Source organism: Thamnophis sirtalis, unplaced genomic scaffold (genome assembly GCF_051295495.1).
Source record: "Thamnophis sirtalis isolate CommonGarterSnake01/CBP01778 unplaced genomic scaffold, rThaSir2_p1.2 scaffold_4, whole genome shotgun sequence".
Classification (NCBI taxonomy): Eukaryota; Metazoa; Chordata; class Lepidosauria; order Squamata; family Natricidae; genus Thamnophis; species Thamnophis sirtalis.
This window is the reverse complement of record NW_028261384.1, coordinates 55,147,679-55,269,574: the sequence shown is the minus strand read 5'-3', so window position 1 is coordinate 55,269,574 and position 121,896 is coordinate 55,147,679. Positions and strand designations below refer to the sequence as shown.

The 121,896-nt window shown below is 41.1% G+C and overlaps 1 protein-coding gene and 1 pseudogene across 1 annotated transcript; one reads left to right on the top strand and one right to left on the bottom strand.

Annotated features, from left to right (window-relative positions):
- The first annotated feature begins 16,487 nt into the window (after positions 1–16,487).
- On the top strand, positions 16,488–23,865 carry LOC148045847 (E3 SUMO-protein ligase KIAA1586-like; annotated as a pseudogene).
- A 9,812-nt stretch (positions 23,866–33,677) lies between these two features.
- Positions 33,678–103,776, bottom strand: LOC106552073 (prostatic acid phosphatase-like). Its single transcript, XM_087714388.1, has 11 exons — positions 103,675–103,776; positions 98,971–99,066; positions 88,766–88,852; positions 80,752–80,904; positions 62,471–62,569; positions 58,293–58,397; positions 56,191–56,323; positions 39,732–39,811; positions 38,710–38,816; positions 36,789–36,958; positions 33,678–33,965 (listed from the first exon to the last, which is right to left on the bottom strand). The coding sequence occupies exons 1-11, from the start codon at positions 103,774–103,776 to the stop codon at positions 33,877–33,879; spliced, it is 1,221 nt and encodes a 406-aa protein (XP_087570514.1). The 3' UTR covers positions 33,678–33,876.
- Between the last annotated feature and the right edge of the window lie 18,120 nt (positions 103,777–121,896).

Here is a 121,896-nt window from a genome sequence, read left to right as displayed (position 1 = left end):
AAGATTATTGTAAAGAAAAACTCAATTAGCTCAGACATATAGCCTAGTATCCTATTTCTCACTATGATTAATGTTCTAAGAGTGCAAAACCAAAGTAGTGATATGTTCTAGTCATTACTTGCCTGCTTCATGTACAACATTTCAACCTCATTATAGAAGGCAAATTTTCATTCCTTCCCAAATATATATTTTTTAAAATAAAATTTCATTTGGGCCTCTGCACCTAAAGGAAAAAGGTTGAGCTTGCATTCATAAATTCTGTAGGATCTATTTTCCAAGAAAGTATGTAAAAGATTGTAAATTGCTTGGACAAATTGTTAGAAGCCTTATTGCAATCATGCTTCTTTTATAATCCTGCTTATCCCATTTAAACAAAAGTAAAAGTCTGTAATTTTCCCTAACCCTAAATTGCTTTTTACAATCTCTTAGATTTCAATAAATGAAATCTAAGTGTTCATCATTGCATTTGTACAATATCCTGAGCCCAAAGCAACAAACTACATTTTAATCTAGCACACTGTCAGCCAGTTCCTGAGGTTAATTTATGCTTCTTTTATGTTTTGTGTCATAGAAGCCTAGGGGAAAAAAAAGATTGAATAAAAAATAATTAAGTAAAACCATAGTATATGGACTAGAATACCTCAATGGAACACCTTGAAGTTATGGTGACATAACTTTAACATAATTTTCTGTGCAATTTCAGGACATGCATAATTATTCATCTTTATAATGCTTCCTGAGTCATTGTTTCTCAATCATGACAACTTCAAAATTCACCAACTAAGGGAATCAAAAACACTGCAATAAAATCTTGAAAATTTTTAACTTTTCCCATCACTTTTTTCTAAGGCAAAAAAAAGTTTCATTTGTGAAATACAAAACAAACAAACAAATAAACAACACCCCCACCAGTGATGGCTTCTTACCAGTCCGCATCAGTACGCCCGTACCGATAGCGGAAATAGGGCATCTGTTTCTGTATTGGGGGAGCCAGCTCACTAGCCCCACCCATCTGCACCATGCTAGCCCTGCATGCCTACCCACCTGCCACTCACTAACCTGCTGGCTTGCTGATCACCCCGCCTCTGAGAGCCCTATATATACCGCTGATGGCCCACTTGCCACTTTTCCTGGTTTGGCTCTTGTGTCATCATTCGCTGACCCGATCCTCACTGACTTGATCCTCGCTGACTTCCAGCTTGCCTGTGATGTTGTGTTACTGCTGCCTCCTCAGGTAAATAAGCCTATGGCTGCAACTTTGCGGGGCACATGGGGGGGAAGCTACCGGGAGTGCTGTCCAGCTTCCCAGTCTATACAAGGCCAGGGAGTTGCTGAGGCCTTCCTTGCAGGCACCCCCTGTAGAGCATGGAGCCGGCTGGCACTTGGTGGGGGTGGGGGTGGGGAGGGAAGCTACCGGGAGCACCATCTGGCTTCCCAGTTTACGTGAGGCTGGGGAGTCACTGAGGCCTTCCTTGCAGTGACTTGAAAGCCAGACAGCACTCCTGGTAGCTTTGTCCCACCCCCCTGTGGGACCCGCAAAGTTACCCACCGAGCACCAGCTGGAGAGTCTACATGAGCCCAGGATGTGGCTGCAAGGAAGGCCCCTGTGACTCCCTGGCCTAATGTAGACTGGGAAGCCAGACGACGCTCGGCTGAAGCCTTTCTTGCCATCCCCCCACCCAATCCCCAGTCTTGCCTGGCTGGCTAAGTTGCCTCGGCTCCATGCCAGGTGGGTCTAGTTGAATGAGTTGTCCCAGTGTCCCTCCAGTCCAGCTTACCTGTCTGGTCTCCTGCCTGCTGCCTGCATCCATCACATCAAAGAGCAGCTGATTCTGCCTGCTGGTATGTGACTGGGTTTTTTTTCTTTTTTCTTTTAATATTTTTTTAAAGGATATTTTATTTATTGTTTTCAGAAAAAAATTAAATTGTTTTTAGGTAATGTTTTTTTATTTATTGTTTTCAGAAAAATTTTATTACAAGAAATGTTATTGCTTTTTGGAAATGTTTTATGTGTGATGCAATATGTTGCTTTTAAGTGTGCAGGTTGGTGCATGGTTTGCAAGATTTTGTATGTTTCTGTAGTGAATTTACTACAGAAATAAACACACAAAATCTCACAAAGCTGCCTTGCACCAACCTGCCCATATAAAAGCAGCCATTTTGAGGCACATAAAATTTATGTGTGTTTCTGTGTGATGCCTGGTTTTTGAGGTAATTGTGAGGTGGTTGCTTCTTGCAGCAATCACCTTTTCAGCTGCTTTCATATGTTGAACTGTGTGTGTTTGATGGATTTTAATGGTTTCTGATTGCCCTGCTTTTGTTTTCCTGGTTTAATCTTGATCCCAGGACTTTTGTCTTTCCTATCCTGGGGTTTAGTTCTACCAGGAATCAGGAAAAGGAGAGTTCCAGGTGAGTTAATTTTAGCCTTTGTCTTAATGGGTGTACTTAAGAATTTACCTTCCAGTTGGTGTTTTTGTCTGGTGTTTTTTAAAGCAGGAAACCACTGTTTTATGTGGTTTCTGGTTCTTTGAGCTTTCTGGTACTGTCCTTTATACTTCCCACAATGCCTGGATGGTTTTTATTCCAGTGGCTTTGTCTTTCCTGTCCGTAAGATTAGGAGAAAAAATGTTTTCATCTGCAGTCTTTTTTTTGGGGGGGGGACTTATTCTTTTGGTGTTTTCCTGGCATTATCATAGTTTGGGTGTGTGTGTATGTCCTGCAGTTATCTTATTATTAGCTTATACATTTTACTGATCTTTCTTTACATAATTGGTATTTTCCTTCATACTTTTAGATTTCTAACTCCTGTTTCTGTTAGTTAGCCATTGATAAAACAAATCCCATGTGAAAAAGTATTTGAAGCCTTGTCCTTGAGTTTAATTGCCAATTTATTAATTCCTGCACATTCTAATATTTTCTTTATTCATTTTCATATCTTTGTTTTTCCACTGTTGTGCAAACACAATTCCAGCAACTGTTAACCAGTGTAAAATTAAATATGTATTGTATTTCCTTTGAAATACCCAACAAAATATTTCTGGTTTTAAATCCATATCTTGCTTTGCTATTGCTTCTAACCATGACATAACACTTGAATAGCTTGAATAGCTACTTAGACTAACTTAAGTACTGAACCTAATTCATATATTCCTCTTTTTTGAATTTAGGAATAAATTTTAGAAAAATCTGTATTACTCTGTGAATCTACCTATGGCATTCATTCTTCTTAGATGAAAAACTGTATCTTTCCTGTTTGTTGGGGGACATCCTTCCTGAAAAGACTCTACATTGACTGTACAGGGACCTTCTGTTACCTGTAGTCCTCAGTTTACAACCATAATTGAGTCCAAAGCACAATATTGTTTTATTTCTTTTGCAGTTAGTATTATTTAACAGGATGAAGAAGAGGCAACTGTCAGGCCTGCAGGCGGTTCCTTTTAGGATCTTTGGCCTGCCACACTCTCGTTCTTTCTTTACTATGCTGTTTCATCAGTGGGGAATTGGGAGGGGGAATAGTAAGGTGTAGAATGTGTTGTTTTCAAAATAAAAAAAATCCTTTCTAGAAATCAAGGTCATACATTGTCTCTGCACCTCTGCACCTGACCGGAAGTGGATGGGTGGAAATGCCAGTGTGACAGAGGAAGATTGGACCATGTGATGGGCTTGTGGGTGTGGGGCCAAGATCATGAACTTTCAACTGGGTGGAAACCCCGGGAAGCTTTCAGGTTCAGGTTTCCACAGATGTACCAACATGTCTCTCTTAATAAATTGGAATTTTGAGGAAAGATCTGCCTTTAACTCTGATTTAATTTTGGATGATATTTGGAATGCTGACATTAACCTGAATCTCCTTTAAAATTACTTCATCAGCTATCCCAAACTGGGAAGCTGTTAGGGCTACTGAATCCTAGTTCTGACCCAACCCTGGGTAGTACAAAATTTCACTGAAGATGGAAAAAGAAAAGAAAGCAGCAGAGAAGGTCAAAGATGATGGATCACCTGTACTTGTCGCAATCTATGCACCTTCTAAAGAGGTAGTCAAGGCTGTAGAACCTAAAGAAAGGGAGCTTCAGCTGGGGGCCTGGTGAAAGAAACCAACCCGTAGATCTCCCTCAGAGATGGAATTAGCCCTGTGAGATGAAGCCTCGAGATTTATGACCTGTAAGGAATGCCTCCTAGAATGAGAGTGCCAGGAAAACTCCGACACATGACTGGAGGATGGCCAGAAGATCTGATGAATGGAGATCCCAGCCACCCTCACGCAGTCATTCTCTTTTTTTAAAATATTTGTTTATTTTTAATTTAAAACAAACATAACATCCTTCTTTACATGCTGGAGAAAGTGTATCAGTTGATACAAAAAGATTTTTGTGCATCTCTTCCACAGTCAACAAACATAATTCATATTAACTCAAGTATTTTAACTCAAATATTTATAGATGTCACCATCATCATACCTCCATTTTCATTTGACTAATTGTTTAAGCATCCTTCATCATAAAATATACCAAAATTTAATACAGAATCACATACCGGCCTTTCAATTATTATTTCTAAAATCCTCCATTAACACTAAATCCTTATGTCCTATTCTAGCTAAACATCCATAATATTTAATTTAATATTTAATAACAAAGTTTTCTAATTTTCCTTTCCAAATCACTATTTAAAATTTACATCCAGTTTCCTTATGTTATACCCTTATCTATATGTACGTTGTTATTCTTATCCCTCCTTTATTTGACTATATCCTGTATCATAACATTTCCCCCCTAATAATCAAAACTTTAACTGTATCTAAATTGGTTCTTTTTTAAATTAACCTTTATGTATAATCCAAAGGGATTTCTAATCTTCCTTACATGGGTACCATTCAATATTCATATCCAATTATATTCATTATAACACTACACATTGTATACATTAGTAACATTATCAATTATTTATTTAATCTATATCAATTGTCAATAAATTTCACTAGGTTTAACTAGTTTTAAATTATATTCTTCCATCTATCAACCAGTATCTTTCCAATAGCAAAACAGTGTCATATCTTCTGCTACCTGTGGTGCCAGTCCTCTAATCATCTCCTTGATCAACTTTATATGGACTCCTCTTAGCAACTCTTCGCTTATAATATCTCTCATGTAATCTTGATGCCCTTCTTCTGTTTCCATAGCTTATCTTTGATTGTCAGTAGTGTTATCAATGCTATTGCTAAAAAAAATTCTCTTTAAATCCATAGATTCTTTGGTTTTTCTTCTTCTTCTGTATCTTGCCCTCTGGGATAAATTTCCCCTCCATTTAATTCCTCTTTCAGTATTCCACTCTTTCCATTTTCAGAGACAAACCAATCACCATAAATATCAGCAAATTCAATCTCTTTATATTCATTTTCCATTTTGATTTTTTGAGTTTTAACCACCACATTTTGCATTTGATAAACATTCTCAACTTCTTCATCATATTTTGCTGTTATGTGCTCTAAGTCTTCCAGTTTCTTCTGTATCCTCTCATATGTATTTGATAATTTCTGTATTTCTGAAAATATCTTTTGCAAGCTTAAGATTTCTGTTTGCTTTTGAAATTGTGCCATTCTGTCCAGCTAACAAACACAGCTGCCCTAGCTTGGAAAGTTAATAAAATTAAACATAGATTCACAAAAACATTTTGTTTTCACTTTTCTCTGGTTAAAGATATACTTCAAAGGGACATCTGTATGCTTCCCTTCTTATCACTCTCTATAACCAAGCAGTGAGACCTTGTAGTGCCAAGCCAAAACAATCAGTGAAGAAAAAAAATGTTTCATTTCCAATACACAAACCTTCCAGCCTCTGAGTAGCAGTGTTATTGTTGCAAATTTCCTTCTTTATTTTGTATCTTTTTTGTATTTCAGGTTAGAAAAAACAGTCCAATTTTTAAATGGGTTAGAAGAACACCCACAGTAATGAAAGAGGAAAATTTTTAGACTATAGGTTACAGAGAATAGTAAAAGAAAAAATAGAAGAAGAAAACTTAATCCATTCATTTTAAAAGGCTTGCATAAATTCCATCCATGAAGATAGCATTTAAAAAGTAAGCTAACCACTGTCCAAATCCATTCCAATTTAATTCCACCACTTGATTCTTCTGTTCTCCAATTTAAATTAATTTTAACTTTTTTTATAGGCAATCTCTTTTTAAAACAGTAAAAGTTCATCACCAGCCGGAAATACTTTCTCTTTCCATATCCTTCCATTTTAGAGCCATCCCGACTTCATCAGTCTTGGCTGGATTTTTTGTCGCTGGCTTGAAGAACTTCTCTTGCATCGATCAGGGACTTTGTGATGTCCCTGAGGTCAGCAAAACGTATTCTTCCTGTTCACCATCTTTTTGGGATGGTTTAGGTCTGATTGGACCACTCAGCAGCAAAAGTATTGACTGCGGTATCGGAGCATCGAGACTGCACGTCCATATTGTTGTGACATTGGCTCCTCCTCCACACAGTCATTCTCTGAAGGGCCTCCCAGACCAATTCGGATGGCTAAACATGAGTGGAATCAACCCCCTCCTGCCCTCAGGACCACCTAAGTGGAACCTGGCCCAGTCCACATTCTCCTTCCCTAGCAGAGAATCTGCTATGCAATGGAGTGGAGACCTTGGCTCCTTCCACACAGTGACTGGCGAGTCAAACCAACCCCTTGCTGCTTGAGTAAAGCCAACATCAGTCACATCATCATTCCTGCCCCCTGGAGTGCAGGCAGGCCCTCCACTGAATTGGGGAATTCAATCCAGCCAGCAGAAAGGGGTCTGGGACACATTCCCCTTTCCCCAGCTACCAATGGGTGGGCTGCAGCCTGTGAATCAAGCACCCCCAGGGTGGGCTTTCTTTCCAGGTCACAGATGGGCTCAATACCAATGGATGCCTGTCCCTCCTCAGCAGATGATGCCTTTTCAGATAAATGCCCCTGGGCAGAGCCAGGGACTGGGACTGCCACCGGGTCCAGCCTCCCCCAGCAATGCCTCAACAGGATTTTGCCCAACCTCCGCCGATGAGTGTGGCTCAACAAGAGGACTTACAACCCCAAGCAGCCAGCAAATGGGCTGCTCAAGTTCAACCATCAGCCTCCCCCAGCTCCCACACCCCCACGGTTTCGCGCAATGTTTGATGGGACCCCAGAGAAGCTGGCTTACCTTCTGAATTGAGTCTGGGTGTACATTGATCAAGTTGGGACACAATATCCTTCTGATAGAAAGTTGATTCAAGAAATAGCCAAGGGGATGAATGAAGGGGAGGCTGCACATTGGATAGCGGAGCTCCATGAGGAGGCAGCTCCTGAGCTAGAAGATTCATCCAACTAATGCACACCTGATTTAGCAATGTGGCCCAACACATGGAAGCAGAAGAGCGGATCCAAGGATTGCGACAGTCTGGTCATCCTGTGAAGGAATTAGATTGGGAGTTTTGGAGAATAGCTGGAACACTACGATACTGGCCAGAAAGACTCTTGGTCTACATGTTCAAAAATGCCTTAGATCCAAAACTGAGGGAAGCTTGTGGCATAAGGGAGGCTCCCAGAAAGTATTCAAGATTGGTACACCATTGCAATCATACTGGACCATGAGATTAACCCTCATTGGAAGCCTGCTGACGGAACCCCTGTTAGGAAACCTTTGGCCTGCCGAACGCAGATGCAGCAAGCTGAGAAGCCTCCACCCCCTCGTCCCTTGGGCCCCCAAATGAAATGCTACTGATGCAGTCAGCTTGGTCACAGAGCATCAGAATGCCTGGCTCTAGCCCCTGTTCCACAACCGCACCAACCATCCATCAGCACGATGAAGAAAAAACCCTGAAAGCCACCAGAAAAGAGAATCTGGTACAATAGCCAACAGAGATGGAGAGACCTGCCATTAGGGAAGCCCATGCCACCTTGGAGGAGGAGGAGGAAAATGCTGAAGTGACCCAAAGATGAGTGCACCCATCCACCCCTTTACAATAAAATCCAAACTCCAAGTGCCAAAAATGGGGGTGGAAGGGGAAATTTGGGCAATTGTGGACACTGGCTGCACCCAATGCTTAATCAGCATGTCAACAGTGGAGCAGCTAGGCATATGCACAAGACCCTTAACCCATCCTATTCAGTTTGAGCAAGTAGATGGAACACTAATTGGGGGGCCCCAGCCACGAAATTACCGAGTTAGTAAAGTTAATGATAGGTCACCACTATGAATTCCTCAGATTCTTCATAGCTCCCAGAATGCAGGAATCAATTATCTTGGGGCTTGCATGGCTGGACAGGTGGGTGCCTACAATAAAATGGGAGGACGGTGTTAGGAAATTAATTATTGGCTTTTGGACGTTACCACTGGTGGAGCCAAAAGGCCACACAAGAACGATTGAACCCAATAGCCCAGACCGTCCAGAACCTGCAGCACCTGCAGCAGACACAAAACCCCCAGGGATCCAACAAATACCAAAAGACTATTGGAATTTGGCGGAGTTGTTCAGTGAGGAAGATGTCAACTATCTTCCCCCTCACCGGCCCACAGATTGCACAATAGACTTCAAACCTGGGGCTACCCTACCAAAGCCAAAAATGTACTCCATGATTCTCAAAGTGATGATTGAATTGAGGAAGTACATCGATATCAATTTGAAACAAGGTTTATTGAACCAGCAAAGTCAAAAGTAGCAGCCACAGTGCTCTTCAGAGAAAAGAAAGATGGTGATGTTCATCTCTGTGTTGATCTGCAAGCCTTGAACACAGTATGCAAAAAGAAAACCTATCCCCTTCCCCTCATGTTGAACCACTTGGCTAAAGGCAACATCTTCACCAAGCTGGACTTGAGAGAGGCATATTACCACATACGAATCAGAGAGGGAGATGAGTGGAAGATCGTTTTTAACACCCCGCTTCGCAGCTTTCAATATAAAGTCATTCCTTTTGGGCTACAAGGAGCACCCATAGTCTTCATGCAGTACATAAATGAGGTGCTACATGAGCACCTGTACCTCGGAGTACCCATTTATCTCAATGACATCTAGATCTTCTCTGAGACCTTGAAAGAACACGGGAAGCTGGTATGGCAAGTTCTGAAAAAACTTCTAGCAGCCAAACTATATGCAAAGTTGTCAAAGTGTGAGTTCCACAAGACCTCACTTGCCACAACTGCTTCCCTCAGTAACCAAGAAAGTAACCACTCAACTCCATTTTACAGAATTAAGAGTACTTTTACTGGTCATGATATCAATATGTGACCCAACCCCCGCCCCTTGGTAAACCCATCCCATAGTCCAATCTGTACACCCCACAGGTGTCATGTGGGAGACATCTTCAAAAATCATCATCAGGTTGGTATGCCGGACAGTTGGCCTTGGCAGCAATTCTTCTATCTGCAGCATGCGCAGTAGATGGTGAGAACCTTTTTACAGTCACTCCTGCACTGAACAATTCCCCCACCCAAATACCATGTCCCCCCTCCCCATTTCACTGACAGCCGAAAGCAAGCAGCAAAACAGAGGCTGATCTCCGGCCCTCCGTCAGGAAAGGAAATCATCTCTGCAGAAAGAAAAACAGACAAACAGACAAACAACACAAAACAGGAACAAGAAAAAGGCGGAAATGTCAAAGTCAATTCAGGTCATGGCTTATCAGATTAGGTAGAGTAGAATTTATGTAACAGTCGGTGAGCCCTAATGTGAGACTTATCGACCCATTCAGCTTGGGAGGGGGGAAAGTGTTTCCAGGATACTAAATACTGAATCTGATTCCTATGCTTTCTTGAGTCCAAAATTTCTTTAATTTCAAAATATTGCTCTCTCTCAATGAGAAGAGGGGCCGGTGGTGCAGGTAGAGGAACTTGCAAAGAGGAAGTGTGTTCCGGCTTCAAGAGGTTGACGTGAAAAACTGGGTAAACATGGTTAAGGTACTTAGGCAGTTCCATTTGCACCGACACAGGGTTAATAATCTTTACAATAGGAAATGGACCAATGTATTTAGGACCCAGTTTCTTAGACCTCTGGGTAGTTTGGAGAAATTTGGTAGACAAAAACACCTGATCTCCAACCTTGTATTCTTTTTGTTTTGTTCTCTTCTTGTCAGCCTGTTTCTTTTTTTTTTTTTAATTTGTAGTAAGATTTTATTGGTAAAACGAAAATACGACATCCATAACTTGTAAAAAACAATACAACTACATTTCGAGATATTCCCATACTATCAAATCATATAAACATCAAAGGTTAGGTATCTTATTCCTTCCCTCCCTCTTCTCTTCCCTCATTTCTTTCTTTTCCATACCCTTTTCTTCCCTCCCCCTTACTTCCTTCTCCCCTGCCTTCCCTCCTTTCTTTTCTCCTTTCCTCCTTTCCTCCCCCCTCCTTTCCCTCCCTCGATCCCCCCTCCTTCTCACATACCTTCCCTCCTTCCCTTCCTCTTTCCCTCCTTTCTTTTCTCTTAATCTCCCTCCTTTCCTCCCTCCTTCCTTCCTTCCTTTCAACACTCCTTCTCTCTTTCTTTCCCTCCCTCTTTCCCTCTTTACTACCCTCTCTTCTTCCCTCCCTCCTTCCTCCCCCAGTTTCTTCTCTTTCTTCTCTCCTTCTTTCTTCCCACCTTCTTTCCCTTCTCTTCTTTCTCTTCCTCCTCTTTATCCTTCCCCCCTTCTTCTGCCTTTCCTATTCCTCTCCTTTCTCCTCTCCATCCTGACTTCCCTACTGTCCTCCTTCCCTCCCCTCTAACCTTTGTTACATTTACATATTTTCCTCTGCTGAGGACAACCTGGTTCTCTTTTCCTTTCCTTGCTTAAAGAGGCAAGGATTATAAATCCTCTCGCCTCATCTAAAATGAAGTTTAATCACTAATTTCACGCAGGTAGTTATAGCGGATTTCCTATCAGCTTTTTTAAGTTTTCCCAACATTATAATCTAACAAAATTGCTCGACGGTGGGTTCTCACCCCTAATACATTTCTCCTTTCGCTTATCTCTCAGTTGTTGTATATTGTTCATTTGAGTTATTGGTTTAATCGTATTAGGTTAGTCAGCTATCTCTTTTTGTGTCTAAGTCTTCACTGACTCATCAAGCCATTTGTACAGCTTCTCCCAGACTGTATAAAAGTCTGTATCTTCTTTGTCATTAATTTGCATCGTCAATCTGTTCATTTCTGCTAGTTCTAAAATTTTATTCATCACCATAGTGTTGGTGGGGGCATTTTCACTCTTCCAGCACTGTGCGTAAACAATCCTTGACGCTGTCAGAATATGGACTAGGAGGTATTGGTTAGATTTGCATATTTTTTGATCTATTATCCCTAATAAGAAAGTTTCCGGCTTAAGACATAGTTTAATTGACAAGATTCCATTCAGCCATCCTAGTATTTGCTTCCAATATGCTTTGGCTACCGGACACGTCCACCACATATGGTAGTACATGCCCAGCACCGTTTTACATTTCCAGCATATGGCCGAAACTTTTGAAGACATTTTCGCCAGTCTTGTCGGTGGAAGATGCCAGCGGTAGAACATTTTATATATATTTTCTTTATAGGCCGTCGATTTTGTCAATTTTAGGTTCCATTCCCAGACTCTTTCCCAGTCATCTAGGTCTATTGTGTGGCCGATGTTTTGGGCCCAGGTTACCATGACTTCTTTTACTCTTTCTGCTTCCATTTTTCGAATCAGTAAGCAGTTGTATATTTTTGAAATTAATTTCTCATCTGGTCCAATTAAAATTTTATCTAATTCCTGGTTCTTGTTCTGGAAGCCGGGTTGTGCTAGATCGAATTTGTGTTTGTTTTGAATTTGAAGATATGGCCACCAATCGATGTTTATTCCCTTATCAGCCAAATTTTCCCTGGGGTTTAGTTTGTTTTGGTCGTCTAGCAACTGTTGGTAGGTAACAATTTTATCCAAATTTATCAAATTCGGGTATATCAGGGCTTCCGTCGGAGATATCCATTTAGGTAGTTGCGTGTAGTATCTCCTTCTAATTTCCAGCCAGTCCTTAATTAATACCCGCCTTAAATGGTGACTACTAAAATAATTGTGGATTTTATTTCCCTCGCACCATAAGTAGTTGTGCCACCCGTATTGCAGGTCGTGGCCCTCTATTGTTAAGATTCTTTTATTAGCTAACATTACCCATTCTTTTATCCACATAGTTGTTGCTGCTTGATGATATGTTTTCCATTCCGGTAAGCCCATTCCCCCTTGAGTTCTTTTATCCTGCAGGTGCATATATTTTATTCTGGGCTTTTTACCATTCCATATAAAGTTTCGAATCATTTTGTCCAAATCATTATAAAATTTTTCCCCTAACTTGACCGGTGCCGTTTGAAATAGGTAGAGGATTTTTGGCAAAACATTCATTTTAATTACTGCGACTCTTCCCATCAGTGATAGTTGTAGTTTTGACCAGGTTTTTAAGTCCTTTTGAGTATTCTGTAACAACTTATCATAGTTGTCTTCTTTTATGGAAGAGCATTTCGCAGACAGCCAGATCCCAAAATACTTAATTTTTTTAGTTACCTTTAATTCCATTGTTTTCTCTAGTTCTCCAATCTGGTTTTTGGGGAAATTTTTTATAATCATTTTTGTTTTTTCCTTGTTTATTTTTAAACCGGCCACACACCCAAAGTTCTCAATGTCCTTCATCAAATTCGGTCCTGAAAGTAAGGGGTCTTCCACGATAAAGACCATGTCATCCGCGAAGGCCTGTACTTTATATTGTTCTTTTTTTATGGTCAAGCCCCTAATTTCCTGATTTGATCTTATCCGATTTAAAAGGACCTCTAGTGACATAATAAATAGTAGTGGGGAGAGCAGGCACCCTTGTCTAACACCCTTTCCAATTTGTATCCTCTCCGTTAGTTCCCCGTTGACTATGATATTTGCAGATTGCCGTGAATATATAGATTCTATAATCTTAATGAATTTGTCGCCAAATTTCATCATTTTAGTTGAGTGATTAGAAAGTTCCAATCTAGGTTATCAAAGGCTTTCTGGGCGTTGACAAAGATTAATGCGAGTTGTTTCTCGGATCTTGTTTGATAGAATTCCAGGGTATCAATTATTATTCTTGTATTGTTTCTAATATGTCTTTTTGGGAGAAAGCCGTTTTGATCCGAATGGATACTTTGATTTAATATTATTTTTAGTCTTTCCGCCAATATTGATACAAAAATTTTATAATCTGCATTTAACAGGGATATGGGTCTATAATTTTGGACCTTGCTACTGTCCGCCTCTTCCTTTGGTATTAGGGTGATGTAAGCTTCCCCCCATGATTTTGGGACCCTACCATTTTGTAGTGCCTCATTACATAGTTCTAATAATTTGTCTTCCATGGTATTTTGAAGTTTTTTATATATTTCTGACGGAAGCCCATCCGGCCCAGGTGTTTTATTGTTTTTTTGTTTTTGAATGGCCTTTTTCAGTTCTTGTGTGATTTCTTTATCGAGCATCTCTCTCATCTCCTCCGACAAGACTGGAAGCTTCTGCTTTATAAGGTATTTTCTAATGTCTTGTTCATTAATTTCGTCTTGTTTATATAGTTTCCTATAATAGTTCTGTACTATCTTTTTCTTTTCTCCTATTTCTTGTTTCAAATTCCCCTCCTCATCACACAATTGTTTAATAATTCTTTTGACCTTCTCCTTTCTTATTTTGTGGGCCAACCATCTCCCAGTTTTATTTGCATGTTCAAAATAATTCTGCTTCATTCTCTTAATGTTTTGTGCTATTTCCTCTTGAGAGATCAAATTTATTTGGTGTTTAATTAACTCTCCTTTTTCCCTGTGTCTACTGTTTTCTGGCTCTTTCTGGGTCAGCAGTTCTGTCTCTCTTAATTCTTTGTTCAGTGTATTAAGTTTTCCCCTATGCACTTTGTTTCTTCTTATTATATTATATAGGCTATAGATGTTCCCCTCACAACAGCCTGTTTCTTATGTGCTCGATGAGCAGTATCCAGTGCCCGGTATGCCAAAGGCCAGATGCTGCGGAGTTGGTCACTCCATTCAGAGAGGACAGGACTTGTGACTTTTCTCGTGGTACCTCTGGAATAGGTACAAAATCATGGCCAAACACTATTTTAAATGGGGTAAAACCCGTGCTGCTGTGCACCGAGTTGTTGTAGGCCACTTCAGCATGAGGTAACAATTCAACCCAATTATCTTGCTGATAATTAATGAAACATTGGAGGTATTGTTCCAAAACAGAATTAGTCCTCTCATAAGCTCCATTAGTTTGAGGATGGTGGGCAGATCTTAGCCCTTGGGCGGAGCCAATCAGCTTCAAAAACTCTTTCCAAAATAGGGAGGTGAATTGGACCCCCCCTATCTGAGATAATGCGGTCCGGTATGCCATATAGATGATATACATGCATAATGAACAATTTAGCCAAGGATTTAGCTGATGGGATTTTGCAAACAAGGAACAAAATGAACTTGTTTGGAAAACAAGTCCATAACAACCCAAATCACAGTATTCCCCTGACTCTCTGGTAATTCAACAATGAAGTCCTAGATATTTCCTTCCACAGAGCCTCAGGACAGGCTACGCCTTGGAGCAGGCCCTGGGACTTCCCAGGTGGGTGTTTCGCAGCAGCACACATGGGGCAACTGGCCACATAAGACTCAATGTCCTTCTTCAATGAAGGCCACCAAAATTGCCTTTTAATGAGATGCAGAGTTTTCACAAATCCAAAATGTCCTGCCATGCGTGAATCATGGGTCCATTGTAGAACCAAAGTTCTAATGGTTGCAGGAACATAGACTTTAGCTCCTATCCATCTTTTATGGTACACTCATTCGAATTGTTTAAACCATTCATCGGACTCAAGGCCCTCCTTGAGTTTGGAGATGAGCTCCTTTGTGACCTCAAAATTAGAGTTACTCTGGCTTCTACTACTCTGGTGACCACCAGGGCAGCAAGACTCTTCACTGGGATGACAGGGTGAACCACGCTAAGTTTTGAGCTGTTGTATTGTGGGAGTCTGGATAGAACATCTGCCATAAAGTTCTTCCCCCCAGGGATATACTTTAAAGTGAAGTTGAACCTTTTGAAATGTTGTGCCCATCTCATCTGTTTAGGAGATAACTTCTGAGGGGTCTTTAACGCCTCTAAATTTTGTGATCAGTCCATTCCTCAAAGGGGTGTTTAGCCCCCTCCAGGAAATGTCACCAGGTTATCAAAGCCCACCTGACTGCAAAAGCCTCCTTTTCTCATATAGCCCACCATCTCTCTGTCTCAGTTAGCTTTCGAGAGGTGTAAGTGCAAGGTTTCAGTTTCCCATCAGCATTAGTTTGTAGTAATACTGTCCCTACTGCAACATCACTAGCATCTGCCTGGACCCCAAATGGTGAATCCATGTCTGGGTGTTTCAAAACTGGTTCAGCCGCAAAGAGTCACTTTAGTTTTTCAAATGCGGCTTGACACTTCATAGTCCAATTCAATGGCTTCCCTGGTCTTTAGATTTTAAAAGGTTCATAATAGGGAGGGCAATGCTGGCGAATGAGGGAATGAGGGAATAAATTGACAATAAAAGTTCGCAAATCCCAAAAAACTTTGCAATTGTTTGCGGGTGCAGGGGAGGGCACCCATTCAGTGACAGCTTGGACCTTTGCTAGGTCCATCTCGATGCCATCATGGGAGATGCAATACCCAAGGTAGTCAATTTTCTCTTGATGAAATTCACACTTAGACAGTTTTGCATACAGTCCCGCTGCACAGAGTTTCTTGAGCACTAAGCAGACCAATTTCACATGTTCTTCACGTGTTTCCGTGTAAATAAGGATGTCATCAAGATAGACCATCACGCCTTTGTACAGGTGGTCATGCAAAACTTCATTTATCAGTTTATGAAAACAGCTGGTGAACCCTGCAGACCAAATGGGAATACTCGGAATTGAAAACAACCAAGAGGGCAGTTGAAAGCAGTTTTCCATTCATCCCTCTCTTTAATTCTGACTCTGTAATAGGCCTCTCACAGGTCTAATTTCGTGAAAATCTTTCCTTTACGCAATTGTGCCAACATATCCTTTTAGGTCCCAATACTCTCTTGGGATTTTTTCCTCCTCCTCAATTTTTTCTTGCCCCCTGGCTGCTAGATTGGGGTCAGTGTTATTCCGTTTGGGAGCCCCCCTCTCCCTCAGGGGGTGTAGCAGATCGGATGCGTAACCATCCTTTCGTCCAATTGATGTGTGGGTTTCATTTACGTAGCCAGGGCAAGCCTAATATAAGAGGTCGATCATTCCCAGAGCCACAATAAAGCTTATTGTCTCTTGGTGGGTTCCCATCCACATGTCTATTGGCTCAGTTACAAAATGAGCAGGGCTCCCCCCAGCTATTGAGCCATCCAACTGGCAAAAAGCAATCGTGACTTTTAAAAGTTTTCAGTTTCAGGCCCAATTTTTCCACTACTTTGGGACTAACAATGCAACGTGTGCAACCCAGCATTTTTTCTTGTGCTCCAGTAGAGGGCAGTAGAGGGCACCTTAAGTTCAACTGGGATAGTCATGGGCCCCGATCAGGAACTTACCAGACGTTCGTCGTCAGATTCGGTTTCACTTTTCGACGAGGAGGGTGATTCCTCTTCCCCTTGGACAGGGCGGAACTGTGGATTAGATTCCACCCCCTTCATGGCAGTTTCCCTCCTCTTGCCGGGAGGTTTCTCTGGCTTTCTCTCCCCCCAGTAGGGGGCTTTGAGGTCATCTTGGTGCAGCAGTTTGTTGCTCAGTGCTCCTCCTTCCCACAGCGGAAACAGATGAACAGCTTGATTTGCTTGCAGACCCACTTTTCCCTCCTTTAGGGGCTCCTGGGGGAGGGGAGGCATAGCCTTTTTGCTTCCACTATCCTCCCGGTAATTATCTCTGGCTAATCTCCACATCCGCATATCTCTTTGTTTAACCTGTCCATGAAGCCGTCCATTAATGCTTCTTCGAATCACCCTCACATAAAAACAGATAATTCACAAAATTCTTGTATATATTCAGCAACTGGCCTCTTTCCCTGAGTGAGAGTTTTAAATTTAATTCTTGCTTTTGCCTCCATGAGTGGATCATCAAAGCGCTTCCTCAGGGCAGCCATAAATCTATTATAGTCTCTCAATAGGGGGAATCAGCATTATGCAGGGCCACCATCCATGCAGCTGCCTTCTTTTCCAATGCCATTGTAATTATTCTTACCTTGGCCTCTTCATTTGGCAGATCGTCCCTGTAATTTGCATGTAATTCCATACTTGAACTAGAAAAAAACCTAGATCCTTAGATTCTCCTCCAAACTTCACACCCAGAGGTCAAACAAGCCCTCTGCATACCTCTCCTCCATTTCTGGGAGATCTGCTTCCCTTTCAAGACCACTCTCACACGCATGTCGCCTCTCCCAAGCCACTTCAAAGAGTTTCATCGCCTGGGATATCATAAGGTTCTCCTCATCTGCCTCACACCAAGCAGCTGCTGGTCATTTCTGTCTCCTCGAGGAAGCTAGAGATTCCTCAGGGTCATCTTTCTGTCCCACTCCCCACGTCCATCTGGGGCAAACGGACCATTCTTCCAAGTGCAGACCAGCCATTCACTCCATTTCTAAAAGGCATGAGGACGCAGCTGCTCCCATGGCCTTCTTGATCGCTGCCTTGGTGGGACATCTTTTAGGGTTTGGGGATTTTATTGTGCTCCCCTCAAAAGGTATTAGCTCCAGGATGAGTGCGAAACTGAGATCTTGCTTAATATCATGGCTGCTTCACTCAGTAACCAAGAAAGAAACCACTCAACTCCATTTTGCAGAATTAAGAGTACTTTTACTGGTCATGAGTAGATAGTAGCTAGGCAAAGCAAGAGCTAAGGCAAAAGCGCGCGTAATCATAGATATCAATATGTGACCCAACCCCCGCCCCTTGGTAAACCCATCCCATAGTCCAATCTGTACACCCCACAGGTGTCATGTGGGAGACATCTTCAAAAATCATCATCAGGTTGGTATGCCGGACAGTTGGCCTTGGCAGCAATTCTTCTATCTGCAGCATGCGCAGTAGATGGTGAGAACAACTCCCTTTTTACAGTCACTCCTGCACTGAACAATTCCCCCAACCAAATACAATGCCCCCCCTCCCTGTTTCAATGGCAGCCGAAAGCAAGCAGGAAAACAGAGGTTGACAGATTACTTGGGTTATCACATCTCCAACAAGGGAATAGAAATGGATCCAGGAAAAGTGAAAGCTGTGTTAGACTGGAAACCTGCAAGCACTTGCAGACAACTATAAAACTTCCTTGGATTTGCCAATTCATTCTGCAACATCCCGACTCAGCACAACCATTCATAATCCAGATGGATGCCAGTGATGTAGCAAAAGCTGCAGTGCTACTGCAAAAGAATAAAGAGGGCCACCTCTTGCATGTGCTTATATCTCCAAGAAACTCACCACTACTGAAAGGAGATGGGCCATTTGGGAGAAAGAAACATTTGCAATCAGGTGGAGAATGCTCAAGTGGAGACATCTCCTGGAAGGGGAGAATATGCCGTTCGAGGTCTGGATTCATCATAAAAACGTTGAAGCTCTCAAAGCCCATCGAAGGTTATCCCCCAAACAAGTTCACTGGGCACAATACTTCCAAAGGTTCAAATTCAAGCACATCCTGGCAGGGAAGAACTTGCTGGCGGATGCTTTGTCATGAAAACTGCAGTACGACAGTAAGAAGGAAGAAGTTGTTCATCCCATCATTTCTTCCTCCCACCAAAAGGTGGCCCAGGTCACCACCCAAAGCCAGGATAAGTTGATGACAGAGCTCAAAGCAGCACTCCTGGCAAACCTGTGGTTCAACAATAACAAGGACATTATAACAATGAGCGGTAGCTTAGCCTGGAAGAGGTCCAAACTGTATGTCCCTGTGGGGTTGAGGCTGGAAGTCCTACAGAGAAGCCATGATGCAAAACTAGGAGACCACTTTGGATTCCTAAAAATGCTCCACCTCATCAGGCATCAATTTTGGTGGCCAAAGATGAAATCAGAGGTGGAAGATTATGTAAAAAGTTGTACTACTTGCGCAATGATGAAAACATGGCCAGGGAAGCCCCCTGGACTACTACAACGAGTGGCCAGCCCTAACCGACCATGGGAAGAGATCACAATGGACTTCATTATCGAGCTCCCAGACAGCAGCGGGAATAAAGTAATCTGGATAGTTATTGATTTGTTTTCCAAGCAGGCGCATTTCATTGCTTGCTCAGGGTTGCTGTCCACAAAGAAATTAGCAAAAATGTTTGTGAAACACATTTATTGCCTGCATGGGGTGCCCAAGAGGATCATTTCAGACTGTGGAGTTCAGTTCACCACCAAGTTCTGGAGAGAGTTCCCGAGGTCCATTGGATCCATACAAGAACTCAGCGTTTCATCCCAGCACAAACAGCGCAGCGGAAAGGGCCAATGCGATGATGCAACAATACATCTGTGTTATTGGACTATCAGCAAGACAACTGGTCGGTCTTGCGACACTTCACTGAAGTGGCATACAACAATGCAGTCCACAGCAGCACTGGATTAACTCCTTTTCATATTTTTTATTTTTTTTATTTTTTAAATATTTTTTAATTTCCATTTTCACAACATACAATCACATTTATACTATACATAGCCAGTATCATATAGTAACAAATAATGATCACATCAGTTCCTCTTGTCATCAACACCCCCCCAAAATAAAAACCCATTATTAGCTCTTCTGCTCTTCATACACCTCCCTCTTCTACCTCTCTCCTACTTCCTATCTTCCATCCATCATCCCTTCCCAATCTACTTCCCCTTCCCCTCTCCCTCTCCCCTCCCTACATTCCACTCCTCCCTATCCTCATCCCCCTCATCCTCCCCCCTCACCCTCTCTCCTATCCCTCTCTTCCCATCTTTCTCTCTACATTCCACTCCTCCTTATCCTCCTCATCTTCCCCCCCTCCCCTCCCTCTCTTCCCATCTCCCATCTATTTCCCACTCTTCATTTATATCTCTCGTTTAATTGGTGCTTAAGATATGCAGGTATTTTTGCCATCTTGGCTAAATTTGGGACTTTCAGTGTCCTTTCTTGAATTATAGGCAAGTCTTCCTTCTTCCATTATTGCGCCACCGACAATCTAACTAAAGTTATTAAGTGCAAAGTCAAATTAATCTCTACAGCTGCACATTCAATCCATAGATGTACCCTTATTCATATTAAAAACAAAGTATTCTGCTAACAATTTTTACATTCATTAGTATATTTCTCATTCTAAATAAATTTTCCTTCAATCTCCCAACCCCTTCTTGATTGCATCACCCCTCCCAACTCCATACAAAGTGGGTTATGAACTGATGAAACTCTGGCACATATCTTCATCTGGTGCCTCCCATCTGAACTGTAGCTGACAATTTTTAAGCTCTTCAACTAAAAAAACATAGTCTTTCCTGGATCTTAGCATTTGAAGTGGTATCTCTTTCAGAACAATCACTTCCTGACCTCCAATTTGAAGCTTAGTTTTATAGGATTCTTGCAATATCATATTCCTCATGTCTCTTGTAGTAAAGTAAATCACAATGTCCCTTGGGAACTGCTTCTGTTTCGCCAGCCAGAAATTAGGACAATAAACCTTATTAATTTGCCAATCATAATTTCCCCCTGGCCTTCCCAACAGATTATCAAAGGCTTCTGAGAGAGTCTGTTTCAAATTCTCTTGACTGTTTTCACGCAAACCTCTTATTCTTAAAGCAAATTCCATTTGTCTATACTGTAGCATAATAATTTCTTTTTCAGCATTTCCAACTTTTTGTTGGACCACGTCTATTTTCGATACCATATTAGTTTTGGAATCATTAAGATCTTCTAATCTCTCTTCAATTTCTGAGACATATTCTGTTAACAAATTAACAACCCCCAGCATATCATCCCTGATCTTTCAAACCTGAGTCTCAAATTTATCAGCCAGATCTTTATGCGCAACCAATATCTCCTCCTTAAGTTTTATTTCCATCGTAGCTGCAAAATTCTTAAATGCCACGGCCAGCTCCTTCTGAAAAAATTCTTTAGTCAGTAGCTCACCTGGGGGGGGGGAGGAAGTGGAGACTGTGGTTTCGTGCCAAGGACAAACGAACTTTTAAAGCCGGGGGGGGGGGTGTTTTTGCTTAAAAGCCATTCCAGGTCTTAATCTTCTTCAACCAATTAATAAGCCTGTGCTAATCAGTTGTGCAGCTGTTACTGATTAGTTTAGTATTAAATCACTCCTTCCCTTTGAAGTTTTAAACTCCGTAGAAATTCAGAACTTGAGCAGTGTTACAAAGCTGCTCGGCGCCGTTTTGAGTATCTCTTTAGAAAGCAAGATATCAGAAGGAATTCTTGTAAAAACAAAAACTGAAGCTAAGAATTGATACAAACAATTAAAAATCCACATGTATGGGGTCCGCTCATCTTGAAATCAATAAATCAAGTTTTGTTCAGAGGATTTGAGTGTTGCTTTGATCTGCTAATGCAGCAGGAATTCCTGGCACGGCGGCAATTCTGCCATTGGCTGGCCTCCCCCCTCTCCCAAAAACAATCTGCAAGAGTTGGCTGGCACAATGCCCGGCAAAAAGCTCACCTTATCTTCTGGCCCAAAGAAAAAGCTAAACAAGCTGGCTGATGGATGGCTCATGTGACAGATAATGTGTCCAAGATTCTGGCACCAAAACAATTGGCTCCTGTCAGCAAGCAATCTCAAACCGGAAGCCCCTGGATTAACTCCTTTTCAGATTACCAGTGGCATGGAATTTGTTCCAATGCCTGAGCTGCCTAGAGAACCTCCCTCCTCCATGTCTCTGAATGAATGGATGGACATACAAAAGGAAGGATGGGAAGATATGTAGAAAGCTCTAGCAGATGCAGCAGAAGCCTACAAGAAGCAAGCTGATAAACACTGCTCGCTCCAACCCCCCTTTCATGTGGGAGACAAAGTTTTTGTATGTACCAAATATATAAGGTTAAGAATGCCTAGCAAGAAATTGGGCTGAAAATTTCTAGGTCCATTCCCAATAGTGAAGATAATCAACCCAGTTACAGTTCAACTCAGTCTACTCAGAATTCTAGGGAAGATTTACCCAGTATTTCATTGTAGCTTGTTAAAACCAGTAATTGGGTCCAGCATAAGACTGTCCACCCAAGCTCCCCCTCCTCCTGTAGTGGTAGAAGGGAAAAAAACCTTATGAGATGAAAAAAAATCTTAGACTCCAGGCTGTATAGGGGTCGCTTACAGTATTTAGTGCATTGGAAGGGGTACCCTTTGTCCAAAGCTACTTGGGTGAAAAGCTGGGACATAAAAGTGGATAAGCTAGTAAAACAATTCCATGAGAAGTTTCCCGATAAGCCAAAGCATCTCCCTGGGGAGGGAGGGGAAGAGGTGGTTAATTTTGTTATGTTAACCCTTTTGTTATTCTCTTTTCAGGAAATGTTTCCCTTTTAAGTAAAGGCTGCCTGTCAGGCCTGCAGCTAGTTCCTTTTAGGATCTTTGGCCTGCCACACACACACACACACTCTTTGCTGTTTCATTAGCGGGGAATTGGGAGGGGGAATAGTAAGATGTAGAATGTGTTGTTTTCAAAATAAAAAATTCCTTTCTAGAAATCAAGATCATTCTTTATCTCTGCATCTCTGCAGCTGACTAGAAGTGGATGGGTGGAAATGCCAGCATGGCAGAGGAAGATTGGACCATGTGATGGGCTTGTGGGTGTGGGGACAAGATCATGAACTTTCAACTGGGTGGGAACCCTGGGAAACTTTCAGATTCAGGTTTCCACAGATGTACTAACATGTCTCTCTTAATAAATTGGAATTTTGAGGAAAGATCTGCCTTGAACTCTGATTTAATTTTGGATGATATTTGGAATGCCGACAGCAACAGAGTATGACCACTTTCTTCTCAAAAAAACGAAGACAGGAGCAATCAGCTGCTCCACAACAGTAATCAGCACCACCAGAGCCAGCACCACCAGCACCAGCACCACCAGCACCAACACCATCAACACGACCACTTCCACCACTTGAAGTCGGAGAAAGCAGCAAGTCCATCTCCTCCACTGAAAGTCTTCCAAAACTTCCTGACTGCTGGAGTTTGCAGCAATACAAAAACTTCAAAGAGAAGTATGATGGACTGGCAGTGTCTGATAAAAAGTTAGGTTGTGAGTATTGAGAACATGGGTTCTCATTAGAGAAAGGTATTCATGTTTCCAAAGAGTGGAAAAATTTCCAGGTTGAGGCAGCAGGGACAAACAAAGAGAATCAGCAATCATCTCTCAGAAAAAAAAAAATGAAGGAACATTTTAAATCAAAATCACACACCATTTGTAGAGAGAACAGTAAACAACAGGAGCAGGATGCTTTAACCAAATCCATAGATAAGGTAACTTGCAAACATTTATACAGTACTAGCAAAATATTTTTTACTGTTTACAATCTGGCATAAAGATGCAAACCATTCTCAGACATTGAAGGGCAGATAGATTTGCTAAGTGCAATTGGAGTGGATCTGAAAGTAGGCTTGCATTCACAGAGATCCACAGTGAAAATAGTTGAATTCATGGCAAATGAAATTAAAACCACCGTGTTTGTCAGCATCGTTGCAAAGAATCTGAAAGTGTGTTTGATAATTGATGAAGCATCAATTCTAAAAATGAAATCAGTTCTAATAGTTTTTGTTAAAGTTGAGGATTCAGAATGCCCAGCAACCATTTTCATTGAGCTGTTGGAATTGGAGAAACAAGATGCAGAGACCATATGTTCTGCAGCGATGGAAAGCTTGCATAAAGTTGGGTTTACCACCAAATATCTGCAGAAGAATTTAATAGCATTTGCTGTGATGGTGCCAGAGTTGTGTTTGGGAGAAAATCTGGAGTCAGCACCAGAATAGCTTTCCAAACTGCTTGAACCATCACCTCCAACTTGTGCTGGATGATGCCATAAAACAAATCAAACAAGTCAACCACTTCAAGATATTCCTTGACAAGATACATACCACTTTCCATAAATCCTGCAAGAGGGAGATGGAACTTTTCAAAATCTCTGAACAACTGGGCATTTAAATCATGAAGATTGGCAGAGTTTTAGGACCAAGATGGGGTGCCTGTAGTTTAAGATTAACCATAGATGTGTGGCGTGCTTATCCAGTGCTACATCAGTATTTTCTGGGCAATGAAAAATTCCCAGGCATGGCTGCCCATTTTGAAAATTTAATTTTTTTGAATGATTTGGCCCTCATGATTGATATTCTAAATGAGATTTCTCTTCTGTCAAATGCCCTGTAGGGGAGAAACCCAGATATAATCAAGATTGAACAATTGGTATTGCGATCAATTAAAGCATTTGAAATGCATAGACGAGGAAAGGGCCCACATGAAAAATGGTTGATGGAATGATAGTTTCAGAAGCCATCAAAAACATAAAATCAACGATTTGTTGCCCTTCCTTGTGAAAAACTTTTGGAAAGCATCAGCACCAATTTGAAGAAAAGGCTGATGGATTGTGAAATTCAAAGAACAGGTAGCCAATTGCCAGATGCAAACAAATTACAATTTGTCACATATTTGGAGCCGGATTACTGGAACATTGAAGATGTAGTCATTCCATGGGCAAAAGCAGAGGAAGGATTGATTGAATTTGGTGAAATGTAAAATGTTTAATTATGAAATTGATTTGAACAACTACAGAGATTTTTTGGAAAATGTACTGAAAGATCCAAAGAACTACAAAAACTACAAAAAGCTAGAGATATTGTCATTGATGTTAGTTCAGCAGAGGCAGAAAGAGGGTTCTCAAAAATGAATCTCATGTGTTCAGAACAAAGAACCCTCCTAACTGTTCCAAACATTAGCAATCTAATGATAATAAGTGTTGTTGGCATGCCTGTTAAGAGATGGAACCCAATTCCTACAGTCAAAAAATGGCTCAGGGCACACCATCACTTGTGATGATCCACAAGTGAAAAGCAAGAAAAGTGCAATTGAAGAGTCTGGAAGACTAAGAACAATCTGGAAACATCTTCAATCACAAAACCACAAGTAAGTACTTGAGTGTATCTCTTTCATTGCATTATTCTTATGTAAGGTGTAAGTGCAGGCAATTGAAGTCTTCCTTTCTGTGTCTCTTCTTTGTGCAGGTCATTGGAGCAAGGTGATGAGGTGGTGGTGTTGAAGACTGGCAGGATAATCATCTTTCCTCTGTAAGTAGCTGTTTTGTGTGCTTGTTTCATCCTAATGCAGTGCATGCAATTGATGATTTCCTTTCTATGTCTCTTCTTTGTGCTGGCCATTCATTGGAGCAAAATGGTCAGGTGGTAGTGTCAAAGACTGGCAAGGACATTCATCTTCCTTCTGTAAATAGCTGTTTTATTGTTTTGTGTGCTTGTTTCATCCTAATGCAGTCCATGCAATTGAAGAGTTCATTTCTGTGTATTTTCTTTGTGCAATCATTGTACAAGGTGGTCAATGATGTTGAAGACAGGTAAGGACAGTCATCTTCCTTCTGTAAGCAGCTCTTTTATTATTTTGTGTACTTATTTTATTCTTATTTAAGTAGTAAGTGAGCAAAATAATAAATTTACTTTTTTATATCTTCTTTTTGTAGGTCATTCTTTGGGGCAAAGAATTCAGTGACATCAACTTGGCCACTCCCACCATGTCACATGATTGCCAAGCCACTCCCACCTGGTCACATGACTGCCAAGCATCTTCCACAAAATAGGCCACACCCATAGAATTGGTATTAATTTTTTTTCAAACCCACCACTGACCCCCATACCAATAAATAAATATCTTGGCCATTTTATTTGGAACAAAACTAACTTGGCAAATTTGACAGGATGTAATTTAATGACCAAATCTAACTCTAAGCTCATGTCTCATTTAAGCAAAATAGAACAGGAAAAATGAATTAATTATGATTTTTTAAAAATGTTCCGATAAAAATGAATCTTCTCATGCAAAGAGGGAATCTAAGCATCAACTTGCATTTTCTTTTATAGTTAACATTTCAAAGGAAAGTACACAAAAAAAAATTGATTGGATAAAACAAAAACTCCCTGCCTCTTTGTATAGCAAATTGGTTAGTTACATGAAGTTAAATCAGAGGTGATATGCTGCTGGTTCGCACCGGTTTGAGCTCCACCCACCCACCCAGACGTCTTCAAGGACATTCTGCACATGCAGAAGGACCTTCCCCGTGTGCTCCTGTTACTGAACTGGTAGTGAAGAAAATAGGATACCATTACTGAGTTAAACGTTACATATTTACACACCATAATATTAAGCATATTCATTTAAATGGGTTTCCAGAGTCTTGTGGGGATAGAATTTAGGATGTTAATGGCAAAAAAACCCCATAACTTACTTAAAATTCACAAGAGGCAAATATTAATTAACACTGAAAGAATTCAGGAGATGAGATTATCCAAACATCCCTATCATTACCTGGAGAGCAGTTTGGGAATGCTGCAATATATTAAGCAATCGGCCCTAACAGGACACAATTACTGAAGTAGAAAGCTTTCTTTGTAAATCAAAGTTAAAAAGTTTTTAAGTTTTTAATCTTCGTGAGCTTTTTTCAGATTTACCACTTTAAGTTTATCCTTTATTTTTTTCAAGAAAATATAGTCACCATAAATACATATCAACCCAATTAGTATCAGAGTTACTAAGGATAGAGTTATTAACATAATAGATGTTACTGCCACTGTTTCTTCAACATTATTTTCATTCTTGTCAATAGAAATAATGTCAAAGAAACAGTGGCAGATAACATCTATCATGCTAATAACAGTGGGATGGTCATAAGATGGCTATAATGAGTTGGCTATGGCAAGTTGTCCTAGACCAAGACTAAGGTGACCAGACGTCCCACTTTTGGTGGGACAGTCCCGATTTTTAACAATATGTCCTGTGTCCTGCGGCGTTTTAAAAAAGTCCTGATTTTTGGAAAGAATGCATGACAAGTAGTATCTTAGTTTCACTCCAAAGATTTTGAGAAATCCACCAGTGACTTCTCACTATACTAGCTGAGAGTTTCCATTAGAGGCCACCTGAGCTGCTCCCTCCCATTGGCTGGTTGCTCGGGGCCACGCCCTTCCCCTTTTGCATCCCTATTGGCCGACGGGCCTCTCCAGCTCTTTTCCCACCCACCCCCATGAAGCATCCCCACCATTCGCTTAATTGCTGCCGTACGGTCCTGGAAGGGGTGTAGTGAATTCTCCTACGTTGAATCGGATTCCCGCGCTTCCAAATGGAATTCATTCTCACTGTTCCCTCTTCAGAGAGTTAACCAAGGACAAGAGCCCCCCCGGATGGGCGGATGGGAGAATTTCTAAGCGTTTGTTGTGGGTGAGTGGGCGAAAGGGTGTCGGCAGTGCTCTCAGGACCCGCAGCGTGAGGGTGAGGGAAGAGCGGGGTAGGGCCTGAGGGAAGCTGGAGGGAGGATGCTCGGAGGGAGGGGGGAGCCAAGATGGTGGCGGCTGAGAAGGAGGAGGTCTCACATCTGCCGCTGCCACTGCCGCTGCCAAGGAATTGCAGGATGAGGTGAGGCCAGGCTGGGCCCGGTGAGGCTCCTTCCTGGGAGGGGCACTTCCAGGCACTCGGGGGTGGGGACAAGCAGGAAAAGGGAGGGGGGAAGAGGCAGGGGGTGAGGCCAGCTTTGGGGGGGCAATCTGACAGGTCGAGGAGGGGGGGCGAAGGGGGACCCTCCGCTTGAGCTATGCCGAGGCGCCAGACTACACCACCCATTGCTCTCTGCCAAGCCTGGTTCTGTGGGCATGTGTGCCGGGACTATACACCTCATCGTCCACAGCAGCAGTCCTTCCCTTTGTATTAGTTTCCACTCCCCCTCCCCATATCTGTATGCTTTTGACACCCAACCCTATATTCCTTGTATTTCTTTCCCCGGCCTTGTGTTTTGTTCCTGGGATTACAATTTCCACCGTCCCCAACTTCACACTCCCCCCTCCCCTGGTCAATGGTGTCCCGCCTTACCAATGTTAAAATCTGGTCACCTTAACCAAGACCCATTTAATACCCCATGACTTACACCATCTTTACTGCAAAAAGGGAAGCTTATAAACAAAACAATGTTTTTAAACCAGCCCTATTTTTGTAGATTTTTTAAGGCTATTCTCTCTTAGGGCATCAGAGACAATTAATGTTAGCCTATCATCAAGCTATGCAGAACCCAGCAAGATAAGCTGTTCAACAACAATCCTATATATCAGGGCTAATTGGGTTTTGGTCCTGGTCTGGAATTGGCAAGTTTTTAGGTTACAGTAATTATGTAGAGTAATTATGTACGATCAAGTCATTGTTGATTTTTTTTTTACACATTTTCCACATTTTTTTATTAAAACTGACATAAAACTTGTAAAAAATCTCTTGTTTGGGGCTTAAAAAAAAAGCAGATATAAAGAAATTATCGTCTTGGACCCCCTCAAGTCATTATTGACTCTTAATGACCATAATACCTTTTCTCAATAAACACAGACTAAGGCTTAAATTTGGTTTATCCAACATTTTTATTTCTTTAACCTCCTTTATAAACTACTGAATCAACAGAAGACAATTGTTATTTCATCAGCAATTAAAGTTTAATATTTGCTTGCTGCTTGTTCTACTATGCATCAAACTGCACAACAATTGTGTTTATATGAGATATTTACCTGGCTCCAATGACAAGTTGACACCCAGAATTTTTACCAGTTAGCCAACAACCAAGCAAGCCATCTTGCTTCCGGGAACCCCATACAGATGATGACCTGGAACGTAGCTGGCTGGAAAGGGATGGTTGATAATGGACTAATGAGCTTTCTCCCTAGATTTGACGTAATAGCCTTACAAGAAACCTGGTTAACCTAAGTGGATGAATTAGTACAACTGTAAAGATTTCAGGGATGGGCCTCCCCAGCCCAAAAAAACAAAAAAAGGGAGACCCTCTGGTGGGCTATACATTCATATAAAGCAGGAGTTGCAATGGTTGAGGGAGAAACTATATAACAAATATAAGTATTCAACACTTCCTAGCTAACAAATTTGAATATGAAAAATTTGAGTTAATACTGGTAAATGTATATATCCCTGCAAACACATCCCAGTATTATAACTCTGAATACTGGATGGACTTGGAACTTATCTTAGATGATATACTGGTATTATACCCTAAGTCCATAGTGGTATTACTAGGAAATTTGAGTGCTAGGTTGGATCCCTCTTTGTATGAATTCACCCAGAAGAAGGGAGTCCCAGGTTTTGTTTTTTTTGATAACCATCCTCAAGAGAGCCTTCAAAATTAATGCTGAGTCAATAAAGACTCAATACTAAGCATCCAAGAAGGAGCAAGTGATGAAATGCTAAGAGGCAAAGTTTGTTTCTTATATACTTATGTATGATGTTGCAATGCAAGTACAAAAGTACAGAGCTTGCGGCATATCTACATATACTTCAGCATTTTGTCATTATTATAACACATGCCAGTGCTAGTTCTTGTTTGATTATTCCTGCCAATTATTTTTCTCTGTAATCTTGTTAATGACATATAATGGGATATATTGTCAAAGTAATTATGTTGAGTTGCTTTCTTATTTATAATTTTATTCATAATCATGAGGTGGTAATGCATACAATATATGGCAGCAAAAACTAAGACACATAACATTTGTTTTGAGTAGTATTTTTTATTTTTTCATTTTCATACACTCACATGTATACTGTGCATAGCCAACACCATACAGTATTAAACAATAATTGCATCAATTCCTCTTGTCAACAATACCTCAGAAAATAGAAACCCAATATACTTCTTCCACTCTCCATACACCTCTTTCTTCCACCACCCTCCAACTTTCTATCTCCCTCCATCATCCCCCTCTACCCTACTTCCCCTCCCCATCTACCACTCGTCTCTCCAAATCCACTCCCCCCTTCCTTCTCCCCTTCCCTCCCACCCTCTCTCCCATCCCTCTCTGCCCATCTTTCTTCTTTCCCACTCCTCCTCCCTAGGTGTATTTCCACTATATGTCAATGTACTTGGCTTATCCTATTTTTAAAGAGAGATTAAAGAGAAACAGTATACATGTGAAGTCACATTACATTGAGATCTAACACATCATGTCTAACTTAATATATATCCCTCCCCCTCCCCCCCTCCTCCCCCCCCCCGACTTCCCAGAGCCTGTACACGGTATAGATTTTTAACAAACACAGTCTAAAATATATTGAGAAAAAAAAGAAATAAAAAAAGTTAATAACATCTCTACATTGATCTTAGCTTCTTCTTGCTAAGCTAACTTTGAACAATTTAAATCATTCCTGATCTTAAGCATAGGCTATCTGGAATTTCTTAGTCCCGTATTTGTTTTGTATATAGTCAATCCATTTTTTCCAGTCTTGTTTATATCTCTCATTTGAGTGATCTTTAAGATATGCTGATATTTTAGCCATCTCGGCTAAATTTGTAACTTTCAATGTCCATTCTTGAGTTGTAGACAGGTCTTCCTTCTTCCAGTATTGCGCCACCAACAGTCTTGCTGCCGTTATTAAGTGCAGAATCAAGTTAGTCTCTACCGCTGTAAAGTCAGTACTTATACCTAGCAAAAATAACTGAGGAGTAAACTTTATCCTTCTTTTAAAGATATTTTGCATAATCCACCATATTTTTATCCAAAATGCCTTAACCTTTTGGCAAGTCCACCATATATGAAAATTTGGGTTGTAAATTCGGATACATAGAAGCCAGCTTTTTAGGATCTAAATGCCATCTATAGAACATCTTATAAAAATTTTCTCTCAGGTTTTGAGCTTGTGTAAATTTCACGTTTCTTACCCAAATTCTTTCCCATGTATCCAACATTATGGGTTCTTCAATATTTTGAGCCCATTTTACCATACAATCTTTAACTAGTTCTGTTTCCGAATCCATCTGTATTAATACATTATATATCCTCTTTATATGCATTAAACTTTGGTCTCTTATTTGTTTAAATAGATTATCCTCCACTTGGATAAAACCAATTTTTTGATCTGTTTTCCACCTGGCCTGTAATTGCCCATATTGGAACCATGTTTGAACTACCTTCTCCTCTTTCAATACCTCTAAGGGTTTTAGTTGTAGTGCCCCCCTTTCCAAGATGAGGAGCTGTCTATAAGTAGTTCTATCCTGTTTTTGTGCTATATTCATATTTTCAATCACATGTCTAGGAATTGCCCACATGAGTATCTTGTTGTTTAGTTTATGTTGATATTTTTTCCAGGCCCTCAGAAAAGCATTTCTTAAAATATGACTTTTAAAATTCTTGTCCAGTTTTTTGTTGAATAACAGGTAGGCGTGCCAACCATATACCAGATCATATCCCTCAATATTCAATATCCTATCATTAGTTAAATGAATCCAATCACTAATTAAAGATAGCACCACTGCATCATAATATAGTTTTAAGTTGGGTAGTTTCAAGCCTCCTCTCTCGCGTGCATCTTGCATTATTTTCAGCTTTACCCTCGGCTTCTTTCCTGCCCATACAAATTTATTGATACCCTTCTGCCATTCTAAAAGATTCACATCTTTTTAAAGTATCGGTAACATTTGGAAAAGAAATAAAAAATTTGGTGAGATGTTCATTTTCACTGCCACTATTCTACCCAGCAAAGATAAGTGCAATTTCTCCCCTTTTTTCATCTCTATCTGTAAACTATGCCAGAGTGGTTCATAATTATACTTACATAGTTTCCCATTTGAGGTTAAGATATTAACTCTAAGATATTTGACCTTTTTGACTACCTCATATCCTAACATTCCTCCTAATTCTTCCTTTTGTTTAGTATTCATATTTATAGCTAATATTTTTGTTTTCCCTAAGTTTATTTTAAAACCAGACAGTTGACCATATTGATTAATCATATTCATTAAAACCATACTAAATTCCTGTGGTTGTTCCAATATTATGACCAAATCATCCGCAAAAGCACGCACTTTGTATTCTTGCTGCCTAATCTTAATTCCTTTTAGACCATCCAAGCCCCGTATTTTATTCAACAATACTTCCAAAGTTGTAATAAACAATAGTGGGGACAAAGGACTTGTACCTTTTCCAATTTGAAAAGAGTCTGTTAAGCTTCCATTGACTATGATTTGAGCTGTTTGATGTTGGTATATTACTTTAATTGACTGTAAAAAACTGTCTCCTATCTGCATTTTTTGCAATATCTTCAACAGAAATTGCCAATTAACTTGATCAAAGGCTTTCTCAGCATCCAAAAATATGAACGCAGCAGGAATTTGGTTGTTCTTTCCCAAATATTCTAATGCATTAATAATTAATCTAACATTACTTTTCATCTGGCTCCCTTGTATAAAACCTGTTTGGTCAGCGTGTATCAATTGTTGAATAACCAGCATTAACCTATTTGCTAGTATTTTAGTAAAAATTTTATAATCTACATTAAGTAATGAGATAGGTCTATAGTTTTTTGGTTGGGTAGTATCTTGATCTTCTTTGGGTATCAAGGATATAAATGCTGTCTTCCAAGATGGAGGTACCTTACCTTCCATTTGAATCTTATTAAATAATTCTCTAAGAGGTTCTACCATTTTTGACTGTAAATTTTTATAGTAAGCCGCTGTCAAACCATCTGTAACTGGTGCCTTCCCTGACTTTAACTGCTTAATTACCTGTAAAATTTCCCTCGAGGTTATTGGTTGGTTCAATTTTTGCCTGTGCCCTTCTTTAACTAAGGGTATTTTCTCTTTGTCTAAGTATTTGTCTATATCTAAACCATTAATTTTATCCCCCTTATGCAACTCTGTAAAAAATTCCCGAAATACCTTTTGAATCTCATCCTGTTGAAACACCTCCTTCCCTCTGTAAGTCAGTTTAGATATATTTCGAGTTTTCCTTTTTTTCCTAATCTGATAAACTAACCATCTGCTAGGTTTATTTGTGTTACAAAAAGTATTGTGTTTTGCATATAACAAGTTAGTGGCTACCTGGTCAGAGATCAACATGTCAAATGTCATAACATTTTGAAGACTAACATATTTATTATAATAAATAGATCTTCATAGCTATACTCTAGGTGATTTGGGATGGAAATTAAATGTAGGAGATTTATATGGTAGATATTGGCTCTTCATAAAACTGTTTACATATCAATACTTTAAGCTCTCTCATAGAATAACTTTATAAAGTTCTATAAACTTTATAAATACAGATAAGTGAAAACTGCATTTTTATAACACGCTGAAATATTAATTGGTAACTATGAACATCAAACATGTATTGAAGTATTTTAAGAAAACAAATCTGTTGAATTAATTGTAAAGTAAGCCTTAAAACAATTACAGAAAATGCAGACAACCACAGTGATTATTACAAGTAGAGCAAAACTGATTACATCAAACTTCTTGCAGATTACCAAAGAACTCTATTCATTGATTTGTATTACAAACTGCATCTATGTGTATTAAACAATGCTTTTCAGCTAAATTTCCACAATTATGCTTTAACTAAAGAAATGATGGGTTTGTTTTAATCTCTTGAGTTTATTTTATGTACAGAATAGAACATTTTCAACATTTTGTTTTGCTGTTAAAGTTTTAAACACAAAATAGCATAACTACAACATGTTGCTTTTCTTTATTAACTTTATTAACTTCCATCCAGACAAGCATTTCTGTACTTTTTTGGCTTGTGTTCTTGGTACTGAGGAGGTGCCCTTGGAGTAAGATTGCAGCAGGTCTTATAATATCAAATGATGATAATGATAATATGAAAGCTTGAACTGTCATCAAAGCCTCCAGTTCTGCTTGCTTGACAACTTGGAAACTTTAACTGAAGACTTCAGCCTTTCTTACTCTCCCCAAAAGCTGATGCCAGATTGGGGATTGCACTCTTTGGAAATTAAAGCCTAATGGTCTCAGTAGTGGCTTTTATATCTTGCACCTTCTCTGTTGGCACCAGTGGATCATCAGCAGGTTCAGGGAATTTTTCTGTTGGAATAATTAAGAGTCAATTTAGAATATCTAAATAACTTATACATCCATTAATGGATGGATTATATAATCTAAAAATTAACATTATGAACATTATGTAACTTTGAAAGGATCTTGGAGTTCTAGAATGCAATGTATAGTATGTCCATTCATTATTTCCCAGTCAAGGAAGGCAGGCTATAAAGTAGGCAGGCAGATGGGCAGATGTGGGATAACTCCAGATTTGATAAACCCTAAAATGATATTCCATACCTACTGTAAGCTACAATAAAGCTTAATTTGCTTGGAAAGAAATTGTATGAGCACACAAATTTGTCCTCCTGCTACCAAGAATCAATGAGAGAATAGTTGTCAGGATTCTGACTGACAAATCCAACTGAGCAAGCACTGTTGAGATGATCCAATCTTTTTATGCACAACTTTATTGAGCACATCATTTTGGCATAGATTGAAAGCAATTGGTTTAATTGTCCCCATATCTAGCTTAGGAAGAAAGATCGGGTGGAGGCACAGCCACTTGCTGGGGATCAGCAGCCCTGATGATGGCTGCTGGACTTGGCCCCAGAAATGGCAGGGGTGATGAGGCTGGCAAAGCCATCACTTCAGCAAGTTGCTTTATCCTCCATCCCTGTTCTACTCCGTGTACCTCCAGACTGAGGAACTTCTCCCTCATCTGCTCCACTGAGGAGCTGCGGCAGGCTGTTAGGTATCTCCATTCACCTAATTCCTCCCATCCTGCTACCCTCTTCACTCTCCACCTCGATACTCGAGTGAATGACATTCTAGGGGAAATCAAAGGGAACGTGGCTTTAGCCATCTTTGGTGTCCTCCTCTGCCAGAATTCTTCCTCTGCCTGAGTTCCTCAGTTGCCTTCTCCCCCACTGCCTGTTGCTCGACTTTCTCTGCTCAGGCTTTTGGACGGGTCACCATACCTGGGTTTTGAAATATGCCTGGGTCATCCCCAGGACTTTCTTTGCAGCTGATTCCCTTTTGCACTTCATCACCATGATCTTCCCAGAGTCTTCACAGCTCTTCTAGACAGGTTGCCGGGGCTCAGGATCCCCAAATTTTCATTTGTTAGTTGGATTTTGGTAGAGCTGGTTTAATGTCAGGGTTCTGACTGACAAATCCAGCTGAGAAAGTACTGTTGAGATGATCCAATCTCTATGTAAAATTTTATTGAGTACATCATTTTGGCAGAGAGTGAAAGCAAAACCAGCTCTACTTAATTCCTGCAGTTTTCGCATAGTTAAAGAATAATTTCTTCAATGTGACCTGCACCAATGTACAGGTCACATTGTCCAATTAGACATCTAGGTATTGTTTTGGAAACTTGTCCAAGTCCTTGCCGACCATATGGTTACATGACCTTGGTTTCCACGGGATGGTTTCTTGTTGCCTGGAACTGGCATTCCAAACCTAGTCTTTCCTCCTCCCTGGTTCTGTGGCAAGTTAAGAAGCAAAAATGGCTGCAACAGCATACTCATGCTTTGAACTTGAAAATAGTGCCAAATAGTTTGCCTTCTTGACTAGCTGTACACACATTGCTTCATTCTAATTGTAAAAACTCCTCAGTATATAGTAATAATGGTAGTTCAAATATGCATTGGAAAGCCATTTCCTGGTTGTTGTTTTTAAATGAACCTGGAGATGAATCAGGAAATCTTGTAGTGTGAATGCACCAAGTGCTGATGCTGAGCATACTTCAGCCAGATAGAACACACAAGCTACACCGAAGACTGATCAAATGGAATCATGTTTTGCTTTGCATAGTTTTGCTTTCAGGGTGATAGAATAATATAACTAAAGAAAACAGTACATATTGTTTTATTGTTTTCATATACACAGGTCTCTTTTCATATCCATTGTGCTGTTATCACTCTTATTTTATAATTGACTTACCTTTTTTTTTTGCTTCTGTTTGTTATGGTTTTTCTCCCAAGCAATCATAGGTATAATTAATGTCAGAAAACATTCATCATAATCAATTACAGCTAATCATGCATGGCTGTAAAACAATCTTGGGTGTCAATTCACTTAGAGAAATCTGATTATCTTAAAATATATATTAATATATATTAACTGGAAAAAATGGAGCAAGATGTGCTATAGGAGCATTTTTCTAAAGCAGTATCATAATACATGAAAACATAATGTCATACTAATATGATAGATTTCAGTTGAGAAGACAAAAGTAGGATTCATCTTGGTTTTCCAATTCAACTACTGTACAAAAAGGTACAAGGCAGCCATGTAAATAGTACTTTGTTTTGATGAGCCTGACAGTTTAGTCTGTAGCCATACCTTCCACTGAAGAGATGGTGAAAGAACTCAATATGATAAATTTGGCAATTTTTGTCATCCAAACCTTTGTTTATGATCTTGGTGAGAAGACCAAATCTACTTGTCTTGAGCGATCCCACAATGAATCCAGCACAGAACAAGAAACTACTTCTCTGAGACCTTCTAGAACTTGAAGAAACATTTAAACCCATAACTACTAGTCAATAGTCTGACAATCTCAGTGGGCAAAAACTTTCCTTCCAGTGGGAAAGCTGCTTATGTCAATCACTGATGGGAAGGAGGCAGCTCATAAGACAAGTTTAATGTTATAGGATATGAAAATGCATAAGAATTTTCTTTGGATGTAAGATATTCTTTAATAACATTCTAAAAGTCACATCTGGTTTCCAATTGTAGGTCAAAATATATTTATAATATTTTACAGTCACTTCTGTTTGCAACATCTTACTTACATGGTTTGCTAAGATTGAACAACAGCAATAACAATGTTTAATAATATAATAGGAATAACATTACCTTTATCAATGTCTATCTTCTCACATTCTTTTTCCCAGTTGTCTACCAAGATGGGAAAAACCAGTTTTGCAAATTGTTGTAGTGGACATGCATATGAGCAGCCAGGCAATGTGACAGGATAAGATTCTTTTGAAGTGTCATTTTGAAAATACATTTCAATAGTGTGAAGTCTGATTTACAGAAGCAAGGAAAAGGGGGGGGGGAATCACATGTTGAATGATATTTTTCAAAAATGCAGTACAGATCTAGAAATTCATTCTGGAAATGAGAAATATAATTCAATCATATGGAACCACAGTTTGTCTACCTGATTCTTAAACTTTCTGATTTGGAGCGGAGTACCATTTCATGACACTGTTCTGAACTGCTCCAGAAAAGAACTATCCCAAAAAACTAGTACTTTAGTATTGAAAGATTAACTCGTGAATATTTGAAGTTCTAGTTTTCTCTTGCTTTTCTGTTTGAAGGAAAGCTGTAGGAAGCTGTAGGATATAGAAAAGTATTCTATATCCCTATGGGATGATACATAATAGAGAGCAGCCTGGAAGGAAAGAGCAGAGATAAATCTCACCTGTTCACCTATTAATAAATTGATGTTTGTGACATTCCCTATTTTGTCAATAGGGAAGTTCCTCTTCTTTAATATAGTATTTAATAGATCATTCAAAATTCAAAGTGTGGCCATCAATACAAAACATTTTCCTAGTCCTGACAAAATTGAATGGATGCTGTCATTTGATAACAAAAATCAATTGACTGTTAAGGATAAAGCTACCAGAACCAGATCACTTGTAAAACTCTATGTCACCATCAGGGGTGTGTTCCTGCCAGTTCTAACCTCTTCTATAGAAGAGGTTCCACAAATCCACTGTGCCATTTAGATCCGGTTCCAGTTCCCTCCCCCAACCTGTCCGCACCATGCTTGCCCCCCCACTGCTCACTGATTGGCTGGCTCACCAATTACCCCACCCACCTCTAAGAGTCTTATTTAAACCTTAAAGTCTTAAAGCTGTCAAGTTTGAACATCCCTGAGTTTTTTTTCTAAAGGGTTAGGGGTGCAAGGATCTTGTAACTTGACAGCTTTAAAACTTGCACACTTCAATACCAGAGTTCCTGAGCCAACATGACTGGAGGAGGAATTCTGGGAGTTGAAGTCCATAAGTCTTAAAGCTGTCAAGTTTGAACATCTCTGGGGTTTTTTCTCTCTAAAGTGTTAGGGGTGAGAGGTTTTGTAACTTGACAGCTTTAAGACTTGTGTGCTTCAAATGCCAGAGTTTCTGAGCCAATATTTTAGTTGCTAAGCAAGAGTGTTGTTAAGTGAGTTTCACCACATTTTACAAGTTGGCCACGCCCACCCAGTCACATGACTGCCAAGCCACTCCCACTTAGTCACATGGCTAGCAAGCCACTCCTACCCTGGTCATATGCCAGCAAGCCACTCGCACAAAGCAGGCCACACCTACAGAAGAGGTTCTAAAAAATTTTGAAACCCACCACTGGTCACTATGATGGAGAAGCAGAAAACTCCTTTTTTATTTTTGCAGCTCAGATCTGTCAGTTCTAGCTGAAGATCACAGTATGTGTAGAAAGAAGGTAGCTCAGGATCTACTGGTGAATTTCTGGGTGAGCTGCAGGATTTTGATTCCTTTTTCTTTAACAGAAGCAATTACTACAAAGCCATTGCACCTACATTAGGTTGTGGAAAAAGAAAGTTTGGGACAAGAAGTGGGATTTGTGTGTGTGCAAAGATCTGTGAACTTGATACTAATCACCCAATCTGGGAATGAATATGTATTCACAAATAACCTGTTTCTAATGTTGTTATATATTTGTCCACCAAGGTACTTTTGTGGAGATCCAGCCAGGAAAAATTAATTGATTTCATAAGTATGCTTATGTTCACCCTATGTTAAATACTTGCCCATTTTCTTCTTCATATTGTTCAAAAATCTGGCAAGAGGCATAAGGTGGTAGTTTATAATTGTATATATTGAGCGCCATCTGCAAAGCACCAAGAGTAGTGTCATGCTGTAAAGTGAGGGAGAAAGGTATTTGTTAATATTATTGTGAATAGAATATTGCTAATTGCAATTTCTTTATATTGATATGCATATAATACCTCTTCAACTATTTTTTCTGTAGTAAATAACAATGTTTTCTTTGCTCCAAATACACACAGATCTTTGCATTAATTACAGGTTATATTATGCATTTTTCTAGAAGGACTCCTGTATCTTTAAAACAAGGCCAGGGAATTACTACCTGATGTACCATCTTAATATTTTCAGGGACATTGAAAGGATGCCTACAGGAATAGGTAGGTCAGAAGGGGAGGGAGGAGGGAGGGAGATTGATTAAAGTAATTCATAATGGAGGTGAAAGCAGGTGGTTTTGTTAGTCGTGGAATAAATCTAGAAGAGGGAACATCAGCTGAAACCCAGAAGAAGGCAAAAGACTATAATGTTGCCAGAAAAACTGAATGAGCATAAGTGAAACATTGAGACAAATTTAAGGGTCAGATAATGAAGCTCTCACATTGGAAAACATGGCTCTAGTAATTAGAGAAGAAAAGATTGAAAAAAAATTGGAGTAATAATGTAGCTAGAATAAGCCATCATGACATCTGATAACTGATAGTGTCAGTATTAAAAACCAAATAAAACCTAAGTAAGTTGTCTTGAATAAAATTTATTGATATGGTTGCTAAGAGTTGATAGTGACTTTTGTAATAAAATTAACCAGTCAGACTACCAATCAATTGTTTTATTCTATCATAATTCTTTTTCATCAAAACTAAGAGACCAGAAGCCACTACAAAACTACTTTAATAAAGACTCTGATCTTCCACAGATTTCAGCTAATACATTTCAGTAAAGTTCAGCAGAATTGTTTGCATTCTATAGTTGGCTGAATGGCTGCTGGCTGAATTTTAAAGACACTTACTGCAGAATAGACTATCATCTTTCTTTTCTGAGGAAATCGAGCTTCTGAGAACTTTTGTAGAATATCTTTCACAAGAAGACCTTAATGAAAGAGTAAATAAGTGTTATTAATAATGGTTGGAATATACTTTAAATATTCCTAATATTTAGTTAGCAGGAAAAATTGAGATTCTTAATAAAGAAAGAGTCTATTAAAGAAACTAATGAATGATAATTTAATTCTAGCAATTAAACCAAAATTAAGCTGGTTAATGTTAAGCAGATGTCTTATTTTCTCATACAGTAGAAATAAATAATGTATATTTTATCCATAAGAAATATATCTCAAGATGTCTTATGTCTTTTAATTTAATAATTTAAATAATTACTATTATTATTCTGCTAGATTCATCTAGTCCATTATTCCTTTAGAGAAAAGAAACAATTCTTTTCTCTACATCAGGGGTTCCCAACCTTTTCTATACCCCGCACCCCCTAGAACACTTCTGATATATTGTTGCACCCCTTACAAAAGTAAATAATTATATGCATATAATTATGCATATACAGTATAACTTTGAAACTTCTAAACCCAGGTTTTTGCATCCCAAGTTTTTGCATGGAATGGTTGGGAATCCCTGCTCTACATTCTTTCTCATAGCAATGAAAAACCATTATAAGATCATTTTCAATTTACAATCATGAGAAAATTCTATGTGACCCAAAACTTCCAATTCCATTATTTACATTATCCACATTTCCTATGCTCATGCAATTTTCTGAGAGATAATTGTATTTGTTAGTACATAGATTCCATACCATCCATATATAGACTGTCCATGTTGTACCTGTCTATTTAAACCTGGTTAATTTGTGTCTTTTAAAAACATTTTAGATTGCTAAGGTTTTTGTATGCAATATATTTATACTTTGGAATAATTAGAGATTTAGATAAAACTATTATTTATCATAAAAAAGATATTGTTCAGTTCCTGATAACTACATGGGCAATTATTCAATTATTTTCCTGAGCAATAATAAGGTAATAGTTTGCCATTACAGGCTTCTGTGAATTAGATACTTATAACACATTCATTAAAAATGTAATGATAAAAACAATAATGTAACTTGTGAAGACAAAATTAAAAATACAGCCAAAGTGAAGATTTTAACACTGCAATTTTAATGGAAAAGATTTTGGTCATGTGTATTGTATTATGAAATGGAAACTCTAAATGCAAGTACAAGAAGCCAATATGTGGTGAAATATACCAGAATAACTATATACGTATGCCAGTGAAGTGCAACAAAAATTTATCTGGAATAATGACACTTCTCCACTGGTGTAGCTCAGAGGTAGTATTCAGCAGGTTCTGATCAGTTCTGGAGAACCAGCAGCAGAAATTTTGAGTAGTTCGGAGAACCGGTAAATATCATCTCTTACTGGCCCTGCCCTCATCTATTCTCTGCCTCCCAAGTCCCAGCTGATTGGGAGGAAATGGGGATTTTGCAGTAACCTTCTCCTGGAGTGGGATGGGAATGGAGATTTTACAGTATCCTTCCCCTGCTACACCCACCAAGCCATGCCACACCCAGCCCCGTCTACAGACCGGTAGTAAAAATGCTTGAATCCCATCACTGGTGTAGCTGTCACTGTGTGGAACTGATTTTAGCAAAGATTTGGGTGGAATAGAAAATAAAATGATTAATTTCAAATCCTGTAAATTTCATCCTTTAGGTTAACAAACGATTGTCTTTTGGTCCATTTTAAGTCTACTGTAGATATACATTAATGCAAGGGTTCTTCATATACATTTGTAGAAGGGACTGTATGTTGGAATCAAAGGGGGCACTGCCTACATAATACATTGCAATATTTACCTTCTGCAATCAGTGACGTGCGGTGAGGTTCATGGCTGTGAGGCAAGCGGGCAAAAGCCTCCCTATATCTGCCAGTGCCAGCCACCCCCGAAGCCCCGACGCGTCCCACTCTATGACACAGCCTTCCGAAAGCTGTCCCCGAAGCCCCGACGCATCCCGCTCTATGGCCACTGCATCCGTCATAGAGCGGGACGATGGCCATAGAGTGGGACTCATCGGGGCTTCGGGGGCGTTTTTCTTTTATGCTTTTATGTAAAAAAAACCCAAATCAGATGTGCACTCGAGAGAGGCAGGGGGGAAACCGAGGGGTTGACAGGGCATTGATTTTGGCGCGTTCTTGCCGCCTCGCTTAGAACTACCCACCAGAAATGAAGCAGTCTTGCAGCCCCCAGTGGCCCCTTTGCTCGCGGGGTACAACAGCCCACCCTTCAACTCGTTGTTTCCTTCCAGGTGGCTGGAGAGCCGCTTGTGACAAGGCGCACCACCTCAAGCTACCTGCAGCGGCGCTTCCCTCCCTCTGCACCCTGCCTGCCTGCTGGTACCGACTCTCCAGGCATCTTCTTCACCGGGCAAGCCCTCTGCAGGGCAAGGGAGTGACCGGGCAAGGCGGAGTCAGGAGGGGGGCAGACAAACTCCATGCCCGCCTCTTTCTTCCAGCAGTGCCAAGAGTCACTGGTGGCAAAGAGCTCGGCGTCATCGCCCGGCTGGAGGGGAGGGCATGGGGTGTGGGAGACCAGCCTCTGGGAAGCTCACCTCTCCGGATGGCCCTGTAAGCCTCAACAACCCCCCTCCGGCTCGCTCCATCCCATCTGCCAGAACTTCTCCCATGTGCCGTCATGAGGTGAGCGCTCCGCTCCGTACTGGGCGCTGCTGCGGTGCTTGTCCTGTCAGCCTGCACCTCTCTCTGCACAGGTAAAAGGGAGCACCAGGAGCCTGCTTGGGCCGGCGGGTCGGAGGTTATGCTCGGCAGTGCTTGCTTCCCCCCAACCCTTCCCCTTGGGTCTTGGGAACGGCAAACAGGGCAGCAGAGTGTTTTCTTGCATTGCAATCATCTTTTTGGCCCGATTGAAAATTATTTGCTTTCCATCTCAAAGCCTTACAAAGTTTATCCAAATAGCGTTTTCTGGGTCCACTTTCGGAAAGCCCTGGCACAGCTTTCCAAAAGCTGCCCCTGAAGCCCTGATGCATCCCGCTCTAAGGCCGTCATCCTGCTCTATAGCTGCTGCAGCTGTCTCACCATGTCAATTCACAGCCCTGAGCTGAACCGGAACCGGACACCCAAGCTGCTGGTGGTGGCAGTGGGAGCCACATGAGTGGCCATGATTCCCCCCTCCCCAGCCAGCCAGCCCAGCCAGCCCATTCTTCCCCCCGGCGTGGCGAGCTCCAATGGGCTTGGCCTAGCAAAAGAAAGAAAGTGCCAGTCCACCAGCAGAGGTGGGTAAAAGACCCGCCTCTGCTGGTGGGCTGTCCCTCTCTTCTCAAACAAGCTGCCCTCCCTGCCTCTCCCCATTTCCTCTCTTCTCAAAAAAACTCTCTCTCAAATTGAGAGAGAGTTTGTTTGAGTGAAGTAAAGAAACAAACAAACACAGACACACACACACACCAATTACTTAGAATAAAAATTACTTACAAATTACAATAATTTTGAATTCCTCACCCCTCCCTCCGACCCACATACCTTTTCCAGCTGTGTCACAGAGGATTTCAACTCTGGTCTTGCCTGCCATGATGAAAATGTAAAAATGTAAAAAGAAAAAGGCAAGAGCTACTGAAGCCAGGCTGGGTTAGCTGCTGCCAGAGTCCCCAATGGATGACTCTGCTTAACTGTTTTAAAAAAGCCTCTAAAAAAGTGCCCTCTACAGGAGGAGGCGAGAGAACCCCGTGCCTCCTTTGCATAAGGAATTTTTTGCTTTTTAACCCTTGCTTAACTCTGCTCAAGTGATCATAAAGATAGAGTAAAGGAGGCACGTGGTTCTCTCGCCTCCTCCTGCAGTTAAGCACTAAGCAGTCATCTACTGTGACTCTGGTAGCAACTACCTCAGCCTTTTTCCTTTTAATTTTTTTTCTTTTCATGATGACAGTGGTGAGGTCCTACCTCCCCTGCCTCCCCTGACTGCACTTCCCTGTCTGCAATATATGTTTTTCTGAATTTTGAAGATATCAGGAAACCTGCATTCTAATGCTTCTAATCAATTTTTACTAAATGGCCATGCAGGACTTTTGTTATGTGATCTCCACTGATTACAGTGAACTTCTGGTTGCTTCTGGGATCTTCAGAAAATTCAAGTGCTGATGATCTCCTAAAAAATCTTTTATGGCACAGCACCTGGTTATCTGTCAAGCTAGCTATTTTCTTCTTTTATGTCTAGTTTTTTTTTTTTTTTTGTATTACAGGACCTAGAGTCAGTGTTGAAATGAAAGGAACGAAGGATGGAAAGAAGGAAATTACAAAGGTGACTTACATCTTTTTCTTTCACATTTTTTAGTTTGTTGCAATTGATAGCAAATAATATGATAAGGAAAGCAGATTTTTAAAAAACAACAAGAACAGCACTCCTATTTGTCTTACTGGCCTCATAGTACATCTGTTTAATATACTGTTTTCAATATTAATTATTTTTTGGCAATATTAATTAATTTTACAGTATTTATATAGCTTCCTAGTTCATATGCGGATTTCATGGGGGCTTACAATAATCTGTAAAAAATAAAAAAAGGTAAAAGTACATTTCCTTCAGGCACCAGGGCAGTCATCCCACAGCTCAACCCCAATCCTAGTCCAATACTTGAGGAAAAAGTCGAACTCTTCATGGCCTTCTGGAAGGCTAAAAGGATGGGGATCCCTTGGAAGTCAGGTGGGAATCCATTCCAAAGGGCTGGGGTGGCCACCATGAAAGCATGCCTCTGAGTCCCATCATTTGTTAAATGGCAACATTTAAGTCAGGGGAACAGGAGGGCACATTCCAGGGTGGGTTTCTGCGAGTTCTAACCTCTTCTATAGAAGAGATTCCACAAATCTATAGTGCCGTTTAAAACTGGTTCCAGTTCCCTCCCCCCGCCCATCCGGACATCATCAAGATGAAGAGCAAGAGGAGGAATTCTGAGAGTTGAAGTCCACAAGTCTTAAAGCTGTCGGGTTTGAACACCCCTGGTTTTTTTTCTAAAGGATTAGGGGTGCAAGGGTCTTATAACTTGACAGCTTTAAGTCTTGGTGCTTCAAATGCCAGAGTTTCTGAGCCAACTTTTTGGTTGCTAAGCAAGAGCATTGTTAAGTGAGTTTCACCACATTTTACAAGTTGGCCACGCACACGTCACATGGCTGGCAAGCCACTCCCACAAAGCAGGCCACACCTACACAAGAGGTTCTAAAAAATTTTGAAACCCACCACTGGCACATTCCTATATAACCTAATAGGACAAGCAGATGCTTTCAGGGAGAGGTAATCTGGCAAATAATTTGCCTCTGTGCTATGTAGGACTTTAAAGGAAATCTGGCAAATAATTTGCCTCTGTGCTATGTAGGACTTTAAAGGAAATAAGCAACATCTTGAATTTTACCCAGAATGCAACTGGAAGCCAGTGCAGCAGTGGTGGGTTTCAAATTTTTTTACTACCAGTTCTATAAGCATGGCTTATTTTGTGGGCGTGGCTTGGCAGTCATGTGACCAGGTGGGAGTAGTTTGGCAGTCATGTGACTGGATGGGCATGGCCGAAACCCTACAATAACAGCACTTACTGAGTATAAGACACACCTCCACCCCAAAAAAGAGCGTGGAAATGTTGCTGCATCTTATACACAGAATACAGGCATTTTTGCCTCCCGAAGCCCTGCCCCTGCATCCCATTTTTGTGAAAAATGGGTAAAAAACTGGCTGGTTTTCACCAAAATGAAGGTGCTTTTGCCTTCTCCCACCCTCCAGAAGTACTCTGCAGGCTTTGGTGAAAAATGGGGGCATTTTTGCCTTACCCCAGCCCTGCTGAAGCCTGCAGAATGCTCCTGGGGGGGCGGGGAAGACAAAAATTTGTTTTAAATTTTTTTATTTACAAACATGTAAAATACACATACACACACAAACAAAACTTAGACATACACCACATTTAGACAATACAATACAAACAGGAGCTTCTGTTCTTTCTAATAGCAAATGGCCTTCTCACAGGTCCACCATAAGTGATAGTATGTTCCATGTATTGATTCACATTTCAAGCATTTTGGGGAGGTATTTGTTGAGATTTTAGGTAACCTTCTTGGTGCCAGGTGCCATCTGTAAAACATTTTGTACTGATTTTCCTTGTATGCAACTGATAGTGTCATTGTTCCCCAAAAATTTCCCATTTATCCAATTCAATATTATAGCCAAAGTTCTGTGCCTATTTTATCATTTGTTCTTTCACGATTTCCTCTTCCATTTTATGTTTCAGGAGAAATTTATATATTCTCCCTATCATCTTTCTATCCGAGCTATGAATTATTTTATCCAATTCGTGTGGTTCTGTTTCGATGTCATATATTTTAGTATCATTATTGTGTTTAGTTTTGATTTGACTGGTTAGGCAGTCAACTTTCATGTTTTGTTCTGCCAATTCTTCAATTGTTTTTAAATTTCCCTGACCGTGAATTATGTCTCTGTATCTTAGCATTTTATTCATATCTATAAAATTTGGATGGATCATTCTTTCTGTCAGTGATAGCCAATTTGGGATTTTATAGTGGATTTTTTTGATTTTGAACCAGTTTTGCAATTAAATGTTTTTGAAAGTATTTGTGCGTTTTATTTTTTATCATCCCATAGGAATGTATGCCAACCTGCTTGCAAATCATGGCCTTCTAAGATCAAAATTCTTTTATTCTTTAGCTCTATCCAATCTTTCCCCCATGTTATTGTTACTGCTAATGTGAATAATTCCCAATTTGGTAATGCTACACCTCCCCTCTCCTTGCTATCTTCCATTGTCTTTAGTTTAATCCTTACTTTTCGTCCTTGCCAAATAAACGTAGCAGTTATTTTGTTTAATTCTTGAAAGAAAGTTTTACCCGGGTTAATAGGTGCAGCTTGCAACAAGAATAAGATTCTTGGTAAAATAGTATTTTGACTGTGGCTACACGTCCCATTAGTGATAGCTGAATATTTTTCCAGATTTCTAAATCTTTCTTTATTTGTGTCACTAGTTTATTATAATTATTGTCCTTAATTGTGGAACATTTTGCAGATCCCCAGATCCCCAAGTATTTCACTTTCTTAGTTATTTGCATTCTAGTTGCTAATTCCAGTTCCTCTTCTTGCTTTTTTGTCATATTCTTGGTTATCATTTTTGTTTTGCCTTTATTGATTTTTAATCCTGCCACTTCGCCATAATCTTCTATTTTTTAAATTAATTTCAGACTGGATTCTAATGGATCTTCTAGAACCAATACTAAGTCATCGGCATAAGCTTGGGCCTTATATTCTTCATTTTTGAGTCTCAAACCTTTTATTCCCTGGTCCTTCCTAATTTCATTTAATAAAATTTCCAGGGTTAATATGAACAGCAAAGGAGAGCGGGGGCATCCCTGTCTGACACCCTTTTTTATTTTGATCTTATCTGTTAGTTCTCCGTTCAGAACTTTGGCTGTGTGACTGTTATAAATTTTTTCTATCATTTTTGTAAATTTTCCTCCAAATTTCATCCTGTCTAATATTGTCATTATAAATTTCCAAATTACATTCTTGAATGCTTTTTGTGCATCAAGGAAAACCGGTACCATATTTTTTCTGGATTTGTCTTGTAATATTCTATTATGTCTAGGATGACTCTCATATTATTTTTAATGTGTTTGTGATGTAAAAATCCGTTTTGGTCCAGGTGTATTCATTCATTTAAAACCTGTTTAATTCTTCCTGCCACAATTGCTGCAAATATTTTATAATCAGAATTTAGTAATGAAATTGGTCTGTTTGGATTTAGCAATAGCAATAGCAGTTAGACTTATATACCACTTCATAGCGCTTTCGGCCCTCTCTAAACGGTTTACAGAGCCAGCATATCGCCCCCACAGTCTGGGTCCTCATTTCACCCACCTCGGAAGGATGGAAGGCTGAGTCAACCTTGAGATTGGTTTCTTCTTTCGGGATTAGCGATATTATTGCTTCCGTCCATGATTCAGGCATCTTGGCTTTTCCTAAAACTTTGTTAAACATTTCCACTCCTAGTTCTATATCCTCCTCCAATATTATTTTATTATATTTGCATAGCTCCACTGTTATTCCATCTGGTCCTGGGGTTTTATTATTTTTCTGGTTTTTCAGGACTAATTCCACTTCGGCTAACGTTATTGGCCTGTTTATTGCTTCCCTTTGTTCTTTTGAGATTAGTGTTATCTTTTCTGTGTTTAAATAATGTTTTATCTTGATTTCCTCCATACTATCTTGCACCTATAGTTTTGCGAAGTATTTATGAATAATATGCTTCTTTTCTTTCGCTTTGTATAGAATTCTTTCCTCATCATCTTTTAATTGATATATCATCCTTTTTTCTCTTTCATTCTTCAATCTATATGCCAGCAATCGTCTAGGTTTGTTGGCTTGTTCAAAGTAATTTTGTCTGGCCGCTTTACTTTTCTGTGTTAATTCATTTTGAGTTATTAAGTTGATCTTATGTTTTATCATCTCTCTTTTTTCTTTTTTAATTTTATTCTTTGGTCTTTCTGTAGTTCAGCTTCGGCTTCCATAAGTTCTTTTTGCATACATTCTTGTTGCTCTTTTTGTATTCTAGTTTTTCTCGCCATGTAGGCACTCGTGACGCCTCTTGTGTATGGTTTTTGTCAACGTTCCAAGTATCATGTAGAATTAAATCAGAGTCCAAGACAAAATGATCCTTAAAGTTCCAATTTAATAAATCAGACATCTTAGCACATCTGTGGAATCCCAATTCTGGAAGTTACATCAGATTCCCACCCAGTTGAAAGTTCATGATCTTGTCCCCACATCCACACATCCATCACATGATCCAATCTTCTTCTTCCATCCTGGCATCTCCACCCAGCTGGTTCCGGTCAGGAGCAGAGGTGCAGAGACAAAAGATGACCTTGGGCTTCTAGAAAAGAATGACAACAACACATTCCACAATTCTACTCCTTTCTAGTCCTCCCCCAACTACTACACTAATGAAACAGCATAATGAAATAAGAGAGAGTATGGCAGGCCAAAGATCCTAAAAGGAATATAACTGCAGGCCTGACACTTTCATAGTGCCCCAGAGATTTTGAATTGAGGTGTCTTCTTCTTTATTTATTCTAAAAAATAGTTTTAATTCTTTCTCCAGCATTTGAGTGTATTCCATAACATTTACAATATTTGAATTCATCATCCATCTTTTTCTTCTTCTTTGACCTTTCCATCTTAATTTAATTGGATTGTGATCTGCCCACTCATTTGCTTCTATTTCAATTTTGTCTAATTGATTACATAGACCAGATGAAATCCAAGCCATGCCAATTCTGGATAGGGACTGATGGGGGTTCGAATAAAAGGTATATTGCTTTCTTGTTTTGTGCCTTTATCTCCAAATATCATGTAGTTTATATTCCATTGCCATCTCAAAAAAGGATTTGGGTAACATATTTTTTTGTTTTATTTTTCTTTTTGCTTTCATAGTCCATTTTTTATCCACTATTGCATTAATCCCCAATTAAGCAAATATTTTCATATTCTAATTCATTTATTTTGTTGTGTACTTTCCTATAGAATTCCTCTTGTTTCTGATTTGGTGCATATATGACTATTAATAATATCGGTTTTTCTGTTGTCTCTAATTCAATCATTAGCATCCTGCCTTCTTCATCAGAGTAGACTGCTTTGGAGTTTATTTTTTCCTTTATATAGGTTGCTATCCCTTTCTTTTTAATCTGCCAGTGCTGTAGATAATGTCCCTAGTTTTTTGTTTTCCAGTAAATTCCTATGTTTCCTTTCAATATGCACTTCCTGTATACAGGTTATATCTACCTTCAGTTTTTTAAGTTTATTAAACATCAGTGCTCTTTTGTGTGTGTGTGTGCAGTCCATTCAAGTTTATTGAAATAATTGTTATTTCCTGGTCCATCTTTAGATGGGGTGTTTTTTGTTCCCTTTCTGCTCTCTTTCTTTCTTGCCTCTGTTCTTCTTTCCTGTTTCTTTCCTTGTCTTCTGATGTTTTTTCCTCTTGACTTCTACTTTCTAGGTCCTCTTTACTTCCTTGTTCTTCTTCCCATGTGCAGTATTTTTCATAGAATTCCCGCGCTTCTTCTATATTCTCTATCGTATATCTTTTTTCTGGCCAAGATACTAGTACCCCTTCTGGTACCAAGCATCTGTACATTATTCTGTTTTTATTTAACTGATTTGTTAAAAATTGGTATTGTCTACGTTGTTCACGAATTCTCTGTGGAATCTGTTTAAGTGTGATCAACTCTTTTCCCTGGAATGTAATCATCCCTTCTCTGGTTTTTTTGTACACTTCGTCTCTAATTGTTTTTTTGGCAAATCTTATATGCACTTCTCTCAGGAGCCTATGTCTTCTGGCATAATTAGTATGCACACAGTAAGCTTCATCAATGTCCCCTCTCAACTCTTGTTCTTTTCTCTGTAGAATTTCAGTGACGATTTCGATCATTTTTCCTTTCAGGCCTTCCTCCTTCTCATCCAGTATATTTTGGAATCTTAGATAGAATGAAGCTCTTTCATTTTCAAGTCGGATTATTGATAACTCTAATTCTTTATTAACTTGTCTATATTTCAGCTCCATTTTTTCCATCTTCTGATCTGTTTGTTCTATTTTTGTTTTGATGTTCTGGATTTTCTGTTTGTTGATTGCTCAGACATTCTGTATCCTTTCAATTTTGTCATCCACGTTTTTGATATTTCTTTTCAATTCTCCCATTTCATTTTTCATTTCTTCATGATTCTTCCTTGTCTCTTCATGATTTATAGCTATCACTTCTTGGTTTTTTGTCAATGTCCCTTGTATCAACTGGAGCATCAATTGTATACTCTGCATTGTTGGTGCTGGTCCCATTGTTCCTGGCATCGTTCCGTCTTTCTCCAGCCCCAATGTGCTCTCAATTGATTTTTGATTTGAGGGGGAGGGTGTTGCTGAAGCCAGATTGGATGTTGTTTTTTTCATTAACTTTACTGAAGTTGCCATTTTTATCCTATTTATCCTTGCACACAATTGCATATAGATTCTATTTTACTTCTACTTTATCAGCAATATCAGTGGTATCAATAATTATATATCTCAATATTTAACAATAATTAACCATCCTTAATAGCACGTTTCAATATCTAAACATTTCTATGTATTATTCTATTCTGTTTTTGATCCTTAATTATTATATATCATAGAGTTATATGTCACACAGTTATCTTATTCAAATAGATGTCTCTCAATTGTATCAATTATACACGTACTAATTTTAGTAATTAGTTTCTCTATATATATATACTCCAGATTATGTCACCGTTGGTTTTCTTGCATCAGACTTCACGGTTCAAATTTATAATCCACTAGGTGTCACCCTCTCCTCAGTATGTTAGTGGCAATCAGTTAGTACAACAAGTCCAGCGGCAAACACAAAATAAAGGAGGGGTGGGTAAAGAAGCCCTCTAATCGTTCCAAAACAATTCTCTCTCTACTGTCTCATGTACAGTTCCAAGTTCCGAGGAGAATAAATACCGTATATTTGCAAGGTGTCCCCTCCAAAAAGAAAAAGAGTGCTTGCTCCCTTTGTTACCTGAGTTTATTGTTCATGGTTGAAACTGTTCAAAGCTCAAAGTTCAGCTATTCTTTGGAAAAACAAAAGAGTAGAAGGAAGAGCAAGAAGAAAAAGAGTCAACAACCAACCCAACTGTTAAACAATCCTTTATGTGCTTTCCAAGGCTTCTCAGCAGTTACTATGTCCCACTCAGGGTTTTGTCCACGCCAGGTTTTCGTTCTCACTTTGGCCATTTTCGTTCAAGTTAATCACGCTGTCAATTCCCACGCAGTGTCTCAGCTCTCACTACTTTTTGGCAAAAATCTGAACTGCAAAAACAGTGTCCATTCCAGAGCCTCTTTCTTTCCAGCTCACCCTCTCTGCCAATTTCGCATTGTCCTCCTTTTTGGGGGGTTTCAATAATAATAACAGATGCCTTGATTTCAACTGCTTTCTCTCTCTGCTTCCTTCTTATGCGGTCTCTCCGGTCCTGACCAAGTGGCAGGATAGATCCTCGTCCTATTTAGTGGGTTTCTCCTACCCGCTGGGGGATTTGCCTTATCACCCCAGCATCTTCAGAGTTTCCCCCTTAATCTGCCAGTCCCTTCAGGATCCACAGTGCTCAGAAATGAGCTCAAATGAAGAAGTTAGAGGTTATGAGAACTCCCGTTCCACAGCTCCAAGCATGATGACATCACCACAGGAAGTCCCAACAAAAACTTTTTTTTCTTACTTACCTCTTCGAAATCTTGTTGTGTCTTATACACTGGTTCATCTCATAGTCTGAAAAATATGGTAGCTGACACTATTAGTTAACACTAAAGAATTTCCCTGAATCAATCAATCTACAGCAGTAATTCTCAGCTGAGGATTATTTTGAATTTGCTGACCATCAGCGAGTGGGAGAAAGCAATTTCACAGAAAAGAGGATGCCGAGGGCTGTGGGATGGTTTGTCTGGGAAATTCACACCCACTCCCAGATCCCCTTGGGATCAACCAGGACACCTGCAGCCCTCCCCTGCCTCTTCAGGTGTTGGAGCGTGTGTGGGGGGGGATGCTTTTCAAGGAACCACAAGTGGGCTGCGAACTGGTTTCTTTCCCAGAAGTAACGTTTGATCCAACATGATGGTCTTTTATTTGCTCCTTGTACTCCTTGTCTTTGCATTTTTACATTATTAATTCCAGAAGTCAGGTTCTGGATTAAATGGCACTCCAGACAAGATGGAGAAGAATATCTTGCTTTTAGACATGATAATAGCTGTCTAGTAAGGTGAGGTATGAGCTATTTTTACATCATCAGAAATTTAATTTCTTACCTGGTATAAATGCAAAGACAAGGAGTACAAGGAGCAAATAAAAGACCTTCATGTTGGGATTAGTTCTGGGCCAAATCTTACTTGTGGGGCAGAAACCAGATCTCAGCCTCCCTTGTGGCTCCTTGAAAAGCACCCCCCCCTTCCTAGCTCATCTCATTTGGGCCAACAGGGTATGAAATGGCTTCGGGGGTGAGGGCTTTGGGAAGTAGCTAACAAGGCTTCCCCCCACCCTCCGGACTAGCCCAGCATGGTGTTAAATGGCTTCAGAGGTGGAGAGTTTTGGGAAGCAGCTAGCAAGGCTCACACACACACACCCCGCACTCTCCCAGCATGGTGTTAAATGGCTTCGGAGGTGGAGAGATTTGGGAAGCAGCCAGCAAGGCTTCCCAGCCCCCCACCCCCCTTGCACTAGCCCAGGGCAACTTACAATCAAGCCGGCGAGGAACAGGAGCAGAAAGCGGAAATCCAGAGAGCAGCCAAAGGTTCAGCTTCTCACAGGAGGTAAGAGGAGCTGAATTAACTTTCTGTTTCTGTGTGCATGCGCAGGTGCCAATCATCCTCCCAGTGGGTGGTATGTCAGGTGACATGGTTCCATGTGCCTCCTGTGGCACGCATGCCATAGGTTCACCATCACTGCTCTAGGGTTGTTGTTTTTTTTTACTGGGGGGAGAGGTTGGCAATGCCTGGGGATTTCTGGGAATTTCTCCTCTGTGTTAGAGGCACTAAAATAACCAAGGTGATATAAGGTCTCCTGCTGCAGCAGGAGATTGGACTAGATGACCTGTGAGGTCCCAGCCCTGGATTGCTATATTGTTTAAAAGCATCCTCTGAAGCAAACCTCTAGGGCCAGGTTTTTGTCCTTCCTTCCTCTCCTTTTTCACTCTCCCTCCCTCTATCCGTCCATCCATATCACATTCACTTTCTCTTCCCTTTTTCTCCCTCCCCTCCCTCCCTTCCACTATTGATTAGCTTAGCCTGAGCAAGGATAGCTAGCTGTACTTTCAATAAGCTGTCAAATCCATGCCAGAGGTCTGCAAACTTGGCAACTTTAAGACTTGTGGAGTTCAACTCCCAGAATTCTCCAGCCAGCAGAGCTTAATTCTGGGAATTGAAGTCTACAAGTTTTAAAGTTGCTACGTTTGCAGATCTCTGCACCATGCACTTGGGAATCCCTACATGGTGAAGATTTCTTTCACTCTCTCTTGAAGCCCCCCTGCTTTTATTCACAGGAGGCTGCAGGGAGACTTGCTAGCCCCCCCCCCACTCTATTCTGGGAGCCAAAATGGGTGCTGAGCCCTCCACCCCCATAGTCTATTTTGGGCCTAGCAAGCCTCCCTGTAGGCTGCTGGGAACCAAAATGGGCCTACCCCCCTGCACTCTATTTTGGGCCTAACAGGCCTCCCTGAAGCCTGCTGGGAGAGAAAATGGTCCCCCGCTCTATTTTGGACTTTACAGACATCCCTAAAGCCTGCTGAGAGCCAAAACAAGGCTGGTGGGGATCCTGGAAGGGGCGGGGGAAGGTAAGGTTGCGAGCCCAGTGGGGATGGGGGGCGGGTGCAGCAAACTCCATGGGGTGGGCTAGAGAGACTTACCAGTAGGCAGCAGGAGGAGTTTGCAAGTTTAATAACATTTATATGCCGCCCAATCCCGTAGGACTCTGGGCGGCTTACAGTACAGAAATAAATCAAAAAAATAAAAAAACAGAGAGAAAAAAAGATAGATTTAAAAACAGCACACCATGCATTCCATTCTAAATGGGGCTGGACCGTATTTTGGAGTCAACAGCCCCAGGCCTGCCGGAACAGCCAGGTTTTAATGGCTTTCCGGAAGGCTGAGAGAGTGGGAAGGGTCCGGATCTCTGCAGGTAGATCATTCCACAGGGCTGGGGCAGCTACAGAAAAAGACCTCCCCCAAGTAGCTGCCAACCAGCATTGCCCAGTTGACGGTACCCGAAGGAGGCCCAGCCTCCTTCGCTGAGGAGGCAGCTCAGTTGCGGCGCAGAGCAGGCACTACATGGCAGCTTAGGCAGGGAGGTGAGGAGTGACTGGGTGGGGCGGGTGGGCAGGGCATTTGCACTTAAAATGGTCTGCACATGAGCACAACGGTAAAAAAAGGGAAAAATACATTTTTCCATGAAGATTGTTCTGCGCATGTACAGAACAGAAAACCAAGATGGCGTCGTACCAGTACGGTGATGTGTCTGCTGGAGTTACTACCTATTCTCCCATACCCGACCAAATAGGTGGGAACCCACCTCTGCAGTGCAGCTTATATTGCAGTAATGTGACTTGAATGACCTGTGGGTCAGTCAGTCAAATGGTGCGTATTGTTGCATTCTAGACCTATTGCAGCTTCCAAATGGCTTTCAAGGGCAGCCTCGTGTAGACCATGTTGAAGGAATCCAAATGGGAGATCACTAAGACATAGGTGGCAGTGAGTCTCTGTTTCAGAATGACTCTCAAATTATTTACTTGCTCTAGGAAGTGACTCTGCAGGCTATTGGCAGGATTCAAAGGATCTGGTTCAAAACAAGAGTTTTTTATTAATTTGATTAATGTAGTGTGCTAATTCATAAAATAATATTACACTTTAGTGCCATAAATAAAACCCCAAGTAAATTATGAGGTGTTGACCATGGCTTACAGCTGAATATATTGCCATAATTTATTAAACCATGGTTAAGCAAACCAAATTATGGGTATAATTTATAACCATGGTTTATTATTTGGCATTAAGGATGAATCAGGTCACTTAATCTTAGTAACTAACCAGAGTTAAAGTGGACTAATGTTAGATATAAGTTATCAAGACCCAAGCAAAGTTTTTCATAATTGAAAAGCTGTTTATTACTGAAAGGATAAAGTAAGTGCCTGCTTTTTGCAGCATGAGAAAAGAGACAGGAGGAAGAATAAGCTACTTAAAATTAATGATTTTTTTCTTAATGTTTGCATTTTATTAAATTTAAAATATTCTATTGTCTGAACAAAATTGTTGAAACGATGGGCCTCTCAAAGATGCAGCGAGGGGAACCGCTTAACACCTGTATCATAATGCCATCACACAAATGATGCAATTTATGTACTTGCATTAGAAGTCAAAACATAACATAGAATTATATTATTATTTTGTGACTTGTGTTGTCATGATGCTCATATTATTTTGACATCATAATGGCTCATAAGAGATATTATATTTGAACCACATGCCTTATAGTTGGAAACGTTTTTGTCTGTTCAGCTACTTCCAAGAGATATTTGGAAAATATATGTTGTGTTGGCACCTTACATCATTCTGTAATAGTGGGACATCTCCAATATCTACTACAATGAAGTAGCAGTAGTAGATTGCAAGTACCAATGAAGTTTTCAAATAACTTTGAAAATAAAATTGGTTTACAATTCTATCAATTAAAATCCTTCCTTGATGATGACCTTGATGATGACCCTCTACTGATTAAACCATCAGCTGGTGTTTAGGAGATCAAAACTAATTAGAACCCAAGTACTTTGTGGCTCATTTCAGAAAGTACACAATAAAAAAACAAGTGTGTGTGTGTCTGTATCTGTGTGTGTTACCTCCTTGAAGCCGTGCCTTTTCTTCTCTCTTGTAAATACCAAACAATGATGATAAGGACAATTCGGTAAGCTCTGTCAACTTTCTCATTACATCTTCAGTTGCCCATTCAGGTAATGTATAATTGTGAATAGACTGCAATTTTAAAGAGTATGATATTAAGTCCTTTGTCTGTTAGATGTTTGGATGTTTGGTTTGGTTCCCTTCACTTCAGACTTTACTAGTTATTCAAATATGTATTAAACATGGATAGTTTTGCATATTACGCAAGGCTATTTATTTAATCATGTTTTAACAAACAACAAATGGCTTGGCCTCCATAATAGCATGTTAAGTTATAGACTATAGTTTAAAACCACAACTGCTGGATATTGCATTGTTACACTTTGTCCAAACAAAACCAGCCACATTTTAGTGTAATGTGTTACTACATCAGGATCAGGATCAATCTCATATTTAGAAGGAACCTCCATTATTTTCAGGTAGTTGTTGACTTACAACAGTTCTTTTAACAACCCTTAGAACGGTATTGAGAAAAATGAGTTATGATTATTTTTAACACGACTGTTACAGCATCCCCATGATCAAGGTATCAAAATTCAGATAATTGGCAACTGATTTATACCTATGACAATTACAGTGTCACCAATCTTTTGACAGGAAAAGTCAGTGAGAAAGCCAAATTTACTTACATCTATGATACTAATTTAATACCTGCAATGATTCACTTGACCACTGTGACAAGAATGGTCATAAAAGGAGGCAATGCTCACTTAACAACTTTTTCGCTTAACAACATACATTTTGGGCAGTTGTGGTTGCAACTTGAAGACTATCTGTATTATGGAGTCTAAAACAAAACAGGATGTTTCTGCAACTAGTATAGTAAAGGTTCCACTTTCACATTAAGTGCTAGTTGTTCCTTACTCTAGGGGGCAGTGCTCATCCCGTTTTCCAAACCGAAGAGCCAGCGCTGTCATTGTAATTACAGCTAAAGTCTGAAATGCTCTATTTAGTCAAAAAACATAGATGCCTGGTTTCCACAGATCACATTGTCACCTGATTATTTTTTTAAATTTCTCCTGTCTCCTATAGCTTTGGAGTTTGTTTTCTATTTTTGACCAAATGCCAGCAGCCCCCTAATAGGAAATTCTAGGGTTCATTTCAGTGGTGGGTTCTGGATTCCGGTTGGAACCACCCCAGAGTCACCCACATGCACGTGTGTGGTGCGCGCACATACGTGCACGTTGTAGCGTCGAATGACACTTCCGCAAGCCTCCTCAATACTCCAACTGCTCCGCGGAGCATTGTGCAGGCGCAGTACATTCCATGAGCATGCATAGAAGTGCCAAAAGTTTAAAGCACAAGTAAGGAGCGCGGGTGGGTGGGTAGGCCCTCCGGAGCACCGTACTGGAATGGTACCCGGTGCCCCGGGCAGGATCCGGTATGTCCGTACCGGGGTGTACCGCCTGCAACCCATCACTGCTTTATTTCCTAATTCAATAACTTCACTCACTAAACAAACTGTAGCTGTTGCAAGTTAAATTGTTAATAAATGCTCTATCTTTGGCAATGGGGTTTGAGGAACTCTTTTTTCTTTTCAATGTAATTTTTCAGGCATAAAACATCATTGCAAAAAACAGGGAAAACTTTTTTTTCAGTTGAAATACTATTGCATGATTAATTGTATGAATGAGCATTTGGGAATCTCTACTTCTTTCTTGTCACAATTAGAAAATTCTGATCTTAATGCAGAATAAGCAACTATGGTTCATGGTGCGATCTATGTTATTAAATTCAATTTAATAGCATTAGCCGATTTGATCCCCTTCAATCAAAAACAAAACACTGCTTGGCTGTAGGCAAACAGAGTAATGAACTGCAATTAATACCTACCCTTCCAATCCATTTTCCAAATAAAATAATTGTTAAGCTCTTATACTTTATCAGCATATTCTATAATTTCCTAATCCACTGTGCTTGATCTTACTACTGTTTCCTATATACATTTAAATATTATTTAATAATTGAAAATAAATTTAGTTCTATCTTTTGAGACAGCACAAAAAAGTAGCTACAATATTAATTTATTTAAAAAACATACCTCACAAAATAGTGTATCTTGTACATGCCATATTTTAAAATTCATGGGATTCTTGAGAACAGAAGCATTATATCCTGAATAGTAAGCTATTGTTTTTATGAACTCCTGAAAAGAGATAAGAATAACATCCTTAAAAGGCAAAGCAACACACCACAATATATGCTCAGTTGTTATGATGTATAGGACTACAACAAGATTGTATACTGTACAAGTATGTTCAAACTGATTATAGTTCTTAGAACTTATTTATTTATTTATTTATTTATTTATTTATTTATTTATTTATTTATTTATTTATTTATTTATTTAAAGCTTTTATATGCCACCCAATCCCAAAGGACTCCGGGCGGCTTACAAGAAAATATAAAAAAACATAACAACAATACAATTTAAAACAACAGTCATCCCTCATAAATTCATTCTAGTCGGAGCCGGACCTCAACAGTGAGGTCAACAGCCCCAGGCCTCCCAGAACAGCCAAGTTTTTACAGCTTTCCTGAAGGCCATCAGAGTGGGTATGGTCCGGATTTCCGGGGGGAGCTGGTTCCAAAGAGTCAGAGCAGCCACCGAGAAGGCTCTCCTCCGAGGACCCACCAGCTGACATTGTTTGGCCGACGGCACCTGAAGGAGGCCCAATCTATGGGATCTTACTGTTCGTTGGGAGGTATGTGACAGCAGGCGGCCTAGAAGGTATCCTGGCCCTAAGCCATGTAGGGCTTTAAAGGTGATAACCAACACCTTGAATTGAGTCCAGAGACCAATAGGAAGCCAGTGCAGCTCATGGAGGATAGATGTAATGTGGGTGTACCTCGGCACACCCACTATCACCCACGTGGCTGCATTCTGAACTAACTGCAGTCTCCGAATGCTTTTCAAGGGTAGCCCCATGTAGAATGCATTACAATAATCCAGCCTTGAGGTGACAAAAGCATGAGTGACCATTAGAAGCGCATTCCAATCCAAATAGGGATGCAATTGGTGCACCAGACGAACTTGGGCAAAAGCCCCCCCTGGTCACAGCTGACAGATGATGTTCCAATTTCAGCTGCGAATCCAGGAGGACTCCCAAATTGCGTAAATTTTCTCCCCCCAGGGTTAAGGATGGACTGTCCAAACAGTCCTTCGGGGGCAACATTCAAAGCCACTCAGTCTTATCGGGATTGAGCACAGGTTTGTTCACCCCCATCTAGACCTTAACAGCCTCCAGACATCAGCACATCACGTCCACCGCTTCACTGAACTGGCAAGGGGCAGAAAGATATAATTGAGTATCATCGGCATATTGATGATACTTTACCCCATGCTGTCGCATGATCTCACCCAGCGGCTTCATGTAGATATTAAATAGGAGGGAGAACAGGACCGAACCCTGTGGCACACCACACTCGAGGGGCCTAGGGGTCGACCTCTGCCCTCCGACCAACACCAATTGCGACCTGTCAGAGAGGTAAGAGGAGAACCACCGTAATACGGTGCCTCTCACTCCCACCTCCCCCAGGCATCGCAGAAGGATACCATGGTCGATGGTATCGAAAGCCGCTGAGAGATCAAGAAGCACCAGGATAGAGGGATATCCAAAGATATCCAGAGATCATCGGTCAGGACGACCAAAGCAGTTTCCGTGCTGTAACCAGGCCTGAAACCAGACTGAAAGGAGTCTAGATAATTCATTTCATTCAAGGTCCGTTGAAGTTGAAGCGCCACCACCTTCTCAACAACCTTCCCTAAAAAAGGAAAGTTGGAGACAGGACGATAGTTTTTCAAAACAGCTGGGTCCAGGGAAGGCTTCTTGAGGAGGGGTCTCACCACTGCTTCCTTTAATGGTTGCGGGAAAAACCCCTCCTGCAAAGATGCGTTGATAATCGTCTGGAGCCAGCCTCATGTCACCTCACTGCTGGTCGAAACCAGCCAGGAGGGGCACGGGTAAACAGGTGGAGGCACTCATCGCTCCCATGGCCTTGTCCACTTCCTCAGGGGTGACAAATTCAAACTCATCCCAAAAAATCTGATTAAGACTAGCCCTCAGCATCTCGGCTGGCATTGCCCAAACGGAGTCCGGGTCTGTTCGAATCTGAGTGATTTTATCCGACAGAAACTGAACAAACTTCTCACATTTTGCGCACATTTTGCCACCCATATCACCACTAGATAAGCCCTAATAAAGGCTCTTAATAGTGAACGATCAGACTCAGAGTTACTAGCCCTCCAACGTCGCTCTAGGTGTCTCTTTTGGCACTTCATCTCCTGGAGTTCCTCGGTAAACCAAGGTGCCCTCCTGGATCTGGTGCCACGGAGAGGCCTCAAAGGTGCAATCCGATCCAATGCTCCAGCCGCCGCACTATTCCAGGCAGTGACCAAAGACTCGGCCAGATTGCGGACAAGGGAGTCAGGTATCTCTCCAAGCTCCCTCTGAAAACCCTCAGGGTCCATCAGGTGCCTGGGGTGGAACCACTTAATTGGCTCCGCCTCCCTGCAATGGCGGGGGGGGGGGTAGTATCCTGAAGTCAAGCCTTAGCAAGGAGTGATCTGACCATGACAAGGGCAAGGTCTCTATTCCCCTTAAATCAAGATCACGTCTCCACTGCCCTGAGAGAAATACAAGGTCAAGCGTGTGTCCCGCCCTATGAGTGGGACCCTGAACTACCTGGATCAGGTCCATGGTTGTCATGGAAGCTATGAACTCCTGTGCCCCATCTGAGTGTTCACCAAGAGACAGCAGATTAAAGTCCCCCAATACCATAAGTCTGGGGAACTCCACCGCCAACTACTGCCTCTAGTAGCACAGGCAGGGCTGTCATGACGCAGCTGGGAGGCAGGTTCGTCAACAGCAAGCCCAATTGAACCCTTACGTCCAACTTCAAGAGGAGAGACTCACACCCCACAATCTCTGGGGCAGGGATCCTGCGAGGAACTAATAACATTCGGACGATAACTGCTACTCCCCCACCCCTTTTTCTGGTGTCGTGGTTGGTGGAGCACCTGAAACCCATCTGGGCACATTTCTGAGAGGGGGACACCCCCCTCTTGGCCCAGCCAGGTTTTGGTTATACATGCCAGGCCTGCCTCCTCGTCCAATATTAAATCTCGGACGAGGGGAGCTTTGTTCACAACCGACCTGGAATTTAGCAACAACAACCTGAGACCAGGGCCCTGTACTCCTCTGACACCAGATCCTTGAGTTGAGCCTGAGGGGCTGGAACAAGCAATCACTGTAATGTAGTGAGTCCTTCCCCGGTACTGGCTAGCCCTACAGCTCCTGCCATATCTGCCCCTCCCAGTCATGACCAGGATGCTCTGACTTCCCCCTATCCCCGTAGACCCCTCTCCCACGGCCCCCCTTCTTCCCGGCAGGTCATATACCAAATCAACTACCAAATAAAGAAAACCTAAGAAAACACACACAAAGTGTCAATAGTGTGCATCCTTGCTTTATAGTACATTTTTAGCTTCTTCAGACCCAAAATGCTGGTTATCCTTCAGTAGGTCAATGTCAGGATGTGATTATTTTTCTCTCTTAAACTTCAAGTATCTCTGATGGAGTAATAGGATACAGGGTTACAATGGGGCATTTTTTTCCATGTCCACATGTGTATGCATGCATACTATTGAACTAGCATTATTGGTACTCTTGTATACAATAGATGCTCAATAAATTTCACACAGCTCAGGCATATAGAGCTTCTAGTGAAATGCAGGCAGAGAAGTGTCTTGTGTTGCTCTGGCAATTAAGACAGGACTTTATCCACAGATGACTTTGGAAAAGACTTGTGCAAGTGCCAACACATGTCTTATCGCACCGGTGCTGATGCTTGTGACACTGGTTTTGCCGCTCATGGCAGGTTGCTGTGTGGCATGTGCTGGTGCCATTGCTCATGCCCAAAGTGGCACAATGCATCACACAGCCTCTTGCTGCAAGCAGTGGCACCAATGTGATGAGCCATGCGGTGTCTAGCTGCAAGCAGCTGCAGAAGAAGTTGGGCAGAATCGCGACAGATATTGGGAAATGGGAGGTATGGCTGCAGTGGTCCTAAGGTAAATGGGTAAGACATCCCCCCCCCCCAAAATAAGACTTGGTGCTTCTTTTGGAGCCCAAAAGAAAATAAGACCGTCTTATTTTCATGGAAATATAGTAGTATTTTAGGACAATCTCATTGTTATAAGGCTCTAATTTTTGTTACCTCATATGGTCTAATTTTTTCCTGGAATTCATTTGATGCTATGGTTTTCTTCAAAAGCTCTATGTAGCGTGGACATTGAAAAATTGGATAGCGTAATTTCTGAAATAAAAAAATGAGACTGTAATATGCTATTAATAATTTACAGTATTAAACCTTGCTTCTTTACCAATGCTTTATTGAAAATTTCATAATCACCCTGATTCAAATATAAAACATCATAAATTGAGGATTTGTCTCTTGATCGTGGTGTCATGATACTGCAAACTTCTCCATTGAGGTGGAGATAGCATCCAGGGATGGGTTGACTTCATCTGCTCACTGATAGGACTGAGTCTGTTGAAGCTGTTAAGCCATGCCCGTTGCTAGGCATACCAGCTTTTGACTCAGTCCCCCAGTAAGGATGGCTATTGATGAGCTCCTGTCTTCTAAAATTCAAATTGTGATTTATTTAGCTCAATTGTTGTTGGAATTGTGAGTATTCCTTGATGCATTACTTTGTCAGCTGGCTCTGTGGCCCAGGGTCACAGCTCCAGCTGCTGGGTTTCTTAAAGTCTGAGAAAGCCCAGACTGGTGGCTTGGACCCCTAAGACGCTATTCCGGGGTTTTGGAAGTCAAGGAGAATAGATCACGCTTTGTAGAGCTTCATGCTTTACCTCAGGCGCTTGGCAGTTTCCATTGCACAATAAAAGGAAGATTTTACCATCGGTTTCAAGGAATCCAACGCCATAAACCAGATGTCCTTTCTTTTGGGGTCAAGATTACAGAATGTCCTTTCATGTGACAGACTAACATCAAGTTTCAGGCACCAGGGGATTTACGCTCCTTGACAGTGACAACAGACAGACCTTAACCAGAGGGGTAGACAATCTAAGCAGCTCTTTCGCAGTGGAGGGGGGCATTTTTACCACCGGCACTAAGCCCTTAGCAGACCTGCCCCTCATTGGTGGTTGTTTGGCATCATTTGCCAACTGGTGGGAAGGACCAACTCTGATGGTTCAGTTAGGAACACAATAAGGTCAGGGCTACCCCTGGAATTCATCTCCACATCCCCAAGGTTTTTCAGAAATTGCCTGTTATCCCGCAACACTGCACAATAGGTCTTCATGCAAGCTGCCATCCAGCACCTACTGAAAATTCATGACATACAGAGGCTGCCAGAGGACCAATTACGCCAGGGATTTTATTCCATTTTATTTGTAATCCCCAAGACCTCAAGGGGGTGGCGTGGAGAGCGATTCTCAACCTAAAATGCCTTAACTGCCATTTATGTAATGGACAGTTCAAAATGCATTCCTTATAGTCTATCCTAGGGGGCATATCGGAAGGCGATTTCCTCAATCTATTGACTTAACTGAGGCATACCTTCATATCCCCATTCTGCCTCTCCATCGGCAATATCTCAGATTCTACAATGGCAGATGCCATTTTCAGTATAGAGCTTTACCATTCCTCGGTGCCTAGGGTGTTTACTAAGATTCTGGCAGCATTGGCAGCACATCTTTGGGCTATACATATGCAGGTCCAATGTTATCTAGATGATATATTAATGCAATCAGCAGCAGCAGCCCAGGCCAGGGAGGATCTGAAGATCACACTACAGGCATTGAAATCCCATGGGTTCTCTATTAACATGGCCAAGAGCCACCTTGCCCCCACCAATAGGCTGCTCCATTTGGGAACACGTATTGATACAGTGTGTCAGGCCTGCATTTATATTCCTTTTAGAATTTTGGCCTGCCACACTTTCTTTTATTTCATTATGCTGTTTCTTTAAGTATAGTTAATGGGAGGGGGGAATAGAAGGAGTAGGATTGTGGAATGTATTGTTTTTCATTTTTTATTAGAAGCCAAAGTCATCCTTTGTCTCTGCACTTTCACACCTGACCGGAAGCAGTTGGGCATAGACATGAGCATGGAAGAAGATTGGACCATGTGATGGACTGTGGTTGTGGGGACAAGATCAAGAACTTTTAACTGGGTGGGATGTAACTTCCAGTGTTGGAATCCCACAGTACGATGCCAGCATGCCTGTCTTATTAAATTGGAACTTTAAGCATAGTTTTGCCTTCAACTCTGATTTAATTCTGCATGGTATTTGGAATGCTGACATAATTCCAACTCTCCCTTCAAAAATAATCACCAGCATCCCTCCCTCACAGGAGGGGGGGGCTGGTGAGGGTGGCTGTTTTCCCAGTGCTGAGTCATACCGGTCAGTGTAAAACATCAATGAACAATTAGGAGAAAGCCTTTTGAGATAAGCTGAGATGAGATGTCTCTCTACAAATCTTCAAAGGTGAAGCAGTTTTGCTTTTAAAATTTATTGCCGCTGGCAAGAAGCCCAGCCTGTGGGGGATGGAAGGCAAAGGAATGAAGGAACTTAATCTCAATGCATCTAGGAGATGGCCAGAAGATCTGATGGAGATCCCGGACCATTTCGGACAACTAAACATGAGTGCATGCTCCCCCTCCTTCCCCCCAGCCAAGGCTTGGAAAAAACCCTGGAGTGGAGATTTTGACTCCTTCCAAACAGGGATATTTGAGAGTCATGGAGTACATTTTCGCCTTTGGTAGGGTAGCCCCAGGTTTGAAGTCTATTGCACAATCTGTGGGCTGGTGACGGGGAAGATAGTTGACATCTTCCTCACTGAACACCTCCGCAAAGTCCCGGTAATCTTTTGGTACTTGTTGCATCCCTGGAGTTTTTGTGTCTGCTGCAGGTGCTGCAGGTTCTGGACGGTCTGGACTGTTGGGTTCAATTGTTCCTGGGTGGCTTTTTGGCTCCACCGGTGGTAACGGCCAAAAACCAATAATTAACTTCCCAACGCCATCCTCCCACTTTATTGTAGGCGCCTACTTGTCCAGCCATGCAAGCCCCAGGATACTTAATTCCTGCATTCTTGGAGCCACAATGAATCTGAGGAATTCATAGTGGCGCCATATCAATAACTTTACCAATTCCGTAATTTTTGTGGCTGAGGTCCCTCCAATTAGTGTTACATCCACTTGCTCAAAATGAATGGGATGGTTTAGGGGTCTTGTGCATATGCCAAGCTGCACAATCAACATGCTGATTAAGCATCGGGTACAGCTGGTGTCCACAATTGCCCCAACTTCCCCCTCCACTCCCGTTTTGGGCACTTGGAGGTTGTGTTTTACAGTAAATGGACAGATGGGTGCACTCACCATTGGGTTGTCTTCAGTATTTTCCTCCTCCGAGGCCTCCCCACTGCTTGGACTTTTCATCACCTTAGGTTGGGGATCTGCCTCCTGAGGTTGTTGGCCCAGATGACTCTTTTGTGGTGGCTTCTGAGGCCTCTTTACCGCGCTGGTGGTTTGTGCACACGTTTGTGATATTGGGGCTGGAGCGAAGCACTTTGATGCTTTGTGGCCAGGTTGACAGCAATGGTGGCATTTTATTGCCAACCCCCCAAGGGATGGAACCCAGATGCACCTCTAAACTTGGAATTGCCTCATCACTTTGTTCCGCTATCCATCCTGCAACTTTCCCCTCATTCATCCCTTCTTCCATTGTCAAGAACTCTTCTCTGTAAGAAGGTGGGGTAAGAACCTGTTGGGACATTGTAGGTGAGACTGCCCAGTTATCTGCCATAGTGCCATCTGCTGAGGGAGGGCAGGTGCCCACTGGCATCTCTCCCACTCATGACCTGGGAAGAAAACCCATTCCGGGGTTGCTTGATTCACAGGTTACAGCCCCAACATTGATGGCAGACATGGGGAAGATGTTGGCCAAACCCCTTCCTGCTGGCTGGTTTGAATTCCCCATTTTGATAGGGAATCTGTCTTTAGCTCAGTTGCAGGTTAATGGGTCATTTCATTTATTACTATATGGAAGGAGTCAAAATCTCCACTCCAAGTTTTTGTCGAGTCTTGGCTGGGGAAGGAGGGGGAGCATGCACTCATGTTTGGCTGCACAAGTTGGTCTGGGAGGCTCCAATCGTCTTGCCATGTGTGTGTAGAATTAGCCTTTCCAGCCCCTTCCAGCTGCATCTTCCCAGACACTATAAATCGTTTGCCTTCCTCCTCCACAGATTCCTTTGTAAAAGTGGAAGGTTTGCAGAGAAGTGACTCATCCTCTGCTTCCATTCTCAAAGGCTCGATTTTAATCGCTGATATTTTACGTTGACCAGGTCAGGTCAGTGTTGGAAATCAGCACCCCTCACTAGCACCCCGTGCCGGGGTTGCTATTGATTTATTTTTAAAAGAGATTCAGGTTAATGTCAGTGTTCCAAATATCATCCAAAATTAAATCAGAGTCCAAGGCAGAACTTTCCTCAAACTTCCAATTTATTAAGAGAGACATGTTGGAACACCTGTGGAAAACACAAATCTGAAAGCTTCCAGGGTTTTCCACCCAGTTGAAAGTTCATGATCTTGCCCCCACACCCACAAGTCCATCACATGGTCCAATCTTCCACTGCCACCCTGGCATTTCAACCCATCTAATTCCGGTCAGGTGCAGAGGTGCGAAACAAAGAATGACCTTGGGCTTCTAGAAAGGAATGTTTTATTTTGACAACACATTCTACTCCTTACGATTCCCCCTCCCAATTATCCCACTAATGAAACAGCATAGTAAAATAATAGAGAGTGTGGCAGGTCAAAGATTCTAAAAGGAATATGACTGCAGGCCTGACAGGTGGACCATGCCGAATGGCGCCTGCACCCTCCACTCTTCCAGGAGATTTTGGATCATTTTGGCCTCCTCTTCTTCACCATCCCAGACAACATAAAACTTTCGATGTTCTATGCAAGATTTTTGCCACTAGCAGCGGAGGGGGTTGATGCTCTCAGGTGCCCCTGGCCTCCCGGACTTTTTTATACCTCCCCTCCCCTTCCCCTTATCCCAAGGGTCATTCGGAAGGTCATTCTACTTGCTCCTCATTGGCCCAGGAGGCCATGGTTCACCAACCTGTGGACCCTATTGGTGGACTGACCCTGGAGGATCCCTTGGGACAGCATCTGCCTCATCCAGGGGTTGCTGGAGCATCTGGACCTGTAGTGGTTCCAGCTGACCGCCTGGTGTTTGAGTGGAGCATTCTGAGGGAGGACAAATTTTCCTCCAGGGTAGAGAGAAAGAAGGAGTGGCGAGAGGAGAAGGAGAGAGGAAGGGAAATAGAGAAGGATGATAGAGAGAAGAAAGGAGGTAGGGAGGAGGAGAGAGGGAGAAGAGACAAGAAAGCAATGGATAGGGTATAAATATGGTGTATGGAAAGCAGAAGAGCAAATGATAGTCTTTGAGCATTGATGGTAAGAGGAATTGATATAATATTGAATAATACAAAATAGTGTTGGTTAAGATGTAATGGCATACGTGTGGTTATTTGAATGAATTTTTTTTAAAAAAGCATTTAAAAAGAATTTCCTCCAGGGTCATTAAGACCATCCAAGCCTCTAGGAGGCCCTCCACGGAACGCATTTACAACTCCACCATTTTGCATCTGGTGTATAGGCAGGGGCATTCCTCCCACAGGGGCGTTTGTGCCTCAAGTCCTAGACTTCCTCCAGGACGGCTTTGTAGAGGTCTCTCTCCAAATACTATCAGGAGGCAGGTAGCTGCTCTAGCATCCATGCCAAGCTGTGGGGAATGGCATTCATTAACACAACATGCCACAGTGCACTGTTTCTTGAAGGGGGCATCGAACTTGAGACCAATGGTGGTATGCAGGTAACCTACCTGGGACTTGTCTAAAATTTTAAATACACTCACACTCCTTTCAAGCCTCTACATATGGGCACCTTACGATTTCTCATCTAAAAATGGCCTTTCTGGTGGCAATCACCTCCACCAGGAGGATCTCAGAACTGCAAGCCCTCTCTGTAAGGGAAGACCTCTGTATAGAGTAGTGCTACATCTGGACCCCTCTTTCATCCCCAACACACACCTGGTTTCACCGAGCCCAGAAACTTATCCTCCTGAATTTCTGTCTGGTCCCTTCTCATCCCCTGGAGAGGAAATGGCACAGCTTAGACCTGAGAAGGGGTCTAAAGATATATATTAAGGGGACTTTCATTTTTGGACAATTGGAAACTCTATTTCTGTATTTCCAACCAGCTTTCTTGGACAGGAAAGTCACTTCCTCGACTATAGATAGATGGTTGAGGGCATGCATAGCTAAAGCGTATGAATTGTAATCTACAGCAATCACTGGAAGAATCACCACTCATTCTACAAGGGGCACGGCCACTTCTGAAGCAGTGTCTTTAGAAGAGGTCTGTCTGGCAGCCACGTGGTCATCTTCCCCATTCATAAAGAATTATAAGCTGGACAGTTTTGCATTAGCGGAGGCTGCCTTTGGTCACAGAGTCTTACAGGCCGTTCACAGCGGAGGGGATACCTCGGACCAGATGTCAGCCCACCCATAAGAACAGTCCAAATTTGGTATGTCCTATGCCTGGATGCTATCTCCACCTCAATGGAGAAAGGGCATTTGTTCTTACCTGAGATGCCTCTTCTCATAGGGTGGAGCTAGTATCCAGCCCCACCCTATACGAGGCTTGTCCTCAGTTCCAGTGAGAAGATTTATTAACAGATTATGCCAGACAAAGCTGGTCCTCAGTTTCAGGGATAAGACTTATTAACAGATTGTTCCATAGGACACATGAACAAGCCTTTACAGCAGGATTGGGCAGATGACATATTGAGTGTCAGTTCAACTTCGCTGAAAGCTGAGTATGCCTAGCAATAGGGGTGTGGCTTAACAGCTTCAACAGACTCAGTCCTATCAGTGAGCAGATGAAGTCAACCTATGCCTGGATGTTATCTCCATGCTATGAGAAGAGGCATCTCAGGTAAGAATCAATGCCCTATCTAAATGGGATTATTGGGATTCCCACAAATTGTTATTGATGAATGGCTGTATGTCCACTCACCTTCACAAAATTTCAGCCATTAAAAAAACAAATGGTATGTTATCCATACCATTTTGCATTTTACAATTGGAAAAATAGATACCCCTGCCCAAACCTAATACACTGGAAGCCAAAATGTCTAGGTTCCCACATCATACTAAACCTCAATTTTGACTAAGGGATTCATAATTATTAGAGGTAGGAAGATCATAATTTTTGGTAGAGTCAAAGAACCTCAGTTTCAGAACTGTTATGTTAAACCTAAGTCAAATTATACTGTATGGCTTCCTGTAATATTGAATCAAGGAATTTTGAAGAAAAGTGAGAGCTGGGGCTGGAAAAAGAAGCAAAGTCACTAGCAGTATTTCATTTTGCATCTAAGATCATCTATGTTCTATCAAAGCTACACATGGTCCTCCTGTAGTGCTCATAATTGGAACTGGCAACTCACTTGCTAAGTGAAACCAGAATTGTCTTTATGATCTTACTTCAGTTTTGCTGTGCTTTACAGATCTGCAAAGTTCATATTTATGAGGATTATCTGTAAACTTACTTTTTTACCACCTCCATAACTGTGAATCAGAGGTGGAATTCAGCAGCTTCTGGCCAGTTCTGGAGAACCAGAAGCGGAAATTTTGAGTAGTTCGGAGAACTGGTAAATTCCACCTCTGACTGACCCTGCTCCCATCTATTCTCTACTTCCCAAGTCCCAGCTGATAGGGTGGGAATGGGGATTTTGCAGTAACCTCCCCCTGGAGTGGGGTGGGAATGGAGATTTTACAATATCCTTCTCCTGCCATGCCCACAAAGCCATGCCCACAAAGCTGCACCATGCCCACCAAGCCAGTAGTAAAAATGTTTTGAATCCCACCACTGCTATGAATGGTTGCTAAAGAGGCAATACTAAATGACTATTATACATCAGTATAATCATCCAATGTATGTTTCTACTGCATAGGAATATAACTGTAGATAGATTAAATGGATTGCACTGCATTGCTGGTTATATTGTGTAAAGATATCAAGATATAGTTCAAACAAGGACAGAACATGATTAGGCAATTATAATTTGTTTTTAACCAAAAACTAAAATGCTCAGTAACCAGAATATGGAAAAGTAATTTTTTTAAACAGTATTTTACAGAAATTTTAGAAGGAAATACTAATCCATGAGAAGAATATGCTAAGTATGTTTCTGTGCCTCTCTAATCTTATAAATGTTGCAAAAGTAGGAAGAAAGAAGTTAGAGGTCCCTGTTGGACCAAAACTGGATTTAACCAGAATTTACTGACATGGTAATTTGAATTAGACACAACCCTCAGAAACTAATAGTTGTTAGAGGTAAATTGTAAATAAAGGACAGGAAAAATGTATTTATTTTAGGTGCCTCAGATAGATTGTGATGGGCTGAGTATTCAGCCAATGAGGAAAAGGTGGGAGGTAAACTAAGGTGACCAGATGTCCCGCTTTTGGCGGGACAGTCACGATTTTTAATAATTTGCCGTGTCCCGCGGCATGTTCAAAAAGTCCCGATTTTCCAAAAGAAAGAAAAGACGCTGAATCATCAATTTTAAAAAGGATGCCGTTAAAAAAAAGGTTTTTATTTCTCTGAAGTGTCATTCCCGATGTGGCCTTTAGAGGTCAGTGGTTTCCCTCTCTCCACTCGGCTCGCTCACAGCACCCGATGAGGGGCGAGGCTCCCTCCCCTCCTGCACATGCGCGCACCGCCGCGTGACATTTTTCTGCAGGGAGAATGACGGCTTTCCGGCAGTGGCAGCGCGGAGAGGAGGAGGCTCAGTCCTGGGCCAAGTGGTTCAGCCGTCAGAAGGTTATTTCCCCCCCCCCGCGTCTCGGGCGCCGCTCTCCCTGCAGCCATGCTGTGCAAGCCGCTGTCAGCAACCTGGTCCGGGTGAACCGAGGGGAGGCAGGGGGGGATCCGGTTGGGAGAGGCTGGCGATGGGGGTGGCTGTTGACAAGGATTGGGGGGCATTGGGGGAAGGCAATCGGGGGAAGGCTGCTTTGCAAATGCCAGCGAAGTCCCATCTAAACTTCTTGGTTCGCCCTCTCCGGCCTGGAGCAGACCGTTGTCAGGAAAGCTGGGTTTTTCCTCCCCCCCTCTCCCTTCCCTCCTGTCTTTCTTTCTTTCCTTCCTTCCTTCCTTCCTTCCTTCCTTCTCCTCCCCTCCCTCCAGCCCAGAGGATAAGCAGCTGCTTATGGAACTTCTTGAGAAGTTTCCTTGCCTGCTTTTCTCCTTCTCAAACGCCTTCCAATGACTGGCCAAGCTCTCCTCCCCGGAGTCTCTTTCTTCTGCCTGGGAATGGAATGGGGGTTTTATTGATTAAAACTTTTGCCACCCGGTGCTGCAGCTGAGGTGAAGTTGCCATTCTCCCGCTGGCACCCCTGCCCATGGCAGCAGCACCTCCCCCTCCGCTCAGAGCACCTGAGCTGGGCACCGCATTACTCCTGCCCCTCCTCCTCCGTCATACTTTTGAGGAGCCATGAGGCTGCAGGAGCCAGTAGGAAGGTGGTGGAGGGGGCAGGAGCAGGAAACAAAAGGCCCCATGGTGGAGGAGGAGGCAGCGGTGGCAGGAGTAACGTGGTGCCCAGCTCAGGTGCTCCGAGTGGAGGGTTGCCAGCGGGAGCTTTGGTGGCTTCACCTCAGCCGCAGCGCCGGGTGGCAAAATTTTTAATCAAGAACACACTGCCCCCCCCCTGTCAATGGTGTCCCGCTTAACCAATTTTAAAATCTGGTCACTTTAAGATAAACCTGTGATTGTGATAGGGAATATAAAGAAAGTATATTGATGGCTTAAAGTGTGTCCACTATACTTACATGTACGTGATACACTCTCTTTGCAAAGTAGTAAATAAAATTACCACTGATTTCTTTTATAAGTTTTGGCTTGCAATCATTTTAATCTAGACAACAAACCCCATAAGAAGACTACATTCTTAAGAACAAAACACAAATAAAAATTTTATACACCAATGATTTTGGAGTGCTTAAGGACCAGTGGTGGGTTGCAAGCAGTACGCCCCGGTATGGACATACCGGTGCCTGCCAGAAGCACCGGGTACCATTCCGGTATGGAGCTCTGGAGGGCCTGCCTGCCCGCCATCCTTACCTGTATTTGAGCTCTTCGGTGCTTCCGCGCACACACATGGAGTGTATGTCACCTGTGCGATGCTCCGCTGAGCGGCTGGAGCATCGCAGGAGGTAAGAACACATGTGTGCACTGCACGTTTGTGCATGCATGCTGCATGTGTTCATGAAGTGGATGCCAGGCCCCATTGCATCGTACTGGTTGCACCAGGATCCAGAAGCTACCACTGTTAAGGACAGACTAATATTCTTAGACTTCTCTTCTCCCTGCTCCTCCTCCTTCCCTCATGCTGGCTGCTCTATTTCCCATTTTTACATTGCAACGTAGCACCTATGATCCACTTTGACATTGGGGGGGGGGAATAATTTGCCTGGCCAAACTAACCCTGCAGTCTCCCCTACATTGGGCTGAGTAGCAGCTTTGATTGGATCGCTCTGTTGGTGGTGAATAAAACAGACCCATTGTGCCGTGCCTCCTCCTGCCTCCAAGCATGCCCAGCCATTGCATGGCCTTTTCTTTGCCCGTCCTTGGCTTTTGAAATCCAGCGCTGCTTCTCTGGCTACTGAGCCCAAGTAGATGATCTAAGAGTGCTGGATTTCAAAAGTCAAGGAAAACAACTTTTCAAAGCAAAGGAGGCGAGGGAGGAAACTGCAGAATTAATCAAAAGTTAAAAGGCATCTCATGGAAGAGAGCTGATGTCGTGATGGCACAATGTGCGACCTTGGTGCTCTGATATCACAGTCAAATTCCTGCCACTGGTTCATTCAGACCTAAACCATCCGGCAGAGATGGTGATTGAGAAAGGCACCTCCTGCTGACCTCAGGGACATTGCAAAGTCCCTGAAAGATCCAGGAATAGCCTTTTTTTTCCAGTGACAGAAGCTGCTGAAGTGGGAACAGTTCCGGAACAGGAAGAAAGCGGAAAGAGAAAGTGTGTCGAATTGGTGATGAAATTTTATTATTAGAGAAAGAGACTATCCAAGAAAAAAATGTAAGTTAAGTTAAGATTGAAGGCAAAAGACTGTAGGTGGCAAGATTGATCTGCATTGAACTTAGTGTGTTATCCAGTTTCTAATTTCTTTTTTTTCATGGATGGAACTTTTGCAAGGGCTCCATATTTTTTAAACTGAATGGATTAATTCTTTCTTCTTCTTTTCTTCTTCTTTTTTCACTTTTGCTTATACCTATGGATTAAAATTCTCCTTTTTTATAATGCTTGATTTGATTAATTGGATTGTTTTTGATCTCAATTTAAGGGTTTTTCTTTCTTAAGCTTAGAATTTAAAGAAGATAATAAGAAGGATTATAAAGAGGGTTATAATAACAGGAGGAAAAGCAGTTACACTGCCACTTAGAGGCTGGATGCATTGTTTTTCTTCTTTCTCTCTGATCACTTGAGATTCAAGGTTCTTTCAGCTTGTTTACTGACAGTGATGGTAGGAAGTGCACAAGTTGTTTATACAGGTGCCTTTTGGAAGTTCTATCACTAGCTATTGGAGAGAAGACAACATTTTGACTTGAAAGATAATAAATGAACCTGTTTGAAGTTTATTAAATAGCCTTGAACCCTATAGTGGCAGTATCTGCAAAATTGAAAGAATGACCCAGCAGGAAAAAGAAACTATAACATTGCAAATGATTATGTTTGAAATTCAAAATCTATTAGTTGTGATAGAGAGAATTGAAAAGAATTTGGAGAATATGGAATACAAAACTGAAAAATCGGATGGAGAAACTTAGGATGTTTACCAAATGAAGAAAGTGGAGGACAGAGTTCAAAAGATGGAAAGAAAAATTGGTAAAGAGATCAGAAAACTGTGGATACTGACAACAAAGTGAGCGTGGTTGGTAATGGCAAGAGCGGAATATGGAAAGGGGAGATGGATGGATTGGAACTCTACCCCAAACTTCAAAGCACAGAAGAAGAAAAGAGAGAAAAGTTGATGGAGATAAGGAGAGAAATCTTGATAGAAGCACTAGTGATAACCAAAGATAAGCTGATGGAAAGAGCAGATATTGGGTTTCAAGCTTTTGTGAGATACGAAAGGAATAGCCTGTTGCCCAGGGACGTTTATATAAGATTTATTAAGAAAGTAACTAGAATATTAATGCTGCAAATGGCAAGAGATATAAGATCGTACTATTGCTGGAGGGATAAAGGTTGATGCAATGAAAATATATAATAAAAATTAAGCTAAATTTAGTTTACTAGTAGCATGTATAAAATGAAGCGACAATAGCTATAGGTAAATAATGATTAATAATGATAACAATACATATAGATATATCAGTTTGATAATATGCAATTTTATATAAACAATATGTCAGCACCTCTCCATTAGATAATTAGCAATAGCAATAGCAATAGCAGTAGACTTATATACCGCTTCATAGGCCTTTCAGGCCTCTCTAAGCGGTTTACAGAGGGTCAGCATATTGCCCCCAACAATCTGGGTCCTCATTTTACCCACCTCGGAAGGATGGAAAGCTGAGTCAACCCTGAGCCGGTGAGATTTGAACCGCTGACCTGCTGATCTAGCAGTAGCCTGCAGTGCTGCATTTAACCACTGCGCCACCTTGGTTCTTAATAGGAAAGAAAGACCACGAGTCTCCATGTGTGGAAAGCAAGTGTACTTTTACTAATTATAAATGATTAAAGGCATAGCAAAGCGAAATCTGAATATTTAGGCGCGAAAGCGATTGATATATAGAATAGCCCATTCCCCTCCCCTTGGCATCACAGTTACAGTCCAATCATAATTCTCCCAAGTGCCAGGTGTGAGATAACTTCAAAAGGCATCACGAAGATGGAATGTTGGTGCCGTTAGTCCTGGCGGGAAACTCCCATGCATGCGTAGTCCGATCAGCAGCTGAACTCCAGAACCTTCCTCCAGCACAATGAGTAACCCCTCCCAAATACCATGCCCTCCCTCCCCGTTTCATGGCAGCCGAAGCAACAGCAAAGCAGAGGCTGACATAATATATGGAGATTATGAGAGGAGGTTTAAAAGCTTTATCTAGAATATGTTATAAAGATGTATTGTGATTGGATGATTTTAGAATGATTTAATGGAATGTTATTATATAATCATATTCTAGATTTTGAATATTATATATAAAAGGACATAAAAACAATTATAGTCAAATTAAGATTGAGATATAATAATTGTGATATACATGAATATAGGTGAATTTAAAATATGCAATTTGATCTGTTTCATCACAGCTTTATTTGTCTTGGACGTCTCTTTGGCCTGATGTGAAAGTTAATTTGGAGATGATGAGTCTATGGTCAGTCCAACAGTTAGCACTCAGCATGGCCTTGGTCACCCTTACATCCTGTCTGTCTTTCCTCTGCACAATGACATAAACAATAAGATGCCAATGCTTGGAGCATGGGTGCATTCAGGACGTCTTTTTGTGAGTGGGCAAGCAAAAGATGGTATTGGTGATGATCAGTTCATGAACCGCACATGTCTTCAGTTGTAATAGGCCATTGATGTTACATTTGCCAATTCCATTTTTCCCAATGATGCCATCCCAGACAGAGTGATTGGATCCTACTCTCGCGTTGAAATCGCTAAGTAGAATCAGACTGTCCGTGCACTTCATGGATGAAAGCAGGGCATCGAGATCTTCATAAAACTTGTCCTTTACTTCATCTGGGTTTGTCATTGTGGGTGCATAGGCACTGATCAGTGTGGCTTGCTTTCCTCTCAGTTGTGGGAGATGCAGTATCATGAGTCGGTCATTCACACCCTTGGGAAGAGTGGCAAGTTTGCAGGCAAGATGATTTTTAACCACAAAATCAACTCCAGATTCACATTCATTATTGCTGTGTCCACACCAGAAGAATGTATAACCATTTCCTGTTTCTGTGAGCTGACTTTTGTTGGCTAAGCAAGTTTCACACAGGGCCACAATATCGATGTTAAATCTTGTGAGATCTCTGGAGACCAGGGCTGTTCTTCTTTCTGGTTGATTTGCTAAGGGGTTGTCTTGAAGCATATGTATGTTCCATGTGCCAATGATGAGTGGTGTCATCTTACATTTCCTTTGAAGTTTTGATATTTGACCACAAGAAATGGGATCCCGTCCAGCCGTGGTAAGCTGACCAGAGTTCTATGAAGCAACAATGTTTAGGGCACTTTTTCTAGCCCCTTCCTCTTACAATGGAGGTGAGCAGTGTGGTCCTAAAGAGGGCTGCTCAGTCACTGAGATAGACACTGAATTCAGCTGTTGCTTTGGTCAGCAAGAATATGACCATTAGACCTGAGTCGCCTGTGTGCAGGTCCGTGGCTACAGCTCCCAGTGCATCCACACCTGCTGAATCGTTGTTCGCCCACCGCCACAGGACTTTGAAGGTTCATGGGAATTGAGGGGATGTCAAGACTTGCCCGTAATTGGATTAAAGTGAGGGAGAGGTGTGCATAGTCAGCCTCACTCTCTCTTCCCAGATTCCATCTTGCTCAAGTAACAAGGCAAAAGTCAAGAGAGTTGGATATGGGCTGGGGGCAATGGTTGACCAAGGCATCTTTTGTGTCTTGCCATGCTCTTAGCGTACCACATCACTTGCGGAGACTGCCTTCATGACCATTGTCCTATTCTAGTAGGTTTCATCCACTCAATCTGCCGGAATCTGTCTTCACATGCTCGGGATAGACAAGTCCCTATCTCACTGAAGAGTTACTCTTTACTTTGTTTGGCCAGCCTATTAAAGTTGTTGCCAGGGTGTGGCCACTGCACATGCTACAGCTACTAGGAGCCACAGGTTAGAGCAGAGTGACAGGTGGGGAACAAAGATGGACGAGCTGCTCTAAAGCTGCCCTAAAATGAGCTGCCCTAAAAGAACATGACATACCCCTACACAAGAGGTGCTACCCCTTCCTGATCACCCCTTACACCACATTTGTACCACCCAGAGGATCAATGTATGCCTGTACATACCTCATGAGTTTTTATCTACTCCATCTGTATTTATATATTCTTCAAAATATGTTTAAACTTTTTAAAAAATGGCTGACTTGCCACAAAGCAAAACACCAAGATCAAGAAAAATCATTTATTCTTTATTTATATTCCATCATTATTTTTATAAGTAATTCAAAGCAGCAAACATTCCAAATATCCTTTCTCTTCCTCCTATTTTCCCCACCACAGTCCTGTGAGGTAGGCTGAGCTGAGAGAGGAAATGACTGGCCCAAAATCAGCCAGTCAGTTGTTAACTCACTGAGTCATTTCTGAACTTTCCTGCAATATGAAAAAGAGAGCTATCTGCAGCCAGTGTTTTGTTTAGAAGTGCATCCTGTCTTGAAAAAGCAGAAAAATTATAAGTGTAGGACTGTGCTTTGCTATAGTGGACAAGGATGCATTCATCTGCAATTCTTTAAAACAAAATATGGCCTTTTCTGGGGAAGAAAGGCAGCTGCATAATCCCAGGAAAAAGGAGTTTCCACAGAAGATCATGGAAAATAATAGAGCTAAGAATCTGTGGGAGTTCCACATCTAGAAGGACAGGCAGGCATTAGATAACCAACTAGACACTGTAGTAGTAGACAAATTAATAGACAAAGACCAGAAGAGCTCGGGAGGCCAGGCAAGGAGGGCGAGACAAGGTATCCCTTGACGTGAGTAATGTGGAGTTGGCCATGCCCACCCACTCACATGACCACCCAGCCACACCCACCAAGTCACATGACCACCAAGCCATGCCCGCCAAGCCATGCCCACAGAACTGGTAATAAAAGAGAGGAGGGAAAAGAGGAGGCACTGATGTCGCAATAACACAACATGCGATCTTGGAACTCCAAGATTGCAGTTGATATTTCTGCCCTTGGACCATCCTTTTGGACCTAAACCATCCTGTAGAGATAGTGATAGAGAATAGTACGTCCTACTGATCCCAGGGACATCGCAAAATCCCTGATTGATCCAGGAGAAGCTCTTATTTCCAATGACAGAAACACAGCCATTGAAGCTGCTGAAGTTGGGACAACTTTGGAACGGAAAGAAAGCGGAAAGAGAATTGGTGAGGAAATTTTATTATTAGAAAAGAGACTACCCCCCCCCCCCATATCAAAGTTAAATTAAAATTGAAGACAGAAGAGATTAAACTACATTAAACTTAGTGTGTTATCTTTTTTAAATTTTTCTTTTTATGGATAGAATTTTTGCAAATGTTTCCTATTTTTTAAACTGAATGGATTAGTTTTTCTTCTACTTTTTCTTCTTTTTTATACCTATGGATTAAATTTTTTCTTTCCTTTTTACAATGTTTGATTGGATTGTTTTCTCTCTCCATTTAAGAAGTTTTTCTTCACATTTGGAACATAAGGAAGATATAAAGAAGAATATAAAGAGGGCTGTAACGACAGAGGGAAAATAAATAACACTGCCACTTAGAGGCTGGAGCTTGGAAACATTGTTTTTTTCTTTCTTCTCTTTGATCATTTGACACTTCAAGATTTTTCAGCTTGTTTACTGAGAGTGATAATAGGAAGAGCACAGGTTGTTTACACAGGTGTTCTTCAGGAGTTCTATCAGCAGCTGGATTGGAGGGAAGACAAAGCCTTGATTTGAAAGATTATAATGAACTTGCTTGAAATCTAACAAAAAGCCTTGAATGCTATAGTGGCAGTGTTTACAAGTTGGAAGGATGGCGCAACAGGAAAAAGAAATTTTAATATTGCAAATTATCATGTTTGAAATTCAAAAAAATAGTAGTAATAACAGAGAAAATTGAGAAGAGATTGGAGAATATAGAACACAAAACAGAAAAATTTGATGGAAAAATTGAGGATGTTTATCAAATGAAGAAAGTGGAGGACAGAGTTCTAAAAGTTGAAGAAAAAAATGAGCAAAGAGATAAGAAAATTGTGGATACTGACAGCAAACTGAGCATGGTTGGAAATTGCAAGAGCGGAATATGGAAAGGGGAGATAGAAGGACTGGAACTCTACCCCAGATTTCAAAGTATAGAAGAAGAAAAGAGAAAGATTGATGGAGGTAAGGAGAGAAATCTTGACAGAAGCCCAGTGATAACCAAATACAAGGTGATGAAAGGAGCAGATGGAGGGTTTCGAGTTTTCATAAGATATGAAATGAACAACAAGTTGCGAAGAGAAGTCCATATAAGGCATATCAAGAAAGTAATCAGAATACTAATGCTACAAATGGCAAGACACATAAGACTGCACTATTTACTGGAAAGATACAAGTTGATGTAATGAAAGTGTATAATGAAAATTAAGTTAAACTTAGTTAAATTTAGAATATTATGTATAAAATGAAATGATAATAGTTATAGTCAGATAAATGATTGATAATGCTAATAATGCATAGATATATTAGTTTGATAGTATGAAAATTTATATAAACCACAAATGGAGACTCTGAGGAGGTTTAAAAGCTTTGTTATTAAATATAACCAATTTTTATTTAGAACATGTTATAAAGAGCCGAGGTGGCGCAGTGGTTAGGGTGCAGTACTGCAGGCCACTTCAGCTGACTGTTATCTTCAGTTCAGCGGTTCTAATCTCACCGGCTCAAGGTTGACTCAGCCTTCCATCCTTCCGAGGTGGGTGAAATGAGAACCCAGACTGTGGGGGCGATATGCTGACTCTGTAAACCGCTTAGAGAGGGCTGAAAGCCCTATGAAGCGGTATATAAGTCTAACTGCTATTGCTATAAAAAAAGATGTAATGTTATTGGATGATTTTAGGAGGATTTAATGGAATGCCATTATATAGTTTTACTTTAAATGTAGAATATTTCATATAAAAGGATGTAAAAACAATTATAGTCAAAGGTTGAGGTACAATAACAGTAATATATATATATATATATATATATATATCTGATTCAAAAATATGTGATTTGATATAAATTGCAAGTGATGACTATGGAAGGGATGCACAGAAATTTTGTAACCAACTGACACATTTTCTATAATTTGTAATGGAAGATGGTTTTATGTTTCTTGTTTTTTGTTCTGTTCATTTGTATTTGTTTAAAAATAAAAAAACATTTTTTTTAAAAAAGAACTGGTAATAAAAAAGTTGAATCCCATCACTATTGAAATCCAACTCTTACTGTTAAAAGTGCAATAATGAAACCAATACAATGCAGACTATAGATAAACCTAGAAAGAGGGCTTGTTACTGTCTATTGTATGAAAACTTTGAGTTTATTATTAATCTCCTCTGTTTGAAGAGATGAGTGTATCAAATTGAAATTTTGATTTTTATCTGCCTGATAGAAAAAGTACCAAAAAAATCAGGAAGAACAGTTTATATTACTGACACTCACAGGATTGCTTGCCTTTGTGATGACATGTACTGGGATTGGTTGCCACAGGAGTTCAGGATTCCAGATCTGATCACCAATAGGAGGGAACATACCAGCAAGATTTGCTTGGGCACTCATTATGGTTCGATCAATTTCAGTGCTTTGGATTAAGATCTAAGAGAAATAAAAGGCAATTGTGTTACAACTTAATATATTTTTTCCTGAATTTTGCATGCCCAAGTAGAGATAAGAGTTAAGCCTGAGTGTGATGGAGAATATCCCGTGGAAATAGAGATGTGGTAGAGAGACAACAGTGTTTTCTTTGTAGCTAGTGTATTTCTTTAGTTTAATGTGCATACTTTAATAAGGTGCACTTTGCAATATATACTGTTTATTTCTTCCACTGAGTGTACTTGTTTATATGTATGATTACACATTTTGTGAGTAGTTATGCCCTTTCTTGGAGCATTTTATGGAAATTTACAGGGTGAGAACTTAACAGTTCAAATATATACCAATTCAGAAAAAAAGAACTGTGGGAATAATTGCAGAGACCTGCTCCCACAGGATGTGCCGTAGTGCACATGAAACAATGAAAGCGCATGGGATGTGGAAAACAGGATAAATGACTCATAAAAGTAACTGGCCATAGCCAGCTCTGGCCCTAATTGATAACATTGTATGCTAATGAGTGTAATAAGAATAAAAGGGAGTTTCAGACTCTGTTCTGAGCTCTCATCCCGAGACATCTTGCCTGCGTGTCTTATTCCTCATGACAGACCACCACACGTGGTGACCCCGATGTGATCCTGTGCTGACAGATACGTCCCTGCTAACCCTCTGCTTACCGCCTGGAATAGGCTTGGTGCACCCGACGGCGTCGCTGGCGACTGACTCAAATTTGTAAGTATGGGGGGTGGAATGTCTGCAGCTCAGAAAGTGAATGTTGAAGAGCTTAGGCAATTAGGCAGAAAAAAATATTTAAGCACCCAAGACCATAAAACTACCAAGCCTCTCTCTAAATCAGAGGCTGAAAAATTGCTTGCCTACGTTTGGGCTAACTGTCCATCTTATCCAGAACATGGTTCCTTAAAAGCTGAGACATGGAGGAAAATTGGCGCAGTCCTCCACCAAGTTCCGAGGGCTGCCCCAGATGTTCTTTGTCTGTGGAAAATTGCCTATACATTGATTCAGACACATGCTGAATCCCCTCATCAGTTGTTGTTGAATCCACCTCCTTATCAAACAACGTCTGTTATGTTAACAACTCCTGCTCCAGACTTACGGGTTTGCCAACCCATGGCTCCTGAAGGTTTTTCCCAACCCACGTGCTGTCAGACTACTGTTGACAGCTCCTCTGGCCCGCCCAACAGCCAGGAATTATTAGAGGAGCTTATCAAAAAGCAATAAAAGAAGGAGGTTTAGACGCCTCCGATTTGCAGGATACTGAGTTGTTTCCAGTCACATACCAAAATATACAAGCAGGTATTGTTTTTGACTGGGAACCCATGCCTCTGGTAATGATTAAAAATTAAAAACTGCGGTAAAGGATTATGGAATTACCAGTCGCTACTCCAGAGGACTTCTTAATTCTCTAGCGGGTCCCTATCAACTGCTACCGCAGGACTGGAAAGATTTGGCTCGGATGTTGCTTAATGGAACCCAGTATTTGGTGTTTGAGTCCGAGTACAAAAGCAAATGCTTAATAGCCCTACTATGTGTCAGGCTTTTGTGGATTTTGCATTACAACCTTTCCGTAATTCTCATCCTACTTTTTTGGTTTACCATTATATGGATGACATTTTGGTTGCGGCTCCTGGCCCAAAGGGTACAGTACAACTTGTGCTATCAGAGCTTATTACATTATTGGCCTCGTTTGGACTTCAAGTAGCCCCAGACAAGATTCAAACCCATGAACCTTTTTCCTATTTAGGCCTTAAGGTTTTGGCCTCGTACTCATCTCCGGTAGTACCCTCCATCAAAATACCCTCGCCTTTGACTTTGGTTGCCTTGCAGCAAATTATAGGCACCATAAATTTTGTAAGACTCTTTTTGGCTCTTACCACTTCGCAATTAGCCCCATTATTTATGGCATGAAAGGGACCTTTAGGCCCCTCTTCTATTGTAATTCTTATTCCGGCCCAGGAACAAGTGTTTAGTTTAATAAATGAGGCAATGACTACCCATTGGGTGGATCGAGCTCTACCAGATCACCCACTCTTATTAGCAATCTTTGCTACTCCTCCATTACCCACTGGGGCACTTATACAATGCCATGACAAAAAAGTTTATGTTGTAGAATGGTTACACCTCCCTCATACCCCACGTAAGTCCATCAGTTCCCAGCCTCATTTAATGGCTCTTTTAATAAATAAGGCTTGCTTTCGAGCTAAATGCCTTATTGATTTTGATCTTGCTGGTTTGTATGTCCCCATTTCTCTTACTGTTTGGGAACCCCTCTTGGCCACATCTGATGTCTTACAACTTTCCTTGGCCGATTGGTTGGGTTTTGTGTCTTGTCATTTACCTTCTGATCCCTGTTTTCAACTTTTCCTCAACATTCCCCTTTCTCTATCTACTTCCTTGGTAACCTCCCCTCTCTTGGATACGTTGATGCTTTTTGTGGATGGGGGAAAAACATATGGTTCTTGTATGTGGCAACAGGATGGATCCTGACACACAAAAATCACCCCGCCTCAATCCTCTGCTCAACGTGCTGAACTTGCCGCTACAATTTTGGCTTTTCAGACTTTTCCCCATTTACCCTTTAATTTGATTTTGGATAGCCTTTATGTGTATCGTGTTCTTATTTCTTTGCCTAATTCCTATGTTTCTCCCTCTTTGGATGACTCTCTCCTAAGCCTTTTTCTTACCCTTCAACTCCTTTTGCAACGTCATGTTTGTCCCTTCTTCCCCGCCCATATTCGTAGCCACTTGCCTTTTCCGGGCATGCTTCAAGAGGGCAATGCCCGGGCAGATGGAGCTGCTTCTGCAGCCTCCTCCATTTTAGTCCTTTCCCCAGTTACTCCATGGGATAGTCATGCATATTTTCATCAGAATAAAAAAGCTCTTATGAAACAATTTTCTCTTTCAGCTCAGGAGGCATCAGCCATTATTCAACAATGTCCTACCTGTAGCCTTCAAGCACATGCAGTTCCCCAAGGTGTCAACGCAAAGTTGTCAATTGTGGCAAATGGACGTGACTCAATATTTGCCATTTGCCCCTTGGAAATCTTTACATGTTTCCATTGACACCCAATCAGGCTTTATCATCATCATCATCATCATCATCATCATCATCATCATCATCATTATTATTATTATTATTATTATTATTATTGGATATACATCATATGACCAGTGAGGCATTTGGGTAGCATTCATTTAAATACAGATAATAATAGCAATAATAATACTTGCTACATTAATCATACTTATGTAATTATATTTGTATTAGAGTCAATTGTTTAGTTGTTCACTGTTTTTGTGTGCAATTCTAATAACAACCACAATATTATTTAAACATACATAGTGATACCATCTTTCAACATCTAATATTTACATCTAGCTCAGTGTTGGTGAACGTTTTCTGCACCGTATGCCAAAACAGGAGCACGCATGTGCATACATGTGCCCATGTGCCGGAAACTGGAAGAGGAGCCAGTTACTGGCACTGGCCACCTGGTCTTCCAGTTTCTAGCATGAATGCACACACAGGGGCCAGTTGGCTGGCACAAATGCACATTCCAGAAACCAGAAGAGTGTCACTGAAGCCCCCCTCCAGCCCGCCACTGAGAACAAGTCATCATATCCCCCTCCCATCCCTTCTGCCAAGGGAGTGCGCCCACTTCCTGCCAGTGTGCCTCTTACCCCAGCCCCAGACAGATGTTCCTCTGGTGTGGACTGAGCTCCTATACAGCCCTGCCACCCCAGGAGAGCAGCAATGGCAGTGGCAGGGCAAGGGACAGGAGCTACCAGCCAGCCGGGGGTGAGGGTGGTTCTCACACTGCTGCTTGTAGCTGGGATGCTGGAGGAGAACTGCTGCTGCCTCCTTGGTCACAGCCAGCCAGTTGTTCCTGGCTGGAAGTAGCACTGTGAGAACCTCCGCCACCTCCTCGCCTGCCACTTCTGTCAAGGGAGCATGACTGCTACGGCGCTGGACAGATGTTTCTTTGGAGTGGATTCAGCTCCTGTGCAGCCCTGCCACCCCAAGAGAGCAGCAGCAGCAACAACAGGGTGGATGGTAGGAGTGACCAGCCAGCCAGTGGCGAGGGGGCAGCGGTAGTTTCTCCAGCATCCCGGCTGCAAGCGGCAGCATGAGAACAGCCTTCACTCCTGGCCAGCCAATAGCTCTTGCCCATTGTCCTGCTGCTGCTGCTGCTGCTGCTCCTGCTGCTGCTGCTACTCTTCTGGGATACCCGAGCTGGCCAGGCTCTCCATGGATGCATGTCGGTACCATGGGCTGGAGGGCTGGGGCCATGCAAGAAGCTCGCTCGGGCAGGGAGGGAGGAAAGTCCTGGCCCACCTGTCATGGTTGACAGCTCTCTCCCCTAGGAAGCTACCACTGAGATCCCCTCTCTGCGTCTTTGGGCATACAAGCTGGTTTTCACGTGCGTATCCATACCAGAAACCAGGCCAGGTGGCTGGCACACATGCACATGCTGGAAATTGGAAGATCATCTTCCTGGCACGTGCATGCATCCCTGGCAGCTGCTCTTTCAGTTTCTGGTGCTCCCGCACATATGAAAACCAGCTGGCTGGTGTGCCAGAATCCGAAGAGCAATTGGTGCATGCCCGGAGAAATCGCTCTGCATGACACTTCCGGCACATGTACCATAGGTTCATCAACACAGATCTAGCTATTACTTTTAGTATATTATATAAAAATATGTATAATGATATTGCTCCTTGATCTTGTTTCTACCTCTATTTTAGCTCTCAATAAAGCCAATCTTATATTAAACAGCATTTCCTTTCTAACCATCATTTCTTGCCCGCTTTATATTTCAATTCTTATTCGTTTTTTGACTTGCCTCCCAAACACCTTCTTTGGATCTTTGTCTGTCTACACCTTTCCTATTTAACACAAATATTTCTTCCATCTCTACTATCTTTTGCTGCCATACATCTGGAGTATCTTCTCTTCAAAAATATCTTTCTTTTTATCCAATCCCATTTTTGATCTCTTAATATATATTTGATTCATAAGTCTTTATTGTCTTTTCCTTCTTCTCTTCTTGTTTTATTTGTTGATCTATCTGTTCTGTCTCTTCGTCTGGTCTTTCTATTATCTCCTCTATTTCCTGTGTTTTATGTTCTTCATTCATTGCTCCTTATTGAACATTTTCTGATTTCCCTACAATGTTATGCATTAACACTTTTATCTCCCTGTGGTTCTTTATCAACATATCATAAGTATTTCAGAGCATCAACACAATTTCTTTTTGAAATCCACTCATCTCCCCCTGAATCAACATGTTGTCTTATTTTGACAGTTACAAATATAGCTCATTAGTCTATTGTAGTCTGTCACCACCCAAAGCCTCAATTGTCTATGACTTCAGAAAGCCATCTTAGAAACCATTTGGTTAATCCTAGCATTGCTCTTCAGGGGAATAAAATAGTTATAGTTCTTTGTGTCCCAGAGTTAGTCAATTAGTTCCATTTAGGTAATCCAGGAAGATTTCCAAATGTCTCCTTAAGTCAACTCTGTAACTTCAGTCATAGATTTTAGGATTTAAAGTAGCTTTCTTTAGATGTCTTCCATAAATAATCTCACAGTTAATCCTTCAATAACCATGACATAGATAGATATAGAACAGTAGAGAGCACAGCAGTCCTCCAGATGTTATTTATTTTCACTCCCCCCCTTGTCAGTACTTTCCAAGGTTGTAGGAGTTTAGTATATATTCCATTCAACAGTAGATGGCTCCTTTAGCTTAAATTTCAATGTTGCACAAAATCTGATAAATATTTATTTCAGGGGTGGGTTTTTTTTGCAAATAGTCAATATTCAGAAATAATTCCAGCATATTAAAATGCCTTACCAAAATATTGCCAATAAAGTTTAAAAATCCAATTTTTCTATCTTTTAATGATTTTGCACTCTCCCTTTAATTCCATTTCTTTCAGGTCTATAATTTTTCTCTCTGTAATTATTCACAGCTGTGACAAGCATTTCAAAGAGTCTCTTTTCCAAGGTTTATTTTCTTTGGAGTTAGGTTCTAGGTAAAAAAAGAATCCTCTCACCTAGTTCCAATCACTGTACACCTGCACTGCTCTAGCATGTTCTTTGTTTCTTTGGCTGCCACAGCTTCACAGCAACCATAATGGCTGCCTCTCCTTTTTGTCATTGGATGGGAGGAAATCCCTGGGTCCATCTGGAGAGCTGCCACTTCTGCAACCTGCAGGGTAGCCCTCCTTTCTTTGTCAACCCTACAGGGTGATTTTAGCCTTTGGGGGACCCTCCAACAAGGACAATTCACAGGAGTTCATGGAGCCCCACTCCTTGTGTTCAATCATGCCATGATGTCCACCCGGAATTTCTAAGCTATCTGTTTTTGAAACTTCCATTAAAGATGAAGGGAGTTGAGACATCCATTAAAAATGTCTGAATATTAATGTGATATTTCTTAAAGTTTTGAATGAGGACTAGAGAAGCCCAAGTTGAAATCTACTCTCAACCATAGAAGCTTATGACTTTGGGCTTCGCAGCCCAACATTTCCTAACGTGTTGTTGTTGAGAGAAAAATTGAAATCTTAACCTGTCCTGGACATAGAAATCTGACAGACAGATATATTAATTGATAAAATATACAGAAAATTACATTTATTCATCTGCAATTTCTGTAAATTGCTAGCACTCAGATATTATAGAATATATCTGAGAATATATAATAACAGAGTTGAGACTTGGAGGACTTCTAGTCCAACTCCCTACATCACTTCAGACAAATGTTTATCCAACATCAAGTGTTGAAGGATTCACAACTTCTGGAAGCAAGTTGTTCACTATGTCTGTAACAGTGCTGGGTTTCTGCCAGTTCACACCGGCTCGGGAGAACTGGATGGTGAAATTTACCGATCCGGTGAGAGGAGATTCAACCGGTGGACCAGGAAGTAACTTCCGTAACGCCTGCCTTGGCCCTGTCGCTTGCTCGCTTGCTCGCTTGCTCACTCCCGTCTGTCCGGAAGTCGCTCCATTACTCACTCCCCCCACCGATCCGCACTATCCTAGCCCAATTCGGTGTCAAGTCCCATACCTGGGAGTGGAGGTGGTGGAGAAGCATGGAGAGGTCCAGCGGCACAATCCACCAGACAGCAGCAGCAAGCTCAGGAGTTTTCTCCTGGATTCTTCTCTGTCCTGCCTCCTCTGATCTCCCAAAGTTCTTTACACAGCATGTGATAGCTTTCTACTGGATTCCCCTCTGTCCTGCTTCCTCCAATCTCCCAAAGTTCTTTCCCCAGTGTGTGTTAGCTTTCTCCTGGATTCCCCTCTGTCCTGCCTCCTCCGATCTCCCAAAGTTCTTTCCCCAACATGTGATAGCTTTCTACTGGATTCCCCTCTGTCCTGCCTTCTCTGATCTCCCAAAGTTCTTTCTTCAGCATGTGATAGCTTTCTACTGGATTGCTCTCTGTCCTGCCTTCTCCAATCTCCCTAATTTCAGCCCTTAATCCTCCAGTTGTCTATTTTTGGGAGGTTTTCCCCTCTCTTCCACCCCCTCTTCATAGGAGTCCCCAAAAAATTTGCCACATGGCTTGGGTGGTGATAGTCATGTGGTTGAGTGTGCATGAGTGATGTCAAGTTGGCCATACCTGCCTGGTGACATGACTGCCAAGCCACGCCCACAAAATAGGCCACACCCACAGAATAGGTTCTAAAAAAATTGAAACCCACCACTGGTCTATAGGTATGATAAAAGGTATATAGGAAACATGTATAGTTTATCTTTCGGTATCAAAATTCTGAATCCTTGATGTTTTGAGCAACATATGACTAGAATTAGATAAAACTCTTTAATGTGCTTGTTCTCACCTCCTCTCTGTTGTAACCCGCACTCAGAAAATCTGAATATCTCTTCTTTATGTATTGTCCAAGCTCATACTGCTGCTGCATCCCAATCTATGGAAAAACAATATAGCCATGAGTTACTTAAAAAGGAAAATGCATTTTCCAGTTTGCATGATCTAAGTAATAGCCATACCATAAGCTTTTACAGGTAATTGTCAACTTATGACCACAACTGAGCCCCACATTTATTTTGCTAAGCGAGACAGTTAAGTAAGTTTTGCCCCATTTTACGACCATTCTTGCCACATTTGTTAAGTGAATCACTGCAGTTGTTGTTAAATGTGAAAAACAGTTATAAGTCACTTTTTAAATGCCCTTGTAACTTCAAGCAGTCATTAAATAAACTGTTGTAATTTATAAAGCTCCATACTCAGCCTTGTAATATTGATACAACAGTTTACCAAGATAGTAATATGCTGTCCTGACTCTTATTGCATCTCTGGATAATTCATTAAAGTTGTGACTACATTGGATTTTTTACCAGCTGATAAAAAGTCAATGGCATGTATTATTATTCTTTATTTGAAAGTACCTCAATGTGGAATCTGCCAATGACTAGTTAAACTAGTCTAGTCGCATAGTCATGCTTCCCCAAAAATGATGTATTCTGATTTTATTTTAGACTACAGTATTCCAAACAAAAGTCTTCTATTCTATGAAAAGTAGATTCTTTACATGTCCTCTTCAACACATAATAGCTGATTTGGAACTGGTTCTATTTTGATTATGTCCCATCAAATTGTTTTTAACTCCTAGCAGCCACAAAGATATACAGGTGAAACTCAAAAAATTAGAATATCGTGCAAAAGTTCATTTATTTCAGTAATGCAATTTAAAAGGTGAAACTAATATATGAGATAGACTCAAAGCAAAGCCATAATCATCACTATTATGACAAATCACGGCTTGAACTATCTTGCTTTGCATGTAATGAGCCTATCTCATATCATATATTAGTTTCACCTTTTAAGTTGCATTACTGAAATAAATGAACTTTTGCACGATATTCCAATTTTTCGAGTTTCACCTGTATTTTCTCTATTGTAATCTATTCTTAATCTGTTATTTCAAGTCTCCTAATGGGGTACTCATTCCAACTGTAACTGAGCCCATCCACCAAATATTCATTGCAGAATATTTTTTTCTATATGCATTTTTGGGAAACCGGGAAAGAAAATTTTAAAATCATCAATTGTTATATGCATTGATGGGGATAAGTGGGTTGATGTATGCAACGGGCTGCAGCAATGGTGGGAAAATAGAAAGGAATGGTAAATTGAATGATATCAAGAATAAAATTGTAGTGCCAAATTGTACCAATAGTCATTGTATCTTGCATTGGCATGCCCTTGTGGTGAAGAACATTCCATCTGATTCAGGAGTGGGTTTCAATTTTTGTTACTATTGGTTCTGCGGGTGTGGCTTATTTTGTGGGTGTGGCTTTGTGATCATGTGACTGGGTGGATGTGGCCAACTTGTGAAATGTGGTGAAACTTACTTAACAATGCTCTTGCTTAGCAACCAATTTTTTGGGCTCAATTGTGGTCATAAGTTCTCTCTCCTCCCTCCGTCCCTCCTTTCCTCTTTCTTTCTTTCTTTCTTTCTTTTTTCTTTTCCTCTGTCCTTCCTTCCTTCATCCATTCCTTCCTTGTCTTTCTCTCTCCCTTCCTCTTTCTTTCTTTCTTTCTTTCTTTTTCTTTCTCTCTTTCTCTTTCTCTCTCTTTCTCTTTCTCTTTCTTTCTTTGTCTCTTTCTCTCTGTTTCTCCCTTCCTTCTTTCTTTCTTTCTCTTTCTCTCCAAAGGGACACTATTGGTGGACCTAACTAGTTTTTATGCACCATAAAATATATGGCACCTTACAAAGTTGACCCACCAACTGAGCAACGGACACTTCACTGCTGTGAAAAAAATATTCCTTGTATTTACATAATATTCCACTTTTATAGTCTTTATAAACATATTTATTTCCATAAGAGAAGAAGGAAATCAGCTGGCAGAAGTGGGCTGCATTGTTAATAAGAGGGGACAGCCAGCTTTACCTTTCCTTTTCATCCAAAGCTGGTGAAATAGTGGTTATTCTGAATTGGTGACAGAAAAGGATGAAGTGAGGGGCCAATATTTTTGTCTCTTGTATCCATGCAATATAAAGGCATTATTATGGGTGCCTTATTTGTCTGGATAACAAGAACAGCTTGAGAGGAACAGAGACATTTTATCAACCCAGGTATTCTATCAGGTATAATACTGTTTGGACAGAGTTAGCTAGCTAGATAAATAGAGATAGATGATAGATAGATAGATAGATAGATAGATAGATAGATAGATAGATAGATAGATAGATAGATGATAGATGGATGGATGGATGGATGGATGGATGGATGGATGGATGGATGGGAGGGAGGGAGGGAGGGAGGGAGTTCCATCTTCTGAATCCATTTTCCAGCATGGGAAATATTCTTCGAAATTTTAAATACCTAAAGGCAAGGTATTCACCAAACTGGACTTGAGAGAGGTGTATTACCACATACAAATTAGCGAGGGAGATGAGTGGAAGACCGCTTTTAGTCAGCTTTCAATTCAAAGTCAGGCCATTTGGACTACAAGGAGCACCCACAATCTTCATGCAGTACATAAATGAGGTGCTACATGAGCATCTGTACTATGGAGTGTTCATTTATCTCAATGACATCTTGATCTTTTCTGAAACCCTGGAAAAACACATGAAGCTGGTATGGGAAGTCCTGGAAAAACGTCTAGCCGCCAAGCTATATGCAAAGTTTCAAAGTGTGAGTTCCACAAAACCTCACTAGATTATCTGGATTATCGCATCTTCAACAAGGGGATAGAAATGGATCCAGGAAAAGTGAAAGCTGTGTTAGACTGAAAACCTCCAAGTACTTGCAGACAACTAAAGGGATTTCTTGGATTTGCAATTTCTACAGGCAGTTCATTTCGGCTTTCGCAGAGATTGCCCTCCCATTGACTGAGCTATTAAAAATGGGACCTTCTCCGACAAAGCCAAAAGCAAACCAAACCCTAAAGTGGACAATAAACTGTCAAAAAGCCTTTGAGAAATTAAAACAGCTCTTTGCTCAATAGCCTATACTGCAACACCCTGACTCAGAATGACAATTCATAATCCAGATGGATGCCAGTGACGTAGCTGTAACTGCGGTGCTACTGCAAAAGAATAAAGAAGATGTGCACTTACTTCTCCAAAAAACTCACCACTACTGAAAGGAGGTGGGAAATTTTGGAGAAAGAGGTGTATGAGATCAGGTGCTCACTGCTCACTTGGAGACATTTCCTGGAAGGGGGATGTGCCGTTCGAGATCTGGACTGACCATAAAAACCTCAAAGCTCTCAAAGCCCATCAAAGACTGGGCACAATATTTCCAAAGGTTCCAATTCGAACTGAAACATATCCCGGCAGGGAAGAACGTGCTGGGAGATGCCTTGTCAAGAAAACCACAGTATGACAGTAAGAAGGAAGAAGTGGTTCACCCCCATCCTTTCTTCCTCTCTCCAAAAGGCGTCCCAGGTCACCACCCGAAGGCAGGGTAAACTGATAACAGCAATGAAATTGGTGTTCCCGTGGCTTAACATTAACAAGGACATCCTAATGATGAAGGATGGCTTAGCCTGGAAGGTGTCCAAACTGTATGTCCCTGCAGGGTTGAGGCTGGAAGTTCTACAGCGAAGCCATGATGTGAAAATAGGAGGCCACTTTGGATTCCTAAAAACACTCCACCTTGCCAGGAGCCAATTTTAGTGGCCAAAGATGAAATTGGAAGTGGAAAATTACATTAAAAACTATGCTACTTGCGCAATGATGAAACCACTGCCGGAGAAGTCCCCTTGACAACTACAACAAATGGCTGTAGGGTTATTACAATGCATCATCTGGATGGTTCTTAGAACTGTGGTTACACGTGTAAGTACAAACTTCAGCAATTCTTTGCTTGTCAGCAATTCTTTACTTGCAGAGTTTCCCAGGCATGAACAAGGACACGGGATGATACAATGTATAACCTGTAACATTTACTCATTTGAATGTATAACACTTGATTCTTTCAGTGTGTGAGAACATGCACATTCTCACGAACACCAATGATGTAATTACTAACCAATTACTGTGCCTTGGAGACTTGTTAACCAATATTGTAATAACATGTAAAGTAAGTGAGAACTAAGAATCTGAGAAACTATAAAACTCTTGTCTGATGCTCTATAAAGTTGCTGTTGATTCTGCTATCCATGGAATCCTTAGTAAACTGCTGTTGATTCTGCTGTTGATTCTGGATACTTAATAAACTTCTGTTGGTTCAGCTATCCATGGATTGGTTTATTTTCATTCATCTTCAGCCTCAGGAACCAATTTTGGCACCTGGAACAGGGACCCATATTTTGTCCAGCAAGGATAGACGCGTCGTTAGCCATAGGGCTTCTCAACCTTATCTCTCAAGGTTTCTGTAAGTATGTGATCCTTGCTTTCTCAGGAACAAAGGAAGCACGTAAATGAGTTGGGTTATCTTCTTAAAAAGTCTGAATTATCTGTTTCACAGAATGCTCTTTTTAGGCTGGTACGAGAACTTGCTTTAACTTGTTCTTTCTATCCTGAAAGGGGTTCTTTGAAGTTATCAGATTGAGAAAAAATTGGCAAGGCTGTTTCAACACATGGCTGGAGATGACTAAAGCAACACCCACTAGCTGACCAGATGATTGGAGCCTCCCAGACCAACTTACGAAGACGAACGCGAGTCAACCCTAGCTTTAGCTTAATAAATTGGAACTTTGAACAATACTTTGCCTTGGGTTCTGATTTAACTTTGGATGTTATTTGGAACCCTGACAATGTTAACATTATAGAAACATTAGTTGTTATAGCCATCATCTTATATCCAGAAAGGCTCCTGAGATCTCTCTCCTCCCCCCCCCCCACACTCTCTCTCACACACACCTGGCCTGGGCACATAGACGGAGCTCTCCTGTGCAGCTCTCCTGCATACAGCTTGCCTTAGCTCTCCACCATCCCAGAACTGCACCGCACTGGGGAGTTCTACGTGGACAGGCCCGGCAGCAGCATTGTGGCAGAGCTTGCTTTAGCTGTTGCCTATCCTGGAACTGCGCCACACCAGGGAGTTCTTTGTTGATGCACCTGGCAGTGGTGGTAGAGCTTGCCTTAGCTATCTGCCATCCCAGAACTGTGCCGCACTGGGGAACTCTGTGCCGATATGCCCACCAGCAGTGGCAGCAGAGCTTTCTTTAACACGAAACTGTGCCACACCGGGTAGTTCTATGCTGCTGTGCCTGGCAGTGGTGGCGACAACAAAACTTGCCTTAGCTCTCTGTCATCATGGAACTTGGCCATACAGGACCAGCAATACAGTGGGATGTTGTTTCTTTCTTTCAGCTGTGGGAAAAGGAAGAAAGTGCTCCAGGAAGGCAGGCAGTGCACATGTCACCTGCCCTCTTGGAGCACTTTCTTCCTTCTCCCACCACCAAAAGAAAGAATATCCCACTGTCCTTAGGTGTCACCATGGTTGATCCGGCTGGGGGAATGGACCCCTGAAGGCAGGGTATGTTCTGTTGGTGCTGCTGCTGCCACCAGACACATCCACACTGGAGGACTTCCCAGCACTGTGCAGTTCTGGGACAACGGGATATTCTTTTGGCAGCGAGAAAAGGAAGAAAGTGCTTCAGGAGAGCAGGCAACTGGCGAATGTCCCAGGGCTGCTGCACATATGCACTGCCTGACCTCCTGCCCCTGAAAGAAAGAGTATCCCACTATCCCAGAACTGCACCATGCAGGACCTGCAGGACAGCAGGATGTTATTTCTTTTGGCATCGGGAGAAGGAAGAAAGTGCTTTGGGAGGGCAAGCGGACATCCAGGAGCTGCTGCACATATGCCCACCCCATTTATGCAAAGGTTGAAACCTCCCCACCCACTGCAGGGCAATCCAAAGGGATTGGATGCTGCAGAAAAGGCTGCCTTCCATCTGGAACCGTAGAGCTTTGGACTCCCAAACAGCCCACTGGCTTCCCACCTGGCCAGCTGCCTGCTGTTCTCATCCGCCTGCCGGTGCTACTCCAGGAACTCAACCTGTGGAGTCTGGCACTTTGGGGGGAAGGAGACCCAGCCACAGCCCATTCCCTGCATGAGGGGATGCCTCCCACCTGCTTGTCAGCAGCTTCTGCCTCTTCTCCACTTCTTCGCCGGTAGTAAGCACTGCTGTGGCCAAGAAGCAGGTAGGTGGCTGGATGGAAAGCCAGTGGGCTGCTTTGGAGCCCAAAGTCCCATGGAACTGGCATGAGAGGCACGCGGGCCCGGGTGGAAGGCAGCCTCTTCGGCAGCATGCCCATCTCCTCTTTGGACCGCCCTGCAGCAGGGGGATTTGCCTTTGTAGAAATAGAGTGAATGCATGTACATCAGCCCTTGGATGTTCACTTGCCCTTCTGCAGCATTGCCTCCACCACCACCACCCGTCTCAATCCCAGCACAATGTCTGCATTTCCACCAAGAGCCCTCCACCTACCCACTGGCCAGGCTGGGCTGGATGCCAACCTCAGAAGAAAAGCGGGCATGGGGGACCACTGGTAAGGCCACATGGAAGGCAGGGAACCATGGCAAGGCCACAGGGAAGGGAATAGGCTGCTTGCTTCCTTCCCCACAGTCCTGCCATGCTTCCCTGTTTTTTACCCAGCTTTCTGCTTGCCTGCCTTCGCAAACTGGCTACAGGGATGCCGAGAAGGCCACGTAGAAGGCAGGCAAACATGGCAGGGCCACAGGGAAGCATGCAGGGGCAGCTAGCTAAGCTGCTACTTGCAGGCTTACCTGGCAGACAAATCAGGGGCGCAGCTCTTCAGGCAGGCAAACTGCAGAGCACAGACTGGGCGGGGCAAGCAAGCGGCAACTGGGGGACTGGTTTGGGGGCACGGCCAGGCCGCCATTACTACCGGTTCAGAAAGGTATGCCAGATTTTTACTAGCTGTTTGGGCGAACCGGACCTTGAAGCCTGTCGTACACATTTATTTATTTACTTATTTATTTATTTATTAAATTTATAGGCTGCCCAATCCCGAAGGATGGCAATAAAAATCAGAACACCAAATACAAGTTGGGTGGAAATGACATTGTAAACAACCCTCACTCTGTCAAGGACCTAGGAGTACTCATCTCTAACAATTTAAGCCCCAGAGTCCACTGTAGCACATTACCAAAAAGGCATTAAGAGTTGTTAACCTAATTTTGTGAAGCTTCTTCTCCAGTAACATTTTATTGCTAACTAGGGCATACAAAACCCACCTCTGATCTGATAGGTAGGAACCCACCTCTGATCTGATTTAAAGGACATTTTTTAATGCGTTGTGTAAAGTTGTGTAAAGTCTCACTCATGCCAGTCAGAGGTGGGTTGCTCCCAGTTCAGCTCCGCCCACTCACCCAGACACTTCTGTGCATGCACAGAAGCATTGCACACATGTGTGAGTGCACATGAGTGAACTGGTAGTAAAAAAATGGAAACCTACCACTGGCTCCAGTCAAGACTTTTTGCAAATTAGTCAATACCAATTGCTTCTAAATCACAAAGAAATTAAATGACTTTCAAGAGGCAATCCTGACCAGACTTTTGACCTGTGCAAAAAGCTTCCAATTTTCTTCATAACGGAGACCTTTGCATGCCTGGCATACATGCTGAATACATGCAATGAGAAGTAGCTCATGCAATGTACTTTACTTGCCAACATATTTTGGAAACTTAATGAAGTTACTAAATCTTTGCAGTGGAAAGAAACAATCATATTCACAGTGAGATACAAAATAACATCATTGAAAACCAGACTTAATTTTTGGATTGAATATGTGAGTGAGAAAATTTTTGAATGCTTTCATCTCCAGTTTTTGAGAAAAATACAAGCTGAAAATCAAAACTAATTGTCAACATCCAGCTTGAAAGTCTAGGGTCATTTCAGCTCTGAAAAACGTATTGTTTATTGAATACATAGCATAAGAATAAGGTAAAACTAACTCTGAATTTCTAAGACACCAGTTAAACAATTAAACAATGAATTTCCCAGCCTAATCCCCAGGCTTCCATGTAGAACATGTAAACAAATCATATTTGTTGTGGGAACCATCTCCTGCTTCATACTTGTTGATATGACCTTGAAAAGTTTCGTGTCTCGCAAGCTCCCATGGAACTGCAGAAGTTTCATTTCTCCAAATTAATCTATTCATAGTCAACATCCCCCTCCCTTACTCTAATGACAGGTTGAAATGAAGAGGCACATAGCTGTCCATGTTTCACTCCTGGACACTAATGTGCACAAAAACATTTATGAGCATTTAATGAACCTCATGAAATATCTATCGGAATACTTCCCAAACGTTAACTGAAATATTGAGTGGGGGGGAAAAATCCATTTGTCAACCAAAATAAACTTCACATCTTGCTTAATTCAGTGTTTTTAAAACAAAATTTGAATCTATGCCACTGAATGACTTTTGGATGGGACTGATAAATATATACCCATCAGTAGCAAAAAAGCTATCTGAACTCTGCTTCCCTCCTTTCCCATTCACCTATCAATGTGAATCAGGGGTTTCAGCTTATGCTTATACCAAAAATAAATTTAGGCATAAATTGCTTAAATTACATATTTAACTGTTAGACATTAAGCCCAATTTCCAGACTATTTTGGGTACAAAAATGAAACCATTTCATTTGTCACAATGGATGCAAATCCAATGTTTTTTTGCACAAAAATAAATGTTTGTGGCTATATCCAATTTTTTCTTGTACCAAAATAAAGGTTTGCAGTTATATTTAAAATGTTTTCTCTTTATTTCCAAACCTATTGCAAAACATTCAAGCAATAGAAGTAGGTGAAAGAAGGAAAAACATTGTGGTTAACAATGCTTACTGGAACTCAAGAATAGAGTTATAGAGAGGAATAGAGTTAGGATGATGCATAAGTGCATCATTGTGCCTACCGTCTGTGTCCTATTGTCCCCATTTATTTGTACCCATTTAATTCATTCTTATGTTTATTCTTATACCTATTATTTTGTAAATGATTGACAAATCAAATACATACATCAAATAAATAAATAATCAGAGGGCAAAAAATATTTCATTGGGGGAAAAGGGATTGTCTTCTAAGCAGGAGTTAAAATCAGCAGGTTCTGACAGGTTCTGGAGAATAGATAGTGGAAATTTTGAGTAGCTTGGAGAACTGGCAAATACCACCTCTGGCTGGCCCCAGAGTGGGGTGGGAATGGAGATTTTGCAATATCCTTTCCCTGGAGTGGGGTGAATGGAGATTTTGCAGTATCCTTCCTTGGCCACGCCCACCAAGCCACCCCCACAGAACCAGTAGTAAAAAAAATTGAATTTCACCAATGCTTCTAAGATGTTCCATGATCAAAAAAGTTTGTAAAATGCTGATCTAGCTATGTCTTAAAACATTCATATTTGGAAAGATGCTCAATTCCTCAGTAAGATGTTGAGTATCATCTGACCTGTGGGTCACATTATTTGACACTATATCATCAATCATTTTGTATTTACCCATGTAGTTTCTTGGTAAAAATACAGGAAATATTTAGCATTGCCTTCTCCTGCACAGTATGAATTAATCAAGATGCCTCTGACATCTTCCTGTATCATGCTGTCAAAATTGATGTTTGCTGGTTTTAGCTGGGCAGGTGGCACGACAAAAAGATAGATGGGCAGAGAATAGATAGATGGGTGGACAGACAGATGGACAGATATATTTTTATTGAATTCGGCTATATTATCCTGGCTTAATCTTAATTCTTCTCTCTTGGAGAAAAGGTTAGATTTCTCTGCTAGTCTCAGAATGTATTAATTTGGGGCTAATTCTTTATACCGTTTTATTCATCTGAGATCAAAATTTGAAAATATGAGTTTATGTTGTAAAAAAAAGTCTGAATTTTGTCCTAATTCTTTTTCACTTTAAACAAACTGTAACAGAACAATAAATACTGAGGAGGAATTCTAAGAGTTGGCATCAAATGTATCTTAAATGTACAGTGCTGGAGAAGGTTATGTAATCGTTACATGCTAATCAATAAAAGTTAATTATAAATCACATCCCTTTATTATATGTATTATTTATTGTCTTTACTATTATAGAAAACAACACACCTTAGTCAGTTGCCCAAATCCCTGTGGCCATTCACTTTCACTGTGTAAGCCATTGGGATAGTTTTCAATCGGACTTCTATCTCCATGTCGATAAATCTAGGAAGAAAAATTATAAGACTATATCACTTTATATTTTTTTTCATTCTAAGCCTTTTGATATATTTTTAATCCTTTCTCTCTCACACACACACACTTATACATGGTGCGGGGACAGAGAAAGAAAGAGAGAGCCCACCTTGGTTTAGATTAATATAATATAAATATTATATTATGTTATATTAACATATTATAAATAAGCACAAACATCAGCCAGTATTGAGCACCAACCAGCAAAGGAAAGCTCAAGACCATATTGGTTTGGAAACATGCAGAAGATCTACTTCATCCTGCAGTGCACAGACAATGGCTAGGATGATGTTGATGATCATGAGTATAAAAAAAGGATATGAAGAAACATTTAAACAAGCATGCATATGAAATTTATTATTTTGATTAAATATCACTCATAAATAACTTCAACACAATATATATATATATAAGAAAAAGGTAGACGAATGCATGAAAAAATATCAAAATAATTTTATAATCTTTCAATTTGAAATCTATAACCTATATATCTTTCCTTACTAGATACTTATAACTTATTTTAGATCCTAGGCTACATTATTACTGAAACAATTCTATTATTATGATTGGATATACAGTCAGCTGGATGTTTAAACTGGATTTGACATTTTTGTCTATCTTCCTGAGATACTTGGGATAATGTAAACTCTTCCAAGTAAAGTGCCTTTCGCAACCAAACCACTGGAGTACCACTTGAACCTCATTGGCCTTGACTAGCAAACTATTGGCCAATTGCAAAATGCAAATTCCTTCCTTCCTTCCTTCCTTCCTTCCTTCCTTCCTTCCTTCCTTCCTTCCTTCCTTCCTTCCTTCCTTCCTTTATACTATTACATTATTATTTTAAAACCATATAAATAGTGATTGTATACCAATAAAAATGACTTAATCTGGTGGTGATGTCATGACAAGCCAGAAGCTGGTAAACAGCTCTGCTCCCTAAATCTGGTTTTTCAGATCTGGAGGGTCTTATAGGGCGCATCGATCCTGGAGGGATTAATGCAATAGTGGGGAGACTCAATGGGCGGCAAGGTGGAAGGCAACTGCCGGCCACAACAAAGAGAAAACTCCATAAATCCAGAGTGGAAAATGTGCTGTCATTGGCATGATGGCGGACCTGTAGTTGTGACAGCCTGGCAAGCTGAGGAAGGAAGAATTTGAAATCAGAGACTGAGATATCAGTGGAATGGAGAAAACCCAATATTGTAAGTTAAAAAAGAAAGCGGCAGAAGGACTAAAAGTAATAGCAATAGCAGTAGACTTATATACCGCTTCATAGGGCTTTCAGCCCTCTCTAAGCGGTTTACAGAGAGTCAGCATATTGCCCCCAACAATCCGGGTCCTCATTTTACCCACCTCGGAAGGATGGAAGGCTGAGTCAACCCTGAGCCGGTGAGATTTGAACCGCTGAACTGCTGATCTAGCAGTAGCCTGCAGTGCTGCATTTAACCACTGCGCCACCTCGGCTCTTGGGTGGGTGAAATTGAAGGCGAAATTGAAGGTGGGAGAGTGAGTCTCGAAAGAGAGAAGCAAAATCGCTAGAGATGGCTGTGACTGGGTAGTGAGAGCATGAATAGTGAAAGTAAAGCGGATAACCTAGAACAGGGGTCTGCAATCTTAAACACTCAAAGAGCCATTTGGACCTATTTTCCACAGAAAAGAAAACATCGGGAGCCACAAAACCCTTTTGACATTAAAATGAAGATAACACTGCATGTATCAGATTTTTTTTACCTTTATGCTATGTATAAAAAAAATCAAATCAGAGAAAACAAATTTTTATTTTTGCATGCAACAAAAACGTTTTGAATTCTGAAATAAAAGATGCTGGGTTGAAGGTTATTTTCAAATAAAATACTCAACGTCTATTTGAGTCCTTGTATTTATGAAATAAAAAGCCGAACTTAAATTATCCACCTGCTGCAAATCAAAAATGCTGTCTGCTTCTGTGTGCTGACATCCAGGTGTTGCACATTGGCAGTTGTGACACATAGTTTGAGTGACAGGGAGCCGCAGCAGAGGGATGAAAGAGCCTCATGCAGCTCCAGAGCCACAGTTTGCTGACCCCTGATCAAGAAGATGAGTGGAGAAATGGAGAAAGGGGGAGCAGATGGAGAAATAGCTGCAAGAAAAGTGGTAATTGAAGACAGGTTCCCGTGACAAGATTGGAGGACTTAAAACCTTTGACTTTGGAGTTACGTTTACACTGCCTAATTGCTTAAAACTAAGGCGAGAAGAACCATCCCAAGAAAAGACATTGTCATAAGAAGACGATCGGAGATGCAGAGACACAGAGAAAAGGGGAGCAGACAGAAGAAATTCCTAGCAAGAGAAATGGCAGGCTGACAAAAGGAAAGTAAACGAAGAGAGGAGAAATAGCAGTTGAAGGCAGATGCACATTGTGGGAATATAGCTTGGGGGTTTAAACCTTTTGTTGTGGAGTGAAAGTGGATTGCCAAATGATTAAAGTTGAAGGAAAAAGAACCAGTGAAAGGGGAGTAGGCGGAGTGAGGAGAAAGTAGCAACTGAAGATAGACATCCATTGCAGGACTTAAAACTGGAAGAATAAAAAGCTCTCTTCCTCGATCGGTGTTAAAAGTGGATTGCCTAACTGTTAAGCTTACTGAAGGTCAGAGGGAGGCACTGGCTCTTTTTTTCCTTTTCATTTCTTTTGGAATATTAGAAAACAAAGTTGAAGTTTGCTACTCGGTATTGGAACAGTCATTATATATAATTATATACAATTAACTTAACATTTATGCTCAATATATTAAGAACAATAAGTTGCCTTTAACTATATGTGTAACTTAAATTAATTAATTATTAGGAATACACTGTGTGTATGAGTAGGTACTTAGTCTATTTAGTTATTATTTATTATTAAATTATTTATCAATACCTATTTAGATTTGTTATAGCAATTTGTATGAATTAAATAGCCCTAGAAATATATTTAAGGAAAGTGTATAAATTGATTAGAAGCTGATTTAGGGTAACTTGGAGGAGACAGATTGATTGATTGATTGATTGATTGATTGATTGACTAACTATAAATAATGACTACAAAGAAAAATGGCTTTCCCATTAGAGGAGGAAAGTAGAGAAATGCTAAATAAAGAAATAGCCCAAATAGAATGGAAAAAAGCAATATTGAAACAGAAAAGTGATAAAACACCAGGACTAGACGATCTCCCAGGGGAATTTTACAAAATGATGTATGAAATATTTGAACCCTTAATGTTAGAACTATATAATGAGACTTTACAACAAGAAAAAATATTAAAATCTTGGGCTGAAGCTTATATTACATTAATCCCCAAAGACACTGATAACAAAAAAATCCAAAATTATAGACCAATCTCGTTGCTAGATGCCGACTACAAAATATTTATGATGATTATAGCAAAATGATTGAAAAATACATTAAACAAAATAATCCACACTGAAAATGGATTCCTACCATATAGACAAATCAGAAATAACACTAGAATAGTACTATGCATTAGAATATTATGAAACACATACAGAGAAACAAACAGCGCTAATATTTCTAGATGCGGAAAAAGCCTTTGATAATTTGAATTGGGACTTCTTTATTAAACAAATACAAAATATGAATTTTGGATTAAATTTTGAGAAAATGATATCGGCAATCTATTCAAAGTAAACAGTTAGCGTGATAGTAAATGGAGACCACAAAGATGGTTTCAACATAACCAAAGGAGTAAGATAGGGATGACCACTGTCACCTCTAATTTTTATCCTCTCAATAGAAATACTACTAGAGCAAATAAGATCCCCCCCAAAAGAAATAAAGGGAATTAAAATAAAGAATGAGGAATACAAGGTTCAGGCGTTCGCAGATGATTTGGTATTTTTCATAATAATTCCAATCGATTCAGGAAAGGTACTGTTGGAAGTGCACATGCGTGAGAACGGGAATGGCTGCTGAGCCTCATCGCTCCGATTGCTACAAAACAGTGAGAGACCAGTTTTGGCGGCCAGGACCCCTGATATGGTAATTGAGGGGTTCCTGTGGGCCGCCAATGTTCGGGCTGTCCAGGGAGATGGTTGTTTGAGGATGGGACTGCCTCTGAGCGGCTCCGAAACGGCGTTACCTCCTCCGGCGTGGTTTCCCTCGTCGGCCCTTTGGAACAGCTGGGAAGCGGCGGCGGTGGCTCTGTGCGAGAGGCGGCGGCTTCGGCCCCGCTGCTTTGAGAGGTGCCAAACTTTTTCGCTGATTAGGCAGCACCGAGGGGTTGGTTTGCACCCCGAAGAGGGGGTGGGGAGCCCAGGAGAGATACTTAGACTGGACTGGAAGACAGAGGAACTGGTTTCCTGTCCCCACCGCAGCTTTGCTGACTCCCCCCCCCCCTGCATCCTGGCGCGGCGTTTTTCTTCCACCTCGCCGCTGTTCCTGCGGGGCTTCACACTGCCTGACTATTTGCCTGCCTGGACTGGGACTGGAACTTTAGAAACTCAATGACAGGCCCTCTTTGGCAGCCAGTACCATCAATTGCTCCCACTGCCTCAGGAGTGCTGTGCTGACCAGTATTATTGCTTTTTACTGAGTCACCTTACATCAGGCACCATTACTCCGGAGAGGCAGCGTCCTAGGAGCTCAGACTCCCCCCAGTGGCCACTACTGGTACCTTTTTTACTTCTTAGTCGTTGCTTTGCCATCTTTACCATCTTCTTAATTGGCACTTATCCACCCCGCCTACAACTGCAGCCCTCAGAGTTTTACACCTACGAACAAACTATACCGGCTCAATTAGCATTACCTCTTGCTGCCCTAGTGACATCACTCCGGCCATCCAGACCCTACGTTCTGCTACACATTTGGCAACCCGGATCCAACATCCTTGGTGGTCCTTTTAACCATCTGGACTTTTTGGGACTTTGTGACCTTATCAGAGGGGGGGAAACGCCATCCTCCCCCCCTGTATACCCTCAATGGATTGGAGCTGGGCTCTTAACTATTTTAACAACTAACTGCCATAGGAAGGGAGAGGAGCGGAGTACCTCTCCCCCTCCCCCTCCTCACTTTGTCCCATCCTAGATTGCGCAACTTAGTCTCCGCATTTTATGAGTGAGGTGTGAATGATGTGACTGTTGGTGTATGTACCCACTTTTAACCCCTATCATTGTTGTATTTCTCTCTGTGTTTTTTAAATTGTTAGTGGGGACTGAATGGTGTTGTGATTGTGTATGTTTGAATAGGCTGGGGCCTCACCCAGGCACCCTCTATACTGAGTGCTCTGCAGAAGTATTAGAGGGGCCTGGGTCAATCCCAGCCGCAGAATGCTTGTTTCGAAGGGCCTGCCGGAGCACGCGGGGGTTATGGGGGTGGATAGGGGGGCCACGGACATGGGAGTGGGCCGGAGCATTACGGTCTTAACAGGGAGGGGCAGATATGGCGGGGACTTTAGGGCAGGCCATTACCGGGGAAGGAGGGCTCGCTACGTCACAGAGATCCCTCCTTCCGGCCCTATGAGTCCCACTCCAAGGCCAGGTGGTGTGAGTAATCAGGACCCTGGCCTCAGGCTGCTGTCGCTAAATGCCAGGTCTGTAGTTCATAAAGCTCCTCTCGTTCGGGACTTAATTTTAGACGAGAGGGCAGACCTGGCATGTATTACTGAGACCTGGCTGGGCCCGGAGGGAGGAGTCCCCTCGTAGAGATGTGCCCAGAGGGTTTTCAGGTGCTCCATCAGCCGAGAGCTCAGAAAAGGGGTGGGGGTATGGCCATTGTTATCCGAGAGTCTCTAGCACCTTGTAGGATCCCTGCTCCGGAGCTTGTTGGGTGTGAGTCCCTGCTGGTGAAGTTGGACCTCAAGGGTCAAGTGGGTTTGCTGCTAATGTACCTGCCTCCTAACTGCATTGCAGCAACCCTCCCCTCGCTCCTCGAGTCGATAGCCGAGCTGGCAGTTGAGTTCCCCAGATTATGGTTCTGGGGGATTTCAATTTGCCTTCGCTCGGTGAACACTCTGATGGAGCTCAGGAGTTCATGGCTTCCATGACAACCATGGGCTTGACCCAAGTAATCCAAGGACCAACCCACTCAGCGGGCCACACACTTGACCTCGTATTTCTCTTGGAGCAGTGGAATTGTGATCTTGGTCTGAGGGGTAGCAAGATCTTGCCCCTGTCATGGTCAGACCACTACCTATTGAGGCTTGACTTTCGGAGACCAAACCCCCACTGTAGGGAGGAGGAGCCGACCAGGTGGTTCCGCCCCAGGCGACTTATGGACCCTTTGGGGTTCCAGACAGAGCTTGGGGTTATTCCTGATACTCTCGCCCGCAGTCCGGCGGAGACTCTGGTTGCTGCCTGGAACTTGGCAACGACGAAGTCTCTTAACCGGATTGCACCTCTACGGCCGCTCCGAGGCAGTGGATCCCAGAGAGCCCCTTGGTTTACTGAGGAACTCCGGGAGATGAAGCGCCAAAGGAGACGCCTAGAGCACTTATGGAGGTCCAGTAAATCCGAACCGAACCGAGCACTTTTAACAACCAGCACCAGAGAGTACATTCGAGCAATTAGGACGTCTAAGAGAAAACATATTGCCTCTCTGATTGCGTCCGCTGAGTCGCGCCCAGCCGCCCTGTTTAGGATAACCCGTTCCCTCCTAAATAGGAGGGATATGGGCGATTCGCTGCAGGGCAGGGCTGAGGATTACGTCCAATTCCTCGCGGACAAGGTTGCTCGGTTCTGGGCAGACCTGGACTCCAATTCTGCAGAACCAGCTGAGGCACTAGGGGATAATCTGGTAAGCCATCGCTGGATTGATTTTCAAGCTGTTACCCCTGAGGATGTGGACAAGGCGATGAGAGCTGTAGGTGCCTCCAAATGTGTGCTGGACCCGTGCCCCTCCTGGCTGGTTGTAAACAGCAGAGAGGTGACACGAGGCTGGATCCAGGCGGTTGTTACCGCCTCCCTATGGGAGGGGATCTTTCCCCCCGCTTTAAAGGCGGTGGTGGTGAGACCCCTCCTGAAGAAACCATCCTTGGATCCAGCCGTCTTAAACAACTATCGTCCGGTCTCCAACCTCCCCTTTGTGGGGAAGGTTGTTGAGAAGGTGGTGGCCTTTCAGCTCCAGCGGTCCTTGGAGGAAGCCGACTATCTCGATCCATTCCAGTCAGGCTTCAGACCTGGCTGCAGCACAGAAACCGCTTTGGTCGCGTTGACCGATGATCTCTGGAGAGCCAGGGATGGAGGCCGTGCCTCCATCCTAGTGCTCCTTGACCTCTCAGCGGCTTTCGATACCATCAACCATGGTATACTTCTGCGACGACTGCGGGAGGTGGGGGTGGGAGGCGCTGTCCTACAGTGGTTCTCCTCTTACCTCTCGGGTAGGTTGCAGTCGGTGTTAGTCGGGGGGCAGAGATCGACCCCTAGGCCCCTAACATATGGGGTGCCGCAGGGTTCGGTCCTGTGCCCCCTTCTTTTCAACATCTACATGAAACCACTGGGCGAGATCATTCGACGGCACGGGATAAAATACCACCAGTATGCAGACGATACACAGTTGTATCTCTCCGCCCCGTGCCAACTCAATGAAGCGATGGATGTGATGAGCCAGGGTCTTGAGGCTGTTAAAGACTGGATGGGGGTTAACAAGCTTGTGCTCAATCCAGAAAAGACCGAGTGGCTGCTGTGTTTCCCTCCCACAAATTGGCCTAGTGTTCCATCTCTCAGGCTGGGGGGTCAAATTGTACACCCCTCAGATGGGGTTCGCAACTTGGGAGTCCTCCTGGACCCACAGCTGACTTTCGAACATCATCTGTCAGCTGTGACCAGGGGGGCATTTGCCCAGGTTCGCCTGGTACACCAGTTGTGTCCCTACCTGAACCGGGAGGCCCTCACAACAGTCACTCGTGCCCTTGTGACCTCTAGGCTGGAGTACTGCAATGTGCTCTACATGGGGCTGCCCTTGAAGAGTATTCAGCGACTTCAGCTGGTTCAGAATGCGGCCGCGCGAGCGATCGTGGGTGCACCTTGTTTCACCCACGTAACACCTATCCTCCGCGAGCTGCACTGGCTGCCTGTTGATCTCCGAGTGCGATTCAAGGTGCTACTTATCACCTACAAAGCGCTTCATGGTATTGGACCTGGGTACTTGGAGACCGCCTGCTGCCAATTACCTCCACTAGACCGATATGATCGCATAGATTAGGCCTCCTCCGAATTCCATCATCCAGCCAGTGTAGACTGGCAACTACCCGGAGGAGGGCCTTCTCGGTGGCTGCTCCGACCCTCTGGAACGAACTCCCCATGGAGATTCGGACCCTCACCACCCTCCAGTCCTTCTGCGCCACCCTAAAGATCTGGCTGTCCCGGCTGGCCTGGGGTTAAGACCCTAACCCCATTCGAATTGTGTGACTGTTGTGTTTTTTAAATGATGTAGTGTTTTTGTTGTAAAATGTTTGTCCTTCCCCCCACTTTTTGAACTGTGAACCGCCCTGAGTCCCCCCAGGGAAAAGGGCGGCATACAAATAAAGGGAAAATGAAAATGAAAATGAAATGAAGTAATAGAAGAATTTGATAAGGTAGCTTATCAAGAATTTGATAAGGTAAAATATACAAGGACAAGAAAAAAAATTAGTTAAAAATCTTATGGCAAATCAGAAAAATGAATTGGAAGAGGAAATTGGACTGCAAATTGTAAAAACAATTAAATATTGGTTGACAGCAAGGTGTTCAATGATAAAGGAGGACAATTATAAAAAATTAGTGGAAAAAACAAAACAAGATTTAGAACATTGGAGGAAACTTAAATTAACAATGGTGGGGGAAATCGCTGCAGTTAAGATAAATATACTCCCAAAATGGCTATACCTATTCCAAACGATTCCCATAAAACTAGATCAGAAGTTTTTTAATGAATTAAATAAAACAATAACTAAGTTTATATGGGAAGGGAAGAAACCTAGAATAAGTCTTAAATCATTACAGGATAGTCGAATTAGAGGTGGCTTTGGATTCCCAGATTGGGAGCTATACTATTACACAGCCACCTTGCTATGGATCAAAGAATCGGTACTCCTTACTAATAAAAGAATACTTATCCTAGAAGGACATGATCTACAGACAAGGTGGCATGCAAATCTATGGGAGAAAAAAATACAAAACACTCACGTTTCCAAAGCCACAGAATTAGAGGAGCATTATTACTAATCTGGAGAAAAATCAGGTCAAAGCACTATATTAAAATACCGAGATGGCTATCGACCATGGAATCAATGATATATCCAAATACATTAGATATAACCAAGATGAGCACCTACAACCAATTGCTAGACAATCAAGGAAATCTGAAAACAACTCAAGAATTGAAAGAATAGGGAATATTCATTGACTGGTAACTATACTTACAACTGCAGACAAGATGTAAAAAAGACATAGAGGAATATGGCATTGAAAAAAAAACAACTACCATTAGACAAAATATTATTAGGAACGGAGAAGAAATTCATAACCAAAGTGTACACTTATTTATTAAAATCCGAAGGGGAAAATAATTACAGGAAATATGATAGCTTGGGCAAGGAATTTCAGCTATAGCATTCAATTAGGAGATTGGGAACAGTTGTGGATGATAAATTATAAATTAACAATGTTAGCCTCATATAAAGAGAATGTATATAAAATGTTCTAACGTTGGCATCTAGCACTGGCAAGATTGGCAAAAATTTACCCAAGCTTGAGTCCCAGATGTTGGAAATGTAAACATGAACAGGGCTCATACTTTCATATGTGGTGGACCTGTCCGGAAGGGAGGAAATATTGGAGTAAAATAAGAATTTGGTTGCAAGAAATAACAGGCCTTCAAATCCAATTTAAACTGGAGATGTTTTTGCTAGGAGTAATTAGATGAACATTTACAAAGGAAATCAATTATATCTTAATTCATATACTGACAGTAGGAAGAATAGCATATGCCCCAAACTGGAAAATAGATGTTATACCTCCGAAAACATGATAATTAAAAAAATAATGGACTGCGCGGAAATGGTTAAATTAACTCTCAAATTGCAAAATAAAGAAGAAAAAGAACACTATACAGTATGGGACAAATGGTATCAGTGGTTAGAGAATAGGAATAACGAATGAAAGTAGAATATTGATATATGTAAATATTAGGTTATAGGAATTATAAATGTAAAGAGGAAATTGCAAATGAAAAACGAATGGAAAGTATGTAAGATGCTAAACAGAAGGGGATATATCGATGTCTTCAGAATGGGAAGAATGGATGTTGAATTTGATTTTTATGTTTTGTTTTGTAAAAAGCTTAATAAAAACTACGTATTAAAATAAAGCATTAATCTGCATTTAATAACATCCAAAAGTTAGTGGCTCTTTGCTGAAGCATTTCTGAAGAAGGGAACAAAGATAAGCTCTATCCTACTGCTAAAATTAATTTAAATGTAAGGTTGTCTTCACCCAACACAATAGATATTAAACCTGGGTAAAAATATAGTTTTTGCATTGATATTTTATGTCAAAATTAATAACCATTTTACAGCTTTAAAATGGCCCTGTAGACACCATGCTAAAGCAATTATTATGGTCCCATAAAATACTGAACTACAAAGTATTGAACCTCATTTCTTTAAATCTACATGTTGTACAAATGTTAATGTTTTAATGTTTTTCTGAAGAAGTATTCACTGCAAAATAAACAACTTTGCATTGATTATTAATTCAATTGTATTGAAGATTATAATGACTGATACAAAACAAAAAATATATAAGAAGAGTAAAAATTGCAGAAAAATAAAAAATAGAAAGAAAAATAGAAAATAGAAAGAAAAATAAAAAATAGAAAGAAAAGTAGAAAAGAAAGAAAAAGATATACTAACAATTATAAACCACACTTCATATGTAAAAAAAAACTATATAAAGAAGTCATATCCCGTCTACATTATGGCAAGTATAAACAACTTTAATAATTTATTACTGCTTCTTAAAATATAAAATATGCTCTCTTTTCCCCACATTCCATTTCTTATCTATAAACAAATTCCTAACACCTAGTCATTTCAGTCCTAAAGTCAGCAAAGTTCATTAAGAGTTACCATGTCTGCATAAAAACATTTGATTCGATTCTTTTTTCAGACCATTTAATACTACAATCATAATTGTAAATTACAATATGCAATTGCAATCAGCTGGATTCTGACCAGCATTATAAAAATCAGTAATTTTTTTCTGATAATTTTTTTTCATAATACCCACATAGAACTTACATAGAAACTATTTCCCTGACACCAGGGCTGCCAAGGAGATTATTAAGTGCTGGACAAGACTAATATGTGCCCTCTCACCTACACATGGACACAAAAATCAATAATGTCATAATTGTACATTTATTAATTACATTCAAATATACTTGCAAATATATTAAAAAGGGGATAGGTACTTATGTAAAAGATAATAAAAACAATAATACACATTAGCATATAAACAATAATGAAACAATATGCACAATACTATGAATTTAACACTAGATTGATTACAAGCTCATAACAGTTATTATAGTTCTGATGTAATGACATTTATATTCTACTAAACAAAGATGCTTTCCTAGCCTTTTTACTGGCAAAATTGCAAATCACATCATCAAAATCAATCATTTTTGCAAGATCAGACTCCATGCTGAGTCTTGACAAATCTACCAGGTGTCCCTGTGACATAGTCAATCTTAGATATTTTTTTATTTTTTTTATTTTTATATAGTCATTAAATGAACTGTTGTAAGTCAAGGACTATCTGTACTGTTCTAAATAAAAAACCTGTAACCATATATCCTCATAACCATTAGTCTGATCAGCCCTTGTAACATATATCACAGCCTTCAAGATGGGGACATCTGCAATAGGAGATCAAAAAAGATAGTTTTCAATTATAGGCTGGAACCAGCATCTTGACTATTCTGACTCCTCACAACCCTACTTCATGTTAATATAAAGAAATTAGGTGGATACAATTACATATTGAATTCAAATTGACTTACAATTGTGTGTGTGTCTGTGTGTGTGTGTCTGTCTCTCTCTGTGTGTGTATACATACGTACACAGTATATCATATACATATAGCATTGTAAAAGTGAAATTTCCACCTATTGTTACTCATATACTGGGTTCCTAATTTTATCTAAAATTCCTGTTAATTTTAATGGTTTTATATTGCTGTTTTATTGTATTGTAAGCTTTTCAGTATCACTTTGGATAGTAAGATGAGTGGCATATAAAATAAATAAATAAATAAATAAATAAATAATACTTATTAACTTATCATACCTATCTATAGATAAGCGCAAAAAGCAATTAAACAAGCATTTTCAAGAGGAGAAAAGTACCTTGAATCTAAAAGATAACCTCTTGGGATTAATCGCAAAAGGTTGGAATGTTCTGCCAGTTTCCTTTTGTTTTGAATTATGCTATCCTGATGGGAAATAGTCTTCAAAACATGTAATTAAATATAATGAACAGAAATAGGATTTTATATATACATAATATCAGCTGCTAATCCATATCTCACTATTTCTTTGCATCTGCTCCCCAGTATTTTTTTCAGGAGCCTGATAATTTAACAAAAAGTGCTTTTCCAAACTTAACCAGTAAGTGGTCAGAAAAAATCCTTCTGCCTTAATTAACCCAGCTAATTGTTGCAAGCACAAAAGTATGCTGTTAGATATTGCACAATAGGTATGCAAGATCTTTATTCCCTTGTCAATTGCCTTTATTAAGATTTGCTTCCTTAAACTGCTATTAGTACTATTACTACTATTAATAGTAAAAGAAGACAAGCTCCACCTTTGGAAAACAATATGCCTATGAATGAAAATATGTCTGTGTGTGCATGTGTATGTGTATGTATGTGTATGTGTATATAATATGTATGTATGTATGTATGTATGTATGTATGTATGTATGTATGTATGCTGATCTTGTTGTATTCGGGTCTTTTCCCATGTAAGATTGAGTATTGGATGCAGACAAGACCATCAATATGAGGGTCTTGTCTGCATCCAATACCTAGCATTTGTTGTTTTAGAAATTAAATTCCCCCTCCCATCAATACCAGAGCTCATCTCATTAGCAGCGGGGATGATTAAATGTTACATCGGAAGATTGATGGGATATTTTAGAATGCAATCAGCCAACAAGAGTATACAACTAAACAGGCAGGCATGCCAAGTGGCACAGGACAGGCAAGAATTTATCAGGGGCTTGATACACCCCCCCTCCTCGGGGGAGCGATCGATCGAAGAAGGTGCCAAAATTAAAAATCGAGATCTTTTGAGAACGGCTCAGGATACGGGACAAATTGTGAAAAAGCGTGCCTGTCCCGCCAAATGCAGGGTGTCTGGTCACCTTATTCTATGCACAAATGAGAAGCAACATACTTTGCTTCGCTCCACATACTTTGCCAGCTGTTCCAAAGATTTGTCAGTTCTGAAATCAAGCTTTTTAAGTTGGATACTTTGACATCCAGTATTGCATTTCTGGACTGAATAACCTTGTTACAGATATAAACTGGAACTAATACTCTGTACCATACAACAGACATTATCACACAAATGATGGATGTAACATAAGATAAAGCTCCATTAATCTCTGTGTGAGGGTTGGAAGTTCAGCCCTGTGTTTAAAGGAGGTTGAACCGTGGTTTTTTTCTTGGAGTATACTTTACAATTAAGAACAATAAATCCAAGGTATATTCTAAAAAACATTTTTTTTATTGTAAAATAAAGAACAAACAAACTTACTGGCTAATAACTACATTTTGGTAAAGTTCCTAGCCTACCTCCTCCTGGCAAACAAAACAGAAAGAGAAAGAAGAAGTCAAAAGGACATGTGTAATAGGCTTACAGAGAAGAGTCAGTCTACCGTATGTCTTAGAATATAAGCACAGCTGGCAAAACAAAAAAACATTGTAACACTCTGTTTTTGTTTTTGCAGTTAGGTTCAACTCCAAGAGGTTTTCTAATGCTAATTTGATGCCTGGCAGGTGGGCTACAAAGGGCTTTATATGGTCTGACTAACATGTGTTAGATATGTTGTGAAGAGAACAGTCAGTTCTGCAAGATTTCCCATCGCTGTGGACTAGAACTAACTAAGTGGTAAACAATCTGTGCAGTTCCAAAGTATGTTATGGCTTCAGGAATGCATTCTGCGGCATCGTTTCCACATAAATTAAGTGTGTGATATCCACATGGTGAAAATGAAGCTGTTTCACATTGCTCAAATATTCTTGCTTATGCACCTTTATATTTCCCTGCCATGTTGGCTTCATTGTCATAGTCTTGTGCACAACAATCCAAATTAAGTGGTATATCATGTGCTTTCAATGTTTCTGCTATCATCTGTGCTATGTCACATCCTATTTTATGGCTTGTCACAACAAACTGTAAACATCTTTCTACAATTTCATGCTGGTTTTCATATGGTATTACATAACACAAAAGAAATGTTGTTTGTTCTACATGGGATGAATCTGGCATGGAATCAACAATAACAGCAAAGTACTTTGTACTTTTCCTGTCCTCCAACATGCATTGCTTTACAAATGAGGAACATTCAGCAATTAACCCATTTTGGGAATCGGCACTGAGATAATATAGTTGAAGTCATTCTCCCTTTTCTTGTGACTCTTCAATTTGCAACATATGTTCCTTTAGAATTGGATCCCAATGAGACAACAACTCTATGACTTCCGAAAAATTTCCTTTGTCTTTTTTAACCAATGCATTGGGAATTGCCATGCAAGGAATAGTACATCAATGATTTGTTTCATAATGTTGTACCACTTGACAGATTCTGTTTAAATAGATGCCTCCAATATACTGCCAATCTCCTTGGCAGATGACAGTTGTCTTTCTAGTTCTCACCAAGGCAGCAACCATAGATGTAGATGCTGAGCTAATGCTGCAACAAATCTTGTTCCAAAATAATTGACAAGGAAAGCAAAATAATGCTTTTTTAACTTCAATCCAGACAAGCCCATATTTTTCACCATTTAAATGTTAAAATACTTTTGGGAAATGTTAGAATAATTTCAGAAAAACCTGGCTATCTATATCTTTGGGAAATGTTTTAGGAAAGCCTTTACGCAAGACCTTTAATAGCATAATTTTCTATATCCAATTGAGAAGGAACATTTATTTATTTATTTATTTATTTATTTATTTATTTATTTATTTATTTATTTATTTATCTTGTATGCTGCCCACTCCCGAATGACTCCGGGTGGCTCACAATAGACAAGGGAAGGGGGATAAATAGACAAAGACAACTTTAAAAAAGAACGCAACATTCACAGTTTCCGTGGGGCTGGATGTTTCACAAGCCCCCTGGCCTGCTGGAGCAGCCATGACTTGGTGGCTTTGCGGAAGGCCGGTAGGGTAGTAAGGGTCTGGATCTCCACGGGGAGGTCATTCCAGAGGGCTGGAGCTGCAACAGAGAAGGCTCTCCCCCAGGGAGTCACCAGCCGACATTGGCTGGCAGATGGAATCCGGAGGAGACCTAACCTGTGAGATCTAATCGGTCTAAAGGAGGTAATCGGCAGGAGGCGGTCTCTCAGGTACCCAGGTCCGATGCCATGTAGGGCTTGATAGGTAACGACCAGCACCTTGAAGCGGGTCCGGAGACTAATGGGTAGCCAGTGCAGCTTGCGGAGGATAGGTGTAATGTGGGTGTACCTGGGTGCACCCACAATCACTTGCACGGCTCCATTCTGGACTAACTGAAGTCTTCGAACACTCTTCAAGGGCAGTCCCATGTAGAGCGCATTACAGTAATCCAGTCTTGAGGTCACAAGAGTGTGAGTGACTGTCTGAAGGGCCTCCCGATCCAGGTAGGGTCACAATTGGGGTCGACCTCTGTCCTCCGACCAACACCAACTGCGACCTGTCCGAGAGGTAGGAGGAGGTAGGAGGAGAACCACCAAAGAACGGTGCCTCCCACTCCCACCTCTCGCAACCGTCGCAGAAGGATACCATGGTCAATGGTATTGAAGGCCGCTGAGAGGTCAAGGTGCACAAGGATAGAGGGGTGACACTATCCCTGGCTCGCCAGAGATCATCGATCAGTGCGACCAAAGCAGTTTCCATGCTGTAACCAGGCCTGAAACCCGACTGATAGGAATCTAGATAATCGGTTTCATCCAAGGACCGTCGGAGTTGAGAGGCCACCACTTTCTCAACAACCTTCCCAACAAAGGGAAGGTTGGAGACTGGATGATAGTTGCTCAAAATGACTGGGTCCAGGGACAGTTTCTTCAGGAGGGGTCTCACCACCACATCCTTTAGGAGGGGTGGGAAAATTCCCTCCCAGAGAGAGGTGTTAACTATCGTCCGGATCCAGCCGCGTGTCACCTCCCTGCTGGTCGAGACCAGCCAGGAGGGTCACGGGTCCAGTATACAAGTGGAGGCACTCACCGCTCCCATGGCCTTGTCCACTTCCTCAGGAGAAGCAAGTTGAAACTGAATCCATAAAGTATGCTCAAGACCTTCCCCCGGTACCTCGGCTGGTACCGTGCAATTGGAGTCCAGCTCTGTCCGAATCCGAGCGACTTTATCCGTTAAGTACTGAACAAATTCCTCAGCTCTACCTTGTACAGGGTCATCCACATCCCTCCCTTTCAAGAGGGAGCGGGTTATTCTAAACAAGGCAGCTGGGCGCGATTCAGCAGATGCAATAAGGGCGGAAAAATGCGAACATTTCGCCGCCCGTATTGCCATGAGATAGGCTCTGATAAAGGCTCTCATCAGTGCTCAGTCTGACTCAGATTTACTGGCCCTCCAGTGGCGCTCTAGGCATTTCTTTTGGCGCTTCATCTCCCGGAGTTCCTCGGTAAACCAAGGGGCCCTCCTGGATCCGCTGCCTCGGAGAAGTCACAAAGGCGCAATCCGGTTTAGAGCCCCCGCCGCCGCTGTATTCCAGGCAGCGACTAAGGACCCCACCGGATTGTGGACGATAGTGTCAGGTATTTCTACAAGCGCCGTCTGAAATCCCATAGGGCCAGCAGGCGCCTGGGGCGGAACCACCTAATCGGTTCCCCCTCCCTACAGTGGGGGATTGGTTTCTGAAAGTCAAGCCTCAGTAGGAAGTGATCAGACCATGACAAGGGCAAGGTCTTAATGCCCTTCAACTCTAGATCACATCTCCACTGCTCCGAGAGGAATACGAGGTCAAGTGTGTGACATCTGTTATAAGAAGTCCAATATCAATTTCAGGATTTGACCTACTCTTCTCTTCACTATGTCTGCCATGCCCAGATTCTATAGATGAAGTACTCTCATCACTAACATTCAATTATTTGTCTAAACATTTAAATTGAGAATTTACTTGAGCTGATATTTCTTGAAAATCCAAACTGGCCTCATGAGATTCCAATCTTTGTTTCAGTACTGTACTTGTCTCATATTGTTCTGAATTTAAAGTTTCATTTTGGTTAGTTTCACTTGTTTTGCATTTAATGCCAAATTGAAAGGCATTTCTTGTCCCTTTTTATTAATCTCATCACGTTTCTGTTTTTCCTTGCATTTTTGAGCAGATTTTTGAGATGACATGTCAGCCTCTGTTTTGCTGCTTGCTTTCGGCTACCATTGAAACGGGGAGGAGGGGGCATTGTTTGTGGGTGGGGAAGTGTCAGCACTGGAGAGACTGTATAAAGAGAGGTGTTCTCATCATCTACTGCACATGCTGCAAATAAAGGATTGTCGCCCAGACCAACTGTCTCCCAAGATGTCTCCCACATGATACCTGTGGGGTATACTGATTGGACTATGGACTAAGGTTACCAGGGGGAGGGGGTTGGGTCACATATTGATATCTATGATTACGCGCATTTTTGCCTCAGACCTTGCTTTGCTTAGCTACTATCTACTTATGACCAGTAAAAGTACTCTTAATTCTGCAAAATGGAGTTGAGTGGTTTCTTTCTTGGTTACTGAGTGAAGCAGTCTATGACATTTCATAGATATTCATAAACTGAAATATAAAATATATTCATAAATGAAATGAAACTAAACTTGCAAACTTAAATAAATATGTAATGAAATTAAAATTCAATAAATTACATAAATAACTGCTCACTGAATTTCAGATTAATAAAGGTTATGTCAAACAAGGCTGCAAGGCAATTTTGCTATACATACAAAGTATAGAGCATGAAGTATATATCCAATATTGTTTTTCTTTTTTAAAAATTGGCTTCATAAATTTTTTTTTTTAAAAAATTCCCTTCATGGGCCCACTTTGAGCTCCATTGGCCCTGGAACAATGTACCGGCTGTTTCCCCCTCTCCTCAGGCTAACACTAGCTTGACTACCTAATCAATTTTATGATAGACATTTGGTTAATTGCATTTCATTAATCATTAACCAAGGACAAGGAACCAATTTGTTCCATGTCTTAGATATTTGACCACTTCTACTTGTTCAAGACAAAGATCCACTGGTTTGGACTTATCCTTGGACTATTGCTTACAACAAATATTAATGTTATCACCTTTCCATCCACAGTTCTACTAATAATGGTAAATTGCTGCTGTTCTCTGCTTTAATTTGTGTTAATATCTCAGTAAGCAAGTTGGTACATATATGCTTAATTAAAGATGCAAGGAGGCCGGCTATTATCACAAGTAGCTTCTTAAGTTTGTATGTCACACCTTCTGCCAACTGTACCATCCTGCCTTTCCTGTATTACCAAAGTATGTGCTCATATAGTCATGGTAATTTCACAATAAGAATCATTGTGTTTTTTCCATTTAGTATTATCTGATGTAATGTTAAGATGGATGTTGTTATGTTTAAGACAGTAGAATATTTAATTGATTGTTTTAAGGTTAGGATAAATAGACTTTGTTAACTTTTAGTCCCACCATTCCACTAATATGTGACCATCTAAAGTCACTGGTAGAACAATTTGAAAATGGTTGAAATAGTTATATCGTTAGCTGGTCAGTCATTATGTACTTAGATTTATCTTCAGATAAGGACAAGAAAGCTTTCAGGAAATTTTACAACAGAAACTAGGAATCCCCTTTTGTTATATTTCTCTGATTATATAATAATTAAATCTTTAATATACAGAAAGTATTAATCTAAAGATGATATACATGTTTTGTCTTTATAGGTGTTTATTACCTTTTTTAATGTCTATATAGTGTTGTAATTTTAAATCGTGCTGAAATCGTGCTGAAGAACAAAACTGATGTTCTGGCATTAGAAAAATGAGTTCTAAATTTCTAGGTTAAAAAAAAAGTAGCCAGAAAGGAATTAGACTGCAGTTTTATAGACATACTTTTGAGTAAGTCTCATAACATTCCATGGAAAGTCAAACTACTAATTTGCATACATACATGATTACTGCTATGGAAAAGTAACCAATTTTTTTTTGCATACAAACTACTTGTTCTAGCCCTGAGTTATTGAAGGCCTTGGACCCCAAATTTCAACTTTATCTTTGGGGCCCCAAACTTCAACTTTAAATGCATTCACTTTACAGAAACCTGTTTTTCAGCACAGTACATATGCTGGTCTAGGTCGAACAACATTACTTGTACACGTGCTATTTTAATGATGATAAGAAATATTAACCAATCATTGTACTTCTGTTTTGAATTTCCTGTATCATAAAAAAATGAAAATAGAACATCAGTCTTGCTCAGGGTTCTTCCTGGCTCCTTTGCTTCTGATCAGAAATAAAGTGACAAATTCCCACTTTCCTCAACCCTGCATTATTGATTGGCCCTCATGCCAGTAAATGAACCACAGATTGATGTTTGGCCATCATTAGGAGCCTGTCCCTATTTGTAAGCAGAGTAAAAGTCTACATGAATACACCAATTTATTTATAATAAGTAGCATGTGAATGCAGTGCTTTTTGCCTATTAGTTTTGATGTTTTTCATTTTGGTATGTTTGTAATGATTTTCCAGGATATACAAGTAATCCTCAACATATGACCACATTTGAGCCGAAAATTTCTGTTGTTAAGTGAGACATGAGTTTTGCCATTTTACAATCTTTCTTGACATAGTTGTTAAGTGAATTACTGCAATTGATAAGTTGGCTTTCTGATTGTTAAGTGAAACTGGCTTCCCCAATAACTTTACTTGTGAGAAGGTCAGAAAAGGTGATCACATGACCTTGGGACACAGCAACGGTCATAAATATACCGAGCTGCCAAACGTTTCAGTTTTGATCACATGATCATGGAGAAGCTGCAAAGGTCATAACTGTGAAAAATGATCATTAGGTAGTGGTGGGATCCTGCTGGTTTAACAACCAGTTTGGTGATCCCGTGTTTTGCGTGTGTGTGCAGTTTTAACAAAACTTACTTTCCATGTTACTTCTGGGGAGTAACACAGCTGAGGCACAGCAATCTGCTCTGCTGCACGAATTAGCTGAGAGGATATAGGTAAGTAAAGCATAGGGGCGGGTAAGCAGGCCAAACTGATCTTTGGAGAGAACTGGTTCATTCCCAGCTGATCATCATCATAGGTCACATTTTTCTGTGCTGTTGTAACTTTAAAGGATCACTATATGAACTATTGTACATTGAGGACTACCTGTATATGATTGCCCCCTCATTCTCATCTATTGATGACATTCCATAAAACTGAGATTTGTCACACCACCAGTTTTTTGGCTTGCTAATTATTTCCAACAACTTGCAGTCCAATTTACAATTTCTCAATATTTTTTCATCATGTGTAGATCAAATTGATGTTTCAGTTTGATGTTAGCTATATGTCACAGAAAGCATCTCAAATCATTATTGTATACTGAAAATCACTCTGTTGGTACTTGTTATTTTTCTTGCAAACTGGCCAAATTCCCCCAACGCATTTACTGCAGGATTAAATAACAGCTGTTTCTGGTGCTTTCCTTTCTAAATCTTTTTCTCTGCACACAATCCATGCATTTGTGCAATTCTTTTTGCAAAGCTTTGCTTTCAACAGGCTGCTAGTGAGTATTTGCAAAGCATTTTCAAAAACTATTAATAAATCAGCTGAGAAGCCTCAATAGTTTTCTGTCAAATTTCGTTCTGCAGATGGCATTCTAACAATTACTAAGAACATTGCATGGCAGCAAATCCCGGGACCATAGTGAATTATAGTTGTAGAATTAAATTCAAAGGCCTTTCTCATACCTTGCTTAGGTGATAATATGATCTAGGTAGCAAATATGACAAACAGCTTTCTGATGGGGAAACACATACAAACACAGGATGAATTCACTGGGATGCAAATTTCATTTACCAATAAAGCAAGGATAGAAATAAAAGCAAGCTTTCAGGGCATGATGAGGAAACTGAGAGATGGAGGGTTTTTTTAGAATTGTGTTAGTGCCGATTTGTAGACAACATTGCATTATTGTACGCATGCATGAGTAGTGGTAAAAGGCTGATTCATATTTCATACATAGCAATTGTTCAAACCATAGTTTGGCTGACAAGCTATAATAATCACATATAACAAAAATCACAAACCTTGGTTTAGAAACCCAGTAATTGGAGTTATACACAAAGCTAAGCCAAATCCAGCATGGAAGAAGTCATCTTGGGCATTAAATTTGTAATGCAGAAGCAAAGATTAAACATAATTCCCTAACATATATCTATCCAGATATAATTTATTTATTTAGAGGATTTGTGTAGCTGTCTAATTTCTTGCCATAATTGTCAAATGAATCACTGCAGTTATTAAGGTAATAACACAGTTGTTAAATTAATCTGGTTTCCCCTTTGACTTTGCTTGTCAGAAGGTCCCAAAAAGTGAGCATATGATCTTGGGACACTGCAACCATCATAAATATGAATCAGTTGCCAAGCATCTAAATTTTGATTATATGACCATGGGGATGCTGCAATGGCCATAAATGTGAAAAATAGTCATTTTTCAGTGCTGTTGTAATTTTGAATGGTCATAAGTGAGCTGTTGTAAATCAAGAACTACATGTACTTGTAAGGTTCCTATTTAGTACAACAGATCATCACTACTATCTCAAAATATTCATCTGTGGGTAATGTGTGTGTGTGTGTGTGTGAGAGAAAGAGAGATGTGTAAATATGTGAGTAAATAATAAAAGCAGCTACTTCATCCAGTTACTTTTCAGTATAAAAAATAATTATATATAAATATTGTTCATATACAAAAAAGTAGAAAACAGATTTTCTCATATTATTAGTCTCTTATACTGCTTGACAAGCTACTGGAAACTTGGTAGATATCTTTTCTATTACTGTGCACTTAAGTATGTGCCAAATGCAATAACTTTTCTTATCTGACACATCTTACTTAACAGCATAATTGATTTCCTACTTATCAAATAACATATTCTTTTGGGGATGTTTACATTCCATGACTAGTTGTTTTCACTACTTTTAAGCTTTTTACACTTGAAAGCCATAAAACATTTAACTTTTTATAAGCTGAGGCTGATCCTTATTTTACTTCTAGGGATTATGGAAAGCTCTTCAATGAAGAGGGGAAAATACCATATTATAAAATTATATATAGAAGAAAATCTTTTAAGGTAACATACTATAGGACACTGGATTTCATCATATCTGCGTGAATATTTACACAAAACAGCCACATTGATAAAACATGAGCCTGAACAAACTGCACCTAGTTCAGAACCTTATAAAGGAAGAAAAATTGTACTGAGATCTTGATATGTCCAGGATCACAGATTAATCATGCCAGGCTCAATTTAAATTAAACCATGTGCATTTGTAAACCCATTCCCTTTCCTGTACTTACTAAAATCACAAATTTCAAC

Coding starts and splice junctions, on each gene's coding strand:
- LOC106552073 (XM_087714388.1), bottom strand. CDS start 103,776: ATGGCAAAGCAACGACTAAGAAGTAAAAAAGGTACCAGTAGTGGCCAC. Junction 58,398..62,470: donor AAAAAATTAGACCATATGAG/GTAACAAAAATT, acceptor ATCTCTTTTCAG/GAGTTCATAAAAACAATAGC. Junction 39,812..56,190: donor AAAGGCACGGCTTCAAGGAG/GTAACACACACA, acceptor TCTTTCATTAAG/GTCTTCTTGTGAAAGATATT.